At 40.2% G+C, this 144,179-nt stretch overlaps 1 pseudogene; it reads right to left on the minus strand.

The window, feature by feature from the left end:
• Positions 1-17,227: 17,227 nt before the first annotated feature.
• LOC149156828 (uncharacterized) lies at positions 17,228-63,128 on the minus strand (annotated as a pseudogene).
• Between the last annotated feature and the right edge of the window lie 81,051 nt (positions 63,129-144,179).

Consider the following 144,179-nt stretch of genomic DNA (forward strand, 5'->3'; position numbering starts at 1 on the left):
CCCTTTGGGCTATGCAATGCTCCTGCCACCTTCCAGAGAGTCGTCTTGAGCATCTTTTCTGAGCTAGTCCATGGTTCAGTGGAAATCTATATGGATGACTTCACTCCTTATGGGTCCAACTTCCAGGAAGCATTGTCCAATCTGGGAAAATTCCTAACCAAGTGCATTGAGATGAACCTGTCCCTTAGTCCTGAAAAATGTGAGTTATTGATGACTGAAGGGACCGTGCTAGGACATACCATTTCTCGCCAAGGGTTACAGGTGGATCCTAACAAAATTGCTCTCATCAAAAAGGTTCCACCTCCTCAGAAGGTAAGAGATGTTCGAAGTTTCTTAGGCTTGGCAGGATATTATAGAAGATTCATTAAAGACTTCAGCAAACTAGCCTCGCCATTGTTTGGCCTCTTAGCAAAAAATGTGGAGTTTAAATGGACTGACGATTGTCAGAGGGCTCTGAATGAATTAAAGGATAAGTTGGTGTCTGCCCCAATCTTGAGAGGTCCAAATTGGGCCCTACCTTTCCACATCCACACTGATGCCTCGAACAAAGCCATAGGGGCAGCCTTATGACAAGTTGAACACAAACTTCCATACGCCATATACTTTGTCAGCAAAAACTTATCCAAGGCAGAACTGAATTATACTGTAACTGAGAAAGAATTCTTGGCTGTGGTCCATGCCATGAACAAGTTCCGACACTACATCACTGGCTATCAAACATTTGTACATACTGATCATGCTGCAATTAGATATTTAATGAATAAACCAGATGTGAATGCTCGTATTATTAGATTGTTACTTTTGTTGCAGCAGTTTGATTTGACTATCGTTGACAAACTAGGTAAAGAAAATGTTGTTGCTGACTTCTTGTCTAGATTGGATTTACCTGCAGGTGAGGATGGAACAGTGGATGACCAGATGCCAGATGAACATCTGTTTGCTATCTCAGTACTCTCTCCATGGTTTGCTGATATAGCAAACTACCTTGTCTCAACACAGTTCCCTTCGCACCTATCCTCAAAAGAGAAGAGCAGAATCGTAAGGAAGAGTGCCTCATTCACTTGGATCGGGGGTAACCTGTTCAAGCTTGGCCCCGATCAGATCTTAAGGCGTTGTGTAAGGGAGGAGGAAGTCTTTGACATCCCCCTAACCTGTCATGACAGGCCTTTTGGAGGACATTTTGCAGCCAAAAGAACTCCCTTCAAAATTCTACAGGCAGGCTACTTTTGGCCCACGCTTCATCAAGATGTCAAAAGATATATCAGCCAATGTGATCGATGCCAAAGGATGGGGAAACCGACTCCAAGGGACGAAATGCCTCTCCAACCTCAAGTGACTCTTGAGCCATTTGAGAAGTGGGGTATGGATTTTGTGGGTCCTATCAATCCTCCTTCAAGGCAAAGGTCTTACATCATTGTCTGCACAGACTATCTGACAAAGTGGGCAGAAACCAAGGCAATCAAAGCAGTGACAGAAGAAAAGGTGGATGAGTTTTTAAGAGAAAACATCTTCTACAAATTTGGCTACCCAAGAGAGCTAGTCACCGATCAAGGAAGCCAATTCACCTCCAACTTAATTGAAGGCCTACTCGCTCATCACAAGATCAAGCATAGGACTTCCACCCCCTATCATCCTCAAGCAAATGGGCAGGTGGAAGTCACCAATAGATCATTAGAAGGGATCTTGACTAAAGTGGTGAGCAGCAGTAGGAAAGATTGGGCAGATCGCCTGGTTGAGGCCACTTGGGCTTACAACACCACTTGGAAGACCACAACCGACTTCACACCTTATGAGCTGTTCTATGGGAAGAGAGCTTTGCTGTCAATTGAGTTCGAATACAACACATTAAGGATGGCAGCTCAGCTGGACCTAGATCTCAGCCATGCCCAGCAAGAAAGGTTATTGCAGCTGAATGGGTTAGACGAGCACCGAATGCAGGCCCTTCTCCACTCAGAAGTGGTTCAACTTCAGAGGAAGGTATGGCATGACCAGCACCTCAATGACAAGCAATTCCAGCCGGGAGATTGGGCGCTGTTGTACGATTCCAGACATAAGGATTTTAAGGGGAAGCTGAGAACAAGATGGCTGGGACCATATGCAGTGGAGAAGTGTAACGACAATGGGTCTGTTCTTATTCAGACCATTGATGAGGAAGCCATCCCCATGATCGTCAATGGGCATCGACTAAAGATCTACAGGAAACCTCTTTCGAGGCACGAATTCATCAAAACTGTGGAAAAATTAGTGCTGGTCATAGAGAAGGGTTCTGCCTCTGTTTTGGGCATACCCTGAACATCAAAAAAAAAAAAAAAAGAGAGATAAAGAGAAAAGAAGAAAAAATAAAGATCCTTGGGTGAAAACCTTTCTGAGGCTCCCAAGGCAGATGGTAGGGGTGAAAACCTCATTGAGGCGCCCCTGCTATCTCTCTGAAAATTTTTGAATAAAAAAGACACTTGGGTGAAAACCTCCGTGAGGCGCCCAAGGCAGATGGTAGGGGTGAAAACCTCACTGAGGCGCCCCTGTTGTCTCCCAAAAAAAAGAAAGAAAAAAGAAAACAGAAAAAGAAGGGGGCAAAAACAGGAAAACAAGCTCAGGAATTTGAAAATTCATGCAGGTTGGAGGTATCCGATGCTGGAAATGAGGCCTCTCAACTCAAGGACAAAGGTCCCTACTATGCTTCCAGGTGACCTCACCAGCACTCCCTCCAGAAACACTCATCTCTTCCAAGGTCTGGGCACGATTTGATCACAGTTTAGCCTTCTACAGGAAGCTATAGGACTTTCTACAGGAAGTTCTGTATTCCTACAGGAAACTTCCTGTAGAATCTTTGGACGGACCAGGACCGACTGTGTGGAAGAATTTGAAGCCTGAAGTCCAATAAGGAGGCATGCAACCAATGTTTTTCTCCATCACCCACTGCTGTCGCCTCCTTCTACCACCCCTGCTGCCATACAATGGAAATACCTGCACAGTCAAATCAGAACGTTGGATTCTCAGAAGAAACAATTCTCAAATGGAATAAAGTATGCAGAGGCCCAATGCGCTACTTATCAAGGTAATCCGAGGACCCTGCAACTGTGACCGTGATTCCACCGTTTCGGCATGCACCCTAGGAGGAGAAACGGCTACAGGAATCCTGTAGCAGTTGATCCGGCTAGAGCATACACCATGAAGGCACCTGCAACTCATAAAGCTGGCGCATGCACCATCCGCAACCAGGCAACCGGTCTCGTAACCAATAACAGTCGGCAAGAAGGAACTCCTGTGCCTGTGCATGAAGCAGCAGCAAACGGACCCGTCACCCTCGTCCTGAAGCATGAAAATAACGTCGCAGCCGCACAGGTAAGTGCCTCACCCTGTTTCGTCAAATTACATGAACAATGCTCTAAAATGTGTGCGAGTATGAAAATGAATGGGTTGAGCAAGTCGGGTAGCCATTCAACTGGCAACCACAACCAGTCCGATGGTCTCGTTCGATCCGGAAAGCGTTGGTTGTGTCAAACAAGATAGGAAATGGACATGTGGGAAGCGTCCAGTCGGAGAGAAGCGGCGATCTAACAGAAAATGGCGGCGGTAGATATGAAGGGAATGATTCGGCGGTCAGGTAGACTTACAGTGGAATGATAGTAGGTGACGTCGTCCAACGGGCCGGCAGGGACAGCTCACCCCCGCGCCACGAGTTCCGCAGGGATTCAAATCCACCGGCTAGATCGCGTATGGCACTCCACTCATTTATCCTCAACTGCTTTGCAGTCGAGTAAGCATCCGAAATTTCCTGAAGACTGTTACTCCGAGTCCTCGGCCTGTTCAAACGTCTGGTGGTTGCACAGAAGGCCCAGAACCACTGACGCGCTCTCCAGAACCCGTGCACGACTTCTACAGGAAGCTGCGCTACAGGAAGCTCACCGCTACGGAGGAAATTAAACTATTCATGTCAAAGGTGGCAAGTTGGAACGAGGTAAGCCTGAACATAGTCCTCCCATGCAATTGGTTCGAAGGGTGGTGAAGTCGACGTCCTAAAAGAGTAGAATTACAGTCTGTGCATGAATTTGCAAGTGTCGTCTTACTTCTGCATGAGAATTGTCATCGTAGTGTGTATGCGGGGTTTTTCTACAGGGTTTGGTTCATAATTGAGCCACTGTCAAGGCTCACCTGTAGACAGTCGTGAATTTACAAACTGTGTGCATGCCAGAGGCGTAATTCCGCACTCTGTCTAAGGAAATCCCAAAGGTCCATCTTTTTATACGCGCCAGCCAGCTCCGGCTAACACAGCAAGCTTTCACCATGTCGGGTGGGTTCATTAGGAAAGAGCCGACAGACTCAAAGAAGCTACGGGAAAACCCTGAGGTGGTAGACCTGTTTTCTCGTGCACGATGGATGTCGTTCTGCGACAAGCTTCAAGGTTACGATGACAAGGTGGCAGAAGAATTCCTGCGAGCTTTGAAGCCAAAATAAAAAATGCTGGCCGTTGTCAATTTCAGAGGTTTGAACCTCAGAGTCACCCCACAGTTCATCAGCAGAGTCACTGATCTCCCGATGGGGGTACGTTGGGATAAGGAGGAAAGAAAACTGGGCCAGAAGGCTAAGAAGGAGTTCTTTCTGCCGGAGGAGCAATTCTCGGAGGACAAGAACAGAGTTCGAAGAGCCAGCCTACAGCCGCTCTGGAGTGAGGTCAGCCTCCAAATTATGAAGTATATCACGTGCGAGGGGCGATTCAGCATCGTGTATGGATACCATTTCCGGCTGCTCACGGAACTTAGGCACCAAATGGACCTACCCTCAGAAAACAAGTTGAGTATTCCTTACTTCCTCCTGCAGTCCATGACTGCATGTGCCACCAAATTACGAGAGGGAACACCAAACCAGGTAGCCCATCATGGGCTCATTAAGTTCCTCGTGGAGGATGCACTCCACACATACACCGTCCCTCTCTCGTGGGAAGCCTTTCGAAACTTGACTAAGGATGATGACATCAAAATGTTGGCTGAGGAGCTCACCTCCTCCAGCAGCGAGAAGGAACCAATTCAAACAGAGAAGAAAGGAAAAGGCCAAGAAACCATGGCCAAAGCACCAAAGAAAGAACACAAGGGGAAACAAGAGAAACACCAGGCTGCCAAAACAGAGGATGACAAACCCACATTAACACCCAGGGAGAAAAGGTTACAGAGCAGGGTGGAAAGGACTGAACAAGTCCACGTCAGTGAAGGCACCTCTAAGGCAGCCTCAGCAAAGTCAAAAGACAAAGCACCCTCAGCCAAGCAGGCTAAAACGGTGCCACCTGTTTCTACAGGAAAATAAAAAACGGCTTCTACAGGAAGCCAGAAATCAGCCGCTACAGGGCTTTCTACAGGAAGTCCTGAGAAAGGAACACAGAAGGGGAAGACGGCCGAAATCCTTGCTAGGGAGGCAGCAGCTGTGCTGGCCACCCTAAGTACCCCTCCCAAGCCAAAGGAAAAACGAAAGAGGGAGACCCCTCTGTATTTCAAAGCAAGGAGAAGTGTAAGAATCAAAACAGGCAGGCCCCAACCTCCATCCAGCGACCCAATTACCATAGAAGACACCCCTACCTCACCAAGGGAGAGGTCCCCCTCAAAAATATCAGTCACTTATGAGCGGGGGAGCCCGAAGACAACTGCCTGGAAGGAGAGAATGGATAGGTTGGCTTCAAAAACCCCGCTAAAGGATGCTGAGGCTGTTCTACATGAAACATGGGTCAGGCTCAAGGAGACCGAAAGAATGGAGGGAGAGGCAGCCACATCACCACCAGGGGAAGACGGAGGAGAGCCACGGAGGGAAGAAGAGGTAGAGCACATTCCAGAACCTAGTCCCCAGCCAAGCTTGAGCTCGTATTATAACTTTTTGGAGGCTGGAAAAATTATTCCACAGAAATTCACAGTGCCGCTATTCTTTGCGTTGGAGGAAGAAAGGGTGAGAACCCACACGTGGATGAGGATAGCTAAATCTAAAGGAGTAGCAGATATAGGCCCCTTGGAGGAACAACTCAAGGAGGCACGAAGAGAATTAGCTATGGCCAAACACGTGGGAAACTGCCAGCGGGTATTCCTACAGGAAGAGAATGAGAAACTCAAACTGCAGCTACAGGAACAGAGGAAAGAAAGGGGCACAGCACCAGAGGACACTACAGTAGAACCTCAAGGAAAAGAAGGACTGCAAGTTGGTCTTGGGGAGCTAAACCAGCATCTACAGGAAAGGGAATTGCAAGCACAAATCGAGATACAAGCTCTCAAATAGCAGTTGCAACAAAAAGAGGCACAACTGGCCTGCATGGCCAGTTGGGCCATGGATGCTCTACAATGTAGACAATCGGCCAAATCTTATGGCCTATACCTACGGGACCAGTGGCTGCAATTCCAAATTAATGCATTGGCACAGAGGGGTATCTCCCAAATCCAAGACCCCCAGCAGTTCACAGATTTATGCAATAGCAGTTCAACAGAGGACAAGGCCAAGCTATCGGAGTTCTATCTCCATAATTTGGCCCTTCCTAATGTGACTTCATGGGATCCCAATACAGTCGTGGGAGATATGCAGTTGATGGCATTTGCCTCATGGTTGAACCATGAAGAAAAGAGAGCAGCAGAGGTCAAAGAAGTCATGAACCGAGAGTTACATGAACCACTGCTGATTAGAGCAGAGCCAGGGGACCCCACTGCATTGATATCAGCCCACCAGCACTTAGCAACCGACTCTTAGGCTTTATTGAAATACATGGATCAACAGGCTCAGGCCATAGCACATTTCAAGGATATGGAGTGATTATTAGGGGACAATTGTGTTCATGCTTGCACCCGCCAGTGGAACACCTTGTCCCACAGCCTCAAAATCAGGGAATATCACACTCCAACTCGAATGAGGGAAGCTCTAGTACGGGTGCCCCTCTACAAGAAGTCCATATAGAACCTCCAAGCCAGCTGGATTGGCCTCAAGCTAAGCCCACCTTTGATTTTGGGATTGATGGAAGGCAGCACAGAGAAAGAAGAGCATAAGCAGTGGGAAGAGGTGGAAAGGAAGGCTGGGTTCCATGGCAGTGAGGAGGATACTACTTCAGAAGCCTGGGATGTGAGAGTGGCAGTGAAAGCGATGAAGGACGAGGAGCTAGATTAGTTGCTCAGGGATGAGCAATCATTTTAGCAGGGGGGTGATGATGAGCCCCAAATTTGGTAACATTTTAGGCTCATTTGGCCTAACTACCTTTGCTCAATCCTTCATTTTTCATAACTTCTGCATCATTTTTTAGTATGTTTATGTCATTTGTACGAACAAGGGTAGTCACTATTCCTAGGTGGCTAACACGTGCTCATTTCAGGATTTTTTGACACATGTGGAGCAAAACCAAGCAGACAAGGGCTAGGAGACAGCCAATATTTGGTTGAGGATTCGTAGGGGGGTTGTCTATGGCATTAAATAGCCTCCCTCGGGATCTTCACCCCCAACTCCGAGCTCCAAAGGCCACCAAAACCGGATCTAGAAGGCAGCCAAACAGATTTTGTGGAAGCAACTGTTCACTCCCAGTTTGGTCAGCCAAGTCCCATGGATTTAGGAGGCCAGCTAGGGCCTCGTGGTGTATAAATGTGAGGGCTTCAGCCTTCGAGAGGGACTTTTTGAAAAACTTTTGCACATTCTGCACTACAAGCTGCTAGCTCTGTTTTGTTCTTTTGTAGCCATTATTGGCATGACCCTTGACTTATGATTATTATTTTTTAATGGGAAGCAGTCAGATTTGATATCAGCTCTGAGTTTTTTTGAGGAGCCATAGCTCTCGGGGTTGGGCCCAACCTGAGAGCCTAGGGCCTCCTTCTTTGTATTGATATCTTTCCTTTCAGCATTATGATTTTCCTTGTATGCATTTGAAACACAGTTTGTTGAGTTAGATTTCGTTGTGTGGTTAAGTAGGTCATTGTTGAAAAATAGAGTTGCTTCAGATGTCTAGAATAGAGTAATGAGATAAGAATTGATAAGAGCTCCAGAAAAGGGTTGCTTGCACTCTCATTTTCACCTCTTTCTAGGGGCTGGAATTGCAGACAATGCTGCCCAACAAAAACACTAGTTTGCTTACCCATGCAATCTTTCGTGCAATGTTTTCATTTGTAGGAGTTATTCATGCGATCAGACCTCTTGGAATGTTTCTTTTCTTCAGTACTGTACATGGTTCTCTTTATAAATAACGCTGTTGTTCAGTGGTTTCGTTGACAGTTAGGATAGACTGGTTAATATTTTGATTGTGTGCAGGATGTGGTTGATTTGGTTAAGTATCCACTGTGTTGTGCATCTCCATCACTCTCTCGTCCATCTAAGCTTCGTCCAGGCCAACTACTCCCTCTCCAAGTTAGGTCCCTCATCTCACAACTACTTTTCTGCCCACGTAACCCTACCTTCTTGCTCTTCCATTGCCTCAGCCTTCCTTAAGACAAGTTAGCTTCCCACACCCTCTCATCACTTCACCCCTCGGTCACCGAGTCATTTCAGACCCCTACCCTACCTCCCTATCCATTCATGCATCCTCTTTCACTCACCCATCATCCAAAATCCAACCTTAGAACATCCTGTAGAAATTCTGAACATCCTGTAGAAATTCCTGAAACATCCTGTAGAACCCCTGCAGACTTCCTGTAGAAGCTCACAAATGAGGTTTCTTGGTAGCCAAACTTTGTGAGACTCTCCGGAAGGGTGTTAGGGACTCCTTAGACCCCTGCCGAACCTTCCCAACCTTTTCCAAGCCTTTTTCCTCCTTGATTCGCCCTTGCACAGTGAAAAGCCAGTTAAAAGCATCTGCATGATAACTCAAATAACTTATTCAAAAATACAAAAAGATATGTTCTTCAGATAGGGACAACATAGGCATGTGCATTTTACCTTTGTAGGAGTAATGGCATCTTTTTCAATAGTTCGCATCTTCTCCTTTGCATCAGTAGGACTAGCTGGTAACATTAGGGTTTGCTAGGGTTTTTGCTACTTTTTGGCTTTTAGTTTCTTTCTGCAAGTAGATCAGTTCTTTTGAGTTAGCTTCCATCTATCAGTTAAAAAGCTTCTTCTAAGAGCCCATAGAAGTTGGCTTAAGCCCCTAGCGGACTTGTGCCAGCTGACCAAGTGACAGCTGCGGCAAGAGCTAGTACTTGTGCATACAACACCGTCGCTTCCAAGTTTGTTACGAACTACCGGGTTGATAAAAGTAAAGAAGGGAGTCCCAGGAGTTGCAGCATTATTGCTGCAATACTGGATCCCACCAGTTAGGCGCATAAATGTTGTATATAGCTAGAATCTGCTGATCTTCTTTGTTTTCTAATTGGATCCAATGCTGGTTAATAATTTCTGACATATAATTCCAAATGTTTTGATTCCAGATTGTAGTGTTTCCTCTGGAAGCTCCCATGGATTCACTGATGCTTCCATTGTACTGCTTGTTCTGTTCAATGATTTTAGTCATATCATGCAGGCTTTGCTTTGTTTCATGTAACAAAAAGATCCCTGGTTTTTCACAATAAATAAGATCTTTCAGGGCTGCAACTTTGGAGGGGTGCCCTATACCCCTGCAATTCCAAGATAGGATTTTCATCATTGGGAGAGTGGTGCGCGAAGAGGTGCTCGCCCCCCTTGATTCTTGTGAGTTTTCTCCTTATCATGTTGTCCTAAGATGTAAGATTCAATAGGGCTTTGAGTGCCCATTGCTATGTCCTTTTGGGCATTCTCATCTCGGTGTTGTTTTGCAGATTTTCTGCCCGGGCCGGGTTTCTTAAGAGAGTCGCTAGAGGCTCCATGGTCTTTGGATGAGCTCCTGGTGAGTCTGGAGGGGGGTGTTCAAGGGAAGATTGGGAAGGGATAACCAGAGGAGGGGAAGGATCAGAGGCAGCTGAATGAATCGTGGGAAGATGTGAGGGTTCCAAGGGTGGAGCATCGGATAAAACCGAGAAGGGATTGGAGGTAGAAGGGGGTAGGGGAGGGGAGAGAGAAGGAAGGGAGGATGAGGGAGGGGAGGATGAGGAGGGGCGGGAAATCTTAGAGGCAGGGGGTTCAGATTCTGGCGGTGCTCTAGCTGAGGGAGTCGACTTCTTTTTTTTGACTGTTTCCCACTGTTCTTCTTGTGGGTCATTTTCAACATTAGCAAGAGAGGGACAACGATTAGCAAAGTGGCCGTATTCGTGACATACCTTACATTTGAACGGTATTTGCTCGTAATCAAGTTGCTGAATATGGCTCCAATCGTCCACTTTGAGTTTGATGGCTTCCGGTAGGCCTTTTCCAAGATCCACTTCCACAAAAATACGCGCGCATGCTTGCATATTATCCTTTGGCTCGTTGCGATCTATGTACTTGCCTACAATGTTTCCAATAGCACGAACCGAGTCATCTCCCCAGCAGTGAAGATGGAGATGAGGGAGTTTAACCCAGACAAGGACAACATTGGGGACATCCAGTTCCGGATCAAAATCCGGGGTCCATTTGTTTAAGTATAGTCCTCTGGAGTCCATGAAGTAAGGCCCATTCCTGAAGATTAAATCCTTGTCTTCTTTAGATTCAAAGTGGAAGTTAAAGAACCCCTTTCCACAGAATCTGATGGAGATTTTACCTTTTTTTTTGTCAGACCAATTTCTTTCAACCCAACATTGCACAGTTCTTGGAGACGGCCAGAGGCCTGTGAGCTGGCCGATGAGACCTTTTTTTGCAAGAGAGAGGGCTGCCATGCGAGGAATGGCTGGAGGTAGATTAACTTCATGGAGAATGTCTAGCTTTTTGACAAACTTCAATATTGCTGGGCGAGGCCATTATGGAGGGAGAGATTTGACGAGAGTAGAGAATGCATGCTGGGGATCGCCCCCCTCCGGTGAGCAGTCTAGAGGGGCCATGGGAGCCGAGGAAGGTCAAGAGAGCGCGCAGCAGGGTCTCAGCAGCAGGAGGTTGCCGAGTAAAGGAACAGCGTGAGGCTGCAAAGGGTGAAGGAGGGACAACTCGAAAACATGAGCGGTTCAGAAGAAAGAGGATCACTGAGGGGATCGAGCAGTGCCAAGGGGAGCTCAACAGTAGGTGGTTTCCAAGCTGGGGAGCCGTAGGAGGCAGCAAGGGCGGCTAGGTCAGGATGCGCGTGCAGACCTTCAGCCAAAAAACTATCTATATAAACATGTCTATGTTATAGGGTTCAAGATATGGTGTTTCACAAGTTCATGATGGTATATAAATGCATCAAATATTGAGTGTGAGTATTGGGAAGATGCGGTACACTCAAATTTTTTTAGAGTGATCCCAATATTTAAGATTAGCTTATAATAGAATTTTTTTAATGGAGTCTTGTCAAGTCAATGAAAGTAAGGTATTAATTCCCCTCCACTAATATTGGGTGACATTCAAGGCTATATGACCATTCTAGATTGCCACCGTCTAAAAAAGGTCCTAAATCTTCTCAAGTTTACTACAACTTTGTAAGTCCTAAATTTGTAATACATATGATGTCTTCCCTTCGCATGTGTGTTTAACAATCTTGATGATCAAGCCTAAAAAACACATAGAACTCAAAATGAGCTTTGTCACAATGCAAATAATGCTTAAAATGGATTTCATATATGAAACACATGGCCTTAATACATTGACATATAGACTAGGCTCCTTACATTCCTTTCATAACCTCAATACCTAAAATTAGGGTTTTTCGATCTTAAGTTTTTTTTGCCTCTTAATATTTATAAGCATTATGTTAAAGGTGTTTCAAGCTCTCGTTATGAGATTTCTATAAATGATTGCGCCCAACACATCACATTTAAGAGATACGCTAGCACCATTCTAGTCACTCTATATTCTATGTACAGTGCAATGTAACACCATTCTACTCACTCTATATTCTATGTACATTGCAATGTATTAGATCATTTGGTTCATTAACAAAATTTGGTTTTCATTGCAGTGCTTTGCTTAAATATTGTATGGTGTGTTTATTTTGCAATATTATGCTCCTTTTCATTCTAAATCCAATCAAAATCACTTATTGGGGTTTAAGTCTTCCCGTTAACATCTTTATCCTTGGCTCCAAGCGTAAATCTGAAGCATTTTAGTGGAATAAATAAACCCCTTATAACTTAGCCGATTTTTGTTATTTAAATGTTATAAATTGAGTGCACAAATTATAATAATCGTAAGATTGAAAAAGGACATACTCATTATATAAAAATAAGAAGATGCCCTTTTAATATAAATCAACAAAAGAATACAAATTACAAAATCCTAAGGAACTTTGATGATTGTAAATATGCGTTAATGATTGTAAAGATGGGTTATTAGTGTAATTTAGTGAGATGGATGGTAAAGGTTGGTTATCAATGCAATTTAATGAGATGGGTTGATGGATATAAAGACATTCAAAGCAATTTTTCAAGACACTTTAGTTATTATAAATAGTTTTATATTTTTTAGTCGTTAGAGATGGTTTGAGATAGTTAAGGTTTTCCTGGTAAAGGTTGGTTATTAATGTAATTTAGTGAGATGGGTTAATGGATATAAACATTTTCAAGGTAATATGATTAAGAAATTTTAGTTAAATAATTTGAAGGTTTTTAATTATTAAAATGGTTGAGCCTCAAGTGTTAGCTCAATTAGTCGAGTTGTTGTTGTTAAAGCAACTTTGCTATCGAGAAGTCATATGTTCAATTCTCTTGATAATTTTGGGGTCATGTTATGTGGTTGAGTTGGTAGGAAGTGATCCTTTCAGGTGGATATACGTAGTACAAATATTATGTGAACGTAGCGGTATCATTTTTTATTTTTATAATAAAAAATAAAATTATTTGTTTTTATAAAATTGAAATAAGATTTAAAAGTTGGTGATAACTTCTGGAACACTGTGTGTATTATTTGAAGAGCCCAACGTTTTGGGTAAAAACTTCATCCATCATCAGGGGTAGGAAGCTTAATTGATGATACACACAGGATTCCAGAAGTTCTCAACAACATTATGTTACTAACTGTGGAAACATACATGCTAGTAAGATTTAAAAGTGTTTTTAATTAGTTAAAAGTTTTATTTATTTATTTTTTAAGAAAATATGTTAGTCGCTCAAAACTTATATATATTTAGTAAGAATAGAAATATATCCTTTACAAACCACATTAATAAATTATTTTAAAATTACTACATATCCTTGACTAATGACAATAATAATATTAAGAGATACATATTTGATGTTGTTTTGATCGATGAGCATTTGAACTTTAAATATTATAGTATACACAATACTTCATAATAAAGGTAGTTCCTTTTCAAAAGTTTAATGTTGAAAAACAAAAACATAATCAATTTGATCTTAACTTAGTGGAAAACCTATCCAACTCATTATCGAATCAACAATTAAAAAACAACTAAAAATATAGCAAATTTTATCCTACCCTGTTGGCCCTCAATTTTTTTCATCTTTGCCTATCATAAATCCATTTGTTTACCACCATATTCCACCCTATTCCACCTATATGTGCCTAATTTTAGTCCTATTTTTCATATTCAGGTAACTAAATTAATTTTTTCAATTTTTGAAAATTTTTGTAAAAATTGGGTTTTAAGAGTAAATTTGGATTGCATTAAAAATTCCCGTAATAGCTCCATTAAAGTCATATGTGCAAGACACCTAGGAAAGATCTGAGCGCATATTTAGAAATATTGGGAACCATGGATGAAGAAACACCTATTGGTTCAGTCAAACTGAGCAAAAATAGGCTTGGTCAACACTAGTCAAACTTGACCTGTCATTCAGTAATCCCTAGTAAAAAGGGGGAAAATTTGTTATTTTGTGGGATTTTTCCTGGTTTTGTAGACCTGCATGGATGGATTAGGATTGATAATGCCATTAGAGCCATTATAGAAAATTTTGTTTATGATTTGCTTATTTAAACAGAGTTCATGGACAATTTAGAGGAGGAAAAAGTGTGTGTAATTTTGTATTAAGATTATTGGAGACTTTTGAGATAATTTGAAGAATCATTTCTACTGTTCTATTTTCTCTTCATGCTGTGGATGCTTTATTAAGTTAGCTGTAGCTAAAGAGTTCTTCAGGTGTACAAGGCAAGGTTGGAGGGCCCCCATACCAACCTAAGTACACTTTGGTTAAATTTTGTATAAACTAGCATAGTTTTGATTCAATATTTCTTGTTTCAGTTTTATGATTCAGTTACTTAGATGTGTTATGATTTTTTGGATGATTTTGGTTTAAAATCTAATTTGAGTACGAAAGGACAACCAAGGATTTAAGTTAAATTCTCTTTCTATCAAATTATGAATCACAACTAAAAATCATCCTTTTGCATTTCTTGAATTGTTTCTTGAATTCCAATTTATGATTTAATGCAATGGTAATGTTGTTGGAGTAGAATTATGGGGAAGGACAACCAGGACCTCCTAAGTTAGGAGCCTCTTCTCTTGCTTTCTACACATCACAAACCGATGCTCTTTAGTTTCTCTTCTTGAGGAAAATACTATGGGGAAGGACAACGAGGACCTCCTAAGTTAGGAGCCTCTTCCTTCGCTTACTATATCTTGAATTAGAGACTTTTTAGTTTATTTAAACTTAGAACTTATTTGTAATATGCATTTCCTTTAACCTTTAAGCCTTGACTTTTGAAATTGACTTTACCTGAAATCCATATACTTTGGACGTGCTTCCAAGTCTACAAACCCGGATTGACAAATAAAACATCTGTGTTAGTTTACCTAGTAAATTGACCTGACATATCCTATTATATTATATTATACTATAAATTGCACTGGGAGGTGCAAAGGAATGCCAAAAGTTAAAGAAACCAAGAATAGAGATGAATAGAAACACATGGGAAAAAACTGAAGTGTCGGGTGTGTTGAATGCATGCTAACTGTGAGAGCTTAAGAGGACATACTAAACTTTGAATTAACAATTCTCCTTATTATGATTTCAACCACTTCTAAACAATTCATGTGTTATTTGTCCAAATTCAGGAAATGACAAAAGTGAGAAGATGACTTACAGACTTACGCATGGTCCCGTGACATTGATCGGAAACTTGTAAAGTAGTTCACCTAAGCTAACCAGAAGTTGTTGCATTTCATTCTAATCCTGGTATTGTAGAAACTATTCAATTCAACAATAAATGTAAACTTATACACCAGTTGAATCATGTAAACAACAATAATTTCCTTTCTTACAGTGCCATGATTCAAAGGTCTAAGAGAATTTTCCAACGACTCTATGACTAAAACAGTAAGAGCATGAACACAATAAAAAATAGTGTTCTTACGGGATTCAATCAAATTGTCATCAATGCACCAGATAAAAATTGAACCCAAACCCTTTTGAATTTCAAGGATTGGCCCAAGATAAACAACAAAGAGATGAGATTGAAAATCTCAACCTTATATAAAAGGTTTTCAATTTTGCACGTTATTATTAGCTTGCACACTTCAATTTGATTGATTCTAAAAGGAATAACTGATGAAACTTTAAAAGTATTTTATTGGTAGAAAATGCAAAAGCAATGTTATTTTAACCTAACCATGACTGAGAGACAAAAACAAAATTCTATAACATAACCATGAGATTAAGGCCAACAGTTAAAGGTTGCAGGGAATATCCTTTCCATGACTAATAACAAAAGGATAATAAGTTTCATGTATTCATCTTTCAATGCCAAAGACCTGATAAAAAAGATTAAAAAAATATGTATTCATGTTATGTGTATTTCACCCCAAACCAAAAAAAAAGAGAGGAATTAAAGGGTAAAAGACAATATTTTTTTCAAAAATAGATTTCAAGGCATAATTTGATGAAGGTTTGAAAAAATAATTCTCAATACCAAATATTACAACCATAGCATGGGATTAAATCTTGACTTATTTCTCTATGCCCAAACAACAAATTAAAAGCACTCATTTTCATTAGACTAGACTTGCACACTAGAAGCATACAAAAATAATTGTAGATTGTGAGCTCATCAAATTGGATTGCCATATTTTGAGGCATATGTGCCTTAATTTCACTTGAGGAAAAGAGCACAACAATATTAAAATAACTACATGAATGTTTTCAACTCACGAGATTAGGTGGAAAAAAGCACAACATGCATAGTAGAATCCCTACCATGGAATTTTCTTAATCCTTCTGGATTTGAGTGGCAAAAAATTGTAGATGACTAGAAAGATTAGAACAAGGGGATCAATAGTAGTGGAGGCATTGGTCTGCCACAAGAAAAGAGTTGGGAATCCTGGTGGGATGACGAACAAGAACATTTCAAGTATTCAAGTTTGCGGGGACAGATTTGGGAAATCTTGTTATCACTTAGATTTTCCTTTACCAATATGGAATTGTTTATCACTTAAGCATTGCACATGGCAACAAAAGTGTTATGGTATATGGACTATCTTGGTTTGTCATTGCAATTGTTTTAGGGGTATTGAAGACTGTAGCGATGGGGAGGCATAGCTTCTGAAGGGCTTTCTATTTATTGGTTTCATTTATGTTCTTATTATTTTCGTAGTTGTTTGTGGCTTAATGGTAGCAGACTTGTTTCCATATTTATTTGCATTCATGCCTACTGCACAAGCCTTGTTGCAGATTGCATAGGTTTGTAAGCCTCTTTTACTTGTTTATTACCTTCGACATTCCCACTCCTCTTTTCAGTGTTCCTTTGCACCTCTTAGAGAATTTCTAATTTAAAAACTAAATGTAGTCATAACGTTACATTATATCTTGGGAAAATATTCATTGATCTCTACCATTCATGCCTGTTACAAAAGCGATGAAATCCACAAGAATCCAGTCATGAAGTCTTCACGTGGTTAAAATTTCTTCATCACAAGTTTTTTTTTAATCTCCAATTGCTTAATCAATATGGGATTTACGGTGGATCTTCTTCGATGCAAGCATGAACATTAATCTAGAATCTGAAGTGCTTAGATTTGATATGTGCACTCGATCTCTTCCACTGAATGAATGTATGACAACAAGAATCTAAAAACCACAAATCAAGTAGGAAGACCAACTTAATTATGGAATCATAGTTCTTATGTATAAAAAATTAGTGGGATTTCAGCCCACGGATATATTTACACGAATCATTGTGGCCTGAAATGTTTTGCCTAAAAAAAAAAAACCTTCAGGGATGGAGGATCAATGGAAAATTGGGACACAAAGTAGGGGAGGAAATGACTCCATTTTTCAGGATTTGTGTCTGTAAGCAACATGAACTTGTATTGTCACGATTTGTCTTATTTTTCTTGTAATTTTTGGGGGGAAATTATAGTGGCTCTAGACAGAGGTCATGAAGAGTGATTGAAAGTACATGGAAGAAGCTAGCTATCAATGCAACAAATGTGAAAATAATGTCTGTAGTTCGGAAGAACACATACTCCATCCTTCTCCCCAATCCACCCTAAACACATTACACATGATGATGAAGATGAATCATTCCTATTTTCATCTTTTTTTCTTCTCAAACACATGTACTTGCCTTTGGGAAACACTACTATAATCTTGGAGCAGCATGGCATACTACTCATTCTGTTCGGATTAGGTCAGGAGCGGTGACTATCAACATTGATATTAATATGAATCTTGCCTAGCAATATGAAGAATCCCACAAGGAGGGAAAGCACACCATTGAGAAGCTGCAATGCAGGGAGGACATGCTCATTCAAACCCTTCATCACAAGTATGGAGACTTCCAAAAAATGAGAGTCTGCTACCAAATCCAATAAACACATGGCAATCCACATGATAAACCCTGTAGTTGTGCAAAGCGCATAGATTGCAATCGACGCCAACACAGGGTTTGTTTTAGAAAACGGGAGACACCATTCAACATACACACTGTTAAATGCTCGAATTTGGCTTTCACAGTATCCAAAAAATGGAAAAGAGTCTGCAATTTTATCACTGAGAGTGGGGATGGTGCTAATGCCATGTATTATAGGAGTTGTTTTTAGTGCGACCTTTTGGAATTTCCGGTGCCAGAATCTGGCGGAAAAATTTGAGGTGAAATCTTGATTTGTGTTATTTACATTGGTTTTTTACTGTATATATGGATTCAACACCCTAAAAATCTGCTAGGGCACTTGGATTATTCAGGGGTTACCCATCAAACTTGTGATTTCAATAAATTCCTGTCGGATTTTAGAGAAATTTGACCAGAAAAACCCACTGGAAAAACTTCCAAAAATTATCACTAAAGACTACTCTTGTATTATATATGAATTGTAGTCAAAATATTCTAATTCTCTACATGACACCAAAAATTCGCGCAAACAATTCCCGACTAGTTGGGGACATGAAATGATAAAAATCGGAAAGTTATTTCCAGATATTTGTACTGAATCTCAGAATCCTATGTTTGTGATCAGAATCTTCAGAGGATCTAACATATGTATCGGAAAAAGATGATGAATAGTTGGGCAAGGTGTGAGGGAATTTGTGACGGAGATTTCGAGCATCAACAAGCTTAACACTGGAACCTCGTGCAGCTTCACCGCTGGTACATGTGTAAAATAGAGTTGTTGGTCTACAATTATATGCCCAATGGGAACTTGGATAAATCGTTGCGGAGGATATCTCTGTGCAGGTCATGCGAGGAGATGAGATGATATGCTAGTGAAGAGATGATATGATAGTGTAAACGATGAAGAATATGATTAGTCTGAATTAGGCATATTGAGAAACTTGGAAGGTTGGTGGCTTCATTCCGCAAATCCAAAGTGATAATGATCCAACTGCCAAGGTTTTAACTCATGTAAAAAATAATATCTGTCTAGACAAGCATAAGAAGAATCCTTTGTCTTATTCCTAACTTGCAAGGAGTATTCATAAACTTGCTAGAACATCTCATCAAAAAATCTCCTAGAAGCAGTTAGTACATCAAGTAAATGTTAAAAATGTTAAAAATGACAAGGAAATCTCAGGTTTTGTGGAAACAAATCATTTGGTTCAAGTCAAAATTGCTTCAACGGAAAAAACAAGAAAGTGGATTTGGGTAAATGCAAAGCAATATCAGGGCATTTTAAGGCATAGGCTTGCTTGCCTTAGATGGGAACAAATGAGAAGAAAATTGATCCAGAGAAACAAAATAAATAAGAGCAACAAAAATAAAGAAGAATCAATCATCTATAGTCCCACATATACACCTCTTACTTGGTCATTAGACCTATATGTCCAAGAATTGATGAAGGTTAGGACAAGGCTGGATATTTTGGAAGCCAAAGAATAGGAAAGGGACCGCAAAATTTCAGAGATCACAGTTGCAAACCGATGTCTAATGGAAGGTAATAGAATTTTAAAAGAACAGGTAACAATGTTACAAGAGGATCTAGAGACAAGAAAACAAGAATGGAAAAGCATGAAGACAACATGGAAAAACATGAAAGAATTAATAACAACAAACAAGGATGTGATAATTTCTAAACAAGCTCAGGTAGACACACAAGCATCTCAACAAACAAACATTTCCAAAGAGAAGGCAAAAAGGAACTTACGGGAAAGATAGTCTAAAAGAAATCAAAGCTAGAGCTGAAGACACTAATGGTTACATAAGGATAGATGAAGAAGAAGATGCAAGTGCTCGTAAAGCACAGGAAATATAACACAAAGAAAGAAAAGGGGAAACAAACTTTATTATAAGGGAAGCAAGAGATTATGGGAAGAATGAAAGTACTCTCAATTTGACAAGAGACTTCCTGAAAGAGAAACTACATTGGAAAGGGAAAATTTTCCAAGAAAGGAGGGTTGGGAGGATATGTGAAGAGAGGCTTCGACCCATAAAATTCTCCATGGAAAGTGTAGAAGACAAGCACTAGCTTTTAGGCAAAAAAGAAACTCTTGAAAGGCTCACACTTCTTCCTCGATGAAGAATTAACCTAAAAAAAACCAGAGGAGAGAAGCGATGAAGTGGAGAAAATTAGAACAACAAGAAATGAAGGGACAAGGGCATGGTTGTACAATTGTAAATCTGTTATTGCAGTGTTTGGGCCTTCGAGAAAAATAGGGCAGCAAGCTGGCAGTAAAGAAAAAATAGAGAATTTGATAATAGGGACGCAAACAACAAGAGAAGCATGGATGAAAATGGGTGAAAACTCAAATTTGAGTCTTACGTGCCAAACTACGTAGCAGCCAAATAATACCCAGGTCTACCTAAGTTTAGTTGGTTGGAGTTGTAGAGGTTACCCTTAGAGGAGGGGACCTGGGTTAGGGCCTATTGTAGAAGGTAGAGACATAATTTGTCTCACGGGAACTCATGAGCATGATGGTTGCAAAACTCCTTTGTTTGACGATTTTTTGAAGTTGGCAGTTTGGAACAAGGTAGAATAAAATGGCAAAGGGTATGGGGGAATACTAGTTTTAGTGAAAGAAAAAGAAGGTCATCACATTCAGTTAATTAAAGAAGATGAAAATAAACAATATTATGGTTGAAAATATCAAAGAATGAGAATCACATAAGAACTGCAGCGTGCTATTCCCCCCCCCCCCACAAGTCTCAAAAAATTAGAAAAATAAGGGGCTTGACAACAAGGATCCGTATGCATCTTTAAAACAAGATATTGTTGTGTACTCTCAGCAAGGAGAAGTTCTTTTAGTGGGAGATTTCAATGCTAGAACAACAAATAATCAGGCTAGCATTCTTTGTTGCAAAGAGGATAACAATCCTATTTGGCTCACTGAAGCGGAGAATACCCAATGGGTGAGGTGTTTAGAAGATGAAAAAGTTAGCAATCATTTTGAAGAGGAGTTGCTTACAATGCTTGGGGCTTTCAACTTAATTATTTGCAATGGTATAGATAGATGGAAAAGGTCTGGGAACATCACTTGCAACACATACAATGGGGCAAGTGTCGTTGATTATGTGATGTGCTCACAAAGCTTGATAGAAAAGATAGATGAAATTAATATTAGAGAGAATATTTGGGACTTAAAATCATACCATAACCCAATTTATATAAGGTTATCATGGTTAGAAGAAAGGAAGCATAGGAGGAAAATCCAATACTCTTGACAATCACTATCAAGGGGCAAAAAATTCTTCTAACACAAGAAAATTGTACTATCTTCAGGAAAAAGTTAGAGAGATTAATTCAGAAAGAGAAAACTGGTTTCAAAAGCTTCAACAGTCATGAGTTAACAAATATAATTCAAAGTTCACTTGGGAAGTGTAAAAGAGCAAAAAATAGGAAATCATAATCAAATTGTTTTCCTGTAAATGCTTGGTTTGATGAGGAATGCAAAATGGCAAGGAGAACTTTGAAAAAGGCAGGAAAGGAGAAGATTAATGTAAAGATATATACGCAGATACTAAAAAGGAAAAAAGATGAGTTCATGCAAAAAATGAGAGAAGAGTTAATATATTTAAGCAAGAATAATCTAAAGCTTTTCTGGAAGGAACTGCAACCAAGGAAGAAGAAAATTGAAAATAATATTACAACCAATCAATGGTTTGAATATGAAAGGGAACTCTATGAGAAGGAGTCTAAGGCAGAGGCCCCCCCCCCTAGGTGTTGGCATTATGATTCTGGTATGGCTTTATGATACATATGTTGTACTTGATGGCAACCCACTCATCTCAGATAATAAATTATAGTGTAGAGAAAAGTTCACGCACTTATATGCAGAGAAAAGTTTATTTCATGTAGAGAAAAGTTCACGCACTTTTATGCAGAGAAAAGTTTATTTCATGTAGAGAAAAGTTCACGCACTTTTATGCAGAGAAAAGTTTATTTCATGAAGAGAAAAAGTTCACGCACTTTCATGCAAGGAAAAGCACGTATATGTTGGAGAACTTAACTTTGGTCCATGGTAGTTAGTCCTTGGTATTTGAACCTATGAGGAAAAGCGCGTATATGTTGGAGAACTTACCTTTGGTACATGGTAGTTAGTCCTTGGTATTTGAACCGATGAGGAAAAGCGCGTATATGTTGGAGAACTTACCTTTGGTCCATGGTAGTTAGTCCTTGGTATTTGAACCTATGGTTTTGGACCATGATACGCACTTTCATGCAAGGAAAAGCGCGTATATGTTGGAGAACTTACCTTTGGTCCATGGTGGTTAGTCCTTGGTATTATTGAGCCCCATGTTTTTGGGCCCCTTGTATTGGTTATCTATGGTATTGATCCATGATTTTAGGAAGAAGCTTGCCTATATAAAGCAAATGAGATCACTTGGCTAATTCATCCTTGCAATTGAATATCTTAAGATCTGAAATATTGGGTTATTGTTTTGAAAGTTTGATCTATGAAAGTGAAGTTGAAAGCGAATCTGTGAAGGGTGATCTCTTGAGCGCTGCAGCTGTGCAATGCGGAGGCGCCACAGAAGGCGCAGTGCGGAGGCGCCACAGAAGGCGCAGTGCGGAGACGCCACAGAGGCGCCACAGAAGGCGCAGTGTAGAGGCGCCACAGAAGGCGCAATGCAGAGGTGCCACAGAAGGTGCAATGCGGAAGCGCCACAGAAGGCGCAGTGCAAAGGCGCCACAGAAGGCGCAGTGCAAAGGCGCCACAGAAGGCGCAGTGCGGAGACGCCACAGAAGGCGCAGTGTGGAGGCGCCACAGAAGGCGCAGTGCGGAGGCACCACAGAAGGCGCAGTGCGGAGACGCCACAGAGGCGCCACAGAAGGCGCAGTGCGGAGGCGCCACAGAAGGCGCAGTGCGGAGACGCCACAGAGGCGCCACAGAAGGCGTAGTGCGGAGGCGCCACAGAAGGCGCAGGTGCGGTGGTCGCGACGCCACAGAAGGCGCAGGTGCGGAGGTAGTACATATATCCACAGATCTATACCAGTGAAGTTGCGGTCCCTGCTTAAAATTTGTTTTAACTGCCTTTGACTATTCTGTAAGGTTTTGGGTGCATAACTGATGTTTGGTTACTGGTATTGAGTTCAGATAACAGCATGATTAATGACTTATCTTTATGTACTAGATCTGGTTGATAACTCTCATAATATCATTGTATATGTATGGATCTGGTGATTGGGTGATTCAGAAGGTTGTTTGATTATGAGCTTCAATGTTGTTGTTGGGTCCAGTATGAAAATTGGATGAAAAGTGGCCTTTCAGACTATGTGTTGTGCTTCAGTGTATCCAGTCTGAAAATTGATGAAACGTGGTACCTGGAGGAGAGAAGATTGTAGGCCAGCGCCTATGTACTAGTATCTAAGCTTGTACAAAAGATAAGGGAGATCTTTGGAGCATTGTAGCAGGTAGCAGCCTGCGTACTAGTAAATGGATCGGCTAGTACAAGAGCAAAGGGGGTTGTAGCTCCCGTACTGGTATAAGACTGCACCAGTACAAATATTGTAAAAGGATTTTCTTATTAAGAAGAAGATTGAGATGACTTGCAGCAAGTGGTTTTTCTCCCGCATTGGGTTTCCACCTTATATCATGGTGTTCATGTGTGTGCCTTATGTGTGATGATCTATTCTCTATTACGGCATCTGTTATCTGATAATATGGTTGATAATGTTCTAATGCACTCATTGAAGATCAATTAACTTAATCATAAGAAGTTGTGGAAGTAGCATATATGAATCTGATTATGGAAATGAAAAAGTTTTATTAATGTGATAATACTGATTCACCCCCCCCCCCTCTCAGTATTATTTCCAACAATTGGTATCAGAGCAGGTCCTTTGATAGAAGCTTGATCGCTTGAAGGAGATCCGTGGAACAATGGGAAATAAGCTTAAGAAGAAAGCACCTAAGAAAAAGAAGTCATCTCAGAAGAACTATGACAGTGGGAGAATCGATTGGGGATTAGGTATAAGAAGCTCTTCAGATTCAGAATCAGATTCAGAATCATTATCAGGTATGAATATCTTATCCTCTGATGTTCTAGCTATCTTTCCTTTTGGAAGAGATGAAAGTGATAGCGAAACTACTGAATTTGCTCTTATGGGTGAACAATAAAGATATCAAATAGAGGCAGAATTTAAAAGGCTGACAGACAAAATTAGAGATCAACAAGATCTATTGAACAAAAGGGAATGTGATTTCAATGAAGAAGCTACTAAACTAAAGGCCCAACTAGAAGAAGGAAACAAGGTAAGAAAGCTACTCAAGGACAAGGAAGACCAATGTCAAAAATTGCAGCATGAAGTGACATCATTAAGAAAAGAAGTCAACGAAAGAAGCACAACCATCAAGAAACTCAAAGATAGATCCAGCTACTATAAAAATCTTGAAGCTACAATCCTCTCACTAAAAGGAGATCTTTAAGAATCAAAGAAGCAGAATACAGATCTACTCCAAGCTATTGCAAAACAAGAAAACGAAGTCACCAGCTTAAAATCTCAACTAGAATGTGCCTTCCGAGTTCGTCAAATGCAGCAGGATCTGAATGAAGAACAAGAAAAGGAGATTCTCAAACTGAGGGAACAAATGGAAGAAGGAAGGAAAGCTGAAGAAGATTTGAAAAAGAAATCTCTTGAAAAGGAAGAACAGCTTCAGGTTGAGGTAAATATCTTGAAAGGTAAACTAGAAGAAAAGGATAAGCTTTTACGATTTCAAGATAGTTCTAAAGTCTTGGATGATATTCTTAGTAGTCAAAGGTCTCCTGCTATAAAGACTGGTCTTGGTTTCCATGAATCTGTTGAAGGTGAATCTAGTTCACAAGGTGAGGCAAGGAACTCTAAAGATAAATCTAAAGTGATCAACGAAGAAATGAAAGATCAATCTCATCATCAACCAAGAAAAGAGATTCCTCAAAGAAAATCCTTTACTCCTCCTATGAATAATGTTGAATGCTATGTATGTCATAATCTTGGACATGTTGCAGCTAGATGTAGAAGAAGAAGGGTTCAAGACCATTATGCAGAAAGATCATCACATTCAAGGTACTTTTATGGATATTGCTTTGCTTGCAATATGTTTGGTCACAAAGCTGCTGATTGTTACAGGAGGAATATGAAACATGTAAGATGTTATGCATGTAACAAGATTGGACATATAGCTAAGGAATGCAGGAAAAAAGTGTGGGCACCATATCAAAAGGAGAAAATGTCATCATCACGCTTGAAGATATGGAGGAAAAAGGAAGTATAGTCAGAAAAAGGCGGCACTGCACAACGTACAGACATACCAGAATCAGAGGGAGCTGAAAGTACAAAACTTCAGTGTCCTGAATCTCATATGCAAACTCCATAAAGGAAAGTTGCATATATACGCGAGTTAGTTACTGCACAGTCGCGTATATGATTGTTTGAAGAAAGGCAGTAGGGACAGATTCAAGAGAAGGATCAGTTTTGCTCTAGTTAATAATAATGATGTGTGGATATGATGCTTAGAAGTGTTTTGGTTCTAACTTGATATTGATGATGTCTTGATACTTCTTATTGATATGCATGATCAGACAGATGGCACAGGTTTAGAGGGAGCATATGGACTTAATGCATTATTGGCATTATGGTTAATAGTCCTTGGTGATGATACTTATATGGATAAATGATTCATCTTGCTATGGTTATGAGTTGTTCACATGGTTCTTGGATCAGATTTATGGTTGATTCTCTAATGATGCTTGCATGGGAAGCACTTAGCTTGAATTCACATCTTCTTGATGTTGAGTCACTCATATGCTGCTGTCTTCATATGCATAAAGATCATATATTACAGTTATGATTCCTTTCATTCTTGGCACAAATGGATGAGGATTGTTGGCTGGATACATGGATGATTATTCAAAGTTGCATTGTTGGAGACATGATGATAATGAGCTCTTATCTATATGATGATAGGATTGTTTCATACATATGTTGATTAATGCAGATATTCCCAATTGATGATACTTGATTCATGTAGATCTGGATGGCTATGTTGTTTCTCACATAGAATGTGAAATTCTGTTGATGCGGACATACCTTGATGATTCATGCACTAATACAAGTTGCTGGTCTAGTTGCTGTTGACAGATACTATGGAGCAGATTATAAAGTGTTGTTGCTGATGTTCATCTTATTTAGGTGATGTCATATCAAGACTCATGATGTAATAGTGTCATCTCTTCAGGTCATGTAACGACCTATGTTGGTTTCCCCACTATGCCTGGGATGAAGATGTAATGTATTTGGTTTTCATTTTTCTGATATATCCCCACTTGGTTGGGTGATGGATGTATGTATTGAATCTTTTAGGAAGGTCATTTGTGATGTAGAACATCCTTTTGCAGACCTTGCTTACAGTCAGGGGGAGCTTGAGCATGAAAAACACTATATAGCAGAGCAGACATTTCAGCTTGTTCTCAGAAAGAGCATGATCAGATTGGTGCACCATGACATATACAAAGGGGGAGCTCATTCAGAGATTTCAACAGATACTCAGGGGGAGCTTATAATGCATTGTTGGCATTATGGAGGACGTACAGAAGGAGATCTTGGATGCTGGTCTGATCATTGCTGCAATCTATCTCTTTCATGGTCATTTATGGTGTTTGGTGGATTATGTTTCTTCTTTACAGATCTGGTTCATTTTCAGGGGGAGCATAACCCTTTGCCCTTGATGTCAAAGGGGGAGAATGAGTTGAAGATTTTGAGGTTGCCATCAAGTCCAAAGGGGGAGATTGTTGGCATTATGATTCTGGTATGGCTTTATGATACATATGTTGTACTTGATGGCAACCCACTCATCTCAGATAATAAATTATAGTGTAGAGAAAAGTTCACGCACTTATATGCAGAGAAAAGTTTATTTCATGTAGAGAAAAGTTCACGCACTTTTATGCAGAGAAAAGTTTATTTCATGTAGAGAAAAGTTCACGCACTTTTATGTAGAGAAAAGTTTATTTCATGAAGAGAAAAAGTTCACGCACTTTCATGCAAGGAAAAGCGCGTATATGTTGGAGAACTTACCTTTGGTCCATGGTAGTTAGTCCTTGGTATTTGAACCTATGAGGAAAAGCGCGTATATGTTGGAGAACTTACCTTTGGTCCATGGTAGTTAGTCCTTGGTATTTGAACCGATGAGGAAAAGCACATATATGTTGGAGAACTTACCTTTGGTCCATGGTAGTTAGTCCTTGTTATTTGAACCTATGGTTTTGGACCATGGTACGCACTTTCATGCAAGGAAAAGCGCGTATATGTTGGAGAACTTACCTTTGGTCCATGGTGGTTAGTCCTTGGTATTATTGAGCCCCATGTTTTTGGGCCCCTTGTATTGGTAATCTATGGTATTGATCCATGCTTTTAGGAAGAAGCTTGCCTATATAAAGCAAATGAGATCACTTGGCTAATTCATCCTTGCAATTGAATATCTTAAGATCTGAAATATTGGGTTATTGTTTTGAAAGTTTGATCTATGAAAGTGAAGTTGAAAGCGAATCTGTGAAGGGTGATCTCTCGAGCGCTGCAGCTGCGTAGTGCAGAGGCGCCACAGAAGGCGCAGTGCGGAGGCGCCACAGAAGGCGCAGTGCGGAGGCGCCACAGAAGGCGCAGTGCGGAGGCGCCACAGAAGGCGCAGTGCGGAGGTGCCACAGAAGGCGCAGTGCGGAGGCGCCACAGAAGGCGCAGTGCGGAGGCGCCATAGAAGGCGCAGTGCAGAGGCGCCACAGAAGGCGCAGTGCAGAGGCGCCACAGAAGGCGCAATGTAGAGACGCCACAGAGGCGCAGTGCAGAGGCGCCACAAAAGGCGTAGTGTGGAGGCGCCACAGAAGGCGCAGTGCGGAGACGCCACAGAGGTGCCATAGAAGGCGCAGTGCGGAGGCGCAGGTGCGGTGGTCGCGGCGCCACAGAAGGCGCAGGTGCGGAGGTAGTACAAATATCCGCAGATCTATACCAGTGAAGTTGCGATCCCTGATTAAAATTTGTTTTAACTGCCTTTGACTATTCTGCAGGGTTTTGGGTGCATAACTGATGTTTGGTTACTGGTATTGAGTTCAGATAACAGCATGATTAATGACTTATCTTTATGTACTAGATCTGGTTGATAACTCTCATAATATCATTGTATATGTATGGATCTGGTGATTGGGTGATTCAGAAGGTTGTATGATTATGAGCTTCAATGTTGTTGTTGGGTCCAGTATGAAAATTGGATGAAAAGTGGCCTTTCAGATTATGTGTTGTGCTTCAGTGTATCCAGTTTGAAAATTGATGAAACGTGGTACCTGGAGGAGAGAAGATTGTAGGCCAACGCCTATGTACTAGTATCTAAGCTAGTACAAAAGCTAAGGGAGATCTTTGGAGCATTGTAGCAGGTAGCAGCCTGCGTACTAGTAAATGGATCGGCTAGTACAAGAGCAAAGGGGGTTGTAGCTCCCGTACTGGTATAAGACTGCACCAGTACAAATATTGTAAAAGGATTTTCTTATTAAGAAGAAGATTGAGATGACTTGCAGCAGGTGGTTTTTCTCCCGCATTGGGTTTCCACCTTATATCATGGTGTTCATGTGTGTGCCTTATGTGTGATGATCTATTCTCTATTACGGCATCTGTTATCTGATAATATGGTTGATAATGTTCTAATGCACTCATTGAAGATCAATTAACTTAATCATAAGAAGTTGTGGAAGTAGCATATATGAATCTGATTATGGAAATGAAAAAGTTATATTAATGTGATAATACTGATTCACCCCCCCCTCTCAGTATTATTTCCAACACTAGGATCAACAAAAATTCAAAGCTCTTCACGTTACATGAGGTGGAGAATGGAATTAAGAAGCTGAAAACAGGAAAGGCAAAGGACTTGGTTGAACTTCAAGCAAAGTATCTAAAATGGGGAATGAACACTCTTGCACCGCAAATCATGGAAATATTCAGCAACATCATTCATTAAGGATTCCCAAGAGATTGGGCAACTAGCCTAGCAATACCCCTTTTTAAAAGTGGAGACATTAATAATCCATCCAACTATAGAACAATTATGATCAATCCTTTGTTTGCAAAGCTTTTCGGCAGCATGGTAGAAAAAAAATTAGTAAGTGGGCAGAAGTAAAAGAAAAGAGGGCAAGAGGACAAGCGGGTTTTAGGCCGAAGAATTATACAGTGGATCATGGTATCACGTTGAGACACATTGTTGAAAAGGTTTTGGAGGACAAAGAAGAAGTATTTTTCTGCTTTGTTGACTTCAAAAAAGCATTTGACACAGTCCCTAGTGATAAGTTGTGGCGTAGAATGGAAGAGCTAGAAATTCCTGTGCATTATAGAGCCGCTATCCATAGACTTTATGAAGCAGTGAAAGTAAAAAATTAGAACTTTAGCAAGTATTTCAAGAAGGTTTAGAAGTGACATTGGAGTCAAGCAAGGTTTCCCTTTATCCCCTACTCTTTTTGGTTTATATATTGATAAATTGGAAGAGTGGCTAAATCTGCAAGGTGGAGATGGTGTTCGGTTGGGGGAGTTTGTGATAAAGCTTCTTTTATATGTTGATGATATTGTATTGATTTCTAAATCGGCCCATGGATTTCCAATGCACTTATATGCCCTTGATCATTTTTGTAGAGTAGTGGGGATGCAAGACCAAAATAATGATTTTCTCTAATAAAAGGAAACTGAGCCAGCATACTTTCTTCTTTGAAGGCAACATTGTTAAAGAAGTAAATGAGTACAAGTACCTCAGGATTGATTTCAACAATAAACTCAAATGGGAGGACTGCAGAAATAAGAAAATTTTAGGAGGGTGGAAAGCATTATATGCTCTTCAAAACAAATGTAGAGAGGTAGAGTTATGGGATTGGAAAATGATTAAAGTGCTTTTTGGACTCCTAGTTTTTCTAGTGATGCTATATGGGTGTTAATTGTGGGATAGCAACACCCCTGTTTCAAATTGGAAACAAATTGAGAAAATCCAAAAATGCTTGATCATGAGCAAGTTCAAAATAAAAATTTTAGTACCTTATGAGATAATGTTGAGTGAAATAGGAGCAACTCCCATCAAAGCAATTGTTATGGTGCAGCTCATAAGATATCTAAAAAGAATTGAGCAAATGAGAGTAGGTGATGGCCTAATTGTTATAGCACCATTTACCACTCTTGGTATATATGATGCTTTGTTTATGGCCTAGGGCAACCCCTCCTATACTTGGTCAAAATATATAAAAAATCGTGTTTTATTCCATGTACGCTACTTTTCCCTAAGCTAAAAGCATGTACACGCGGGTCAGTCAATACCCAACCCACGTATATGTATTAAAACACTTAAAAAATTAAATTTCCTTAATTTTGAGCGGAGTTCACGGGTTTTACCTGTTGATTACCTCCTATTGCCCGTGGCCCAACTATTTCCCAACTAAAAAACTAATTGGGAGAGGTATAAATAGACCTCTATGGGAAGGCCTTAAGGGGAGGAGAAGAGATAGATTTATTATACTGAGATTATCCTTGACTGAGTCTAATGAATCCCTGTGCCTCATGCACTTCCCCAAGCTTCAGGAAACCCTTGTTTCCTTGATTATAGATATCCTTCCTTTTGCTTGAGATATCATGGTGTTGGTGATGGAAGAAGATTGTTGAAGGCTGGGATAGGACGAATCCGGAGGACGGTTCCGCTTGGAGCCAGAGAAAGACTCAGGTGAATTCTCTCCATGTTATTTATAGCTTACTGCAATAAAATAAATGTTGTCTTGTTTTTGAAATTAACTATGTCTATGCATCAAATTATGTTTTAATTCACATACGAATGTCGTTTTGATGTATGATCAATCATTTGTTTATATGATATAAAGTCAATTTTGTGAATATCCTTTACTTCTATACTGCTATGTATGTTCGAATTGAATGATTTTCAGGTTTGAAGAACATCGGGAGTTACAAAGGGTTTGAACCCTGCGGGACCTACTCGAACGAAGGAAATTCGGTGCGGTCACTCTTACGTAGTTTGATAATATAAGCATCTTGCCTGAGGTGTTTGAGTATTTCTTGTTGTAGTTTGCTTATGCTCTGTTGGGGTTCTAACCCAAAGCCTTAGGGTGCTTTCACCCAAAACAGAATTGGTGACTCCACTCGGGATAACAATATTGTTATTCCTGGTTTGGGTTGTTCATTCTCATTCAGGGCTCAGTATTTGGTTTTCTTGCGGTTACAGTCTTATTTGGTCTACTAGAGTCCCAGGCCTCAAGTCTGATCTTTTGGATCAGACTTTGTTTTTTATTTTTTCTTGCAAATATTTGTATATGCTCTTTACTTTGTTTACAGTCGCGTATACACACTTGTTTCTGTAAAGTGAACTCGCGTATATGCGAGTTTCCTGTGTCAGGAGCGCGTGTGCATGCCTCTGTGTTTGCACACAGTCGCATATGCAAATTTTTGCATTGTTTTTTCAAATCTTTCAGCCCAAATAGATTTGTTGCCTAGGCTTTTCACTCTCTGTGTGGTCAATTGTTGTCTGAATAATTTAATTATTCTGCAAGCTTACTATTTTGAAGTCTCTTCCTCATTGAAAAGATTTGGCCTAGGTTTTCTTCTTTAGCGAGTTTGTAATTTGTGTTTTGGCACACAAGACTTCGTCCTGAAGTTCTTGATTGTTCTGGTCCTCCAGAACACGATATTGTTTTCAGTTTCAGTATCAAGCCCGGATTTCAAATCTACATTGTTTTCTTTCCTTTGTTTTGTGGCCTCATAGCTTTTCTTGCTTTTTGAAAGTCTTTTTGACGAATTTGGAAGTATTTCTTTCCTGGCTTCTTGGTCAGTTTGTCAAACTCTTTGCTGCTATTTGGGTCATTTTGTACAAGTTGAAGTCTTTTTGCTCAAGTTTTCATTCATTTTCGAGTTTATAACTTGCAAAGACTCCTTGTGCTTTTTTTTCGATCTTTTGAGTTTTAATAGCATTTTGGTGATTTCAAAAACTTGTTTTGGTTGCTTCTTTAAAAAAGAAAATATCTCAAAAAAATTTGTTTTTGTTTTTCTTTTGCCAAGTTTGATTTATGGTTTCTTTTTTTTGTTGAAAGTGAATTGCGATCTTTTACAATTTGTCCTTCTTGTTTGGAGAGAATTTTGTGTTCAAAATTTGTATCCTCTTCAGTACTTAAGTTGGCTCATTGTTAGTTATAAACAATTGCTTTTGCTTTTTGAGTGTTATTTAGGATCTTGCATCTCCATTATATCTTGAATTAGGGTAGATTGCATTGTTAAAGAATTCATAGTCTTTTGGTTTTTGGGTGTGTGAAGTGTGTTTCAAGAAAAAAGAGAAAAAGTACTTTGCTTTGCAGAAGTTTCGTAGAACCCGTATAGAGATCTCTTTCATCAAAGAAAAAAATGACTGCATTCATGTAGTTAGTTTTTCATTGATTTCTGTTGCGTCATACAAACATCGTTGGTTTCACTCCCATATTTATCCTTGACTTAAAGAACAACCATTAAAATCAAGCGATTAATTAAAATAAACTAGAACTTTTATTTTGTCATCAGAATACACCAACAAGTTTAGGTTTATTAGGGCCTTGGATTAGGCGAGAGGAGAGTTAGCTCTCAAAGGCCGCTCAAAATAACAAAACATAGAAGTTTGATTAATGAGCGAAATCCAATAGCATTAGGGAGACCGGGAAAGCTCTGTAACTGGGAGTAAAGCATGAGGGAGAGTGAAGATGAGGACGAGAGATACCCCCTCTCTTACTTGTCGGATCTCGCCTCACGACTGTTCCGCCCGACTTCTGATACGAGTTGGTGACCATAGTTGCCTATCTTAGGGATCACACAGGTGGCTGCGGAGGGGAATACCATGGCACCTGAGGCTGACGTTGTATCACGTTTAGCAGTGCTTCTGGAGGGTACCCTTCCGAAGCTTGGGTGCTTGCACCAACAAAGGCTATTGTTTGGAGGTCAGCATAACTGCCTATGATACCTTCACTAGTAGGCTTGGGGCATAATTACCCCAGTCTATTTTCGGAAGGCCCTTGTTATTAACTTTCTTGTATTTTGGTGTCCAGTCCTAATCACCCGGAGCGGAAATACTCGAGAGTTGTTTGATTGCTGATATCTTTAGGGACTTTTTAGTGAGTGTTCTTTGCTCCTAGTCAGCCTAGCTTTATAATTTTTTGAGTCTTTAAGTAGATCTTTTAAATAATTCAAAGTGGCTGATTGACCATCTCGACGGTCTAGGAGACTTCGTGGGTTATCACCTACGAGTCCTGAGCCTTCTCCTAGAAGGTGTAGGAGCAATTCTGCCAGTGGTTTTCAACTAGTGGCAGCAGGTGCATCGGAGATTGATCCTCCGCTTGGGGTCATTAATTCACAAGATAGACCTGGCACCGATAGAGAGTTAGAGAGGAACACACCGTTCTTTCTCGAGTAATTTTTCAGTGGGAAGATAATATTGAAGTTGAAGAGCTTTCAGATTCGGTTGCGGCTCTGAATTCTCCTCTTCCTCCTAATCATCCAAACATTCTATTGTACGTCGAAACCCTGAATCATAGGCCTTCGAGCCCAGGTTTACACTCGTCTATTCCTTCGATGACCACTGCTGGAAGCATGGCATCTATAATGAGTGTTGAGAGTGTGCAGGCTCCCATATATGTACAAGGAGGAGGAACTATTTCTATTATTCCCAACACGACTATATTTAGGTCTACTTTCAGTCCGTCAACGAGTGGAAGTTCTCAGGCTACTGCATCTGGTTTTGGATTTATCCCTTATGGAATGCCATCTCACGGGATTCCTTCAGTTCCTTTGAACATAACATCGACCACCTCCACATCCATGATGAGTGGATCGGCTTCTTTTCAGGCTTTCCCATTTGGAAGTGGTCATATACCACACTCCAATACAACAGTAGGGTCAATGCCTTTTTCCTTTACAGGTCAACGTAATAATCCATTCCAGAGTTGGACAAACCCTACAATTAGTGGGATAGGAGCTGGGAATCAATTTTATTCCGGCCAACAAGGGAATGTGCCATATTCTTCAGTTAATTCGTTTCAGAATTTTCCACCCTTTTCTAATGCATGGTATCCTTATCAGGGGCTATCAACTCCTTTTAACACTTCATTATGGGGTAACTTCACTAGTTACAGAGGATTTTCAGTAAGAGTTGGTCAAGTTCTGAATTTTACTGGACCACAAGGAGCACCTTTTGGTTCGGTAGGCTCTATGAGTTACTTCGGGCAACCTGGTGTTTTTTAAAATCTAGGTCATTCTTTTCAGACCTTTGGGAACCTCGCCCGCACTGGATGGAATTCCAAAGGTCTGCCATGACTCCCTTTTTTGGCCACGCTGAACTTGCCAGACTTAACTAAATTGAAAAATGATCCAATTCGGTACAATCCGGCTTGGCCTCCGGTCCCAACTAAACTTCCCTCGGATATCCCAAAATTTGAAGGGAAGAGTGGTGAAGATCTGGGAGACCATGTAACCACATTTCACTTATGGTGCTCATCCAACTCCATGATAGACGATTCGATTAGGTTGAGGTTATTTCAGCACACCCTAACTGGAAATGCAGCCAAATGGTATATAGAGTTTCCAAGGGGCACCTATACTTCTTTTTGTGATTTGGCTAATGTTCTTTTGAACCATTTTCAGTTGCCTATCTGACATGAGGCCGGAACTGAACTTCTGGTTAACTTTCAGTAAGACACTGCAACTCACATTTCGGATCACATCCAGGAATGGAGGATGAGAAAAAGGCTTATCAAAGTTGAAATCCCGCCAGAGTTCCTTCTTAAATGGTTTCTCAAATCATTACAACCTGAGATTTCAAAGGATGTGTCTTTCTCCGGTGTTTATACGGAAGAGCAGGCCATTTTCAGAGCCCAGCAATTGGAATTGATATATTCTCAGTCTGGGGTTCTTCAGAAAATTCTACCTAATGCTCCTAGATCTAAGGTCGATTTAGCCAAACCGAAACTAGGTCCCCATGCTGATGGTATAGTTGGATCGATTGATGTTAACGCGGTGAACCTATTGAATCAATTACAACAGTTGTCTCTACAAACTACTTCTTCTACCCAGGCAGCACCGTCTGTACCTACACCTTCCCAACCTACCTTTATAAACGCCGTCCAGACCACTAACTCCAAAGGAAATCAACAATCTAATGGGAATAGGAAGGGACGAGGTAAGAAGAAGAACGAAGAAGGAAGAGGAAATGAAAACAAACCCGACAATGATGTCGGAGAGGGTAGGAAAGAGTCCAAGAAAAAGGTAAAATTTCCATGCAAGTTATGCAATGGAGATCATCTGACTCACCTCTACCCTAAGATGCAAGATGCTCAGCGCTTATTAGTACAACAAGGGTCCTCTAGCTCCCAAGATGTTATGACTAACCCTTTTCCCCAAGGGCAAAAATTACTTGCTGGCGCGAATTCTAATGTTGGTACCTCTGCCGGGGGCAACCAGGAAGGGGAAAATTCATCAAATGTTTATATGATGAGCTCTCATATTGACGTCGCTACGCAAGCATGCGATTATGGTGAATTAGAAACATCTATGGCTAAATCTGTTCTCGAAGCCACAACGAAGGGGTTTAGGGCGGAGAAACTATAGTAGATACATATTGATCCGGGGCCAACTCATTGATTGACTGCTTCTTAGATGCCCTCCTCCCTAGTCCGGGTGAGCATTCATCGATTAGCTAACAGACTGACGTAACGACTACGAAAAATATGTTCTAAGGAAATTCATTGACTGACAGATTACCAGATTCCCCTGTAGGGAAAGGCTCCAACGGGCTACCATCCGATGCTATGCTTTCATTCCGAAAAAGGGAAGGGGTCAGTCGTTTAGTTTTCATTCCGAGGTCAAGGTAGGTGTAGCAAGGGTTGGATTGAACGACAGACAGAAGGCCAGGTGGAGGTGCTACTAATGAACATGGGCATCCAGAGCAAGCAATCAAGACCCTTTCTCAACCACTTCATATTGAGCGATGCTCTGTTGAGTCTATACCTTGGATATTGAAAGGCTCCGCAAAGTGCTCGACTATTAGCCCTAATGCTAGGGCAGCCCAGAACTACTCGATTGTAGAAGATATGGATCAAAGTCCTTGTGCTATGTCAGCATTGGAGGTAATCCAATTGTGCCCTGCTCAGAGAAGTTCTTTGCTTTCGGAAATCGGCGCAGTAGACCCAAAGAATTCTTTAGTACTCACTTTTAATATGTTGAATGTCAAAAAGAGACTTCGTCACCATATGGCTTTCCAGATAAAGTCCACATACTGAAAGACCAATATTTTTTGGAATTTTATAGATGAGGGAGCTTCCACATGCGTGATGTCTATGTCATGTTGGAATGCCATTGGATCACCTTCAGTTGTTCCTTCACCGACTCTTTTGACGAAATTTGATGGACATTCTCATAAGCCACACGGGATTATCCCGACCTTTCCTATCTGTGTTGGGGGAAAGGTTGTGAATATTGAGGTAGAAATTGTCGATGCGAATCTAGATTATAACCTCCTCTTAGGGAGGAATTGGATTTACGAGATGGATGCCATAGTTTCATCATTATTCCGCATCCTTTGTTTTCCTCATGAGAGGAGGATTGTTAGAGTTGATCAGTTAGATTATTCTCCAGGTGACTCTCACACAACTTCAGATTCTACAGTTCCATTGGTGGAAAATCCCCGTCAACCTATTGAGAATTTAGGAGTTGGGATCTACTCTTCGTTAATGGGTATATTCGACCTTTGTGCTCCTACAACTAGAATTAATGCAATTTCATCCTCTAGGGGACCTTCTCGGAAAGAGTTCTTTCGAACTTGTTATTTTTCTGACCCTTGGCCCTTACCTTCATCTACCACCACATTAGATGTAGGGCGGACTGGTGGAATGTCATTTCCCATGTCTGTAGCGGAACTCACTTATCAATCTATCGTTAACTCTACAGACAATTGTCCCACTCCTTTTCCATGAGAGGAGTTAGATGGCAATGTGGCTCCGACTTGGACCCTCAATTCTACTTTAGCTCTGGATTGCTTCGATACAGTCTTACCATCTGAAGAAGCAATTTTGGAATCAATGATGTGTGTGGATCGACCATGGGATGATTTACATCATCATTCATATTTTCTCCCTCCACTGTGTGAAGTTGAATCTAGTTTGTCAAATCTACCTACTAGTGATGTTTATACAGTTTCAAACCCTTTGGCTCCAGCACAATTTTTTGCCGAAGGTAACATGTCGGTTATCTCACGAACTATACTTGTGAACATCTCTAGGAATCCTAAAGTAATACAAAATGTCTTCATCGGAGCTGACTATTCCCCTAAATAAATTCAAATCTACACTGATATCTTCAAATAACTTCGAGATGTGTTTGCTTGGTCTTATGAGGAAATGCCTGGAATTGATCCATCTATAGTCCAGCATGAGATCAAGACTTACGAAAATGCAAAACCTATTCATGAAAAACTTTGACCGATAAATCCTTGGAAAGCGGCATCTATTAAAGATGAAGTTGAAAAGTTGCTGGTGAGCTCCAGTATTGCAGCAGTAATGCTGCAGCTCCTGGGGCTTACTTCTTTACTTTTATCAACCCGGTAGTTTGTAACAAACTTGGAAGCAACGGTGCTATATGCACAAGTACTAGTTCTTATTGTAGGCTGTCACTTGATCAACTGGCACAAGTTCGCTAGGAGCTTAAGCCAACTTCTATGAGTTCTCAGAAGAAGCTTTTACTATGATGGAAGATAGCTAATTCTACAAGGGCTATTCCACTTGCAGAAAGAGAAGGAAAACTTAAATGAAATACAAACCCTAATTTTGCATAAAAAGAGGTAGAAACTACTAAAATGGGTGCCATTAACTTCTGAAAAGGTACATTGCATTTATTCAAGCTACTTCTGAAGAGAGATGGAAAGAAATCATCCTTTTGTAGTTTTTGGGTATTTTTATGTGGGATTACTATGCTTATGGTTTGACTGATTGAGACTGTGCAGAGGTTTGGTGGCAAAGGAGGATGGAGTTGGCTTTTGCAGATGGTGAGGAAGGTGTGGAGGGGTACTAAGAAGTCCCTAATACCCTTCTGGAGACTTCCATTGTGATCAGACTTTGAAAAATCGCTCGGATGAACTTCTACAGGAGGCTGCAGGGGATCTACATGAGGAGGCCGAAAGTGGTTTTTGGAGGTTTGCAGGTGGAAAAATGGTGGGAAAAGGGAAATGAAGGCTGGATGAAGGTGTTGGAGGGTCTAGGGCTCTGTTAATGAAGATCAGGAATGAAGGAGAGGGTTGTATTTGCTCAAAGGGGAAGAAAGCAACTATGCACAAAAACGCAGGAATTAGGGCAGATTGGTGACATGAGGCGAATGAGTGGGGAAATCTTGAGAGATGAATTGGTACAGGTTGTGCTGTGGAGGAATGATAAGCTGGGGTGTTCTATAAGTGAGTTGCACTCTTATTTCCTAAAACTGACCAAAGCAAAGATTGAAAAAACAGAGTTGTTTATTTTGACCCAAAAACAGAGTGCTGCTGAATAGAATTTTATGAACAAAAAGTTATGCGAGGAAGCCATGGTAAATGAACATGAAATGGTCTAAGCATGTGAATCCAAGAAAATATCAGCTTCTCCAACTCAAAACATCACACCAGCAATTGCATGAAAGACAAAAACTGTGTTTTTGGTGGCAACAGTAGTGCCTTGACCTCAAATCATGGTCCCAAGGAGGGAGAAAGGAGGTCAAGCCCTGCTGGTAGCCTTTTTGGATATTTCTCTGTTACTACAACAAACTACTTAAAAAAATTGAAGCAATAACAACTAATTTAATCATCAAAAGCAACCTATTTTACCAAAGCAAGATTTAACCTAAACAACAGAAATCAGCTTATGAATGCAAGAAAAATACATATAAATACACAAAGGAGGTGCTAGATAGCTTGGGTTGGGCCCTAACCCAAGAGCTTCAGCCCTATAGAAAAGATCAGTGCTGGTTCAAAGTTGGATTCATATTCATTGATAAAAAAATAATAGTTACATCACAAAACTGTCTGCAAAAAGAGCTCGAAAATGAGTTGAGTACAAGACTGCAAAAAAGTGCGAAAATAGACTATAAAATGGGTAACTTACTAAGGCTTGAAGCCTTCTTATTTATACAAGTGGGGACTCCCAATAGTCCTCCTAAAATTAAGGAACTCGGCTGCCTAGAACTGAAGATAACAGCAGCCCTACTTGACTTGCTCGGCTGCCCCTTGGATGCACTCATGTGGCTACTTGTGCTCCGAGTTTCTGATGGAGAATTCGAGGTAGGGTTCATAAATGAAAGGGACACCTTCCTACAAATCCTCTCCCTTGTTCTTCTTCGAATTTGGCTGCCAAATGCTCATTAAACCTTTGATTTTGTCTCAAAATTGACCAAAAAACTGCATAAAGCACACATTAGACTTTTCGGCATAATGACTAACCCAATTCACTCTATTAGCATAAATATAATAAAAACAATGCAATAAACTAATGATAATGATGGATTAAGCTGAGTTAGGACGCTAAATGAGCCCATATAATTACCCATTTCTGGGGCTCATCATCACCCCCCTGCTGAATGGGTTGCTTATCCTCTGAGCAACTAGTCTATCTCTTCATCTTTGATGGAATTGGTGGCCTCCCTATCATCCCAACCTTCTGATGTGGTCTGCTTATGTGTTCCATAAAATTCTACCTTCTTGTCCATGTCCTTCCACTGCTCCTCCTATTCTGCTTGTTTTAATTCTTGTGCTTTTCCTGGCCTTGAAATACCTGGTGGCCTGCCTTTTCCTCTTTTCTTTTGGCTTAATTGGTGTGCTCAGGGTAGTGAGACCAGCTATTGCCTCTTTCCAGAGTCTCAGGGGACCCTTCTCTTTGTTTTGCCTTTGCTTCCTCTTTTTCTCCTCCTTCTGTCTCTTTTTATTTCTCTATTTCTTCCTGTTCTGTCTCTTCATCCTTCTCCTCTTCTATTTTAGTTTCTTCCTTCTCCTTTTCTTGTCCTGTTGAGTCATCAGTTGCTTCACCTTCTCCCCCTTTCTGCTCTTCTTCCTCAGTGTCAGAAGGACTGATATCATAGGTGAGGGAATTTATGTCACCTTCTGCTATCATGTTTCTGAAGACTTCCCATGCTATAGGGAGTGTGAATGTATGGAGGGCTTCTTCCACTAAAATTTTAATTAACCGATGGTGAGCCAGCGGATCTGGACTCCTTGCCTTAAACTTAATGCTGGATTCTATGAATCCTCCTGTCATTGTGCTTATACCCCTTCTGAACACCAAATGTAGAGATGGAGACAAGAATTTTGAAGAAAACAGGAAAATAGGGGAAAACTGTGTTTTTTTTTAAGAAATAGGCATACCTTTTTTAACACAATTTCTCTCTTCTTCAGGCTTAATTCTTCCCTAAAATTGCATCACCCCTTGTATATATAGAATTATGCAAAGGGGGTTTGTACTGTTTTTTTTTTTAACAGATAGAAATTTTTTATGTAATTCCTCTTCCTATGTGGACTCTATTCCTCCTTTAAATGATATCATTCCTTGCACATATTCATAATCAAGGTGGGTATGCATGGAACCTACCTCTTTAAGCCAAAAATTTTGCAAAAACCTGTGTTTTCTTCTTAAAAAAACAGCTCACTGCCCCTCCTGTAGAACTGGCTGTAGGTGCTCCTGTAGAACCTGTTACTGCTCCTATAGAACGCCGATAGCAGAAAATGACAGAGAATGATGATTTCGTGGCTATGGAGGTGGTGTAGAGCTTGCTACAGTTGTGAGGACGATGATAAAATGGAAACAAAGGTGGTGAATGAGTTCGAGGCAGAGTACTTATGTTCACTGGAGATATTTCCAGCGACGATCTGAGGTGGCAAAAAGGGTGCGTTGTCATTATTCACACTGTTGGTCCCTACTGCAGTGTCATCATGAGACTTCATGTTTTCTGCCCGTAATCAATTGCCATCATTGGCACTTGAGCTCAAAAAGGTCGCCACTACCTGACTGTTAGATTTTTCCATGAGTTGACTTAGACACATGTGCAGTACGATCCCCAGATGAGCGTGATCGAACTAGCTGAGGGTGGCCAGTTAATTGGCCACCTTTCTAGCTTAATCCCAACCATTTCATTCATTTATGAAGTTTTGAATCATACAGATGCAAATAGAGGAACGGGTTTAGACACTTACCTTTGAGTCGAATGTATGTGCGGTGAGGCATTTTGGCTCCTTTTGCTGCTACATGCTTGTGTTTCCTTTGTTGCATTCTTGTATTTCCTTTGTTACATGCTTTATGATTTATGATGTGCTGCTTACTGTTTTGTGCAGGTATCCTCTGGCTGGATCTAAGCTTCAAATGTCTCCTTCAATCTTCATGGTTGCATTTTTTCTGCTGTGGCTGGACTTTTGTAGGACAGTGACTTGTTTTGTCCATAACTCCCAAACAGTAGACTGGATTGACCTGAAATTTTTTGAGCATGTTTCCATCATCATTATGCACCTCCCATAGAAAAATTGTGGTCAATGGATGTACGGATTTCGAGAAAAATTGAAAATGGTTGAAGATGATGGATGCTGATTTCTTGGAAACCGTGCACTGGAATTCACTAAAATTGCTTGGGAATGTTACTATCACCCATATGCATCTCCCCATGAAACATGTTTTTAAATGGATGCACAGATATGGAGAAAATGCAAAAATGGGTGAAGGTGATGGAGGCTGATTTCTTGGAAACTGTGCACTGGAATTGGCTGAAATTGCTTGGGCATGTTGCCAACATCCCTATACAACTCCCCATGAAACAATTTTTTAAATGAATGCACGGTTTGCAAGTTAGGGAAAAAAAAATTCTGCTCTATATATTTTTGTATCAGAGCATTCTGCAGTTTTTTGGACAGTAAGAAGAAATGAGCTTGGGCTGTAATGCAGACTTGGAAATGATGGAAGAGAGGTTTGAATATTGCAGGGGGATTTATAGACCCTTTATGAAGCTTCCATGTTCCCCAAACTTCTTTTAGAATCCATTTATAGCTCTCTGTAATTTCTACAGGATTCTCTTGTAGAAAACATAGTTTTCAGAAAAGAAGCACAGTGAGGTGGAAAGGATGTCAAGAATGATGGAGAAGGGTGAGGGAAGGTAGAATAGGTGCTTTTATTGGTTTCAGAGCTTTCTTGGCACCTGCTGCTGCTTCCTGGAGTTCTCTTGCAGACTTGCAATACAACTGGAAATTCATTTTTCTTTTTCTTTTTTTTCTTTTTTTTCTTTTTTTAAAACAACTAGGGCGCCTCAAGGAGGTTTTCACCCTAATTGCCTGCCCTGGGTGTCTCCAAGGGAGGTTTTCACCCAGGGATCTTATTCTTTTTTTCTTTTCTCTTCTTTCCAACCCATTGACTGCCTCATGAAGGTTTTCAGTCAATGAGCCAATATGCGGCGCCTCCGAGGAGGTTTTCACCTTCGATTTTTATTTTTCTCTTTTTTTTCTCTACCCTACCCTACTTGGAAAACAAAATCATTTTCAAGTATAAGAATACTTCCAATGGAGCCATGTTCACATCGAGATGATAGACAAAATGATGTGGAGGCTTGAAATGCATGCTTTGATAGGTATCCGGATTTCAAAGACCAAATGATTTGACTTTGAAGGGATCAAGCATAGTTGAGGAAGAGAGTGATGCTGCAACTTAGTGACTGTCTGGAACCATATTTGAATATAGTTGTGATGTCCTTAGTCCTTTTGCTGATTTGGATCATTCTTCATGTCTTCTTCTATCATGACCTTCACATCTTCCTCTTTTTGCTGATTTTTCTCTTGAATACATGGAGGATTTGAAAATAACCATGAGGGAGCTCTCTCGATATCTGATTCTGATGTTTTCTCTTCATCAAGTGCAACCCATGTTTCTTTGATCTTCTCTTTTGTATCTTCTTCTGCTGGATGTGGTCCTTCAATGATATCAATATAATCTCTTTTTTGCAATACTCTTCCTGAGCTATGGTGAATATCATTGAGCTCAAGAGGAGTGGTCTGGAAGTGTTGTACCTCAGCTTTGTAATTGGGTTGAGCTACTCCAATGTGCGGGTTTGGAAATGGGGGCTCCCCACTATATACTTGCTAGGCCTATTTGTTATTCGGGTTCGGGTTTGGTTGAGCAGGAATTTGGGGTTGCCTTGGTGGAGCAGGAGGTAATGGTTGCGGTTGAGCAGGTGGTGGAGGCAAAAGAGTGGGACGAGAGTTATACTGGCGCCTCCATCCATGATGAGGTGCATTCCAATGAGGCTATGGCAGAGCATAGGGGTGAAATGGATGAGAAGCTGGTTGGGCGTAATATGGAGATGTGAAGGACCAAGGAGGAGGCGTGGACCAGGAAGGATGAGCAGGGGGCCCCAAGAAGGTATAGAAGTGACTTGGTTGGGGTTATTGTATGCCTGAGATGTCCCTTCGATCCCTTGCTGATATGGTCTAGGTCCATGCAGCCTCCTCTGGTCTATGTAATAGGTCTATTCAATGACTACTTCAGCCCCTTGGTAGATAGCTTTAAATCTGGGCAAGGAAGGGCACTTGTTTGTAGAATGATTTTCTTCACAGATTGAACAAACCTATATAGATTTCCATGGGCATTCATTCCTAGGATGCCTCCTGGTGCATCTAGGGCAAAAAATGGCCAAAGCCCTCTCTGCTTCCTCTTGTTTTCTTTTGATATGCATGGAAAGAATCTACCTCATCTCGCTCTTGAAATCTTCCAGCCAATTCTCAAATTCACTTCTAAGAGATGAGTTGGAAGACAAGGTACTGCTCCCAACATTTCTGTTTTCAGCCATTGGCTCCAGAGGAATGGGTTTCTTCTTCTTCTTCCCCTATAGGTTCTTCAAATATGTTTGGCTGTTACCTAAGGGTGTTTCTTGATTGCAGCCACCGAAGAAGAGAGAAGGTTGGCTGTGTGAAGCAGTGGGGGTGTTGCAATTTTTTTTTTTTTTCTTTTCTGAATTATCTCTACTCCTACGAGGCATGAAAGGAAATCTCTTTATGGGTGATTTTTGTTTTGTTTTGTTTATTGTTTGTTTGTTTGTTTGTTTTTTTTTGCTTGTACATGCAAAACTAAAATGGATTGAACAAAAAATTGCAACTAATTGAAATGAACTTGCTGAAATAAAATTGCAGAATTGAAATGAAAGCAGGAAATGTCTAATCTATGCTTGCTGAAATGAAATTGCAGAATTGAAATGAAAGCAGGAAATGTCTAATCTACGTTTGCTGAAATGAAATTGCAGAATTGAAATGAAAGCAGGAAATGTTTAATCTACTCTTCCTGAAATGAAATTGCAGAATTGAAATGAAAGTAGGAAATGTCTAATCTACTTTTGCAGAATTAAAATTGCAGAATTGAAATGAAACAATTACTCTACTCTTGCTGAAATAAACTACTTAGCAGAATGTTGCAGTAGAAAATAGAAGAAAAACAGTAATCACAAAATACTCTGACGCTTCCCTGGCAATGGCGCCAAAAGAGTGGTGAGCTCCAGTATTGCGGCAATAATGCTGCAACTCTTGGGGCTTACTTCTTTACTTTTATCAACCCAGTAGTTCGTAACAAACTTGGAAGCGATGGTACTATATGCACAAGTACTAGCTCTTACTGCAGGTTGTCACTTGATCAGCTGGAACAAGTTCGTTAGGAGCTTAAGCGAACTTCTATGAGTCCTCAGAAGAAGATTTTACTGTGATGGAAGAGAGCGAATTCTACAGAGGCTATTCTACGTGCAGAAAGAGAAGGAAAAATTAAATGAAATACAAACCTTAGCAAACCCTAATTTTGCATAAAAAGAGGTAGAAACTATTGAAATGGGTGCCATTAACTTCTGAAAAGGCACATTGCATTTATTCAAGCTACTTCTGAAGAGATATGGAAAGAAATCATCCTTTTGTAGTTTTTGGGTATTTTTATGTGGGATTACTATGCTTATGGTTTGACTGATTGAGACTGTGCAGAGGTTTGGTGGAAAATGAGGATGGATTTGGCTTTTGCAGATGGTGAGGAAGGTGTGGAGGGGTCCTAAGAAGTACCTAGTACCCTTCTGGAGACTTCCATTGCGATCAGACTTCGAAAAATCACTTGCATGAACTTCTGCAGGAGGTTGCAGGGGATCTACAGGAAGTTTTACAGGAGGAGTCCAAAAGTGGTTTTTGGAGGTTTACAGGTGGAAAAATGGCGGGAAAAGGGAAACGAAGGTTGGTTGAAGGTGTTGGAGGGTCTAGGACTCTATTAATGAAGACCAGGAACGAAGGAGAGGGTTGGATTTTCTCAAAGGGTAAGAAATCAACTATGCACAAAAACGCAGGAATTAGGGTAGATTGGCGACATGAGGCGAATGAGTGGGGAAATATTGAGAGATGAACTGATATAGGTTATGCTGTGGAGGAATGATAGGCTGGGGTGTTCTACAAGTGAGCTGCACTATTATTTCCCAAAACTGACCAAAGCAAAGATTGAAAAAATAGAGTTGTCTATTTTGACCTAAAAACAGAGTGCTGCTGAACAGAATTTTATGAACAGAAAGTTATGCGAGGAAGTCATGGTAAATGAACATGAAATGGTCTAAGCATGTGAATCCAAGCAAATATCAACTTCTCCAACTCAAAACATCACACTAGCAATTGCATGAAAGGCAAAAACTGTGTTTTTGGTGGCAGCAGTAGTGCCTTGACCTCAAATCATGGTCCCAAGGAGGGAGAAAGGAGGTCAAGCCCTGCTGGTAGCCTTTTTGGATCTTTCTCTGTTACTACAACAAACTACTTAAACAACTTGAAGCAAGAACAACTAATTTAATCATCAAAAGAAACCTATTTTACCAAAGAAAGATTTAACCTAAACAACAGAAATCAACTTATGAATGCAAGAAAAAAACATATAAATACACAAAGGAGGTGCTGGGAAGCTTGGGTTGGGCCCTAACCCAAGAGCTTCAGCCCTCTAGAAAAGATCAGTGCTGGTTCAAATCAGGATTCATCTTCATTGATCAAAAAATAATAGTTACATCAAAAAACTATTTGCAAAAAGAGCTCGAAAATGAGCTGAGTACAAGACTGCACAAAAGTGCGAAAATAGACTATGAAATGGCTAACCTATTGAGGCTTGAAGCCTTCTTATTTATACAAGTGGGGACTCCCAACGGTCCTCCTAAACTTAAGGAACTCGGCTGCCTAGAACTGAAGATAACAACAACCCTACTTGACTTGCTCGGCTGCCTCTTGGATGCACTCATGTGGCTACTTCTGCTCCGAGTCTCTGATGGAGAATTCAAGGTATGGGTTCATAAATGAAGGGGACACCTTCCTACAAATCCTCTCCCTTGTTCTTCCTCAAATTTGGCTACCAAATTCTCATTAAACTTTTGATTTTGTCTCCAAATTGACCAAAAATCTGCATAAAGCACACATTAGACTTTTTGGCATAATGACTAACCCAATTCACTCTATTAGCATAAATATAATAAAAAAATGAAATAAACTAATGAGAATGGTGGATTAAGCTGAGTTAGGAAGCTAAATGAGCCCATATAATTACCCATTTCTGGGGCTCATCAGCTGCTTAAGGCAGGTTTCATATACCTCATTCCTCTAACTGAGTGGGTTTCCAACCCAGTGTCGGTAGATAAGAAGCAAGGAACGATCCGAGTATGTATTGACTTTAGGGATTTAAATAAAGCTTGTCCAAAAGACAATTACCCCACACCTTTTATTGTTCAAATTGTTGATGAATGTGTGGGTAATGAAATTTTTTCGTTCATGAACAGATTCTCTGGTTAGAATCAAATTACTATCTGTCCAAAGGATCAACACAAGACAACCTTTATTTGTCCTTGGGGCACGTTTGCATAAAAGAAGATGCCTTTTGGCTGCAAAAATACTGGAGCTACTTTTCAGTGGGCCATGGCTTATGCTTTCCACAACATCAAACATGTTATCGAAGCATACTTGGATGACTTAGCTGCTCATTCTCGCAAGCGAATTGATCATCCCAGGCACCTTTGGTTAGTCTTTGAGAAATGTCGTTTTTATAAAATTCGGTTGAATATGAATAAGTGTGTTTTTGCGGTCACATCCGGTCTGCAGTTAGGATTCATTGTATCGACTGAAGGGATTCGAGTTGATCCTTTCAAGGTTGAGGCAATAATTCAGTTGCCTCCCCCGTCTTCCATTCGTCAATTTCAATGTCTCCAAGGAAAGGCAAATTTCTTGAGGAGATTTATAACAAATTACACCGAGATTACCAAAGGATTTATTTGTTTGCTTAAGAAAGGAGTTCAATTTTTATGGGACGATTTCACGCAACAATATTTTGATGCTTTGAAAAAAGCATTAACCTCTGCTCCATTATTGAGTCCACTAGATTATGGCAGAGATTTCCTTTTGTATCTCTCTGCGTCATAATCAACCATCGGTGTGGTGCTGGTTCAGGAGGATGATGCTCTTTGTGAGCATGTAATCTACTACTTGAGTTGAGGCTTAGTAGGACCTGAACTACGCTATTCTCCCATCAAGAATTTGGCCTTGGCAGCTGTCCATGCTGTTCAACGGATTCGTCATTACATTCTGCTTCGTAAAACATTCGTCTTAGCAGATGTCAATCCTTTTTAGTTTGTCCTCAGTAGGCGAGTGTTTGGGGGCAAGTATAATTGATGGATTGTTATTTTGCAAGAGTTCGATCTCTAATTCTTGTCAGCTAAAACTAAGAAGTCATTGGTTTTTGCGGAATTGATTTCAGAGTTGCCTTGTGAGGAAGCTATTGTTTATGAAGAAAATTTTCCCGAAGAACATTTATTCATCATTTCTTCACAGGATCACTGGTACGGAGATATCATTATATATCTCCATATTGCAAATTTTCCACCTGCTTTCTCCAAAGATGAGTGTCAAAAGTTATGTCACCTTGCCAAAAACTATGTTATTATTGGTGATACATTATATCATAAAGGGGTTAACTCAATCCTTAGGCATTGCTTAATTTTGGAAGAAGCCGAGTCAGTACTTAATGATTGCCATGGTGGAGCTTGTGGTGGTCATCTATCAGGGCTTGCAACAACCCAGAAAATTTTACGAGCAAGCTACTTTTGGCCTTCAATTTTCAAAGATTGTATCGAAGTGGTCAAACGTTGCCATCCTTGTCAAGTTTATACTCGAAAAATGCACGTGAATCCAGCTCCACTTTTTCCTGTTATCACTGTCGGTCCATTTACGAAGTGGGGCATCGATTTTACTACTTGTAATCTGCCTTCGACCAGGGATCACAAGTACATCATTGTGGCCGTAGACTACTTTATGAAGTGGGATGAGGCCATGCCTACTTTCAAAAATGATAGTGATACAGTAGCCTTGTTTCTCTTCAACCAGGTTATTTAACGATTTGGTATCCCAAGAGAGATTGTCACTGACCATAGTAGTCACTTCCAATCAATTGATGACTGAATTGGCTTTCAAGTTGGGCTTCCGGCAGGAGCATTCATCTCCATATTATCCTCAGGCCAATGGGCAGGTTGAAGCCGTGAATAAGTCCCTTAAGACCATCCTACAAAGGACAATTGATAAAACTCGATCCAGTTGGCACATCATGTTGTATCTGACACTTTGGGCATACCGAACCTTAGTTAAGACTGCCATTGGTTTTACTCCTTTTCAACTAGTTTACGGGTTGGAATATATCTTCCCTATCGAATGTGAAATTCTGTCCCTTAAGCTAGCTGTAGAACTTCTTCCGGAGACATCTAGTGATTTGAAAATGAGATCTTAGACAATTATTAAGGTATTACAGACTCATGTGCATGGATATGCCTATGTTACTTTGTGCAATGGATCGATAAGATTGTGAAATACATAGGCAATGAAGCAGTTAAAGAAACATAATAGACAACACACATAAACACAACAAGTTTAATATGGAGTTCACCCAAAACTCCAGGCTATATCTCCTGGTCCAGCCTTCAGTGGTGGTCTCTCTATTATGTCTTCAGAAGCAGAGTTTTACAACAATAGTCTCAACACACAACATATACAACAACAAGAGTTTTGCTTGAACCCCTCAAGCCTCTCTAAGTACACAAACTCACTCTATCACTCTCTGTCTCTGTATTTGCTCTGTCTCAGCACTGCCTGCAATACCGCTTGTCTTTGTTTCTGTTAGTCGCTTTAAAGCCAATCGGCACAGTTTGCTCGTTTCACCTTCTTGGGCTCTCTAGCTTCCCAACCTCTGTCCGCTCAGATCCCCCTCTAAGCATTGGCAATCATTGCTAAATACTTTCAGGGATGGTGGCCACTTGTTCTGTAACGAAATAGGTCATAGGGCCTTTGAAATCATTCGAAATCGTTGTTCTCTGTTTACGCAGAGAATACGTTCAAACACAGGAAAATTCTGCCGAACATTATTTATCAGACTTCAAACATTATGAATTCGACTTATAACTCCTATCAAATCTGCCTGTATATTGACATCACATCTCCACCATTGATCTGGAAGATCCAGATCCAATGGCTGTGGTACATTTCGGGCGGCCCTTTCGTACGGGGGTTAACTGCCCGATAAGGGTGGTTTTCTCTCTCCTCAGCCTGGACATGTGGCAGCCATTGTATGGGCTCGGGCGGAGCCCAGCCCAAACCACTTACTGCCTTTGGGCCTCCCGAAATCCCGCTTGTATTATGATTTCCCTTTGTATTAAAAATACATTAAAAAACATTAAAATCCCATAAAAATGGCTTTAGTCGGATTTGAAATAATATGTATTTTCATTCGCAAACCCTTTCGGGTCTGGGTTTCATCACATCGGCGCCTCCCTTCGTATTTCGTTTAATAAATGATACACGTGAAAAGACACACAAACTGTTTGTTGGGCGGATCTCAAAACATATGGAATATTGTTTATATTGTTATCGTGTCCAGCTATCGCATCGAGTATATGGCTTTAGTCGAATTTGAAATAATATGTATTTTCATTTGCAAACCCTTTCGGGTCCGGGTTTCATCGCATCGGCGCCTCCCTTTGTATTTCATTTAATAAATGATATACGTGAAAAGACACACAAACTGTTTGTTGGGCGGATCTCAAAACATATGGAATATCATTTATATTGTTATCGTGTCCGGCTATCACATCGCGTAGATATATATCTATATATATATATATATATATATATATATATATATATATATATATATATATATATATATATATATATATATATATATATATATATATATATATATATATATATATATATATGCTCCTCTGTGTAGCTCCGATGCGACTCATTGCAATCGCATGTTGCATGAGCCCCGAGTCGTTGGTAAGTGCTCCCATGTAATATGCCGATGTGATATGGCAGTGTAACATGGGTCATTAATCTGCGCACTTGATCGACGGTCCTCGTTAACCCCGTCGATCACTATTGCATATACTATGTGGTCTCCGCCTATAGCCTTCACTTGCCAATGTCGATTGTGATTTGCCGATTGGATCTGGACCGTTTATCGGCCATATCCGACGGCTCTTGTGCGTTGCTACTGATAACTTTTTTTTCACTGTTTTTGCCTCCCGATAGTCTAAATCCGACCTGTTAGACTGCAATCTTCTTTGCTTTTAGCTTTCGAAGAATTTTAAGGCCAGCAATGAGAGCCTCATATTCCGCCTCATTATTTGAACAATCGAATGCTAGTTTATAAGAACATACTCTCACCTTGCTTGGAACTTTGTCTTGGGCAGAAAAGGGACTTCGAATCCACACACCAATACCAGCACCATCGCTGCCCACAGCACCATCGAAATCCATGGTCCAAAGACCATCTTCATCTTCCTCCAAGTGCTGAAAATGTGTTGCCTCTGTTTTTTCTGCTTGCTGCCCATTAGCTTCAGCTTTTCGCTCCATGGCAGCTAGCGTTTCTTCTCTTTACTTTTGCAAAACTTCTCGAAAATTTTTGGTAATCTCTGGTATATCTTCTGCTTGAACTAACTGACTATCTACCTCATTAAAATTATCAGCAAACAAAACAAACGATTCCAAATTTGTATGTACATAATTTACAGGATGATTTATTGGCTTTTCTTTGCTAGTTATCATGTATTTCATCTTTTGGTCCCGATATAACTTTCTCATTTGACCGAAGACTGGAATTGTAGCATAGGAAAAATCTAGTTGAAGTGTACCTTTCAACTTAGCTCCCCAAGATCTTGAAAGCAACATACCAAACCGCAGAGGAATATCCGCCACAACCACATTCATAAAAACATTTTTAGCTGGAATTTGATCTAGGCTTACCACCAAGTCCTTGATCAAACCGATACATTTTACCCGGTTGGAATCAAATGAATACAGATCATGATATTTTCTTGTGATATCTAATCCCGGCCTTTCCATGATTGCTTTCGGCATCAAATTGTGCGAAGCACCCGAGTCAAACATAGCATTATGTAAAATATACTCGTGCAACCTCAAACTGATATAGAAGGGAGGAACATCATTTTCAGGAGACTCACCATTCAAAGCAGGCCCAAAAATTAATTCCGGCTGATCATCTTCTACATTTACCGTGTCAAGCATTGGATCAAAATTCAGCATTTTGGAGATTTGGCCTCGGTAACTGTTGTTCTTCATGATTTCCGTCAAAGGAATGGACACTTTCAGTTTTGAAATTTCATTCTCCAAACTAAATGTTGAAACTTTTTCACCTTCTTTGGCCGGAACTTCTCTTCTTTCGATTTTATCCTTCATTATGCTTGGTGGCTGATTTACCTTATCTGCTGAAGATGATTGACTTACTGAGGGATCAATTATGTCTTTTCCTTTTGGCTGTGGGGAAGCTGAATCATTTTTTTCTGAAGTATCTGTTAGCGCTTGAAATTTCACCTCAGGTTGAAAAAGGTAAACTCCAAGGCAACATCAAACCACTTAGCCTCGTAGCTAGCCCTACGGGGCATGAGAGGGCTCTCTCCGGTCTATCTCGGTAAAGATCTTCAACGGGCGAGATAACCAATAAGGAAACACTGATTTTAGGCTAGTAAACTGATAAAAAGGTTTGAATTGGGAAGTTTTAGGATTTTGGTGGAAAATCGGGGAAAGGCAATTTTGGGTGCGGGGATTGGACACAGTTTTTGCAGGGGGTTCTTTGGGGCAAGGTAGGAGACTGTATTGATGCCTTTGAATTAAGTGAATGGATAGGAATGACTGGTGAGGGGCTAAAGAGAGCAAGAAACCTTCAAGAGTTCTCTTTAGACAGATGAAAACATAAATATTAAGCAAACTTAAAAGCAGAGCACGACAATCATGAATTATACTTTAACACTTCATTTGCCTAATTTGCAGAAGGAAAAGTAAGGAGATGATTCACATAACAAACTTACAAGTACAAAGAGAAACACACCATCAATACATGTAACCACAGGAATCCCAAAAAGGACTGCAAAACCCTGGTCTTTCTTCCTTTGCCAAAATTGCAGAGATACAATGAGTAATACAATAGAAGCTTTCTCCCTCAAGAGTCCAACCATGAAAATGACCAATAAAGTACATAATATAATCAATCTAACATCTTTCCTTGCCTCTAGTGGTTGAGCTCACTATCCTAGGAGTTGTTTCAACCAATTCTAAACTGAGCACTAAAAACTAGGCAGTCAAAACAACTTGCCTCTATAAGCTAGGAAACCAATTCATTCATTAAATTTTTGCCTATCTCATGAATGAATCTTCTAGAAGAGATAAATAAGTGTCAAAATATCATAAAATTACATCATTTACAACAAGGAGGATCAAAATCTACTCCAAAAAGTCAAATCCAGTCAAAACTGTGTTTTGCTGAGCTGTAGGTGAATTTATGTGAAAACTGCCCAACACGTCGCGCCCTGATCCTGAACACATTGCGCCCCTTTGGAGCTGCTTTTGAGGCACTTCCATGTGTCCAAATGAGGCCAAAATGGGCTTGTTGGAAAGGTATGGATGTCTACTTTCCCACCCAAGTAGAATTTCTGAATTTGGTGACCATTTGCCTCTCCAAATTTTCAATCTCCCAAGACTGCTTCCTGTGTGTCAAAAAGGTGGCAGAAAGTAATTTTTTGCTTGTTTTTTGACCTTCTGGAGGCTCAAAATTTGATGAAATCTCTTGGTAATTGCTGAGCAAGTGTATCTTTGCATGAAAAATCCAAAAATTCTGAGTTTTCCCGAAATGGAGTTGCCCATCGAAAGGGTCGCGCGTGGCGCGCGACGTGTTGGTGGAGAAAACCTGTTTTTTGCCCAAAAATTCACAAGTGACCCAAAAATGCTCAAATTTTTTTGAAATTTGTGCTGGAGTTAATTCATTTAGCATCATGCTCCTTCAAGGAAGCCTTAGCCAAGATGTGGAGGGGATCGGGCCTTTTCCTTCGTTTTAGTGCTTTGGCCAACTGTCTTTGGAGCACCTTCATTCTTGCTTTGCATACGTGCATTCGTGCCCAAAAGTGGTTCTTCATGTTCCGGAGCAGGTTCTTATCTTTGTTGGCCTTGGCCAGCAACCTCTCCAAATGAGCATTGACCTGGAGAAGCATAGCCTCTCGCTCAACGGGTACCAAATCACCGGGTCTCTTACGAGCCAAGTTGTGGTCTTCATGGATCCTCCACAACTCATCAAGAGTGTGCTCATCTTCAAGTTGCTTGTTGCGCTGCTCTAAGTAGGTGATTGTCCAATTTTCCATTTCCAATCTTTGCTGCAACGAGTCATTTTCAGCCCTTAGGTGCTAGATGATCTCCTTTGGCTCTAGGCTAGGAGAACTGATATCAAGGTCAACAACATCTATGCCTGGATCACCTGATGGCCCCTCATCAATATTGGGCTTCTTGCCTCTCTCCTATACCTGTGTTGCTGTCGGAAGTGAGGCCCCTTACACCTGGTGTGGAGATAACACTTGTGGTGCTGATGAAGAAGGCGAGACCCCTTCCACCTGGTGTGGAGAAAATACTCGCCTAGCTGATGCAAATAAGGCCCTGTGGCCTTTCTGATATGTGACCCATGGAGGGGAGCTGACATGTCTAGTCTCAGGAATATCATGCTGCTGTGAAGGCCCTCCCTCCTCATGAACAACCTCAGGGGGTGATGATGCTGGTGCTGTGAAAAAATCTCGAGAGATAAAATCCTCCCATGGGATACCCTGCTGAGCCAACTGATGTATGACCACAAGCTGGATCAAACCATAATGATAGATGCTCATGTGTTGCTATGCTGGGCTCTTTCTCTGCATCAAGGGCACCATATTCTCAATATTCCGGCACATGAAAAATGGTATGTTCATCATCCGTACCCGTGTGAAATGCATCAACAAGCGAATATGGTACGAATACAAACATGAAAATCTGCCCTCACAGGTGAAATAGCGCATGGTGAGCCTCATCAAGGGAGCATACTCATCCCTCAAAAATCTGAAAGGAAATACACCAGTCATGTACCTCTTGTAGGCAGGTTTAATGTAGGGCTCATACTGAAATTTGTCCAATAGTTTGCGCTTGTTCCACTCTTCTCCCACATTGGGTATCCCTATTGCTTGAGCAATAATTTCAGATGGCAATATAAAATCCACCCCTGCAAGATTTACATGCCCATCATGCAGATGCAAAACAAACAACCGGACCAATTCCCTATGGTGCTGAATTTGAGAAATCCTCTCGCAAAATTCATAACATGAGAGGTGGCGGAAACATGTGACTGCAAGTGGACAAGCCTGCAAATAGGTCAAAGAGGTGGGCTCCTCTCTCACATGGTGACCACTCTTACCACGCCTGTGAGGCCTCCTTTGTACCTCAACCTCTGGTTTTGACTTACGGTCATCACTTTGCTCATAGTCGGTTTCGGTTTCTGACATGGTTTCAAGAGCAAAGTGGCTGAAATGTACTGCTGCTTCTGCTAAAAAATCTGTTGTCTTAATTGTTGAAATGCTGTTTCAAGGGGACAAATAACACAAGGGAGATGTTAGGGAGGGGAGACTTTTAAGGGAAATTAGGGAAAATATATTAAATAGGGAATTAAGGGAAGGAATCATGACATATACACCATCACACAATTATAATTTGCAAGGGTTTTATGGGAGATAGGGTTTAGGGTTATATTATTGATTTTTAGGAATAGGGGTAGGGTTTTAGGGCTTTTGGTATTTTTGGTAGGGGGATTAGGTAGAAATGATATGGGAGGTGGTAAAGGGATGTGGGGAAAAAGTGGGGGTGAAAAGGATGACCTTGAAAACAGCAAAACAAACCCTAGCTTTACTAGCACTTTGACATTCTTAAGCAAATACACATGGACTCCTCATTTGAAAATAATGGCTTTTAAATACATTCTCATGCTCTTTCAAGCTTTAGCAAACAATACATTTTGATGATTGGAGGCCTACCTGCAACCTTGAAGAAATTTGGGGTCGTTTTGCAGTTTACAGGCAATTTTTTGTGGATGAATTCCCAACACGTCGCGCGCAGGTTTGGACGGGTCGCGCGCGCCCAACACGTCGCGCCAGTGCTTTTTTCCAACTGATATGACCCCCTTGATGCGTCGCGCCTGCCCAACACGTCATGCGCAGGTCTTGATGGGTCGCGCGTGGGCTCTGTCTGCAATTTCGCCCAATTTCTCTCCAAATCGCTTTTCAATATTGCTTTGAGGCAAATGATGATCAAATGGAGGGAGGGAGTGGCTTTATAGGCTTGATTTAAATTAATTTCCCCTCAAACCTTCTTTCTAATGTTTATAACTTGACACTTTTTCAAAATTTAAATGCTGCTGACTTTATGGTTTCCTTTTGTCCTGAAATTGGTTGAACTGATGCTTTTTCTTGAAAATTTTTGCAGGGATAGCTTCTGAGGAATCTTGGCAAAGGGGACCAGGGCTGCATGCTGACTTTCGAAGAATTTTGAATTTTTACAACTTTTTACAAAAATGAGAAAATGACCTTGTCTTTAAAAACAGGGTTTTTAAATCCAAGGTAAAAATTAGTTGTACAAGATGAAATCTTTTGAAGAAATACTTTGATAGTCATCCCTCTGGCCTGCTGGGCATTTATTGACTTTTAAAAATACATGACCTCAAAGACAAATTGGACCTAAACCCTAGACCTATGACTTTTGACCTCAAGACAATACAAGAAACCTTGAAAGAGTTTATTGACTGAAACAACTTGATCCAGCAGTGCCAAGAGGGGAATAAAGACACCAGCTCCTCCATCAGGGTGATGGCATGCCTAATGGAATGAAATGAGATGACACTGATGAGACACCTACTTATGCAAATGCAAAGAGCTTTGATCGCTGATGGAGGGCTACTAGACCGACTCTAACATTATCTTTCCTTTTCTGAATGGGATTTATGGGAACAGCTCGGTTTCTTAATTGCCTCTGCTGAGCGAACAAAGCATTGAGATATCCTCTTTGGTATTCCTCCGATTCTTCCTCAAGTACTGCCTCATTTGATAAGATATAATTCTCATCCTGATGTATGATGGAATTTCTCACAAATTCTTCTTCTTCTGCAATATAGGTAGGCAGATCATCAGGAGTGAAAAAGTGATTTTCCTCTCCTATAGTATCACCTTCATCCTCGGATTCTTGGCTAACAAAATTCTGCTGAAGCGGAGGTTTTACTTGCTGCTGAACTGTTGTTTCTTGTGCCCTTGTTTCACGCTGCTTGATTCTGTATTATGGCTGCTGTGGACCTCGAAAATTAGGATTACGGATCTGCGGTTCCGGCTTGCTGAGATGAGTATTTTCAAGCAACGTAGCTACCTTGCGAAGGAGCTATCTGATGTAGAAGCTTCTTCTTTGATTGTCACTCGCTTTTCGTCTTTCATCCTTGCTCTCGTATCATTCAAATTCGCTTCAACACTAACAACGATTTTCTGCATATCCTCCAAGGTAGGCGGATCTCTATCTCGCAATGAATAAGCCATCTCCAGATCAAAGCCATCGGGGAATTTGAGAAGTGCTGATTTTCTAGATGGCCTTAAATCATCTGGAATAGCATTGTAAACTGTGTTAAATCTGATAATGTAATCTTGGACCGACTCACCATGATTATGTAGAAATTTTGAATAATTTGACACATATTCACAGAGATTATCCTGATCATACAATTATAAGCGGAACATGTATAATACATAATCTCCTCTACGTTGATCATCAATTTACAGAAGCAGAAACATCCACAGGCACACATAGAAGCATCAATCAAACTCATAAACACAGTATGTATCCCGGGGAAAGCATCTCGCTAAAAACCCCACACTATCTGTATATTATATTGATTGAATCATGTAACAATACAAAGCATAATACTTCTCACAAGTATCTCCACCTGTTACACACAATACAACTCAGATTTGATCTCCAAATCTCTCCCGCTGCTTGCCTGCCTCCACTGCTCAAACCTGCTCGAGAACTGATGAGAATAGCTTCCCAAACTCGATTTTACACTGCAAAATAGTCACCCACACTATGTTGGACGTGAGCAACAGCTATAATATCATGAAGATACGTGAGCAAACTCATTGGCATACTCAATCCTTTGATTGTGCAAATCATCATGCACAGCTATAGTCACAACTGATAGCAATCTGATCCTCTAACACCTGTCCCTGCTGAACTGAACATGCACTGACATGCAACTGAGTTAACTGATGTATTCTACAGTTGCATTATGAGTTAATAACTTGTGAATTAATTAATAACTAATTCACCCAACTCATCTTTAGTCTATTGATCAGTTAGACTAAATACAACCAGTTTAACAAAGCTAAACTGAACACAACTCCATCAACTGTACCTCCAGTCCACTAAACTCAACTCACTTGAGTTCTAACTGAAGTCATGCATGCAACAACTCAACTGACTCATAAGAAAAACGAATTTCCTTCTGACAGCTGCATGTGCCACTTCCGTAGCTCAAACTGAAGTGCTCCAAGAGAATAAGATTAAGTTTATAGTCCAAATATTATTGTGAGATAATAATATTTGACTTTTCTATTTTTGACTTTGATCACTCACACTGTGATCACTCACACTGTAATCACTCACACTTTCATCAAAAATAGAAGTCCATCTATTTTTCCCAACTTGATCAATCATCCATAGACATGATCCATATGTCTAAAAATAGACATAGTCTAAAAATAGACTTGCGCCAAAAATAGCCTGCGGGCCCACTTAGTGAAGGCGACTCTTTTCACTAAGCTCCATCATCTTGTTGCACTCTCAACAAGCATTTCTTGTTGCACACTTTTCAACACTCCCTCTCAACAAGAAAGGCTTCCTCTCAAACCCGATCCTGTAACTCTGGAATGTTCTCCATGCAACACATTTGGCCGGTCCACTTGCTCTGTCATCAAAGTCTCTGACTGCTATTGCCTCTGTCAACTGAAACTCTGCATCTCTGTGCTCTTCAGTATCTGACTGCTCTAGCCTCTGTCACTTTGATCTCTGACTGCATCCATGCTGCTGCTGGTTCTATCTCCCAGCATTGCATCCGCACTGCACCTCCCAACTGACCTCCCTGTTGGGATAGAAACACCCTCTGATGCTGAAGCTCTACCTGCTGCTGACAAGTGCTCCCTCTCTGACATCTGCGCTACTGCAACATCTCCATGCATCTCGCACCATTGCACACCTCTCTGTGCCACCTAGCACTGTGCAAAACACTTGTGCCTCTCGCATTGCTACAGCCTGCTAGCTATGCGCTGTCCTGGGATTCCCTGCATTGTCGCTCTCTCTGCTGCTCCATCCGCATCTGTCTCTACCCAATCGGTCAGTTCCTGCTACTACACATCGGGGATCCCGTAGCAAGGTCTCATCCAAGAGGTTGGGTACCTCAAGGATCCTGCCCCTCCTCCTTGGGACAATCAATCCACATCACCCCACCTCCTACCTAGAGGTATGCCTGCATGCGATCCTTCAGCCCATCTGGCTCGAAGTTTCCCCCTACTGGAGGTCTCTGGATGAGTAGATGTCTCTACTCTATCTCCTCTCAGCTTCCCTTGTTGTGGCTCCTCCACAATCTCCTGAAGCTGCTGCACCAATCGTGGCTCCTCCACAATCGTCTGAGACTTCTTCTGGCTCTGCATGTTGAGAGGTAATATAAGCTCCCTCTCAACAACCAAGTCTCCATCAGTTGCCTCACTACTCAAGGCTTTGCATGCATCTTGAACCTCAAGAGCATACAGGTTCCTGACCCGTGAACCAATCTCATGACAACGAAAGCATCTCACCTTCAACTTGTCAACATTCTTCCCATCACTGGAAGAACAAGATTCGAAAAGAGAAACCTTCTCCTTCCCCTTCTTCGCCTTACTCGCTAAGGCACAGTTCTCCTCATCCTGTATGGATGAAGAACCGTCTCTGGTGCTCCGTCTAATCTCCTCCTGCATCAAATCCGACCATGGTCGTTCCCAATTTGGCAGTTTCTCCCTTCCATTCACCGAGTCCTGGTAGCTATGCCAACTCTTAGGAAGGTCAAGGAGTCCTAGACTCACCATCCTCATCATCAATAGTAACCCCCACACTTCCCAGCTCATCTCGACACTGAGTGAACCTCGTGAGATACTGGGGCATACTATCTCCATTCTCGAACTGAATGTTTCTGAGTTTTATCTCTTGCTTTGGAATTAAATTCGAATTCCACCAGCACAAAACTCAACTGCTTCCGATCTAGAATTCATGAGAAAAAAATATTTCCTGAATAGTAGATCTGATGATCAATCCTCGCTTGATATCCTGTAAAAATATCTTCTACAAATCAAGCAGCTCCAATACCATGTAGGAATTTCCTGCAAATTCTCTACAAATCTAGCTTCGATACCATGTAGAAACTTTTCTACAAATCATCTAGCTCTGATACCATGTAGAAATTTTGAATAATTTGACACATATTCACAGAGATTATCCTGATCATACAATTATAAGCGGAACATGTATAATACATAATCTCCTCTACGTTGATCATCAATTTACAGAAGCAGAAACATCCACAGGCACACATAGAAGCATCAATCAAACTCATAAACACAGTATGTATCCCGGGGAAAGCATCTCGCTAAAAACCCCACACTATCTGTATATTATATTGATTGAATCATGTAACAATACAAAGCATAATACTTCTCACAAGTATCTCCACCTGTTACACACAATACAGCTCAGATTTGATCTCCAAATCTCTCCCGCTGCTTGCCTTCCTCCACTGCTCAAACCTGCTCGAGAACTGATGAGAATAGCTTCCCAAACTCGATTTTACACTGCAAAATAGTCACCCACACTATGTTGGACGTGAGCAACAGCTATAATATCATGAAGATACGTGAGCAAACTCATTGGCATACTCAATCCTTTGATTGTGCAAATCATCATGCACAGCTATAGTCACAACTGATAGCAATCTGATCCTCTAACACCTGTCCCTGCTGAACTGAACATGCACTGACATGCAACTGAGTTAACTGATGTATTCTATAGTTGCATTATGAGTTAATAACTTGTGAATTAATTAGTAACTAATTCACCCAACTCATCTTTAGTCTATTGATCAGTTAGACTAAATACAACCAGTTTAACAAAGCTAAACTGAACACAACTCCATCAACTGTACCTCCAGTCCACTAAACTCAACTCACTTGAGTTCTAACTGAAGTCATGCATGCAACAACTCAACTGACTCATAAGAAAAACGAATTTCCTTCTGACAGCTGCATGTGCCACTTTCGTAGCTCAAACTGAAGTGCTCCAAGAGAATAAGATTAAGTTTATAGTCCAAATATTATTGTGAGATAATAATATTTGACTTTTCTATTTTTGACTTTGATCACTCACACTGTGATCACTCACACTGTAATCACTCACACTTTCATCAAAAATAGAAGTCCATCTATTTTTCCCAACTTGATCAATCATCCATAGACATGATCCATATGTCTAAAAATAGACATAGTGTAAAAATAGACTTGCGCCAAAAATAGCCTGCGGGCCCACTTAGTGAAGGCGACTCTTTTCACTAAGCTCCATCATCTTGTTGCACTCTCAACAAGCATTTCTTGTTGCACACTTTTCAACAGATTACGTTTGAGATTGTTGTACTCAGCATTGATCTGAAGTGGATCCTTTCTGATTTCCCATCGATCTAGAAACTGCCTCTGAAGTTCTTCCAATGTAGGTATGCTTCTAGCTGTCAAACCTCTGAACCATTTTCTTACTTCTCCATCAAATGTTTGTACAAACAAATGCATAGTTACATCCTCTTCATATATCTCATATAGATCAAAGAAATTTGTCATTTTTTCTATATGCTGCTGAGCAGAAACACCCTGAGGAGTGCCATCAAACATGGAAATTTTACTCTGATAATCAGCTGGCATATCATGCAGATTTTGAGGAAGAGCAAGTGGGGCAAACCGGGCAGCCATTGCTTTAGGTAGATTGGGTCTAGGAGTAGCAGGTGGAGTAGGTGTAGCTGTAGTATGAGGGGTATAAGGAGGTGTAGGCAGAGGAGAAGCGGTATGTGATGTAGAAGGTGAACCAACTGTAGATTCAGGATAAGTGATTATAGGAGAAACAGAAATAAAAGGAGGATTGGTCTGCTCATGCATCGTGATAGTGGATCCAATACGGACAGATATAGTTTCAACAAACTTAGCAAGATTAGTAGCGTGAATATCTGACTGGAGAGATCTTAGGATGAAATTTTCAACCAATTTATTATGTCTCTCGATTTCAAGAGCAGCAGCAAAATCAGGGTTGGGAACTAGAGAACCAAGTGCACTTTCAGATTTGGTTTTGAACAAGGACAACTCAGAACTCTCGTCAAAATCAATATCTTCAAGATACTCAAAAATAGCTGGACATGAATGAGATTTTTATATGTGATTAGAATCTGAATCCAGTTTGGATATCGAGGAACAAATAACCAATCAGCCTGTGAAAACTCTTAACTAATCATCCAAAAGTTCAGAGTTTACAAATGAACTGGGGTAAAATGCAATCGAGGTGGTTGTATTCACAAGCTCACAGAGATTGACTGAAGTAGCGTTTATCTACTTCCGCTTATGCAAAGCAAAAGCGTTTCGAAGGCTACCTGGCATAACTTCAGGGTCCATCTAAGACTTATGAAACAAACACATCAATCCACAGACAAGTTTGTTCTCCCCGGTATGGTCGCCAATATGTTAGCGCTCGAATCTGCCTCAGGCTGAAGAAGGTGAAACTCAAGGTAACATCAAACCACTTAGCCTCGTAGCTAGCCCTACGAGGACAGGAGAGGGCTCTCTCCAGTCTATCTCAAAAAGGGGCTGAGATGACTTTAAAAGAAACTGATTTTAGGCTAGTAAATTGATAAAAAGGGGTTTTTAATAAAATGATGGGGTTTTTCTGGGCTGCATGGGGCAAAGAAACAGCTTGAACAGAGAAATGTAATTAAAAACACAGATTATCTCCTGAGGCAAGGTAGGCAAGAAATTTTAACATCAAGTTGAGATTAAATGGAATGGCAAGACTGCTGAGGAGCTGACAAGGGCATAGAAGATGAATCCTTGTCAAACAGAGGAAAACATTAAATATGAACAAACTTAAAGGCAGAGCATATAAATTATGAATTCTACCTTAACACTTCATTTGTTCAATTGGAAATGATCATGAAATGAAATGAACACATAACAGGCTTTACATGAAACAAAGGAGAACACAAATGTTAAATCTCATACCACAGGAATCTCAGAAGCCAGAGCTGTGTATTTTCATTAAAATCTCTGTCAAAGACTGTACAATGGAAGCTCTCTGTTCTCCACCAGCTCTCAGAACTCTCTCTCCCTCTCACTAATCTCACAAATGATTATTTTAATACATTAAATAAACTATTCTAAAAAAAACAACAGATCGACCCCCAAAACAGGGGCGCTGTTTCAACTAAAGCCATGAAGATAGAACAGAATCCTCCATTTGCTCTTAAAGATAGAAAGCCTTCCATTATTCTAGCGTGAAGACAGAAATAGGCAAACGAACCTATGAATGCCACTTTGCAACTGCTCTCAAATTTCCGGATATGCATTGCCACTTTACGGAAATTGCTAAAATATGGGTCAAACTGCCACCTATTTAACCGGCTATCTTTTCTTGAGGAGACTGTAGAATTTGTGCCAATTTGCGAGCTCCATATCCAAATGCACTCCTTATACGATAGAAGTTTGCTTGGCTCATACTCCGCCCAAGATTATTATTTTCACGTAATGGATCTACTACGTTCAAAAATTTGGAGCTAAATGGACGACTGTTACTGTCATGACCATTCGGAACATCTGAGTACATCTGCAGACAGTTCTCTCATAAAACAAAGACATATATATAAACAACTCAATGCGGAAATCAACTATCTGATGCGAATAGACCGTTTTCCTGATGTTTTGAATTTCAATTATTACGCATAATCCAATTAAAAGTGCCTATAGGCAGTCCTAGCCCTCAGCAACTCTAGAAAAATAGCTGGGGGAAGAACAATTCAGATCCACATTGTACATTGTTTCAGCCCCTCATTAGGATTTTGCTTCCTTGATATCCAATATAAACATTTGTGCCATCTTCCCTGATGCAAATATCAGTGCTGTAGTTTTGGGCTCCCTTATTCTCATTATGACTGCTGCAAAACGCTTGGGATTGTACTCTGCATTTCGAGCTTGAAGAGCAATGGCTTTCAAGTCCAATTTGCAATCCAAGTTTACAGTGGACACTATATTCTGGAGGGTGGGAACGATGCCTGAAGGATGCTTCTCGAGATCCACTGGCTGACTCCCTTCCAAGACCTGTTCGGCCATGCTCTTCACTACACAATCGATATCGAATGAAACAGAAAAGCTTTTATAATGCCCTCGGAAAATGAAATCTCGATCCTTTCTTATACTAAATCCTGAGGGAATCTCTTGAATCTGATTAGCTTTTGTATTTATAGGTGGTGTTTGAATTGAGTTGATTTGATTTGTCCCGGTTTTTATAGAGCATGTGGATTGTAAATCCTCAAAAGGGCGAGGAGAGAGCTGCTGCGGCAGAGGAGTCTCGAAGAAAATATATGAGATAAAGTACAACATTATCCTTCCGCAAAGACAAAAAAGTAATGAATTATAAAAATTGCAGGCTTCCATTTGATGTCAATGACAACTATGATGAAAAGGCCTTCATCTGTTCAAGAGCAGAAATGACTAAAGGGGCCTTGTCGGGAGATCTTTGTTTATAATTCTTAACTAAAGAGGCCGCTGCAAGAAAGTGTAACTCTGAGCCTTCTTTTTCATCTTTACCACGGCCCTTCGTTATTTGATTGATGGCCGCTCCACACAAGCACACACCATACAGAGCTCGAGTATTTCTTCCCCCACTCAAGTCGATAGCCACAGCATAATTTTTTTTTTTTTGCCGGTTTAAAATTTTCAAGACCGCCAAGTGTATAAAGCACCTCAGCATATGATAAGTGAAAGAATGGATTTGATGGTTGAGCAAGTATTAGCTCTTCAAAACAAAAAGCTGCCTGCTTACACATTTGAAGAGAAATGTATAAGTCTACAAGTTCCCTCCATGCTCTTCCAATGGATGCTCTTCCAATAGGCCTGAGTAAACTTTGTCTGCTCGTGTCCAGGATCCTTTAGCCTCAAACCACATTCCTTCCAGCCTACCTACTCTGGTACTGTCTGGAAACTTCTTCAAAAGAATTTGAATGTATTCCTTTGCAATTTCCAAATGCCCACAGTCCATAGCCGCAATGGATACTTGCTCATACAAAGTCCATACTTTATTTGCAATGGCAGTGAAAGACCTGATGCCACCGCCACCTACAGGTCCATTGGTATAAAGAGATTCAAATTCCTGTGTAAAATGAACTGCATGATCCTTCTCAGTGTAAAACTCGGAAGCAGCTACATCCATGCCAATAACAACCTTGCCAGTATAGCCTGCTTTCTCAATGGCAATCTTCAATAACTCGAGGCCTTCTTTATTCTCCTTGTGTTCTTGCAGAACTTGCCTCAAAGACATATTACTCACAGAGTCACCACTAACAGGCACAAAATCACCTCGGATCACATTCCGTTGATCAATAAGACGCAGGGCATTCCCAGCGCTAACACAATCATTTGATTCAATAGCTGTGACAATGAAGTTTGTTTGGGATTTCCAGTGAGACCTCTCCAAATAGCTTGTAACTTGCTTTGCCTCTGATTGCTGATGATGTTTTGTTTTCTTTTGTTTGTGCTTTTGCAGAGATAGGAGCTGAGGAAGCTGCTGCCTTTTGAAGAGCTGGAGAATTTGATACATATTCTAAAAAACACATTTAATGATTTCCTCTTCAAAACAGGGTTTTGAAGAAGAATCAATCTCACATTTGACATACAAGACAGAGTCTAACACGACCTTTTAAAAGGATCTTCTTCTACGATAGTCCTAAATGTTTAGAAGATTTTGAAGACTTAGAGGGTTTTGTAGGATCCATTTGGATCACGCCTTCCCACTAAAAAAGGCTTTTGGACCACCAAAAGTTGGTTTTTAAGCATCAATCAAGTGAGGATACAGCTTCCTCACTTGCCCAATCTCTATCCATCTTGCACTACTTGGTTTTGAACCTTTGAGTCTGATTCTGAGGTACTCAACATCCCCTCTGCACGTAGTTCTCACCTTCTTGTCCAAAACTGTATCTTCCTGCAACTCATTGAGATATTCAGGCAACAGATCATCAATAGAAGGCAACTAAATTTTCTCTTTGGGATCTTCAATTAATGAAGGTTCAAACAGTCTCAAGTTCTCTACATTAACTACTGAATAGATGTGCATGTAAGCTGGAAAATCAAGGCGAAAAGCATTCTTACCAATTTTGTCAAGTATCTTGAAAGGCCCATACCTTATTGGCTTCAGCTTCTTTCCCTCACCTTGCATTCTATCTTTGCTGATGTACAACCAGACTTGATTACCAACTTGGAATCTATGTTCAATTCGATGCTCATTATGCCTTGCCTTGTACTTGGCCTAGCTCTGTTCCAGTTGTTCCTGCACTGCCTGGTGAATTTCTTGGATTTGTTCAATGAACTTGGTTGCTTTGTCCACATCACTGTGTCCATCAACTACTATGTCTTTTCCAAAGACAAAATCCAAGGGAGACTTTGGTGTAAAACCAAAACAAGTCTCAAAAGGAGATCTTTGTGTAGAAGAATGTTTAACATGGTTGTAAGCATGTTGCACATAACACAAATGTTCATCCTAGAGCTTGGGATGCTTGCTGCAATAGCCCTTGAGCAACTGGATCACTGTCCTATTGACCACCTCTATTTGGCCATTTGTTTGTGGATGAAAGGTTGTGCTCTTCTTCAGTCTAGTGTCCATTAATTCCCACAGACTTGACCAAATCTTCCCAACAAATCGGGAATCTTGATCAGATACTATGGAAGTGGGTAACCCAAAATGCACCCAGACATGCTGAAAGAACAATTTCGCTATTGTTTCAACTGTAATATGCTTGTTACAAGGTATTAAAATACACATTTTGTTGAACCTGTCCACAATAACATATAATTAGTCATGACCTTTTCTATATTTTGGCAATCCCCCAACAAAGTCCATGGAAACACTTTCCCAAGGACGAGAAGGAACTGGAAGTGGAGTGTACAAACCTGGTTTTCTATTGTTGGGCTTGATTTTAACACATATGGTACACCCTTTAATATATCTAGAAACAGTTTCATGCATTCTTGGCCAATCGCAGAATCTTTGCAGCTGTGCAATTGTTTTACTTACACCAAAATGACCTGATATTAGAGAAGTATGTGCTTCTTGGATTATGTTAACTCTTTCAGTTTGAGGAATGCATAACTTTCCCAAATGATACAAGAGTTGGTCCTTAACATGATAATCTAATTCTTTTACTTGTTTGTCATGACTTAAAGTTGCATATACATCTTTAAAATTTATATCTTGAGCATATTGTTCAATGTAGCTTTCATGCAATACTGAGTTATGCTTAAGTATAGTTGATGCATTTATCATTGGTCTGGACAACATATCTGCAACTTTATTATGTATGCCTTTCTTATATCTTATGACAAGATGAAACTGTTGTAGAAAAACCATCCACCTATAGTGTCTTGATTGCTGCAATTTAGTTTGTGAGTGCAAATACTGAAGTGGTTGATGATCAGTATGTATAATTGTTTCTTTGCCCATTAAGTAATGTTTCCACTTTTTCACACTCTGTACTAATGCATACAATTCTTTATCATATGTGGGATAATAAACTATTGCAGAATTAAATGTCTCAGAATGATAACATATAGGTTTACCATGTTGCATCAACACTGCTCCCATGGCATAGTCACTAGCATCTGTTTCAATCTCGAATGGTCTTTGAAGATCTGGAAATGCTAGTACTGGTGTTGTACTAATTTTTTCTTTCAAGGTGTCGAAGACTTTCTGCTGTTTGCCTTCCCATTGAAACACCTTGTTCAATCCTGTTAAAGCATGTAAAGGAGCTGAAATCAATGAAAAGTTAGAAATACACTTTCTTCAATATTGTGCTGCTCCTAGGAAGCCTGTAACTTCTGTAGCATATTTGGGTTTAAGGCAATTCACAATGACTTCAACCTTAGAGGGATCTATCTTCAATTCACCACCCCCTACAATATGACCCAAATTATTCAAAGATGTTTTTCCAAACTCACATTTTGATAACTTAACATAGAGATTTTTTATTTTCAAAACATCTAGAGTCTACTTTACATGCTTCAAATGTTCTTCCCATGTTTTACTAAAAACAAGAATGTCATATAAATATACAATTACAAAATCATCAATGAAAGGCCTGAGTACATCATTCATAACTCTCATGAAAGTGGCAGGAGCATTAGTTAAGCCAAAAGGCATAACTATCCATTCATACAGCCCTTGCTTTGTTTTGAAAGCAGTCTTCCATGCATCCTGTTTTGCTACTCTGACCTGATGGTAGCCACTACGCAAGTCCAACTTGGAGAAATAAACAACTTCTTTTAGATGATCTAATAGATAATCAATGTGAGGAAGGGGATAATGATTCTTGATCGTTATTTTATTCAGCACTCTGTAATCAATGCACATCCTCCACAAACCATCTTTATTTCTCACCAAAACGATTGGAGATCCGCATGGTGATGTGCTTGGTCTTATGAACCCTTTGTCGAGCAGCTCCTATACCTGCTTCTTGATCTCTAGATTCTCTAAAGTGGATAACCTGTACATTCTGATGTTAGGCAATGGAGCATCTTGCTGCAAATGAATATCATGTACAATTTCCCTTTTGGGTGGCAGACTTTTAGGTTCTTGAAATAGGATATCATATTCTGAAACAAATTTTTCTAAATCAACTTTGTGTTTAGCATCAAAACCCTCAAATACATTGGTTTTATCTGGGTTCTTTTCCTTTACAACCATTAGTACAAATTGCTTGCATGAATTTACAATTCTTTTCATCTGCCTTGAGTTTATGAGAGTGTAGTTATTTTTGAGTTTATGAGCACTTACAATATATTCTATTCCATCTTTGGTGAGTTGATACTTATTTGTAGCTCTATAGAAAATGGCTTTTCTATCATACAAGTAAGGACTTCCTAAGACAATTCCACATATATCCAAGGGAACGATATCTAACTCAACCTCATCTACAAATGCTGACCCAAAAGAAAACCTAATTTTACATTGTCTAGTCACTTGTAGCTTTGCTTTATCACATACCCAACCCAATGGATATGGCTTCTTGTGAGGTATGGTTAGCAATCCCAACTTCTTTACAATTGCTTCAAAAATCAAGTTTACTTGTGAACCACTATCAAATAAAGTATCAATCTTTTGATGGTTGGAAATAACTCTAATATGAAAAATCTCATGTTTTTTCCTCTCATTTTCTTCATTATCAATAGTTTGTGCAGAATTACTAGTAGATGCTTCAAAACTTTTACCTTTTATAACTGTGGCTATGATTGTTGTTTCATCACCTGAGTCTGACCGCAAATCTTTCTGTATAGCAGCAACAATTTTTTTTTCTTGCCATCGAACTTCTTGGGTTTCAGCTCCGGATGCAAAGACCAACAATGTTCATCATCGTGTCCATTCTTCTTGCAGTGAGTGCATGAAGGTTTGCCCTTCTGTACAATGTTTTCCTTCCTCTCTTTCCATTTCTGCTTCTTATTTTCCTTGTTCTTGCTTGCAGTGGGTTTCGATTATCCCCCAATCTCTGGGTTCACATTCTTGCCTCTAGCCTCTAGATTTGTAACCTGAACAGATACCTCATCTATGATAGTAGGGTTAAACATAAGAATGGTGTGCCTCAAATAGCTATGTAGACCTCTTATATACTTCAGCAAAGTTTCAGGTGAGTCTAGAGAAATGCCTAGAATTAAAGGTCTTTTTCTAAATTCCTGGGTATAGCTTTGTACACTTTGCCCCTTTAATTGGCAAAGAGTTTGCCAACTCATCATAGCTTTTTGCATATAAGCTAGTGGATAGAATTGTTTTTTAATGGCAGAAACAAATTCCCTCTAGGTAGAAAGAATTTTACCATGCTTCTTCAAATCAGCGTGTGTCCTGCCTTCCCACCACACCAGGGAAGTTCCTCCAAGGTGAAGGCTAGCCAGCTAGATCTTTCTCCTTTCTGAATCGATATTCTGCACCCTGGAATATACATCAATCTATCTAATCCATCTATCTAGCTTTTCTTCATTTAATTCTCCATCATATATTGGAAAATCAAATTTTACATCTAATTTAATCACAAAAGTCTTCTTCTTTTTATTTTCAGAGCTAGAAGAAGGTGTTGATGGAGGGGGTTCCTCCCCTTTTCCTTTGCCTTCTGAATGGGCAACTATAAGAGGTTCCTCTACTTCTTTGCTTGTTTGAGATGCTCAAGGGCTTCCCCTTGGCCTTTCTTAAATTCTCGGTACATTTCTTCTACCATGGATCTGATGGTCATGAAACTGTCCATGAACAGAGAGTCTGATTCCAAGGGAATTTCTTCTATCATTTTCCTCCTAGGATAGACTCTTCCAAGTTCTAGGTTAGCCTCAACCAGTTCTCCTTCTCCTAGTTTGAGCTTTGACCTAGTTAGCATTCAACAATCCAGCACAAGCTTGTCTAACCTTAGCAACCTAAAGCTCTGATGCCACTTGATCTGAAAATGAGATCTTAGACAATTATTAAGGTATTAAAGATCATGTGCATGGATATCCCTATGTTACTTTGTGCAATGGATCGATAATATTGTAAAATACATAGAAAATGTAGTTAAAGAAACATAATAGACAACACACATAAACACATCAAGTTTAATATGGAGTTCACCCAAAACTCCTGGGCTATGTCTCCTAGTCCAGCCTTCAATGGTGGCCTCTCTATTATGTCTTCAGAAGTAGATTTTTACAACAGTATGAGCTCAATTTGAGCCTGAACACACAACAGATACAACAACAAGAGTTTTTCTTGAACCCCTCAAGCCTCTCTGAGCACACAAACTCACTCTATCACTCTCTGTCTCTGTCTTTGTTCTGTCTCACCACTGCTTGCAATACCGTTTGTCTTTGTTTCTGTCAGTCTGTGGCTTTAAAGCCAAACAGCTCTGTCTGCTCGTTTCACCTTCTCGGGCTCTCTGGCTCCCCAACCTCTATCCACTCAGATCCCCCTCTGAGTGTTAGAAATCATTGCTAAATGCTTTCAAGTATGGTGGCCACCTGTTCTGTAACGGAATAGGTCATCGGGCCTTTGAAATCCTTCGAAATCATTGTTCTCTGTTTACACAGAGAAATACGTTCAAACACAGGAAAAGTCCGCCAAACAATGTTTATCGGACTTCAAACATTATGAATTCACCTTATAACTCCTATCGAATCCACCTGTGTATCGACATCGCATCTCCACCTTTGATCTGGGAAATCCAAATCCAACGACTGTGGTACATTTTGGGTGACCCTTTCGTACGGGGGTTAACTGCGTGATAAGGGTGATTTTCTTTCTCCTCAACTTGGACACATGGTAGCCATTGTATGGGGTTGGATGGAGCCCGACCAAAACCACTTACCGCCTTTGGGCCTCTCGAAATCCCGCTTGTATTATGATTTCCCTTTGTATTAAAAAATACATTAAAAAACCTTAAAATCTTGTAAAAATTTCTTTAGTCGGATTTGAAATAATATGTATTTTCATTCTCAAACCCTTTCAGGTCCGAGTTTCATCGCATCGGCACCTCCCTTCGTATTTCGCAAAAAGACACACAAACTGTTTGTTGGGCGGATCTCAAAACATATGGAATATCGTTTATATTGTTATCGGGTCCGGCTATTGCGTCGCGTATATATATATATATATATATATATATATATATATATATATATATCCACTCCTTTATGTAGTTCCGATGTGACTCATCGCAATCACATGTCGCATGAGCCCCGGGTCGTTGCTAAGTGCTCCCATGTAATCTGCCGATGTGATATGGCGGTGCAACGTGGGTCGTCAATCGGCACGCTTGATCGATGGTCCTCGTTGACCCCGCCAATCTTTATCGCATATACTATATGGTCTCTGTCGATAGCCTTCGCTTGCCATTGCCGATTGCGATTTTTCGATCGGATCTGGTCTGTTTATCAGCCATATCTGACAGCTCCTATGCATTGCTGTCGATAACTTGTTTTTCACTATTTTTTCCTCCTAATAGTGTAAATCTGACTTTTTAAAAGGCTCTTCTTCTGCGATAGTCCTAAATGTTTAGAAGACTTTGAAAACTTAGAGGGTTTTCTAGGATCCTTTTGGATCATCTAGTCTCGAAGAATGCCTCGTTCATTTGGAACATCTTGATGAGCAGCATCGAGATGCAGCCATAACCAACGAAGCCCATAAGAAGAGGATTAAAACTCAATATGATAAAGTTGTCCGTCCTCGGGTTTTTTTTAAGGTGACCTTGTCTTAGTTTATGACCAAGACAAAGACGCCCTGGGGGCAGGCATGTTCAAATCTATGTGGTATGGTCCCTTTATAGTCAAACGTGTTTTGAAAAAAGGGGCTTATGAATTAATTGACTTTGAAGAGAACAAGATGGCGGAGCCCAGAAATGGGCTATACCTTAAGAAGTATTTTGCTTAAGCTTCAGATGAGCAATTACTTGTTTGTATATATTGTCTTTGTACATATCTGCCTGGCATTTTGCGATATCGATATTTTTTTATTTGATTTGGCAGGTATTGATGGACGATTCAATATATTTCGGATTTGCTGATGGTGCAAGTCGGCACACTTGGAATCTTGCTTTCGTGGCTTGGGTGATTTAATCCATCTGGCCAGTTGATGGTGTCGAGGGGAGTATGTATTGGCCCTGCTTCAAACAACATTTGTTGGGTCCCTATAATACTAGTGATTACCCCATTACTATTGTAGTTATACCCCTTATTTATATTGTTGTGCCCTATTACCCCCCTATTGTTGTTAGTATAACCCACTTATTATATTGATGTACCCATGTAGTGCCCATATTGTTACTATTGTGCCACATAGAAGCCCACTATTGTTATTGTTGTGCCCTACAATATTATTGTTATGTAGGCTTTGATTGTATTGGGACCACTTAGACTCCTATATATAGAAAGGAGGTATTTTCATTTGTATGATCGGAGAATAGTTCATTTATGTAATGTAAAGGAGGTTGCCCCCTCGAAGAGGCTGAATTCTAAGGCGTGGATCTCTCTTTTCTATCTTTTTGTGAGCTGGTTTCATAACATTTGGTATCAGAGCTTTGGATTCTAGGGTTTCGCTGCTCCAAATAGGTCATCGTGGCATTTTCGCTATAACTTTTTTCTGTGACGTTTCAGAAGTCGCAAAAAAAACCCATTTGAGAAGAATTGGCGCTGAACTTTGGGTCCGAATTTCAGAGCTTTTAGCGCGATATTTTCGGAGATATGATCTGAGGAATTTGGCCTTTTTGCAGACTCCTGAATTACATTCAAAACAGGTGACCTGGGGAAAATCGTCATAACTCTCTCTCTGAGGATCGGATTGAAATTTCGTAAAAAGGTACAGAAAGAGGACGGACTGTAGTTTCTTGTGGGTGAGTTTCAGATTCAAAGGTTGAAACAGTGACTCGTGGCACGTCGTACAAGTTCGCTCTACTGAACCAGTCTAAAAGCAAGTCACTGTGGGAGATTTCACATAACTCTTCCTTGGAGAATCCAATTGGGCTCAGAATTGTGGCATTGGAAAGAGGACACAGAAGGCTACTACAGATACCAATTTCAGAACTGGATGATCCGAAATTACAGAGATACATCAGATTCAATATCAGGCTTCTATAAAGTGAAAAAAGGTGTGTAGTTTTTTTTTAAATTTTTGTGTAAGCTTGGTTTAACGGAATTCAAAGGGCATAGTAAAGCATTATTATCGGTAACTGATGCCCCGAGGAAAGAAAATGCAAACACCTAGTAAGGAACCTGAAAGCTCTAGCATGACTCATGAAGAAGAGGAAGAAATGCTACATGATATATCAAAATTACAAGAACAAGTGCAACAAATGTCACGCTCACAAAAGCTAACAGAAGCTAAGATAAGTGGTGTGGAATCTAAGATAAATGGCATGGAATCTAAGATAAATGGCGTGGAATCTAAGATGGATGGCGTGGAATCTAAGATGGATGGCATGGAAGCTAAGATGGATGGCATGGAAGCTAAGGTGAATGGCATGGACGCTAAAATTGATGGCATGGATGATAAGATGGATGAATTGAAGAAGTTGCTACAAGAAAGGGTCACTAATGGTGAAAAGGTAGTAAAGGAAACTCATGATGAGAACAAAAGAAATGTTAATCATGATTCCATAGACTCTAATGTTGGATCGAAGACTCACCATGTTCCAAAAATCGATATGAGGAAGTTTGATGGCAAGGATCCCGCCACATGGATATTACAGATGGAGCAATTCTTCGATCTCAATAATGTGCAAAACACACAAAAGGTACGTATGGCAACTTTATATTTGGAACCAAATCAGTTTGTATGGTATCAATGGCTTTGTTCTCGTAAACAATTTATCACTTGGGCAATTTTTACGGAAGAATTGATAGCACATTATGAGGATACAAAAAGCAACACTTTTTTTAGCCAATTGATAAGTCTCAAACAAAAGGGTTCAATAATGGAGCACATTGAGGAGTTCCAAAAATTGAACATAAGGGTAAAAGATATTCCAGAGGAGCATAGGATTGATGTGTTCATAGGGTCTTTAAAGGATAATATCCAACATGATGTGCGCCTTTGGGAACCTGATTCATTAGAGAAGGCATTCAGGTTAGCAAGAAAAATGGAAAGCAAAATTATGGCAACTAGGAAGCATACCATTCACAACTATAAAGACGGAAGTGTTGTTGCCCATAGTCTTCCACAACCTACAAGGTTGACACCACAACAATTGGAAGAAAAAAGAGCAAAAGGGCTTTGTTACAATTGTGATAGCAAATACACAAAAGGTCATAAGTGTGCTGAGAAGAAATTATTCTACATAGATTGTGAAGAGGAAGAAGAAAAGGAGCAAGAAAGGTCAAAAGAAGAGGATATATTCCAGGAACAAAGCCTAGATGAAGAACAAATAAATCCGACCATATCTTGTAATGCATTGGCGGGAATTACCACTCCTCAAACCATCAAGATAGAAGGACAAATCAAGAAAAAAAAGGTAATAGTGTTGATTGATTCAGGAAGCACCCACAATTTTATTCATTGTAGGGTAGCAAAAGAATTGAATTGCTTCCTATATCCAGCACCAGAGTGTCAAGTGATGATTGCAAATGGAGGAACAATAAATTGCTCTGGAAAGTGCCATAATATCAAGCTATCCATGGGAGAATATGTATTGACTAGCCCAATGCTTTCCATTCCAATGGGAGGTGCTGATGTTGTACTAGGAGTCCAATGGCTACAATCCTTGGGTACAATAGCTTTTAATTTTCAAGAACTTTTCATCAAATTTTCTTCAGAAGGAAAGGAAGTTGAATTAAGGGGTATTGCAGGGAAACCAGGAAAGATAATCAGCTCTAATGGTATGACAAAGCTTCTAAAAAGGAACAAAGAGGTGTAATTGCACAATTATGTTCGCTATATGTTTCCACATTGGAATCATCTATTTCTCCAGATCTCCAAAAAGTCTTGGACAATCATTCCAAGGTATTTGAGACTCCCAAGGGTCTCCCACCTATGCGTGATCATGATCATGCTATTCATCTGATTCCAGGAAGTGTTCCTCCAAACATCAGGCCGTACAGATATCCCTATGTCCAAAAAAGTGAAATTGAACGTATGGTTGCAGAAATGCTAGAGGCTGGTATAATTCAACCGAGTCAAAGTTCTTTCTCAGCTCCAGTAGTATTGGTGCACAAGAAGGATGGATCATGGCGCATGTGTCCAGATTATAGGGAGCTCAACAAGCTCACTATTAAAGATAAGTTCCCCATTCCTGTTATTGATGAATTACTGGATGAATTGCATGGATCAATTTACTTCACCAAGTTGGATCTTCGTTCGGGATATCATCAAATCAGAATGAAGATTGAAGACATTCCAAAAACGGCATTTAGAACTCATGAGGGTCATTATGAATTTTTGGTCATGCCTTTTGGCCTTACCAATGCACCTTCAACATTTCAAGGTTTGATGAATTCAATTTTCAAACCATTCCTTAGAAAATTTGTGTTAGTATTTTTTGATGATATACTAATCTACAGCAAGTCTTGGAAGGATCATGTTGAACATGTTGACAGGGTGCTACAACTATTGGAGGAGAAACAATTATATGCAAAAAGATCCAAATGTTTCTTTGGAGTCCAGGAGGTGGAATATTTGGGTCATATTGTATCTCATGAAGGAGTTAAGGTAGACCCTAGCAAAATTAAAGCCATTAAGGAATGGAAAATCCCCACATCCATAAAGCATCTGCGAGGATTTCTTGGGTTGACAGGGTATTATCGCAAGTTTGTTAAGAATTATGGGAGAATAGCAGCACCTCTAACAACATTATTGAAGAAAGATTCATTTTCATGGACTCCGGAAGCAACAAAGGCCTTTGAACATCTTAAAGAGGCAATGTGCCAAGCACCGGTCTTAGCTACACCGGACTTCACAAAAACCTTTATTGTGGAATGTGATGCTTCAGGAAATGGAATTGGTGCTGTTCTAATGCAAGATGAAAGACCCATTGCTTTTGAAAGTCGTCCAATCAAGGGAAAGTTTTTAAGCAAAGCTATTTATGAGAAGGAAATGTTGGCAATACTCCATGCACTTAAGAAATGGCGACCCTACCTAATGGGAAGACACTTCAAGGTAAAAACGGATCATGATAGCCTTAAATACTTTTTAGAACAAAGATTATCCTCTGAAGAGCAACAAAAGTGGGTCACAAAGATGTTGGGTTATGACTTTGAAATCATCTACAAAAAAGGGAAGCAAAATGTGGTGGCAGATGCACTCTCAAGAAAGGATGAGGATGTGGAAGCATTGTTGTGTGCCATTTCTATTATCCAACCAGATTGGATAAACGAAGCAAGGGAGGAATGGAAGAATGACGAAGAAGTGTGGGCACTTATTCGAAAGCTACAACAAGATTCCAGTACTTCTGATACATTTAGCTGGAAAAATGATTCGTTATGGTACAAAGATCGCTTATACCTCTGTAAGAATTCCCAGCTAAAACAAAAGATTCTTATGGAATTGCACACTTCTCCCTTAGGAGGGCACTCAGGATTTTTAAAAACTTACCACAGGGTTAAGAAGGAATTTTTTTGGGATGGCCTTAAATCAGATATTCAAAAGTTTGTGGCAGAATGTTTGGTTTGCCAGCAAAATAAAGTTGAAACAATTAAGACACCGGGTCTATTACAACCTTTATCCATTCCAAGCCAACGTTGGGAGGAGGTTTCAATGGATTTTATCACAGGTTTACCCAAGTCTGAGGGAAAGAGTGTCATCATGGTGGTAGTTGACAGACTTACCAAGTATGCACACTTTTGTGCATTATCACATCCATTTAAAGCCAGTACAGTTTCTACTGCATTTATGGAAACAGTTCAAAAGCTACATGGAAACCCAAAGATTATTGTAAGTGACAGAGATCCCATTTTCACTGGAAATTTTTGGACAGAATTATTTTCTTGTCTTGGTACTCAGTTAGCTCATAGCTCATCTTATCATCCTCAATCTGATGGGCAAACTGAGATAGTAAACAAATGTTTGGAAGGATATCTTCGTTGCTTTGTATCTGATAAACAGACACAATGGGTCAAATGGTTGCCTCTGGCTGAATGGTGGTATAACACTTCCTTCCATACAGCAACAAAAATGACCCCATTTATGGCACTTTATGGGTATCAACCACCATCCATCACATCATATTTAAGAGAAAATTCTAAGGTTCAGGCAGTGGAACATCACATCGAACATCAACAACAAGTCCTCCAACTCTTAAAGGATAACCTCGTGTTGGCACAAAATAGAATGAAACAACAGGCAGATCAACATCGCAGTGAAAGAAGTTTTGATGTAGGTGATTGGGTATTCCTACGGCTACAACCATATAAGCAAATGTCCCTAAAGCAAGCTAAGAAGGATAATAAATTATCACCAAAGTATTATGGTCCATACAAGGTGTTGCAAAAGATTGGTACTATGGCATACAAATTGGAGCTTCCTGCAGCTTCTCGATTGCACCCAGTTTTCCATGTTTCATGTTTAAAGAAGGTTATAGGTGACAAGCTCCCAATTCAAACAATATTGCCAGAACTTGATGAGGAAGGAAAAATTATATTGGAACCGGAAGCAGTCACAGAAACAAGAACTCGACAGCTACGAAATCGATCAATTTCAGAGTATCTTATCAAGTGGAAGAACTTATCCGCTGAAGATTCCACATGGGAGGATGAGAATTTTATGCAGAAGTATCCAGAACTACTCAAGCGTTGAGGACAACACTTTTTTGAAGGAGAGGGGCATGTTGGGTCCCTATAATACTAGTGATTACCCCATTACTATTGTAGTTATACCCCTTATTTATATTGTTGTGCCCTATTACCCCCCTATTGTTGTTAGTATAACCCACTTATTATATTGATGTACCCATGTAGTGCCCATATTGTTACTATTGTGCCACATAGAAGCCCACTATTGTTATTGTTGTGCCCTACAATATTATTGTTATGTAGGCTTTGATTGTATTGGGACCACTTAGACTCCTATATATAGAAAGGAGGTATTTTCATTTGTATGATCGGAGAATAGTTCATTTATGTAATGTAAAGGAGGTTGCCCCCTCGAAGAGGCTGAATTCTAAGGCGTGGATCTCTCTTTTCTATCTTTTTGTGAGCTGGTTTCATAACAACATTACTGAATATACTGCTATTCTTATTTTACTATTCGAAGCAATATCTTATGGGATTGATTCATTGGTAGTTTATCTAGACTCGCAACTCGTGGTGTCGCAGTTAAATAACACTTATCGGGTTCGCAATCCTTATTTATATCACCAATTTTCAAGAGTGGGAGTGTTGCAATGATCATTTATTTATATCACATATGTTCACATTCCCCGATCTGAGAATTCATTAGCAGACTCTATTGCTAATTAAGCATTAGATTGGCACATTAATCATTCATCAAATTAAATAAATCAAATATATATATATATATATATATATATATATATATATATATATATATATATATATATACATATCATAAAATCACATGTATATAGATGGAGTGTTCAAAAATAATATACAAAATTGGGACAGTATGCCCTGAAAATTTGGGCTTATGCCCATAATCATGTCCAATCATACATAGATCTATCTATCGCGCTAGCTCAAGATGAGCGGTTAAAAAGTTAACCACAAGGTTGTCTACAAGCCAAAGTATCCAGACCCTATCCTGTGGTACCCCTACCACATGGCGCTACATCTCCTTAGGCAGATCCTCTACAGCTATCATAGGTACCTGGTGAGTTAGTCTCACCAAGTTTCTCTGAACAACATAAAGAAATCTATCTGTCTTGGCTGCCGTCTCTTCGGCCCCTCTTCCTCGACGCCTATGCCTCGGAAATCCATCAGGTCTCATTGGACGCACATCTAGAACATGGTCATTATATTTTGTCTCATCATTTTTTTTTTTTAAAGTTCATTTCATATTAAAAAATCCAATTTTTTTTTAAAACTCACAAAAACTTAAAAATTGTTACCTATGTCTCCCCATGCTACATTTGGTGGTAATACTAAGTCTAGATCTCCTCGGAGATCCATGCCGACATATGGGTAGTCATCAACCGCGATGATCTGTTGATCCCACCAGGTGAAAAACTCATCATCGAAGGTCGTTCTGGGCACGTCACCGACCCAAGGCACTTCATCAAGTTCGACCATCTACCCATTCGTGGATCTCTAGGGCTGCTGATGGACATTGATACTTTGGGATGTAGCCCAGGTACCTTCTCGAAGAAGAATGAACACAAAATGGTTCCATATCCAAAATTCTTCGTGTGAACCTTCTGTATAGAGGTCAATTGACTCTTCATGTTATTCAAAAGAGGCGTGCACTAGTCAAATACTGTGGTAAGACATTCCACTTCCAGGCTCATAGATACTCATAATGCTTAATGCAGGGAAGCTGACCCATTTACCCGTGCAATGGTAAATAGAAAAATCCTCAAGGATAGACTTTCCACATATTTGATTGGAATTTGACTCCCAATCTTCTCTAGCTATCCAGGACAATATATATGGACATAGTCTTCCACCGAAAGACTACCTCTCGTCTTGCATGTCGAGTGCATGACCTCCCTTCTTCGGGAGAGACCGGTAATGAAATAGATATCTTCGACCTCAATCCGTAGAGGCATCTGGTCGATCATGAAAGCATCATCCTTTGCGCTCCAGTAGTGGATCAAAAGTTCTAGCAAGCGCGTATTGGCTTTCATATTTGGAATTTGGAAGAATTTGAGTAAGCCACAGCCTCTCAGAGCATCCAATGCATTTTGATCATTCATTACCTCATTATATATGGCGGTATGCTCTCTTTCCCTCCAAGTGATGGTCATCCTACAAAAAATTGAAGTTTCAATTGTTAATTTATATGTTAAAACTTTAACTTGCATACATGCGACTTCCCTTTATACACAATCGTGTGTAGGGCCATCGTATATGCGGGTAACTCACATCGAACCCGTGTGTACGCAAATTTGAATTTTTGGGCATAGTTTCCCACTGTCAAAACTTTGAAAAATCTTTTAAAAAATATCATAAATCATTAAAATTAAGATTTGAGGATTACCTGGAGACTTTGGTGTGATTCAAACGATCGAATTGTTCAGAGGAAAGCTTGATTAGTTTTGCTCCACAACTCTTTGCTCCAAACAGAAATGAAAAATCTGTGAGTCCAAAAGTCATTATATAACTTTGAAATTGCAAAATATTTTTTCAAAAATTGATTTTTGTCCCATGGATTTTTTGACCCGTGGGCTTGGATTGTCGAGAGTGGGTTGTTTTTACAGGAAATTTTGGAGACTTTTTCGAGATGTTGTTTTGGTCCCATGACTACTGACCCGTCATGGCAGGTATCATTCTCTCACTGGAACTTAGGTTAGGGAAAACCATTTTCCGCTGCATCTTGCATACTATCCTCCATTCAAAGATATATTAGTCGTAGGTTCGACCCCATCGTATCTTGCTCAACAAACCATTTTTACTTGCCGATTTTTTATTTTTATTTTTTATTTTTTAATATCATGATGCGATGGTAGAACCATCCTTTGCATGGGCATCTTAGTTAGATCCTTGCTGACATTGGTTGCCCATGCTGCTATACTGAGTAGGCTCGAGAGTCCTCTTTAGTCCCGCCATGGCTGTTGCATTGAAGACACATTATCCTTTATTCCGCACTAATTTCTGGCCTTATACCCTATAGGCTCCTTTGTGTTGAGTTGTACTGTTGCATTGCATTTTTACTATTTGCACCTTTTGGCCTTGAGCTGGGTTCACTTGGACTCATGTTTAAGCCACTTATTTGACCATGTGTTCTAAAAAGTCAACCATGCAATCATTTATCTTCTGCAACTTGACGCATCCTTTTACCTGTGGAAAGAGCATCCCTTTTAGTGTCCTTGACTAGTTTCGCCTCCCTGCATTAAGCATAGGAATGTTCCCCTCCCAGGAACTAGATCATCTGTTTCTCTGGCACTTGCTCTTTCCAATGTACTATAGCATTCTTTTATTCTTTTTCTAGCTTAAAGAAAAAGACAATATATATATATATATATATATATATATATATATATATATATATATATATTCCAAAAAGAGTGGGAACAGGACGACATTTCCATATTTTGTTGGCAGCTAGAGTCAGTCGTGTCGCCCTTGAACAAAGCACTCAAAAGAAGGTCTCTCCTCCATTGGGGTGGGATTTAGTTTGACTTAGGAGGGCCTTAACCTCGTTATTGAGTCAGTACTCCTCCGATTGGTTACCTCTTCCAATCATATGGAGAGTTTGTTTATGCCTCTTGCATGACAAACTTATACAGAGTTATCATATGCTGCCTTATAGTCATCAATAAGTCGTGCTTTTGTTCAAGGGAAGTAAACATGAGTCGGCCTCTCTGCAGTGTCTCTTGACCTATTTTTCAGTCGACCATCCCTAGTTGTCAGTGTCATGTTTTTCGTCACATCAGTTATATGGTTCCTTTGCTCATACCAGTTTGAGACGGTCTCCATTGACTTCTTACTAGTGGGTCTTGTCCTTATCGACTACGACAAATTGCTCTAAGGGAAGATTTAGAGCCGCACCCTGGCCCTTTTTTTCATTATTGATAGGTCACCTTGTGCTCAGCATCGATCAGTATCATGGGTCTTTGACTGAGTGGTTTCCCTTGTGTTCGACATCAAATTTCATTATCACACATTGGGATTCATGTAGTGCCTTGGTTTCCATTTGAACCTATTGGTGGATTCCTCGCCTTTGTGTCAGCTTTCATTATTGGTTGGTTCAGAGGGTTTCTATCGTGCGCTAGCTACATCTTGTGTACACCAGAAACGTGCGTCGGTTGGGTTAATACATCTTTTTCATCCGATTCCTTCCACATTATTGGCCTACAGGTTACACTTGTGCTAGATTGATGAAGGATGCCTTAATTCCTTCCTTCTAGCATATCTTTTCCTATCGACTACAACTCATTTGCTCTGGGAAAAACATCTAGAGTCCATTTAGCAGTACCTTGGGGTTTGCAGTCATCAGTGGTAGATTCCTTCGCTATCGACAGTGGGAAACCATCATTGTCTCCTGATTGATATATTCTTTCAACTGTTCGACTTCAGCTCATTCATTCAAACTTGTTAGATTGTACTGGGTACCTTGACTCTCATTATCATTATCGGTGAGTAGTATCACGTTTGTTAATGGTATACATCAATGACCAGTAATCAAACAATTTCTCACATGGACGACCTCAGATCATTCATTCCCATTATGTAGAAATGTACCGCAACGATCGGTGAAGACCTCGGGTCGCATCAGCATGTTTTGGTTAACTTGTCAGTTGCTTCTGTTGCTTCTAGTTGACACCATCCACCTTATATGCACCATCCACCTTATATGTTCCAATTCTTCACAACGACATCGTATTTATTCCATCATGTTCATTTGGTACTATTGGGATTAATTTTTGACATCAGTGATCAGCTTCATCCTTTAGCATCATTAATCGTCTTCTTATATGTAATACTCAGACATGTACTTTTTCGATCATGATCAGATGATCCATTATGTACTTTCAATTCCTTTATACTAGTATACATATTGGATCCGCTTGTACTTGATATACGGACATGCTTTACTTTCTCTGAGCATGGATATGCCCGCCTTAGACAACAGTTTCTTTCTATCTCTTTTGATGGCTTGGCAGGCTGAATTTTGATGAAATCCTTCTTAGTCTCGACATGATTCTTTCCATACACTTAATACATTTCAGCCATCATGTACCCCTTCTCACCTCATATATTAGGGGGCATATGTTATAGCACTATTTACCACTCTTGGTATATATGATGCTTTGTTTATGGCCTAGGGAAACCCCTCCTTCTAGACTTGGTCCAAATATAAAAAAAACAATATTTTATTCCCTGTACGCTACTTTTCCCTGAGCTAAAAGCATGTACATGCGGGTAAGTCACTACCCAACCCGCATATATGTATTAAAACACTTAAAAAATTAAATTTCCTTAATGTTGGGTGGAGTTCACGGGTTTTACCTATTGGTTACCTCTTATTGCCCGTGGCCCAATTGTTTCCCAACTAAAAAACTAATTGGGAGAGGTACAAATAGACCTCTATGGGAAGGCCTTAAGGGGAGGAGAAGAGATAGAGTTATTATGCTAAGATTATCCCTAACTGAGTATGATGAATCCCTGTGCCTCATGAACTTCCCCAAGCTTCACGAAACCCTTGTTTCCTTGATTATATATATCCTTCCTTTTTTTTGAGATATCATGGTGTTGATGATGGAAAAATATTGTTGAAGGTTGGGATAGGACGAATCCAGAGGACGGTCCCGCTTGGAGCCAAAGAAAGACTCATGGGAATTCTCTCCATGTTATTTATAACTTACTGCAATAAAAGAAAAGTTGTATTGTTTCCAAAATTAACTATGTCTATGCATCAAATTATGTTTTAATTCACAAATGAATGTTGTTTTGATGTATGATCAATCATTTGTTGATATAAAGTCAATTTTGTGAATATGCTTTACTTCTATACTGCTATGTATGTTCGAATTGAATGATTTTTAGGTTTGAAGAACATCGGGAGTTGCAGAGGGTCTGAACCTTGCGGACCTACTCGAATAAAGGAAATCTGGGTACGGTCACTCTTACTTAGTTTGATAATATAAGCATCTTGCCTGAGCTGTTTGAGTATTTCTTGTTGTAGTTTGCTTATGCTTTGTTGGGGTTCTAACCCAAAGCCCTAGGGTGCTTTCACCCGAAACACTAATGTTATCTTTAATGAAGGCATGAGTGAAAGAAAGAAAACATGGATGAAACAAAACAACACATGGATGCAAAAATGGAATATCTACCTCAATGTCTGTCCCACAAATAGTAAGGAGCTAAAGGATTTTGTTATGGAGAAATTTCGTAAAAAGGAATGGGGAAAGAGTTGGGTAGAAAGAAGAAGTACTACATTGAGGAATTCAACCCTACGTGTGATCTACAACAAAAAGAGTTCATTGGAGCTAGCATTTCGTGGAGGGCAAAGGTTCTTATTGCTCAATTAAGGACCAACTCACATCAACTTCGGTGCAAAACAAGACGGTGGAAAAGGCCTAAAGAAGCTTGGGAAGAATGGGTGTGTACATTTTGCACGTCTGGGGCAGTGGAATTGAAAAAACATTTCATTTTGGAATGTGATGCATTCAAAGACATCAGAGAAAGTTATGAGAACATGTTAGCCTCAGTTTCTTGGGATTGTCTTTTTAGCGAGGGGATTGTTGGAAGGTTGGGCCATTCCATCATCAATTTGAATCAGAAAAGGACTGAATTGCAAAAAAACGAAAAACAAGGAACTAATGGTCTCATAGACTATTTTTAGTCTCATGAACCTTAAAATATCATTTCATTTCATTTCACCAGAGAACCTGAGTTGTCCAATGCTTTTTTAGAGCAAGCGAGGGAGAGCATCGAGCAAGTTCAAAGTAACGTGCAAAAACTGGCCATGTGGTCAAATATGATTTTATAAAGGAAGACAAAATTTATAGTTGTTGATTTGTCAAAAACACTATTTACAAATAAAAAACTCACAGAAAACGCCTTCTACCTACCTACCTACCTACCTACCTACCTACCTACCTACCTACCTACCTACCTACCTATCTACCTATCTACCTGAGTCATACTTTCAATTAATTGAATGTGAATTGATAAAAAATATTATATATATCCAACTCATATATATCACCAACTCACAATTTCAATGAATTTTAATCGGTAAAGCATGTTTTAAGGCGTACTATTTTATGAAATTATGTTAGTAGGGTAACTCACAACTTTATCTTTTTTGAAATCTATGAAATTCTGTTGGTAGGGTAACTCACGACTTTACCTTTTTTGAAATCTAAGTGGACTCCTTAAATAAGAGTTTATGGTAAAGGTTATGCCCCTTTTAGTAATTGGTGGGACTTCCATGTAAGAAGAACTAGTCATGATATATCTGTACATTCAATCTGTTTTGCAACTTAAGGATGTCTAAATTTTTTAAAGTAAATGAAAATTTTAATTTCTTAAATAATTTTTTTTCGAAGATGTCTTTAACTTTAAAATTTTAGAATTTTTTAATATTATGAATTATTCACATAATTTTAATAAGGATGGGAGTGAAATTAGTGGTAGTTGGCTTCCTCTTATCTAACATATAAGTTTTTCTAGTTTTGTTTCTCAAATATAGTATTTCAGGTATAATTCTCTATCCTCATCTTGAAATTCTTTTATAATTAAATTAAATTAATATTAAATTTTCATTATTAACATTAATATTTTTCTACTTTAGACTTTATAAAAAAAATTAGTTCATTATTATTAATTAATAATTAATAATTAATTAATTAATTGACTATTAGTAAAGATTATTTAATTTTAATAATAATTATTTATTTATCACAATAAATTATTATTATTATTATTATTTATTTATTTATTTTATTTATTTATTTTTTGAGTAAGGTTAATTCTATTAAAAAAGAGGAAAAATATTTACATGTGGACCGAAGTCAGTGCATTGCTCTGAAAAGAGCCATAATTCCCAAGAAAAAACAGACAAGGAAACCAAGAGTAGAACCCACGCAGGGGATCGGGATGATGCTTTTCTGGAGTACCATAGAAACCCAAACAACAAAAACATAGGCAGACCATCGCCTTTTTACAATAGTACTATAGTAGACATGCCCGAAAAAAACCATTACAAAACCAAAAAGACAAATCCACGTTAGCGAGAGCAGACTAGTCAGCAGGTGGTTCTTCCACGATTTGGCACCAACCGAAATCTGGCACATCAGCAGCAGGAGCGGCGATCTGATTGGAGGGTCCAGGATCTACTGGCAACATCTCAGCATCCTGAGTGCTGCATCCTGGGGCGTCCTGTACATGCTGCGGTGCCACTCCAATTCCAAGTTGTATCGCAAAAAAAGGACCTCTGAGCCTTCCAACTGAGTTGTCTCATAAAAGAACATGGATATGTGGGCAGTTATCTGAGGCCGATGCAGAGAGCTGTTGAAAGTGAAAATGGCTGAGCCTGTCGAGGATGGAGGCCCACGATAGTGGCTAGAAGCCTGACGTCTCCCGCGCCCACTTCGGGTTCCAGGATAACGACCAGTGAATAGTTCACTGGTGGGGGCTGGCGAGTCCGATGAAGAACCAGTTGGAGCGCGTCGGGGTTGTCCTCTACGACACCCCATTCTCTGACGAAGACGAGCCATTGATGAAGGAGTAATGGATGGGTTGCAGACCGGCTGGGTAGTGGACCCGAGATTAAGCCAGTGGCGAGCAGAACAACAATAACGCGGAGACCCGGGAGAAAGCCCTTGAATGCCAGACACAAGCGGGAGCCTGCGGGCTACCTTTGAATTGCCCAGACCAGTCTCCCTCCCTCCCAACTTAAAGACCGGGCAGAAGACAAAACGGTTGAACAGGGGGACAGAAACTGTAAAGGGATTGCTCAGAAGCATTCCACAAGAACCGACGGCAAGAACAGAGAAAACGAGATGATAAACCAACCCGAGAACCTCCAGACTTAAACCCAGAGCCCCCCAATGGAAAGATATGAGCCAAAGGAGCTGCCCTTGGAAGGCCAAACAGAGCTTCCTCGTCAAAGGCACAGAAACTTCAGAAAGAACCGGAATTTGAACAGAGGCGAGGGGATGAGCCCAAACAAACAACTCGCAAGGTTTGAACGTGAACACAGGGCAGTGCCACTCCTTAAGCTTGCCAAACCTGTCACGAAAAACCACATTCATAACTGCTGCATTGATGATCGCCGTCATCTCTTGCAAGTAGCAGCGTGCGGAGGGAGGATCCATTGCAGTGGACAGAGAGAATGAGCCAGAGTCACTTGACGGGGGAATGTAATGACTCGCCTTGCGCGCATGCCAGGTGCTATTCCCTTCACCTGTATTTAACACCTCGTACTGGGTGGGCAGGTGTCGAGCTGCCTCGCCCCACCCCAGTCCTATCATGTTGAATGCCGCGTCAGTCACCCGCATCCGGGGAACCACACAATAAATAATTATTAATAAGTAAATAAATAACAATTATTAATAAATAATAATTAATTAATTAACTATTTATTTGAAAAGTAAGAAAACTTTTGGTAAAAATCAAATTATTAGAGTTTCATCAATATTTTTCAAACTATCCAGTATGGTTCATCCTCAGTCAGGACACTTGTGGTGATCATGAACCACACTGGATGATTTGAAACGCGTCGACACAACTCTGATGATGTAATTTTTAAAGAATTTTTTTTTTACTTTTCATAATATGGATTAGAGAAGCCTAAATCAATTATAACTATTTATTTATTTGTTACTAATAATTAATTATTTATTATTAACCATTATTTATTTATTCATTTATTTGGAAATAAATAAATAAATGAATACTTATTATGAAATAAATAAATTATTATTAATAATTGTAAATAATAATTTATTTATAATAATACTAATTATTTATTCATTAGAATGAATAATTAATTAATTATTAATAACTAAATAAAATAATTATTAATTATTAATAATTATTTAGTTATTTATTTTTATGCAATTATTCTTTTTTTATAAATTAATTTAGTTTTAGTTTATCTTAGGAATTTTTGGTCGGCTCCATTTTTAAATTATTTTTGTTCATTTATTATTTATTCACCCTTTGTTTCACTCTTTTTTCATTCACTCACTATCCGATGATGGATCCCCTTTGAGATTCAAAATGTCGATAAGATTCATCGGATCCCCTTTGAGATTCGAAACGTCGACTATTAATGTAGAAAATCCGAACCATCTTTCTCCAAAAGAAAACCACAGAAGTTTAAAATCTAACAAAATAAACAAAATTACATGAGCAACAACATTTTTATGGCTTATAGCTTAAAAGAGATATGTTTTTCTAAATATCACATCAAAACCTAAAAAAAGAGTGTCTACCACCATCCATAAACTAGGTGTTTGTTTATACAATTATTGTCTCGCTATAAGATCTTCCAAAAAAAAAAGGCATTGTTAAATTAATTCCATACAATATTCTTTTCAAAAATCAGTGTTATAATAACTATAAGTAAAAACAACATAGAAGCCAAATGTTTCATTTATTACTAAGGGTCAAGAAGATATTCTTGCAATTGTCCTGCCTCTTTTTTTGTGACCTTGCATGCACCTCGGTCCAAATTCAATCTAGTCTTTGAGAGGGAGTAAGCTTATGTATTCTTGTCATTGTAAACATGATCAAAAGAGATCTCATAGAAAGTTGCCTTTAAGTTCCATATTTTTTGAAACATAGGTAGAGGAGAATAATTCTTTAGTTGGGATGATCCCAACATCCATTTTATTATTGTATGTGAGTCCCCATAAATATGAAGACTTTGAATCCCTTGGTCTTTTGTTAATTTTAAGACTGGTTTTAAAGTAAATACTTCCACATAGTTGTTTGTAGTTGGACCAACCTTTGTCGAGATGTTGAAAGATGTGTTGTGATTTATATTAAGTATCCCACTAGCTCCTCCCATAGACGGAGATCCTTGAGCTGCACTGTTAGAAAATAGAGAAAGCCTAAGGGGAGTTTGTTTGGATGCATGCTTGATTTGTGTGGGAGTAAGCCTTTTCCCTTGTGGGTTTTTTGATATCTCTTGCTATGGAGAGACTATTGATAGTTGTTTTGATGGGGATTGGATTTTTGTCCTAAAAAGTTGCGTGATTTCTTTCAAGCCAAATACCCCAAGAAACCATAAGAGGAAGGGCCTTATGCTTTGTATTTTTTGTGTTTTGCAACCATTTTTTAAATTTTCTTCAACAATATTTGCATCCCAAGGAAAGTATTGTTTATCAATTTGGCTGAGTTCCTTCTAAACTTCTTTGGTGAATGAGCAATGAATGAATAGATGTGAGACTATTTATGTCATGGCGTTACATAAGGAACAATATCTGGCACCCTGAAAGGTTTGTTTTTGCAAATTATCCCAAGTAGGCACATTATTTTTAAGCAAAAGCCACATAAACAATTTAGACTTGGAATGATAGTTTAGTTTCCGGAGATTTTTTCTCCAACGAGTGAGGTCATGGGGTGAGTTTGTACTAGCAAGAGTCAGGTACCCTGTTTTTGGAGCATAAACACCCCTACGATTCGAGGTCCATATGAGTCTATCTTTAATATATCTGATAGTAACATTGGAGAATTTTAATCCTTGAATGTATGCTGACAAAGTTTCAATATTTTTGCCTTCTAGATGTATATTCTTTGCAAAAGCCCATTCTTATTATCCAAAGAAGGTTGGGGATGTTACTATATGATTTAAGGTGAGCCATCCTTCTCCATTAAGAGAGTGGATGAGGGGATCCAACAATTTAAACCAGTGGTGACTACCAATCTAGGGATCCTTGCCAATTTTGATATGTGTGCCATTCCCAATTTTCCAGCAAAGAAAGTCACGAATTGTAGGAAAGTTTTTATAAATGTCTTCTATATGAAGCATCCCTTTTTTATAGATTTATGGGTAGATCTAATCCAATCCAGAGATGGAGAGTGGTTTGATATATTTTTTTTGAGTGATTTGTGCCCATAAACCCTCTCCCTAAATGAATTTCCACATCCCTTTGGTAGCAAGGGCTTTGGAGGACCATAAAATATTTTTTATTCCTCACCCACCATGGTCTTTAGGGATGGCAATGGACTTCCATGCTGTGAGGGAAAATGTATTTTTGTCATCCCTAAAGACCATGGTGGGTGAGGAATAAAATTTCTAATATTTCCCAGAGAAAATTTCTAATATTTTTTTTGCATTTCTTGTATAATACCCAAGGCAATCCATATAATGAAAACCATAATACCATAATGGCTTCTAAGACCACTTCGCATAAAACCAAATGCCTTGCCCTTGATAACCATTTATTACACTGGATTCATATTATATTTTCCATCTTTCCCAATAGCCATCGCTAGTGCGATTTCAGATATCATATTGGTTTTAAAACAAAGCCTAGATATTTTATTCTAGAATCCAACTAATTGATTATAGTAGAGAAAACAACCTCCATATAGGCTTTGACCTGTTTGGAAGCCTCCATTCTTAGATGGAGGATTTTTCATTTTTTATTTTCATACTTTTAGTTTTAATGAATATGGATAGAAGATCTCTTAATGTATGTAGATGAGAAAAGTTCCCTTTGGAAAAAAAGAGAATATCATCTACGAAGAGTATATGTGAGAGGCTCCAACTTTTAGATATAGTGATCCCTTATAACCCCCTCTTGATTTTGCATCCATAATTAGTCTACTTAGACCTTCTATGACCAGTAGAAAGAGGAGAGGTGGTAATGAAAAACCCTGTTTGAGAGCTCTTTCTACATGAAAGAAAGGAGAGGTTGCTCCATTAATCAATAAGGAAGAGGAAATTTTTGTAATGTAATTCATCACCCATATTACAAAGGAGTAGTAGAAGCCTAAATGTATTAGGAGAAGTCTGAGGTAGAGCCAACCTAGTTGGTCAAAGGATTTCGAAAGATCAACCTTGTAGAGGATTGCTCTTAGCTTTTTAATGTGAATCGAATGGAGGCCTTATTGGAAAATACCAATTGCATAATGGATATGCCGATTTTACAGGAACCCAAATTGTTCCTAATATTTTGATGGACAAGATATCCTTGAGATGAAGGGAAATGAGCTTGGAGATGATCTTGTAGATAGAGTTGCGTAAGGAAATTAGACAGAAAAGTTCAAAGTATGTAGAAGAGTTTGATTTTGGGATAAGGGTGATGAATTCAGAATTGAAGGGGGAAAGGACATATCTTGAAGTTAAAGAGTATTTAATGAAAAAAAGGAGATCATCAACTATAAAATTGAATAATTCAAGAAATAATTATATTGGTAGTCGATCCAGTCTAGGACATTTCATTCTCTGAAAAATGTGAAAAACCTTATATATTTCCTCTTTTGAAAAATCTTCCATTAAAGAAGAGTTCCCTTCTTGATTGATGTATATAGGGAAAAGATTGGATACCTTCAGAACTCAGTGGATGGAGGATTTTTTGGGAGAGGAAAATATCTCTGAAATACTTGTAGCTTTCCTATGATATATGCTTAAAGGAGGTTGCATAGGAGCCATTTGGTTTCTTCATTTCCCAAATCGTATTAGCGGTTTTTCATTGATTTGCAATTCTATGGAAGTATTTTTTGTTTCACGCTCTTATAGCTAGATGGATTTACTCTTAATCCTCCATTTCTTTTCCTTATCTAGGGGTAATTTGTTTCCTATCATCCAATTCATTTATCTCAATTTTTTGGGCCATCAAGGTTGTCTCCATAGTATTTTACTCATAAAAAAGATTCAACCAAGCTTCAATGTTAGCCAAGGATTTGTTATCTACTTATTTTCTCCCATTTTCCCGAGTGATTATCAGTTATTTTTCCTTTTTTAGATTTCAATATAATTTAATAGTGGGGCACTTATGGGAGGAGGTGGAAATAAGGGTCAAACAATATTTCAGAGCTTCAATTGGAGGGGGATGTTACATCCAAGCATGGTTAATTTTAAAGGTCATAGGAGACTTGGATGGAAATGGACCTAGGCTTAAAAGGATGGGGAAGTGGCCATATTCCCCCTTGACTATGGATATTTGACCAAAATAAAGGAGTCCGAGAGAGCCTCTAAGATAATGAAATGGTCCAGTCATTTTGTAATTCGCTCTAAACCAGATCTGTGGTTCTACAAGGTTGGAAAAATCTTAGTGGGTGAGATGTCGTAGAATCCAATTTCTTCAATTAGATTAGAAAACAATTTTGAAAGGGGATATATTTTGCAAATGGTCCCCAAATTTCCACACCTCCCAGAGAGAATTTTATATCCCCGCCCAAATAAACCTTTCTAGAATCAATTAAGGAGGGGTTTGAGAAATTTGACTAGTGTTCCTATCAATCTATGAAGATCCCATAAAGATTGACGTAGAGGAGGATTTTGTATGTTTATTTCTAAAAATTGTCAATGGTAGCCTATATTTGATGTACTAGGCTTAGGAAATTTGGATCTATCTAATGCCCTAACCATAAGAAATTCCCCCTGATCTTCTAGACACATCTAGGGAAAGAAAATCCAAGGAGGGGATAATCGATTTGAGAGTTGAAATTACTTTTAATACATCTACCATAACCTTTTGCAAGAAAATTATTTGAGGGGAATGAAGCACCACCAATCACTTATAGCCAATTTTTTGGAGGCCCTTGGATAAAACCCTACAATTTAAAGAAATAAAATTCATATAGGAACCTAGTAGGGCCAGATTCTCAAAGATCCCAAATAATAGATTTCTTATTCCCTAATTTGATTTTTGTGTGAGCTAGATTAAGAGAAATTGATAGCAAGAATTTTTGGCCTCTACAAAAGAATTTTCAAGGGACCCTCGTGAAGGACCCAAACCTCTCCCTAGTTCCTAAAGAAAGGATTTTGAAGAATCTAAGGACAAGGAGGAAGGGGGGTGTGCAAAGAAACACAAATTATACATGGGGGAGTGAGTAGAGGGAATGGGAGAGGAGGGGGGGAACAATGGGAAATAAGAGTGTAACATAGGTAATATGGTTTAAAGAGGGAACAAGGGGGGAGTAAAGTAAGAGAAGAGTAGAGGGGAGGAAACTGGAAGAACTAGATTTTGGAGATTCATTAGATAAATTTCCTTAGAGAGAGAGGCAGAGGAAAATAGAGAAATTGAAGGCTTTGAATAAAATCCAATACCAAAAGTAAAAGGGACTTACAAGATTGAAGCCATACCATTAGAGTGTTAGACCTCGATTGGAGATGAAACTTGTAACCTAACATTTGCACTAGTAGATGGAAGAGGGATGGCCGATTTAGAGGAGGTATCTGTTGATTTTTGTAGCTTGGGAGTTACTCCAAGCCCTAGGGTCCAGTATTGGATGACAAAGCGCCACAAGAGTCACTTGTGGGCTTGGAGCCCACGGCTGGGGTTTTGCACCCATTAGGATTTGGGTCAAAACCATGATGATTTTGAGCATGAGAAAATTTGAGGTGAGAGAGCTTGGTGTGTCGATTCCAATGCTCAAAATATCACTCAAATAGAGATCTAGAAATGAAGTTATGAATTTTTGAAGTTGACAAATAATTTATGGATAGTCAAGTCATGTAGGCTTGGTCCAAAAGACATGTCCCTTCATCTAGTTCATGGAGTCGTCTTATGTGTATAAATAAGAGGTGTGTGAGAGTCATTTCTCTCATCCAAAAGTTACATCATTTCATAGAATTCTCTCTGAAATAGGTCGAGCTCAAGAAGGAGGATGAAGGAGATACAAAATTCTATTTTTAGGGCATACAAACACCTGTGATTAGGCCGAGCTGCTACAGGAGCTAGGCCATAGGGCTAAAGGAAACGTTGGGCATGATTTTGGGTGGTGTTTATGTTAGGCCCCTATACTACTAGTGTAACCCCTTATTGTTATTAGTACGACCCACTTATTATATTTATGTACCCATGTAGTGCCCATATTGTTAATATTGTGCCCCATAGAAGCCCACTATTGTTATTATTGTGCCCTTACATTATTATTTTTATGTCGGATCTGATTATGTTATGACCTCTTAGACTCCTATATATAGAAAGGAGGTCTTTTCATTTGTATCATCCAAGAATTGTTCATTTATGTAATGTAAAGGAGGTTGCCCCCTCGAAGAGGCTGAATTCTAAGGCATTGATCTATCTTTACTATCTTTTCTTGAGCTGGTTTCATAACATTTGGTATCAGAGCTTTGGATTCTAGGGTTTCGCTGCTCCGAATAGGTCATCGTGGCATTTTGGCTATAACTTTTGTTCTGCGATGTTTCAGAAGTTGAAAAAAATACCCATTTGAGAAGAAATCGCGCTGAACCTTGGGTCCGAATTTCAGAGCTTTTAGCGCTATATTTGCGGAGATATGATCTGAGGAAGTTTGTCCTTTTGCAGACTCCTGAATTACATTCCAAACAGGTGACCTGGCGAAAATCATCATAACTTTCTCTCTGGGGATCAGATTGAAATTTAGTAAGAAGGTACATAAAGAGGACGGACTGTAGTTTCTTGTATGAATTTTTTTAGATCCAAAGGTTGAAACAGTGACACGTGGCACTTCATACAAGTTCACTCTTCTGGAAAGGTCTATAATCAGGTCATCTTGGGAGATTGTGCATAACTCTTCCTTAGAGAATCCAATTTGGATCAGATTGGTGGCATTGAAAAGAGGACACAGAGGGCTACTATAGGTCGAAATTGTAGAACGTAAAGATCCGAAAGTACAGAGTTATAGTCGTTTTAAGGTCGAGCTCCTAAAATCAAGAAAAAGCAAGATGAGGAAGTTTGATGGCAAGGATCCGGTAAATTGAATACTTCAGATGGAGTAATATTTTGATCTACATGGTGTAAAACTGTTACAAAAGGTATGTATTGCATCTTCATATTTATAACCAGATCAATTTTTATGGTATGAAGGGCTTTGTTCTCATAAACAACCTGTTACGTGGTCAATATTCACGGAGGAAATGATAGCACATTATGAGGATACAAAGAGCAACACCTTCTTTAGAGAAACACCACAACAATTGGAAAGAGTAAAAGGGCTTTGTGACATTGTGGAAAGCAAAATTATGGAAAGCAGGAAGCGCACCCCTCATAACTATAAAGATGGAAGTTTTGTTTCTCCTAGCCTTCCACAACCTACAAGGGTTACACCACAACAATTGGAAGAAAAAAGAGAAAAAGGGCTTTGTTACAATTGTGATAGCAAATGTACTAAAGGTCACAAGTGTGCTGAGAAGAAATTATTTTACATATAATATGAAGAGGAGAAAGAAAAGGATCAAGAAACATCAAAAGAAGAATATATACGCCAGGACCCCACCCTAGAGAAAGAAGAAATGAATCAGACCATATCTTGTAAAGCATTGGCAAGAATTACCACTCCTCAAACTCTCAATATAGAAGGAAATATCAAGAAGAAAAAGATGCAAGAAGTGAAAGATCACATTGAGAAAGAAGAAATGAATCCAACCATATCTTGTAATTCATTGTTCGAAATTACCACTCCTCAAACTATCAAGATAGAAGGACATATCAAGAAGAAAAATGTTCAAGAAGTGAAAGATCACATCGAGCATCAAGAAATGAATCTAACCATATCTTGTAAAGGATTGGAAGAAATTACCACTCCTCAAACTCTAGAGATAGAAGGACATATCAAGAAGAAAAAGGTTCAAGCAGTGAAAGATCACATCGAGCATAAACAACAAGTTCTCCAACTTTTAAAGGATAATGTCGCTTCGGTGCAAAATCAAACGAAACAACAGGTAGATCAACATCGTAGTGAAAAATGTTTTGATGTAGGTGATTGGGTATTTTTACTGCTACATCTCAAGCAAGCTATTTATGATAAGGAAATGTTGGCAATACTACATGCACTTAAAAAATGGCGACCTTACCGAATGGGAAGACTCTTCAAGGATGAGGATGTGGAAGCATTGTTTTGTGCTATTTATATTATCCAAACAGATTGGATAAACGAAGAAAGGGATGAATGGAAGAAGGACGAAGAAGTATGGCCACTTATTTAAAAGTGGCAAAAGATCCCAATTCAAACAATATGCCAGAAATTGAAGAGGAAGGAAAAATCATATTGGAACCTGGAGCAATCACAGAAACAAGAACCCGACAGCTACGAAATCGATCAATTTCAGAGTATCTCATCAAGTGGAAGAACTTACCCGCTGAATATTCCACATGGGAGGACAAGAATTTTATATAGAAGCATCAAGAACTACTCAAGCGTTGAGGACAACGCTTTTTGAAGGAGAGGGGCATGTTAGGCCCCTATACTACTAGTGTAACCCCTTATTGTTATTAGTACGACCCACTTATTATATTGATGTACCCATGTAGTGCCCATATTGTTACTATTGTGCCCCATAGAAGCCCACTATTGTTATTATTGTGCCCTTACATTATTATTGTTATGTCGGCTCTGATTATGTTATGACCCCTTAGACTCCTATATATAGAAAGGAGGTCTTTTCATTTGTATCATCCAAGAATTGTTCATTTATGTAATGTAAAGGAGGTTGCCCCCTCGAAGAGGCTGAATTCTAAGGCGTTGATCTATCTTTTCTATCTTTTCTTGAGCTGGTTTCATAACAGTTTATCTCTGTTTTGGTTCTGAACTGACCTAGAAGGAATGTCCCATGCCTTGAGATGGATTTGGACACATGCGCGTAGAGTTTTGAGGGTTGTATCCCTATGTTATGAAGTCGTTATCCTAGTCTTTGGTTGCATACTTGGCCGCAGTCCTGTAAAGGATATTTGTGAGGACTGTTGTCCTTAATAAAGCTGAAATAGGGTTTCAAATATAGCAATGAAGGGAGGAGGATCTTGTGGAGGGAAGCCCACATTCTTATAGGTGATTGTTGGAGCATTTTAGGGTTGTGACATGTTCTGTGGGTGACCTAACCAGTGAAGAGCTACAACAACATGCAAAATCAGAGGTATGTTGATGATATGGTGTTGATTTGATGCTAGTTTGGGTGCTTTCCTAGTGTGGACAAGTTGCATCATGTGGGTGCCATTTGGAGAACCATCCATGGTGGTGTAGAGTCCATCCCAGGGAAAATTTTAAGGATGGAAATTTATCTTAAAGTTTAGAAATCTTGGCGAATCCCACTAATCCATAATATGAAATCTATAAAATGTTTGGAGATATTTTTGTAAAAATATTCAAATTTATAATATTTTTATATAGTCTATATATAATATTTTGTCAATTTTTAGGGTAAAATAATTTCATTCTATAAAATTTGGGCAAATAATTTTTACAAAAAATGGAAACTAGTGAATCTTTTTTTTTGGAAAAAAGTATAGAAAATTGGCCCATGGGCGAATATTAGCCCCTAAAATTTCCCTAGTCCATCCTAGGAGAAGACTCCGTTGTGAAGGATTGGGGATCATTGGTCTGGTGGAGGGTAGTGTGTTGATAGCGCAAAGTAGCCCTAGACAAGCTATCTTGAAGTGATGAAGAGGAGTTGAAGGTTGGGTGAATATTGGTGCCAAAGTGTAGTACCTTAATGGACTAAGGTGGCTGCTAGCCTGGCAGTTTGGAGCTCAGGAATTAGGCCTACCCAGAGAGCAGATTGGATCAACCTGTGTACATGCTACAAAAGTGAATTGCAGCAGTGTTAGGTGGAAGCCCTCCCAGAGTCTCGATGTGTTTTCCTTTGAATGACTAAGGGGCAACTAGTGAGCAGTACAAAAGTGAAGGACCAAGAGGAGAAGATACGACATCGAGTCTGTGCAACATGTTTGTCATTGTATCTTGTATACCATAGATTGTTATATTATTCATATTTGGTTTAATATAACAAATATTGGGTTGTACATTATTATACAATTTGTTAAAAAATGTTAATACTTGTGCATATGTGATTTACTATATATTTTCCGCTGTGCAAAGTAGTTCTGGTTGAGATTCTTGGTTTGGTAGCCTCTGTGATTTTAAGATTATAACCTAGATCCAAGATCGTGTAAATTCAACATGGGATTAGAGCATGCTTGAGCTATTTTGGAATTCAGTGAATCAAAGTTGTGCACAATGAAGTACAACTTAAGAGGGAGTTGGTCACATTGTAGGTGACATTGTCAAAGTTGCAAGCTAGTGTCTGTATGAGGAAAGGTTGAAGGGGTTTTCCAACTATAGTCCATGGAAGGAAAGGATTAAGCTGGTCTTGTAGGTCAAGAAGATTTGGGAGTTTGCCTAGAAATCCATCAAGAAGCCAACTGACCCAAAGAAGCTGGAAGTGTACGAGGATTTGGATATGAGGGCGGGATTGATCATCCTAGATGGTGTGAAGGATGCCCTAATACCTCATTTTTTTGGGAAGGACACTGCACATGAGATGTGGATGGATATTCAGTTTTTTTTTTCTAGAATAAGAACGAGAACCGAGTATTGGTATTGGAGGATAAGTTGAAGTCCACCAAGATGATAAAGGGTGAAGGCATGACTTCATATCTGATGATATTTTCTCAGGTCAAAGATGAACTTGCTATTGTCGGTGTGATTATTTCAGATGGAGATATGGTGAGGATTTCTTGGAAAGGTTTCACATAGGAATGGAAGACCTTCATCAAAGGAATCGTTTGTAGACAGAAGTTGCTAGATTGGAATAGGTTGTGGGATGACTTCATTAAGGAAGAGTTGCGATACGAGGATCTTCATTCAAAGAAGAAGAATTTTGATGATGACGTGGCACTTGCAGTGCGAATGAAGGGTAAGCAAAAGAAGGACTTGAGTAAGTCCAAGTGTTTCAACTGTGGAGAGCTGGGTCATTTTTCATTGAGATGTCCAATGAAGAAGAAGGGATATGACGAGGAGAAGAAAGGAAAGTAGGTCGCCAGTGTTGCCACTTCTACCGAGATAGATGATCTCACCAAGAGATTGGAGGAGAAGGACTTTGCCATGATCTCCCATTTATCAGAGGGTACTATCAATGAGAATGGTGGTACATGGATAGTGGTGTGATGAACATATGACAGGGTCACAGGAGGTTTTTCAGACTCTAGCTGAATGGGACTCGAAGTTGCACATGGTGTTGGGCATCAAGGGTCAGTTGTAGATTCAAGGATCGAGTACTGTGCCATTTAGGATGAAGACAAGATGTGTGATGTGGGTCCAAGATGTACTATTTGTGACAGGACTCAGATATAGCATGATTTCCATCTCGATGATTGAGAGGAAGGGGTTTGAGATCTTGTTCTCAGATGGGAAGGCAAGAACCAGGCCCAAAGGCTCTAGCTCCAATGGGATTGTGCTTCGAGTTAGAGAGCATGGTCTGTATAGGTTAACGAGAAAGCCTATGGATCATGTAAAGAAGTAGATGGAGTAGGTGCAGGTTCTAGAGAAGCAGGAGCAGGTGTAAGCTTTAGAGGAGCAAGTACAAGTTACCGAGAAGAAGGTACACCTTCCAGAGAAGAAATTCCAGGTGCCAGAGACTCAGAGGGAGTCACGTTGGAGAGGGATCTTGCAGTTTCAAAGGGAAACTTTGCAGTCCAAGAAGAGTGCGTGGTCAGTGGGGAGAAAGGGTGCTCCTATAACTTCTAAGAAGGAATCATGGAGAGAGTGGAAGACATTACAAGAAAAGAAGAAGATGCAGGGTGCTTCCAGCACTGACAACGACACTGCCAAGAAACGCGTAGTTCACAGAACAGGGATGTTGCGATTGTGAGCGCCAAGAGTTGGGAAAGTGTTGCAAGTAGTGATGATGATGATGATGAGTTACTTCCTATTCTTGGAAGTACCTCCCTCACTACGAGGGAGTGTTAATTTGTGTAGCTTGGGAGGTACTCTAATCCCTAGGGTTTAGGGATTGGAGGACAAAGCGCCACAATAGTCACTTGTGGGCTTGGAACCCAAGGTTGGGTTTTTTCACCCATCAAGTTTTGGGTCAAAAACATGATGAATTTGAGAATGAGAAAATTTGAGGTTATATAAATTGGCGTGTCGATTCCCATGCTCCAAAGATCACTCAAATCACAACTCTAGAAATGAAGTTCTGAATTTTTGAAGTTGACATTAATTTATGGACAATCAAGTCATGTAGGCTTGGTCCAAAATACATGTCTCTTCATCTAAATCATGGAGCTTGTTATGTGTATAAATAAGAGGTGCATGAGAGTCATTTCTCTCATCCAAAAATTTCATCATTTCATAAAGTTCTCTCTGAAATAAGTCGAGCTCAAGAAGGAGGACGAAGGAGATACATAAGTATGTTTTAAGGGCATAAAAACACTTGTGATTAGGCTGAGTTGCTACAAGAGGTAGGCCACAGGCCTAAAGAAAAATATGGACGTGATTTTGGGTGGTGTTTATCTCTGTTTTGGGTTCAAACTAAGCTGGAAGGAAGGCCACATGCCTTGAGGTGGATATGGACACATGTGCATAGAGTTTTGATGGTTGTATCCTTGTGTTATGAAGCCATTTTCCTAGTCTTTGGTTGCAGACTTGGCCGCAGTCCTGTAGAGGAGATTTGTGAGGACTATTGTCTTTAACAAAGTTGAAACAAGGTGCCAAATATAGAAGCTAAGGGAGGAGGATCTTCTGGAGGGAAGGCCACATTCTTATAGGTGACCGTTGGAGCGTTTTAGGGTTGTGACATATCCTGTGGGTGCCCTAATTAGTGAAGAGCTACAACAACACTAACAATTAGAGGTATGTTGATGAGATAATGTTGATTTGATGATAGTTTGGGTGATGACCTAGTGTGAACAAGTTGCAGCCCGTGGATTCCATTTGGAGGACCATCTATGGTGGTGTAGAGTCCATCGTAGGAGCAGAATCAACAGTGAAGGATTGGGGATCATTTGCCTAGTGGAGGGCAGCGTGTTGATAGCCTAAAGTAGCCCTAAATGAGCTATCTTGAAGTGGTGAGGATGAGTTGAAGGTTGGGTGAAGATTGGTGCCGAAGTGCAGTACCTTGATGGACTAAGGTGACTGCTAGCCTAGAAGTTTGGAGCTTGAGACTTAGACCTACCTAGAGAGCATATTGGATCAGTCATGTACATGTTACAAAAGTGACTTGTAGTAGTATTAGGTGGAAAACCTCCTGGAGTCTCGATGTGTTGTCCTTTGAAGGACTAAGGGGTATCTAGTGAACATTACAGAAGTGAAGTACTGATAGGACAAGATATGACATCAAGTATGCACACCATGTTTGTAACTGTATCTTGTATACCATAGACTATTGTATTATTCAGATTTGGTTTAATATAATGAACATTGGGTTTTCAATTATTGTACAATTTTGTATACTTGTGCACATGTGATTTACTGCTTTATATTTTCCGCTGTGCAAAGTAGTTTTGGTTGAGATTCTTGGTCTGGCAGTGTTAGTGATTTTAAGATTCTAACCTAGATCACGGATTGTGAAATTCACAATCTCTAGTTGTGAGAAATAATTTCCAGCCTAGTTTGTAGGAGACTACCTTTAAGGATGTTGACAGTGTTGGACACACCAACATGTCAGGGGATCTCTCCGGTAAGAAGTCCCAACTAGACCTCAGACCGTTTGGTGTAGGAATCCTAGCAATGGTTCGTGCAGTATCGCCTTGACCACGGTTTCACACAAAAGCAAGTAAGATGTCCTTGTTGGTAGCGAGGGTGTGATAGTTGCGACAATCCAAAGAAGGTGTATGAATAGTTCTAACACACAGAGGGTGATGTGAGTGCACCCCCTTGGAAACCTGTGATAGCACAGAGTTAATAAGGGAACACGCGAGCAAAGATGCATCACAACATGGAAGGAAAGTTAGCTAGCAATCCAAAGTCATGATTAAACCAACATCACATTTCAGAAAGATTCATACATACATATACAGAAATAGCTACACATGCATACTTAAGCAAAGAGATGCATATATCATTTAGAGCACTCGAGATAGCTGAAATACAATATGACATATGCATGAAACATGCTAGCTCTGTTATATTAAGAAGTGTAAGTTCTAGTCATACAATACATCGATGTCCAACCACTAGTTCCGATAGTGGAACGTTACAGCCACAACTGCCTGCTCCTCCAAAGAGATATACTAGATCTTCGTAGTGGAGAAGCCAAGGCTCGTTACAATACTATCCAAGCTTTCTCTAAGATATTCCTATTGGAATCTTGGGTGACCAAAAGCCCTTACAATGAGTTATGAGGTTCTATTTATAGCAAAGGGTTGGGCAACCCTTGACATTCCCCTTTGTGATCATTCATCTATCCTCATGACTCTTTAACTACTCTATGACTGTTACATTCAACTATTGACACTTGAACTTCCACTTGACGAGACGTTACATTACAATGCACATGTGCCCATGTGAGACAAAATGGCTTGAGCAAGCCATGCAAGACATCACTAACACTCAGACCATTATGGTGAGACTAACTCTTTGACATCCTTGTGATGGTGAAGGTAGTGAGCTGATGCCAAGCTTGGTCTTCCATGATGGTGTCCATGCTCTCAACAGTGGAATCTTGTTGAAGCGAACTCTTGCCTCTGTTACTTCTGGGTACACTGATATGGCACCTCCATCCAACTCATCTGATAGCATGCGCATGGTCATCCTGGGTGCGACCGAACCAACAACATGTTGATGCATAGTGTCTACGCTCATCTCCAAGCATGTGCTAGTGCCCGTGCGCATCAACTTATCAAAATACATGTTTAGCTCTAGTTGGACTTGCTTCTTGTCTTTGCCTCAGTGAGTGTGCCAAATGGGATGGATCGCATGCATCCGTATAATGACATGCATGCTACTTAATTCCCTTAGATGCGATCAACAACACTACTCACCTTGTCTGCTCCATGACAACTGTTGGGATGGATCTATAACTTGTACAGCACAATTTCATCTATATGTGCATGTTGTGCCCCTTGCTGTACCTTTTTCCGTCTGCAAATAATTCTCTCGTCTATGCACCTCTAGTTCTTCCTCAAGTTGTTGCTTCAACACATGCAACTCCTTCTATATTCCTTTCTCTACCTTCGTGCAATTTTTGTGTCATGCTGTCACCTCATAGCCTCGATCTCCAAAGTTGCTTTCATCACAAGTGGATCTGCTTGAGCTTGCAACTTTGTTCTGCCTTTGTGTTGTCAATAACCTTCCTCTTGTGTTAGTTGCGTAAAGGTATGTTGCCTTCAGCTACTGCTGATGGTGCTGCTTGCTGTGATGTTGTTGTTGTCTTATCTTGATGTCCTTGTCAACAAAAAACTCGATGTCTTTGTGGGTAGGCAAGTTCATAGACACTTGACACACTGCATCCCTAAGTGTGATCTGAACGGTGTCTTTGATTCTTCTCTCTTGGAAGCCATTATACCTGTGCTGCTGAGAGGCATACGAATACCTCTGATACCTAGAGACATGGAAACACTCATGAAAAGCAATCTATAAGTCGAAAACAAAAACAAACTTGAGGGCTGACTTGCAACATAACTGTGTGATTGATCGTGAAGGTTGCACAATTTCTGTAGGGAGGTTGAGAGACTAACTGTTAAGACTGCGTAAGGCACAGTCCAGGATGTTAGGAGGCTGACTGACTACTGGAATTGCGTAATGCACAGTACAACCTAGCCTACTGAGGACTGAGACTGCGCAATGTTCAATTGTAGTGAGCAGTGACATGCAACCAGCAAACTGCATTGTGCAGTTTGCGGGGCCAGCATGACACTGCATCTAAAAATTATGCAATGCAAGACTAGAGGTTAGTACTAGGCCAGACTTGCACAATTTTTGGAGGGAAGGAAGAGCCTTTTCTTTTGGAAATGCGCAGTGCTATCCAGGCAAGGCAGGGTCCGGGCCAAGGCAGCCTGGACTAGCCAACGGGCGATTGAAAACATGAGAATTCTGAATGCATGATGAAATGAATACAAACAAGAGTGAATGATCATACATGAAAAAAACAAGTGGAGGATTCATAAAACAGGAAAGCATGCATGTGTGTGAAGCGAGTCACCGCAACGACGACCATCCGTGCATAAACAGTGTCATGCATGCGACAACAGTGAGATGCGAACAAAAACTGAAATGGTGTTTCTACAAGCTAGCATACATCAAAACAACAGCAAGAATTCAATGAAATCAAGCAGACAACACTCACACAAAGAAAAACACAAAAAGTGACAAAAACACAGCGCAAGACATGAAAAGCGGGTTTACCCCAAAATAGATGAGTTGAATGTGTCGACGAATCCTAAATGCAATGTGGGATGTCAAAGTTGTAAGGTCAGTGTGAGGAATGAGCTATGTAGCGTCTAATTGATGAATTTCAATAAAATTGAGGTTGTGATGCACATGCCACAAATCTAGGAAAAGCGACCCTTGGCGGGAGGTTTTTGAAATGATCCTTGCATGTAACCTCCAGCTACTAAAAATAAATCCCTGAATCAAGGGATGCCTTTGCATGCTGCCTTGGAAGAAGCAATCCATATAGTTTTGCTCGGTCCTTGATGGAATTGGTCAACCTGAAGGCACATGCGACAACCTGCTTGACTGATGGGAAAATTTGCACATTTCTGGGAGGGAGTTGGGTTCGCTACCCAAAGGGATTGCGAAATTTCTGGGCTAAGCAGCTAACTGCTTCAAATAATTGCGTAATTTATGGACTGAGCAATCCTACTGGGATAGATTGCGCAATTTTTCTAGTGATGCTTGACAGGAATAATTGCACAATTCTGGAGCCCAGAAGGCTGGTAGTCAGGATTGTACAATTTCTGGAGGGAAGGTTGGTTCCTCTCTAGAATTGCGCAATTTATTGAGGGAGATGCTCAACTTGTAGCTGGACCAAGTCCAAAGAAACAGCCTGTGAGGGGGATGAAACAAGCTATCATGCACATGCTAGCAATATGCTAGAAAACCACTAAATCTTGTGTACTTGACAGTGCAAGACATTCTGCTAAGAATGGTTGGTAGGGATGTTCCAAAACGAAGCTAAGGAAAAATTTTGGAGGGTGGTTGTTGCTGCTACAACACATGGCAACACACTGGTAGAACTACAACTCTCTGAATGGACCTTGTTCATGAAAAGCAAGTCTAACAACTCGGAAGTATTTTTGAGTTCTCAGTTTTCCTTGGTTTCCACACTTTCTTGATTATAAGATCTAGCATCTGCCAAGCCCTTGGTCGGTCGACAAAAATTCCAAGCCAAGCCAACATAGTTGTTTCGATTGTTGATGAGGGGTATATTGACACATAAGAAGTATAATTGTCAGATTTTTAGTTTCATCTTTGGTGTTTCTCCATTGCCAGCAGGCCCCGACAGTACCCCGGCGGAGTCACACAGGAACACAAGCATCGCTCCGTTGCCAGCGAGCCTGGTCAGTACCCTAACGGAGTTACTTGCATCACCTATTTGTGTAAGAAGCCTTTCTCTTCTTTCGCCTTATTCATTTTTCATTTTTGATTTTCATAACTGTGCATAGGACTTATTCATTTCACAGGCAGAAGAGAGATCCCAACTTATTGAGAGAAGAAGAGGTTGTTCCTTTAGAGAAGTAGTTTATGTATACCTCTGACATGCTTATTAAGGTTTTCCCCCTGACCTTACTCTACTTGACCGAGCTGACAAGGATTAACCCGAAAACAACCAACTAGAGTAGGTGATACTAGTTTGCGTACAAGCGTTGTGTTTTCACCAAGGTTCACTTCGAATAGTACGTATTTTCCATTGACGTATCATGGTCTGAAAGTAACAAGTTCTTCATACAAAGGCAAGATGATAGATAGCCAAGTAGTGATAGCTAAACAAGGCCTCTTGTACTTTACCCAGCTTGTTTAAAGAGTCATATATGGTTTCATGTGAAACTAATCTACGAGCAGAAAATAAGCAAACAAACAAAAAACAAAGTAGAGGCAGAAGTAAATGCGAAAGCAAACTGGAAATCCAACAAGTAGGAATATAAACAAACATGCGAAGTAAGTAAGCAAACAAGCATGCAGGAAAACAACTCAAAATCAAACACTACTCCTACTCTTAAGCTAACAGTGCATGGGCTGGATCACGTGAAGTGATATTTCCAGTGTAGCCACCAACACATTGGTCGACTCATGTTGGTGAAGGCATGGTTCACGAACCTCACAGTTGCGCAAACCAACAAGCATGAAAGATATAATGATGAAGACGAACATGCTCCGAGCTTAAGTGCGTCCACAGAAAATAAGTAAGTGAAAGCACATGCCATGTACTATGTGGACTTGCCATGGTGTTGTGCTACATTGTCTGTAGATGTTGAGTGTATGCATTCTCTTGACTGTGAGATGCAAGCAAACATGAGACAGGTAGACCACTTACGTTGTGCAAGTGTTCTTGTTGTATAAGATTTCTCTAGTGTGTGAGATATGGGGTCGTGTAGTTGAGTGGAGGAAGTGAAATCTGGGTGTTTGGTTGATCATCAATGTAAAGAAGAGAGTGATGAGGAGCCTTACATGTTTCAAAAATTTCTTGATTAGAAGTGAAACCAACCTCAGTACGGCGAGGGCCTAACATAACCATAGTCTACAGGGTTTCGACTTCATTGACAGATAGATCATCGTAGAGTAGTGTTTTAGAGCAATTAAAAACGATTGAATCAACATCGTGATCAGATGAAGAAGTAGAGAGATTGCGACAACCAAGATTAGAAAATTCAGGATGCTTTTTAGCATCCTCATGATTTGATGAATCAGGCAAAGGGGTAGATGAGAAGCAAAGGTGTTCACCCTCTGTGTTTTCAGAAATGACAGATGACAGATTGGACAGATTTCTGGAGGAAGATGTGTCCTCTCCGCACTGCAATGACAGACTGACATCCAATGTGTCATGTGAACAATCGAAAGTAGAAACATCCAGAAATGAGTTTTCACCGAGGAAATCAATAGTGGCAGGATCATAAGGGATGTCAGGATAAAGCGGATGATGCACGGCTGGAAGGGAGTCCTCCTTCACCGCGGGTTCTTCTTTAGATTCATGCACACACTCATGATGAATGATGGTGCAAGCTAGCTACATAACACCAACTTCGTCGACAACTTGACCTTCGTTCACAGTAGGTGTGGAGTTCGGAATGGAAGAACACAAGATAGTACAATCTAGAGGATCAAAAAAATGCGGGGATGGAGGTTGAGGGAATGAATCCACGTGACAATTAATGGGCTTGCAAGCCAACTATGCGTAGATATCAAGAGTTGTTGGGATGGGAGGATGTGATAGTTCAACAGATGTGTGTGCCTGTTCTCCCACATCACTCTACGGTGGTGGAGATGTTTGATGAGGTGAAGGAGGACAGTCACTTGTGGCAGCAACTGTGCCTGCCTATGATTGTGTAGCTCCATCAACGAAGTGTGCTGAGTGTGGTTCGGATATGTGAAGAAGATACTTAAATATTCCAATGAGAAATTCCAAATCAATATCATCTTTGGGGAATCAGTATACAATATTACAAAAGTGTGTGTGAAACTGTTCAAAGGATTCATCAGGTGCTTTTCATAATTTCATAATTTCTTTTTTGAGTGCTTTACAGTCAAAGTGATTGAAATCACGTTCTATCTCTGCGACCCGATGAGAAAGAGAATAAATAGATATTTCAGGCAGCGTGGCACACCAATGCATTGGGTGCCCTCGAAGTGTGTAGACGAACAACGCACAGGTCATGTATTCTTCAAATATTCCATGTCTTTCGCAACGCTGACCGCATGTCTAACCAAGGCTACGTGGCCTCCACCATCATATGTTTTATGTGACAAGTTATTTGAGAGGTTTTTAGAGATAATGAAGTCGTTTCCATAAGACATACACTCCAGAAGAGAAACTCTGTAGTTAGTCATGATAGATATGAAGAGATTCAAAACATATGTGAGGACTTATCTTGTCATCTGGCCCTCCTTGTAGCGCCAAAATGTTGACGGTGTTGGACACGCCAACATATCAGGGGATCTCCCCGGTAAGAAGCCTCAACTAGACCTTAGATTGTTTGGTGTAGGAGTCCCAACAATGGTTTGTGCAGTATTGCTTTGACCATGGTTTCGCACAGAGGCAAGTAAGATGTACCTATTGGTAGCAAGGGTGTGACAGTCGTGGCAAGCCAAGGAAGGTGTATGAATGATTCTAACACACGGAGGGTGATGTGAGTGCGCCCCTTGGAAACCTGTGATAGCACGGAGTTAATAAGGGAACAAATGAGCAAAGATGCATCACAACATGGAAGGCAAGTTAGCTAGCAATCCAAAGTGATGGTTAAACCAACAACACATTTCAGAAAGATTCATACATACATATACAGAGCTACACATGCATGCATAAGCAAACATATACATATATCATTTAGAGTACTCAACATGGCTGAAATACAATATAACATATGGATGAAATGTGTTGGCTATGTTATATTAAGAAGTGTAAGTTCTAGTCATACAATACATCCATGTCCAACCACTAGTTCCGACAGCGGAATGTTACAATCACAACCGCCTGCTCCTCCAAAGAGATATACTATCTCTGTGTACTGGAGAAGCCAAGGCTCGTTATAATACCATCCAAGCTTTCTCTAAGATACTCCTATTGGAAGCTTGACTAACCAAAAGCCCTTACAATGAGTTATGAGGTTCTATTTATAGAAAAGGGTGGGGCGACCTTTGACATACCCCTTTGTGACCATTCATCTATCCCCATGACTCTTCAACTACTCTATGACTATTACATTCAACTATCGACACTTGAACTTCCACTTGACAAGACGTTACATTACAATGCACATGTGCCCATGTGAGACAAAATGGCTTGAGTAAGCCATGCAAGACATCACTCACACTTAGACCATTGTGGTGAGACCAACTCTTTGAAATCCTTGTGATGGTGAAGGTGGTGAGCTCATGCCAAGCTTGGTCTTCCGTGATGGCATCCGTGCTCTCAACGATGACATCTTGCTGAAACAGACTCTTGCCTCTATTGCCTCCAGGTACACTGATATGGATCCTTCGTCCAAATCGTTTGATATCATGCGCATGGTCATCTTGGGTGCAACCGAACCAATAGCATGTTGATGCATAGTGTCTACACTGCTCTCTAAGCATGTGCAAGTGGTCGTGCGCATCAACTTTGTCAAAATACATGTTCAACTCCAATTGGACTTGCTTCTTGTCTTCGCCTCATTGAGTGTGCCAAATGGGTGGGATCACATGCATGCACACAATGACATGCATGTTGTTGAATTCCCTTGCATGTTATCAACAATTCTACATACCTTGTCTGCTCCGTGCCAGCTGATGGGATGGATATATAACTTGTACGGGCGTAGTTTCATTCGTATGAGCATGTTGCGCCCCGTGTTGTACCTATTCCTGTTGCAACTCATTCTCTCATCTATGCAACTCCCGTTCTTCCTCGAGTTGCTGCTTCAGCACATGCAACTCCTTCTTTGTTCCTTTCTCTAACTATGTGTGATCTTCATGTCACGCCGTAACCTCACTGCCTCGATCTTCAAAGTTGCTTTCATCACAAGTGGATCTGCTTGAGCTTGCAACTTTGTTCCACCTTTGTGTTGTCAAAAACCTTCCTCTTGTGTTCGTTGCGTATAGGTATGTTGCCTTCAGCTACTGCTAATGGTCTTGCTACCATCTTATCTTGATGTCCTTGTCTACAAACAATTCGATGTCTCCGTGGATAGGAAATTTCATAGACACTTGACCGACTGCATCCCCAAGTGTGCTCTGAATGGTGTCTTCAACTCTGCTCTCCTGGAAGCCATTGTACCTGTCCTGCTGAGAGGAAAATGAACACCTGTGATACTTTGACACATAGCAACACTCATGATAAGCAATCTGTCAATCGAAAAACAGAAAAAACTTGAGGACTGACTTGCAACATACTTGTGTGATTGACCATGAAGGTTGCACAATTTCCGCTAGGAGGTTGGGAGGCTAACTGTCAATACTGCGCAAGGCATAGTTCGGGTTGTCAAGAGGCTTACTGACTGTTGGAACTGCGTAATGCATAGCCCATCCTATCTTGCTAAGGACTCATACTGCGCAATGCGCAATTTTAGTGAGCAGTGACATGCATCTAGTAAACTGCATTATGCAGTTTCTGGGGCCAGCAAAACATTGTCTCTAGGAATTACGCAATGTAATCATGGAGGTCAGTGCTTGGCCAAACTTGCGCAATTTCTGGAGGGAAGGCAGAGCCTTTGCTTTTGGAAATACGTAGTGCTAGCCGGGCAAGGCATGGTTTGGGCCAAGGCAGCCCAGACTAGCTGACGGGCGACTGAAAACATGAGAAGTCTGAATGCATGATGAGATGAGTGCAAAAAAGGGTTAGTGATCATACATGCAAATAAGAAGTGCAAGATTCATAAAACGGGAAAGCATGCATGTGTGTGAAGCGAGTCGCAGCAACGACGACCATTCGTGCAAAAATAGTGTCATGCATGCGACAATAGTGAGATGCGAACGAAAACTAAAACGGTGCTACTACAAGATAACATACATAAAAATGACATCAAGCATTCACTGAAATCAAGAAGACAACACTCACACAAAGATAAACACAAAAAGTGACAGAAACGCAACGTAAGACATAAAAAGCGGGCTTACCCCCAAAAAACTGAGTTTAATATGCCAACGACTCCTAGATGCAATGTAGCATGTCAGAGCTACAAGGTCGATATGAGGAATGATCTCTACAACATCCAGTTGATGAGTTTCGATAAAATTGAGGTTGTGACACGCATGCCACAAATCTAGGAAAAGCGACCCTTGGCGGGATGTTTCTGAAATGATCCTTGCATGTAACCTCCAGCTGCTAAAAATAGATCCCTGAATCAAGGGATGCTTTTTCATGATGCCTTGGGATAAGCAGTCCACACATGCAAACCAGTTTTTCTCAGTCCCAAAGGGAACCAGTCAACCTGAAGGCACATGCAACGACTTGCTTGACTGATGGGAAAATTTGCGCATTTTGGGAGGGAGTTGGGCTGGCTGCCCAGAGGGATTGTGCAATTTCTGGGCTGAGTAGTTGAATGCTACCCATAATTGTGCAATTTGTGGGCTGAGCAATCCTATTGGGACAGATTGTGCAGTTTTTCCAGTGAAGCTTAACAGCTAGAATTGCATAAAATTGGAGCACAATAGGCTGCTAGTTAGGATTGCACAATTTCTGGAGGGAAGGTTGGTTCCCCTCCAGAATTGTGTAATTTCTTGAGGGAGCTTCTCAACCTGCAGCTAGACTAAGTACGAAGAAAAAACTTGTGAGGGGGATGCAACAAGATATCATGCACAGGCTGAAAATCTGCTAGAAAACCACTGAAGCTTGCGTACTTGACAGTGCAAGACATGCTTCTAGGTATGGTTGGTAGGGAGGCTCCAAAATGAAGCTAAGGCAAAATTTTGGAGGGTGGTTGTAGTCGCTAAAATGCAGAAGAATGGGTAAAATTACCTTCATCATAGAATGATGGAGGAGGGGAGACCATATATAGGGAAGATTTCCTTATCCATCTCCTGGAAGACTTTCCAATTGCACAATCTTTGATAAGATGTCCATCAACGTGACAAATAGTGTATTTATATGGAGCTCCCTCAAGTACAAAATTTGTTTGTACTTTAAGGTTCTTGAGTTAATAGAAATAGGAGGGAGGCCTTAGGAATGATTCAAACCTACCAATATCCTAGCCATTCCCATATAACTAGTGTTATGAAAATAGTAGTCAACTTAATAGAAGAAAACAAGAGTATTATCAATTTCTTTGATGATATTTGCATACCTGAAAATTAGGGGGAGACTAAGGAGTCAAACCCAAATGGGAATTAATGCTTGTTTTTCTTTGATGATATTTGCATACCTGAAAATTAGGGGGAGACTAAGGAGTCAAACCCAAATGGGCATTAATGCTTGTTTCTCTTATTTTACATCAAAATATATTGTCCAGGGTTTCAGGTAAAGTTCCTGAGAACCCCAAAACCATCTTCCATCTAAGAGCTTCTGAGCATCCTTTGCTTTCTTTGTCAGCCACCCCATCCAACCTTTATCTAAAATTAAACATTTTGGAGCATAACCAAGCATTGGAATATTTTTTTCCCATCCATCACTGCAAAAACAATCATAGACAATATTTCACTAGAAAAATGCCCCATGATCAATTCTTTTTCCATGCCAAGGATCTCATTTAACTAAATGTCCTTATCTAAAACCACAGAGGGTTCCTTGGCCTTTCATTTTATACTTTTTTTTTCCCTTTGGCCTAGGTTAGTCGTCAACAGTGGAAGTGAGAGAAATTGAAGCCTATGGTTTTGATTGCCTCTGCTTAACATAATCCATGTAAGAAAGCTGCAAAAGAAATTGGGAAATGGGTTAGTGGACTGTTGACACAAAAGCACATTTGATGAGGTAGGGTTGCAATGAGAAAGCCAAGGAGAAGGGTCAAAGGTGTTTAATGACGAGTGAGGATAGAGGGGATCCACATGATGAAAAAAAGGACTAGGGAACAAGAGGGAATTAGTGGTTTTGTAATCTAGAGTAGGGAGGGAAATTTGAGGAGGAAATGATATGATTATAGGAGGTGATGTGGAAGGTAAGGATTGTACCTCCTGCCTCTGCCCTCAATAATTCCCTGTAGAGGCCATTGACAGATGTTGTTATGATAGCCCAGGATAATTTAAATGCAAGCCATTTACCATCCTCATCTACAATGACAGGGGTGAGGATCTCCAAATATTATATCCTTGAGGGGATCTTTTGTGAATTCTATCTCCTCTTCATACATCATGCGCATCAGAAAGAGATATGAAGTAAGGGTTAATTTCGACAAGGATAAAAGGGGAGAATGGGGCCTTCGACCTTGCAACCTAAACTATGGCATTCTCATAATTCAAACCCTTGAAAAACACCCTCTTAAGATTATGATTTAATTACACACCAACCTAGATCCATCTTAACTTGATCTAGCAATCACTGAGAGGGATCAAATGTTTTTTCACTCTAAAAGAGGTTTGCATGTCAGGATATTTGATCCCTCTTGGTGCTTGGTAGATCCAGAGTAAAAATGGACCCAATCTAGTTTAATATCCTCCTTTAAATAGGCTATATTCCACATGAGTACCATGGGTTCTCATAAACCTGGAGCTCAGAAACCACTAGTAACTTCACCAAGTCAAGTTTACCTTATTATTTTAGTTTAAGGTAATTTTTATTTTAAAGTAGGGTTACTTTCATTTTTATTTTATTTTGATTGAGTAAAAATGTTTACATTACATCAAAACATCTCTATCATACTGGGTTAGAGAGCGTCTCTCGACATAATGAAATTAATATATATATATATATATATATATATATATATATATATATATATATATATATATATATCGACAACTGAGTTGGTCTTGAACTCGCATGAGATGGGGTCGATTTTAACCCTTAACACTATAAATCTAGATGCATATGTGTGCCCATTTCGTAGGAAGAAATGAATTAGAAGGATGTAGACCTCAAACTTCTCACATATAACACCTCATTTTCATGACCATGCCCAATTGAGTTGTGCCCCAGAAACTTAAATTTATTAAATATTAAAAATATATATATTTTAATTTTGATTTTTAAAATTTAAACTTGGAAGTTATCTCACTCACGCTATATCCTATATATGTGGGATAAGATATATCATTTCTCAACATAAAATTTAATTAGATGAATTATGTGATCGAATTTGTATTAACTAGAATGGTTAAATATAAACCTTATTAATATTAATTTTAGATATATTAATTATGGTTAATTATTAATATTAATTAAAAAAATTATAATGAATATATAAAAATTATATATATGTGTGTGTGTGTGTGTGTCGGGGGGGGTTAAACTACAATACATAAAATTCATTAATATAACAAAATTACATATCAATCATTATTAAATTCACAAAGAACATGAACTAAGACCCTTATAATCAAAACTGAAGAATACAACAAACTACACATTTTCAAGGTGACATAAATGCAATACTTCCCCACAAACCAGATACCATAGAGGAGTGAACCAACAATGCACAAGTAACCACAAGTATGTTCAAAGCCGTAGGAGAAGAACACACATGAAATGCTTCTCATAGAAACCGCAAGTCCGAGCCCCACCTGCCATAAGCATTGTAATTGGATGGTTGTCAACATGCTCATATATCCAAAGATATCAATACCAAAGAGACCACCAAAGTGACCAAAACTAATACCCAATTTGACATAGAAAATTTCATGATTAACATGGACATGACAGTGAAAATACGAAGCCATGATCACACATAATAATGAAAATAATGAGCGTCTCAATCTTGCAAACAATCCAGAAATATTGTCTCACATCTGACAACCATGACTAATAAAAAATGAATAACACTGAAGATACCTTAAATTTATAGAAATATAATTCAAATTTCTCCATGACAATGCAATCCCAAAACATGCACTATTACACAACATTTTTTCATTGTCCCTGTACTCCCCATTCCTTGATCGGGAAGGACCTATACAGTGAACCCTGCATGCTTTGCCTTCATGGAGAAACTCTCATTATGTCCCTCTTCGTGAGCGGATCATTTCCCTTTTGTACCATTTCCCTTGAAACTTTTGTTTTGCCCAGTTTACAAGACCGACGCTAATGGCCTTTGTCTCCCCCAAGTCGATGTGCAGAGATTAGGACTACTCCTTGCACTGACCGGAGAAACTGAGATGTGTTTCAGTCACATCGGTCCTGTTATGGAAAGTTTTTTAAATTAGAGCCGAAGCTTCCAGCTCTAGAAGCTCCATAACGAAAGTTTGGTAAATGGTTTGGCTGGATGGGGTCGAGGATGAAAATTTGGGCTCCTTTCCCCTATAATGATGGAACTACCTCAAGGGATAAGTCCTTCTCCTATGAGAAGAGGAACCATCTCCCATCCATATTTCCTATATGAACCTCCCTTCTTCCCAAGCACAAACTAGTTTGAATGTTATAGTCACAGTTGATAGTTTTTGGTTGAGTGTGAGTATACTATTTTGGATTAGACAAGCAAGCTATTACTAGTTGTAGCCATCTATTTGTGTGAGGGAGAAGTGTGTTTGGTTTAGAGTGAAGCCCAAAGGGAAGAGCCTTAAAACTATTGTTGTTTGAAGCCATCATGGAATGCTAGCAGAAGTGTGTGGGAACTTGGTCTTGTCAAAGGAAGACTGTGACGTCAAGACAAATGGTTGTAATCTCTCTTTCATATTAATATATGCAACTATCGATTGATTTCTTACATGTTTTGTAATATTACATATCCATGTATTAATATTTCTTGACTTGTTAAGTCGGTTGAATTGCAATTTGTCTATTATTATGTTTGTGTTTTGTTGTTGTTCAGTTGTTTCAGGAGCTTGAAGAAAGAAGCGATAGATTGCTGGAGCGAGCAAGCGAGGACATCATCAAGCAGGATAAGTGACCAAGAGGTAGGCCCTCTTGATTGATTCTAACCTAAGGAAATATTCCATAGAATGTATCTATTGTGGCTAGACCCATTATTGGGCTAGAGAAATTTACTCATGTCCGCACTTATAATTTTACTTCACCACAAATTGGTGACTCCACTGGGGATCCCAATCCTTTTGTTTGTCTTGTATTTCATGATTTCGTGAGAACTTTTCTAGTTTCACGTTTTCCCTTTGGTTCTGTTTCTTTTCTCCTACTTACTGGCCTAAGTCTAAAATTCATAGTAGCAGATCTGGTCCCTATGTTGATTTTTTTTTTCCTTAGTTACCTTGGCTAGTGCGCTTAATCCGCTGACAGTCACGCCGACCAGCCTCTGGCACTTGTTGTCAGTTAGGCAGTCATGCCGATGCCTGTAAGTGAAGATTAGGGCTTGACCCCAATCTTGGCCGATGTGTTTTGCTCTTGTGGTATTGACCCCGCAAGCCTTTTGGATCGTATTCTCCCTAACTAGAAAGCTTCATTTAGCTTGCTTCATGTGCTTTCTTGGTTTAGCCCACCCTCTAATGTGTTAAGTCTGGCCCTGTGTGAAGTTCTTTTTTTTTTTTTCTTTGAATCCCTCGATTAGTGCTATTTTTGGCCAAAAAATTCACGTCGATCAGCCATCATCAATAGTTGTAGTATTGGTCAGTCATGCCGATTGACGTTACTTTTGGCCCAGGAGTCGCTTCGGTCTCAGGGGTAAGAAAAAATCAAAATTTATCCCATTCCACTGCTAGTGTGTCTTGACCTTCAGACTCTCTTCGTCTGTGCAGAAGTGACTAGGATTCTTTGTTTTCAATTGAATGAGTGAAAGAGTCTCGTTTGTTTTCTTATTTCGAGTGTCTATTTTCTCTTTCCAAGCATAGATTACATTACTTGGTTTCTCGATTGAAGCATTATGTGTTTGGTTTGTTCAATTCAGGGAAGAAGATAATTGCAGCTTCATTTATCATGCTTTGGATTTGATTGATGCGTGTTTGTTTAGAATTGTGAAAATTTTCATTTAAAGTGCTTTATGTGAAAGATTCGTTTTGTATTTTATGAAAAGGAAAACATCATTCTAGTTTACTTAAGCAAAAATATTGCATTAGTAGTGTTATTGAGAAGCTAGAATTGCATCATCATAAGCATTGGAAATGAAATGAAACTTCTTATGTTGTTATAGGAAGATTAAGTGCATTTAGGAGATTTTTTTTGCATTGATTTTGTGTTCCCTATCTCTAAATTAGTGTTAATTTTCATTAAAGACAAAGATCTCTTTTCTCATATAGCTGCATATAGGAGTTTTCAGATGACAGTGGTAGGGCCTTGTAATCGAAACCTAATTCAAGATCAACCATTAAAATTTATCGAATTAACCTAAGGAAGAATTGAAACTTAACACTCACACTTAGAGGTCTAGGCTAGAGACGTGTTCCGACATCTTAAAACCTAGTAATTGTCATTCACTTCGGTATTAGACAACGCTAGTACGGATTTGTGCTCCTTGTACTGTCGAGTATATAACAGGAGGCCCCTCTAGGCTGCAATCCATTTATCCTTAGGAAGCCGATTCGGCCACCTTGCAAACGTGATACACCGAACACAGCATTCAGGGAGATTGTCTGCTCGTACTTCTTGGTTCGCCAGGAGGTATTCCGCAGTTCACGGTTGCCTGGTAATCCTGTTTACCTAGATCATGCAGAGCAGTCATTCGATATTTTTGACTCATTAAACTTAAAAGATCATCCGAGCACTTGTCCTTTCGAGCTCGTTTCAAATTGGAAGTGATAGATTCACCTTTCGTCCTTTTCTTGACTCTTAATATGTGAAAAGGAAACGTTTTGTTTCGATGTCTTAAAGTTAATTTCCCATGAAATATTCCTGGTTAAAGTTATCTTCCTTAGTGATTCTTGAGGGTCGTTTCCAATGGCAACATTTTTGGAGTCTACCAATCAAGGGTTCCCCTCGGATGGGAATCCTAGTCCTTTTCCTTCTTTTGGAAATGCTAGTATTCCTTATATGGCAACGTCGTCCCTCCTTGGGTTAACAATTGGTTTACCTGTCTGGTTATTTTCGACCTCGGTGGTCCTGAGTGTCCCAACTCTTTCCCCACCATCTCATTCATTTGAATCACGTCACGATGATTCTAAGGTTAGCCCCTCACCTTCTTCCCCCATTTCTTCACCCTCTTCTTCTACTTCGGTTGGTGAAAGTTTGAAATCCAGTAACCAGGAGGCTAAGAATAAGAAGAAGAAGACGAAGAAGAAGAAGTCAAATAAGCGAGAGGTCAACCGTGCAACTATTACTCCAAATGCACCCCTCATCGACAAACCTTTTGATCCTTCCGGAAGGTAAAATTCCCTTGCAGGCTATGTAAGGGTGACCATCTCCTTCTGGATTTTCCGCGCATTCCCAAAGTCTTGGAGGCATGGTCTCAAAATCTGGATCGACCAACCCCATCGACCTTTGGATCATGTTGATGCTACACCTTCAGCTAATGATGGTAAGAAGAAAGGAAATATTAGATTACCCTGTAGGTTATGTGAAGGAGAGAATCTTCTTCACCTTTGTCCTCTTATGGATAAAGCTTCCAAAGTTTTGGAAAAACTTACAGCTCCTCAACCTCAACTTCATGTTGGTTATTAGAGGCTTTCTTATAACCCTCTCCCGGTTGGTAAAGAGATTGACTTGAATTCATCTCTTACCGGTCCTACTCTTCTTGAGCGTGACTCTCTTGTGTCTGTTCCCGACCAACCATTGCTCGAAGAGAGTGTCGACTTGGCTCCTCCTTTAGTTGATCACTCTGTTTCGAAAGAAAGTGGTGATCATACCGCCCATGTTCTTCTCGTTTCCTTAGATTCTCACGAATCAAAGAGTGACCCTCCCATCCCATTTATTTAGGAGAGTCCTTCTCCTATTCATGTACAGCAAGGGGGCAATCATATGATACCCCCACCAAGTAGTTATGTCATCTCTTTCAATTGGGGTCCATTGACTGCTTTCCGCCTCCCATCTTATGTGCCTTTCCAGATCACAGTACAAGCCTATAATATGGTAGTATTTGGTACTATATTAGATGAAGGTTCATATGTTAGCATCATGTCTTATACTACTTGGCAAGCTTTGGGTTCCCCATAACTTGTTCCTGTCACCCAGAATCTATTGGCTTTCAACGGAGGAACCAATCAACCTTTATAGATCCTTCTGAAGTTCCCTATTACTTTAGGAGGAAAGACTGTCTATATAGACATGATGGTAGTCCAAGGTCCCTTAGATTTCAATATTCTCCTTGGACGCGACTATGTTTATGTCATGGGAGCTCTTGTTTCTTCACTTTTCCATGTGGTTTGTTTTCCACACGAAGGGAGAATAGTGACCATTGATCAATTGTCGTTCATTGGTCACCAGGCACCTTATTTGCAACCATCATTCCCTATTGACTCTTGTTTGCATGCAGTACCTTCCTCACCACAGGTCAATTATGTGGCTACCCATTCCGTCTCCACATCTGTTGATAATCACACAAGTGGTATAGTACGTCATGTACTTGGGGCATTGGAACCCAATCTGTCTATGCTACCAATTGACATGTATTCCTCCCAGAGTGTGGTTCTTCGGTCTAGTGAAGACCTCTTGGGAGCCATGTTCTCGTATGGTTCATGAATAGATGTGATGAGGATAGTTCCTGGTCTTGTGTCAACTTTGTTAAAAAATTAAAGAAAGGCAGAGCATAGTTCCTTGTCTTGTGTCAAGCTCATTAAAAAATGAAAAAAGGAATCATGAGGATAGTTCCTGGTCTTGTGTCAACCTCGTTAAAAAATGAAACAAAGGGCATGAGGATAGTTCCTGGTCTTGTGTCGACCTCGTTAAAAAATGAATCAAGATATGAGGATAGTTCCTGGTCTTGTGTCAACCTTGTGAAAAAATGAATCAAGGAGTCCGAGGATAGTTCTTTTACTGTGTCAACCTCGTTAAAAAAATGAAGCACCTCCCTTTTCCAAATCGAGTCTTTGATTAAGATCTCGTAAAATCCCAGTCGAGTCTTTCGTGGATCTCGAGAGTGAATGTTCCTTCCATCCACCTAGTTGATTGAAATGAAGCTTGGGGGGCATGTACTTCGATTGAGTCATTATGCTGGGGGCATGCAAACTTAATCAAGCATAGTTTTTCATTTCAAGCTTGTTTAAAAATGAAATCGAATCCAAGCAGAGTTCTCCATGGTTCAAGCTTGTGTAAAAATGAACCCATGCCCAATTTACATCTTGTGATTGCCGTTTTAATCAGCTGATTTCTGCTAGATGAGCCTTGGTTGTTTTATTCCATCGCCACCATCTCTTCGGGCGATCATATGCTTTCACTTTTTTGTTTTTCCTTTCCTGAGGGACTGCAACAATGAGTGGTTTTTTTAGCCAGCCTCTTGAACATTATGTGTTTTGAGCAGTTCCTCCATTGCTGGAACCAGATGCTACCCTTTATACCACACGTTCCTCCAGGACAAGTCACGTTTCAGATATTTTCTCGACTTGTTAAGCTCATATGAAAAGATTGCCAAGTATTTTTCCCTTTTTGACTCATTGAAGAGAATAAAAACGGGGGGTCCACTTTCAGCTCTTTTCCAACACTTTAAAAATGAAAATATGGGCGAACCATTGTCGTTTCAAACTCACTAATGGATGCGAAATGTCGTGCGCCCAGTACAAGTTTATCCCTATTTCGGGCTGGGATGCACTATTTATGAAAAAGGTACTCCTTGACTGAAATGGTCAAGCGTTTCTCTCAAGTATAGTTTTCTACCTTTTCGGGCTTGAGAGACACAAATGTACGAAAAGGGACCATGTGGAGTTTTCTTTTACGTGTATTTTTCAAACTCTCTAAACATGAAAAAGATATCGAGTTACACCTTTGTCGGACTTGTTAAATTATTAAACGACATCGGATTCTTCACCATGACGAACATGAGCTTCTCCTTCCTAGTGCTCATTAAAATTACTAGGTCAGATTCATCCGAAGGATGAACTTACAGTGCAAGCATATGATATCCCCTTCAAGCTTGCGATTAGAAAATAATTGGGGTACTTGCCAGAAATGGTGGGGGAAAATTTTGAAATCTATCAGTTATGTTGGCAGTTCACTCTTGAACATGACACTCTTTTCTTCGTGTAGGGTTGGGACATCCTCCTCTGTATTGTTGACCTTCCTGGGTTTGGGCCATTCATTTTTTCCTTCCATATGATCTCTGCTATGTCATCATGATCACCGATCCTATGGATCCAAAAGCTACCAAACTTCCAATTGTGTCGCTGATATGTTCAAGAGTTGTCTTTTTGTAGTTACACTTACCTCTGATTCTCTTTATCATCCAAAATCATTTTGCATCCTCTCGTCTCGCATCGATGATGTGGGATTCATTATGGCCCTCCTTCGACACGGTCACTTTCCATCGACTTCAACTCATTATCTAGGAAGTTGACCGAGAGACTCCCTTCCAGTACCTTAGAGCTTGCATGCCCTAATGGTAAGTTCTTCGCACTCAACGACAAGTTCACATCATTCGATTTGGATCGAGTGATTTCACGAGTGTTCGAATTCAGTTCATGTATTCACATTCCATGAATTGTGCTGATAGTACCCTTGAGGACCATTTTCATTATTTGTGGTTTCTCTCGCGCTTGTTAACAGTTTATGTCATTGACTGGTAATCAAGTGACTTTATAGCATGTTCGATGTCAACACATCTATTTGCATGCTAGTATTTGTACTTTGATCAGGTTGTGTTGGAGCGCAAGACCTTGGGCTCAGATCACAGAAGTCTAGGTTGCAAAGTGGTGTGACATGATTGTGATGATATGCATGTCTCTTTCAGATGGATGGTTGCGACCATACCTTGGTTTCATTATGATCCTCTTTGACGGATGGATGTGCCCATACCTGGATCCGTTTACATGATCATTCTCTAGATGGCTGTGTCCATGCCACGATTAATGTATCATTTTACAAAGATCTCAGTTTATGTATATGTATCTATACTTGCTTGCAGGTTTTCCGACGACAGACCAGTTCCCCGCACTGATTTATAAAGCATTTCATCCCTCACTCCAGCTCAGCCTTCGCGCTTTAGGGGGCATCTATTACACAACATTTTGTCATTGTCCCTGTAATCACCATTCCTTGATCCTGGAGGACCTCTAAAGTGAACCCCACATGCTTTTCCTTCATGGAGAAACTCCCATTATGTCCCTCTTCATGAGTAGATCATTTCCGTTTTGCATCATTTCCCCAGAAACTTTTGTTTTGCCCAGTTTACAAGATCGACGTTAATGGACTTTGTCTCCCCCATGTCGATGTGAAAAGATTAGCACTACTCCTCGTGCTGACTGGAGTGACTGAACTGTGTTTCAGTCACGCCGGTCCTGTTATGGAAAATTTTTTAAATTAGAGCCAAAGCTTCCAGCTCTAGAAGCTCCGTAACGGAAGTTTGGTAAATGGTTTGGCCGAATGGGGTCGAGGATGACAGTTTGGGCTCCTTTCCCCTATAACGATGGAACTACCTCAAGTGATAAGTCCTTCTCCCATGAGAAGAGGATCCATCTCCCATCCATATTTCCTATATGAACCTCCCTTCTTCCCAAGCACAAACTAGTGTGAATGTTATAGTCACAGTTGATAGTTTTTGGTTGAGTGTGAGTATACTATTTTGGATTAGACAAGAAATCTATTACTAGTTGTGGCCATCTAGTTGTGTGAGGGAGAAGTGTGTTTTGTTTGGAGTGAAGCCTAAAGGGAAGAGCCTTAAAAATATTGTTGTTTGAAGCCATCATGGAATGCTAGCAGAAGTGTGTGGGAACTTGGTCTTGTCAGAGGAAGATTGTGACGTCAAGAAAAATGGTTGTAATCTCTCTTTGATATTAATATATGCAACTACCGATTGATTTCCTACATGTTTTGTAATATTACATATCCATGTCTTAATATTTCTTGACTTGTTAAGTCGGTTGAATTGCAATTTGTCTATTATTATGTTTGTGTGTTGTTGTTGTTCACTTGTTTCAGGAGCTTGAAGAAAGAAGCGAACAATTGCTGGAGTGAGAAAGCGAGGACATCATCAAACAGGATAAGAGACCAAGAGGTAGGCCCTCTTGATTGATTCTAACCTAATGAAATCTTCCATAGAATATATCTGTTGTGGCTAGACCCATTATTAGGCTAGAGGAATGTTACACTAAAAAATGTCACCATGACTACTTACAGTTAGTATGGCTCAAATCAACAGTCATGCTACCCTCTTAGGCAAGTCTTATGCCTCTGTTATCCATCTCAAACTCAAAGAAGAGAGAAAGTCTTGTAAAAAATATGTTTATCTCTGGGGTCGCAGGTTCTCTCTAGCCTTACCTGCGGGGACGCTGACCATGTTCACAAAGTCTGCGTCTTTGGACGCTCTGTAAGTTAAAGGACAGGTGCGTCCTTCTGTAAAAGGCAAAATGCGCGAGTTTCATCTTAAAAAAGTTACTTGTGGTTACTTCTAGAACTTTCTAGAGGTCGGTTTGATGATTTGGATGCGCCTCCAGTTGGTTCATGTATCTCTATTAAGGGGGAACTTATCCCATCAATAAGGGAGCTATCCCACCCAAAGAGGGGGATTATCCCATTGATGGTGGACCTGAATAACCTCTTTACAGCACTATAAATAAAGGCATTGAGCCAGAAGGAGGAGAGGTTGAAGCTATACATTTTCTTTGGGTAAATGCTGCAGGAATTAGGACTCCCATTTAGAACCTTGTGAGGAGAGATTGTCTTTGCTTGATTCTACTTGGAAGTGGGTGAGCTTTGTCAAAGTAGAGGAAAACCCTTGATGGACCCTGGGAGGAACTTGCACAACACCAAGGCCAGGTTGTAAGAGTTTCTTTGTTTCGTTATTAATACAAACTGGTTTATTTTTCTCAATAGCTTGTGTTAATGAGTTATTTCATGTGTTCCTTGGTCTGCATGTTGAATATATGTTTTATTATATGAAATGCAAGTGCTTGGTAATTGTTTGATTGTTTGTGGTTGCAGGAATTGATGTGAAGGAGGAGCTCATCCGGATCGGCAAGGACGGACTACAACAACAGCGTTTTGGAATAAGGTAAGCCTAAACACTTGTAGTTTTCATGTTTTAAAAGGTATATTTAGAGAAAGATCACTCCATTTTGTCTTGTTTATCGCTAGAGAGTTTAGACTCCTAGGGAGGTCAGTTGTGCCCGCACAAACGACTTTTTCCGCCACGACAAATTGGCGACTCCGCTGGGGAATCCATTAATGAGAAAGTCTTTTCCTTTGTGTGAACTTTGCTCTGAGAAAATCATTTTTATTTTCTGGTTTTTGACTGTGAGAATTAGTATTTGGGTGGCTTAGCTTTAGCTTTAGTTAGATTTGGTTTTTCTTAACTTTTCCAGAGAGACGCACCCTCTGAGTTCTGCACAGTGCGTCTTTGGACGCGCTGTTGCCGTCTGCACAGAGCGGGCCCGCGCCTGTTATAACGGGTTGCCTGCGTCTTCCTGTAGAATTTAGGAAAACTCCATTTTTGCTTTAATTGCTTTTAGATTTTGTTTTTTCTTAGTGTTTTCTACCCAGATCCTTTAGTACCCTGTCAAGAATTTTCACCTAGACTTGTTTTGTGAGCTTTGAGTGTTTTAGTGGATTTCAACGAAGTTTAGGCCTAGGGTTTGATTTTTCAATAGGTCCTGTAGTGACTTTGACGGTAGAAAGTTGTCCAACCTTAGATCTCTCTGGTTTGTCAGCCTTCTTAGAAGTCGGGCCTGTCGTAAAGTCTCCTTGTGTGAGCAGCTTGCCATTTAAGTTGTCTTTTGGGTCAAATTTCGAATTACTTGTTTATAAAGTGTTGATTTCCATTTTACAAAAGAACAAAAAGATTAGAGTTTTGTTTTGACTAGTTTTTGGTTCTGCAATAAGCTAGTCCTTGATTTGATTGTGATCAAGTAAAACACCTTAGAATAATCATTGTTGGCTTTGCCTCATTAGGATTAATTAGGGTAATTTCCTTTTGATTTGTTTCGTTTCTGAGTGAATTTTTCATAGATTTCATAGTTTGCAATTGATTTTTATTAAAATAGATTTATGTTTTTCGTTAAATAGGAAAATACAAAAACATCTTCTTTAGAAGTCTTGTTTCAAGTAGCTTTTTGTTTTTGAAAGAGAAAAAGAGTTTTTTCGTGCAAGTAAAGAGTGGTCATGTTTTTATGCTTGGAAAAGACAAACGAATTGTTTCTTTGATTGTCCTTAATTAAGAAGTTGCTTTTATAAAAATTGCATTCTCTCAACTTTTTAGTTAAGCAATTCATCGAAAAAGTAAAGTAGTGGGTAAATCATCCTAGGTGCATTTTGTAGTGGTTTCGAGTCGAGTCAACACACCACTGGTTTCACTTCCATCACCTTTTGACTTAAGAAACAACCTTAAAAGTAACGCTTAAATTAAAATCAATCTAGTAATTTTTATTTTTCTAGGGCTCTGAAACACCAACATAGCTTAGGCTAGGGTCTTGGAGTAGGTGAGTACTTAACTCTCCAAGACTACAAAACCAAACAGATAGTTTATCTTGAGTAGATTAAATCCAATTGTTTCAGTTATACTCTGGGAAAGCTCCTCTTAAAGGAGAAGCACGAGCTCGTGTCCGAACCAGTGAGGGGATCATTCCCCCCTCGTTGGGAACGACGCCAGACAGTACGTATTACAAACGGTAAACCTCGGATTAACCATTGTCGAGGAGCCAGGGGTCACTTATCGATAAACCTTGGATTGTTGTCAAGGAGCCGGTAAGGGGATTGGAGCTTGTTACTCTGCCCTTGCGTGCTGTCGGAGTTTAGACTGTTCCCCCAGGTGTAATTGTTGTGATTGGTAACTTTAGTGACCATAATCTTTAGGGTTCTACCGAGGTGACGGTGGAGGGAAGGTCCCACTGTACCTGGAGCAGACGTCGGTTATACTCACTTGGATTTTCCGGGGGGTTCACTTCACTTCGAGACGGTTAAAGTGGAGGAACTTGTGCCGGTCTATTCATTAAGCAGGTTGCCGGGGTAACTGTTCCACCCGCCATTTCTGTACTGAATCCAGCGAGGTTGGATTTCATCACCAACTAGCGCTTTTGGTCCGGAAGACTACTGTTTGTGTGTGGTTTGACGCTCTAGATTATTTAGGCGTGTGCTTCAAATTTGTTTGCTTCTTTAGAAGACTTTAGGTGGTTTGATTTGAAATTTTTACTTTGTTTTCGTGTGTTGTAGTTAAAAATCTTTAATTGTGGCGGAATTACCGAGACAGTCCCGTAGACTTCGGGGCAAGTCTCCTGAGATTGTTACCGGAATAGATTTGTTAAGAAAACTCCGTAAATCGCGGGGTGAATCTCCTGAAGACATTCCGGGTAATTTAGAAGGTTTAAAGGTCCTTGTAACTCCTCCTAGTGACAGTAGAGTAGGTTCACCTGAAGAAGGAGAATCTTCCTTGGTAGTCCATCCAGATTACCAAAGTTTAGAGACAGGTTATAATCCCGAAGCTGTTACAGTTTCCGAGCTTGCTGGTAGTTTTTCATCTACCAGTGAAACAGGCGAAGAACCTGAAATATCTGAACCTGTTACTCCAACTTCTAGTGTTCCAGATTCACCAAGAATAGAAAGAATTATCACCGAAAATCTTCCTACTGGTTTGATTGCTATAGAAGAACTTGCTCCAGAGGAGGATATAGGTGTCTCTAACCTTGAAGGTCAACTTACTATTGATCTAAGGGAGCGTGAATCCATATTTTACAGTCCTCCTAGAAGTACTACCTGGTACCTTTCGTTAACCAATTATTTGGACAACTCAGGGGTAGGTTTTTCTCCACCTCGTACTCCTTTTCCGCCTAGAGGTATTTACACTCCTGTAAATATGACTGGTCAGTCGTCCGTGTTTACTCAAAGTCCTGAATCTTTTTTACACGGTGGTCCTTCTGTCCCCACTGGGTATCAGTCACTTTCTGGTACCTTTGCGGGGGCATCTCCTCAACCCATTGATCATGGGTTATTTGCTGGAAACAGTGGTAATATACCATTGAGTGTAGGAGACATTTACATGATGTCAGGTTCAGTTCCCGTTTCCCAACCTCAAGGTGGCCAATTACCGCCTGGGGGGCAACCGCAGTTAACGCCTGGGGGGCAACCTCAAGGTACACAAATCGTGTCTGGGGGGCAACCTCAAAGTCAGTATGCACCTATGGTGCAATACGCGCCTCAAGGTCAACCCCAGCCTCAATATGTACCCCAGGGTCAACCTCAGTATCAATATCAACCTCAAGGATGGCAACCTCAAGGGTATCAACCCCAAAGTTATCAACCTCAAGGTCAAGGTCAACCCCAGTATCAGTATTTACCTCAAGGTTATCAACCTCAGGGTCAATACTCGAGTCAAGGTTATCAACCGCCTCAAGGTCAGTCATATGTTCCAAGTATGGGAACTGCACCTTACAATTATCAATCCTACCCTCAATCTGGTTATGGATCTCAGTACCCTCAACCTGTTACGGGTCAGTACCCTGGAATGTTAGTGTGGGATCCCTCACAGGGTCAACAGGTGTTGCAGCCAAGTGTACAGATGCTTCCTCAAGCTGGACAACCCGTAGTTTCTGGTTCAACCCAGCAACCGCAACCTGTCCAGCCCAATGTTCAAACTTCTGTAACTTCGATAGTTACTCAGCCGCCAATTGCACCTAGCACTCCATCCCAAACGGCTGCTGCAACTACCGCTACATCTACCATACTTACTTCTGGAGTATCGACGGCTCCAGTTTCTACTGTCCCTGTTACCGCACCTCAGACATCTTTACCGTTGTCTGGATCTACGATTCAAACCACGGTCCAGATGCCTATAGGTCAGCCTGGTATAAGTACGGTTGTTACTACTCAACCTCAATTTGTTCAACCTCCGTACCACGGACAGTACCAACATGGGCAAGCTGTCCAACAACCGGTTTACCAGTATCAACCGTATCCTGGGTATACTTATCAACAACCTCAACAACCCCAGTACGGTCCGGTTAATCCTGGTTTTCCAGGAGGATATAATATCCCAAATGCGACTCCTGTTCCTAGTTATCCTGGATATCCTCCTCCTGGGGCTGGTATTGTGACCCAGAGTTTTAGAGATCCTAACCGACAGTTACCGTTTATCGCAACTTTAGATTTACCAGACTTGACGCGCCTAACGAACGATCCAATTCAATATCTTCCGTTCTGGCCGCCAATGCCAAATAAGTTGCCCAGTGATATACCCAAGTTTGAAGGTAAGTCTGGAGAGGATCCGTCCAATCATGTGATGACTTACCACCTCTGGTGTGCTTCGAATTCTATCTCTGATGATTCCATCCGCTTACGTTGTTTAACTCACGAAGAGGCTGAGAGAGTTTTGAATGATTGTCACTCAGGAGCATGTGGCGGTCATATGTCTGGGTATGCCACAGCTCAGAAGGTGTTGCGCGCTGGTTATTTCTGGCCGTCTATGTTTAAAGATTGTATCATTGCAGTCAGGAAGTGCCACAACTGTCAAGTGTTTGATCGCAAGATGCGCGCTCCACCTGCTCCTCTCCACCCTATAATTGCCGTTGGTCCATTCGCCAAATGGGGTATCGACTTTATTACTTGTAACCCTCACTCGGCCGGGGGGCATGCGTATATCATCCTTGCGGTTGATTATTTTACTAAGTGGGCCGAGGCGATGCCTACATTCGACGCAAGCGGCAAAACAGCTGCAGTTTTCGTATTCAATCATATCATAACTAGGTTTGGTGTCCCACAAGCAATCATTACTGACCATGGGAGCCATTTTCGAAATGTCATGATGACTGAGCTTACAAGCCAGCTTGGTTTGCGCCACGATAGCTCTACTCCTTATTATCCGCAAGCCAACGGTTTGGTTGAGTCTATCAACAAAGTTCTGGTTACCATGATCCGACGAACCATTGGTGTTCATCGGTCGAATTGGCACAACATGTTATTTTCAGCACTATGGGCATACCGAACCTCAGTGAAAAATTCAACAGGGTTCACTCCTTTCCAGCTAGTTTATGGCTTAGAAGCTGTGTTACCCATTGAATGCGAAATCCCATCACTTCAAATGGCTGTCGAATTACTTCCAGCTACTTCCGAAGAGGAGACACGTTTATTGTACTTGGCTAAATTAGATGAGACTCGACGTGACGCTACATTGGCAATCGAGACTCACGCGAAACGAATGAAAGCTCAGTATGATAGAAATGTAACCCCTCGAAGTTTTTCGGAAGGAGACCTAGTATTATTATATGATCAAGCTAACGATAAGCTAGGTGCCGGAAAATTCATTCCCATGTGGCATGGGCCCTACATTGTAAAGCGAAAGCTAGCAAAAGGGGCTTATGAGCTAGTTGACTTTGATGGGGACTCTTTGGGTAAACCCAGAAATGGACTTTACTTAAAGAGGTATTATGCTTAAATGGTGGATGGAGAAATCTTTAGATAGGTTAGATTTTCTTTCTAGCTAGCGTATTTATTAGTTTAGCCAGTGTGCTTAGCTTAGAGAGTGTGTTTTTTCGTCGTTATTCTGGCTTATCTTGGTTTTACTCTTGATATTGCAGATGTCGACGCCTCTCCAAACATATATTGGATTTGCTGATGGTGCTTGTCGTAGTACATGGAACATCTCTTCCGCAGCTTGGGTTATCTATTCGCCCTCTGACGAGTTAATTTCTATGCATGGGGTAAGCCTCGGTCAAACAACGAATAACATTGCAGAATACAGTGCAGTGGTTGAATTATTATCCGAATCTATTTCATTTGGAATTCAACTTTTGATAGTGAGGTTAGATTCTGAACTTGTTGTATTACAGCTTAATAGAGTTTATGCCATTAGGAATCCTGTGTTGTTAAGGTTGTTTTTGAGAGTGCGTCTCTTGGAACGTGAATTTGATTACATTGAATATCAACATATTCCAAGGTCTTTGAATACATTAGCAGATGCAATTGCTTCTCGAATGTTGGACAGACATTTACGATAGTCATGCAAGTAAATTTAAAAACATTTCATCACATATGTTAAACAAGATAAGCCGGTAATAGTGATATATATAGATAGGAGTGTGTCAAAAAATATATACATCGTCTTCGATCATAGGTTGAAAAACACCTTATGATCGGCAAAATGATAAGTACAAAAAGTCAAAATGTCACATGTGACTACAAAAGTGACTAGTCAATCACCGGTGGTGCTCTCTGTATGACACCACTGCACGGGCTACCTTACGCAAAAATCTCCTAAACGGTCCAGGGACCGCGACTACAAAACGCTGAAGTCTGATAGGAATGTCGTCCATAGTAGTCTCAGGTATGTCTACCGTGAGACGCTCTAGATCATGCTCCAACTCAGCTAGTACGTCTGCAGCCGCGTCCTGTGGGGCCGGTACCGGTGCAGCTGGATGTAGTCTATCAAAAGGCCGGAGGTTGGCTGGACGCTGTGGACCAACATCTGCATTTTGAAAATTTTTACTGTTAGTTTGAGACGATATATATGAAAAATAAAAAAATACATAATTAGAAAACGTGTGAAAAATAAAGTACCTCTGTCATCCCATTGTTCTCCCGGTGGAAGAACCATGTCCGGATCACCTCTAAAATCCACTCCGGCATACGGAAAGTCCTGTATCGAAAAAACCTGGTCCTCTAACCAGTGAAAGTAACTATCTGAGAATCGAACCACTGTCGCACCCTCGTCAGGATGCCGGGCCATTACCGCAACCCATCGTATCAGCTTTGGCTGCCGAGGACCCAAGGTATCAACAGTGAGTTGCTGAGGGATCAACATTGGAACTCTCTCCAAGGCAAAGCTCACGACTATAGGCCCATATCCAAAAGTCTTTAGTCGTCCGTTCTTTGCCTTGGTCAGTTGGCTCTTCATATGAGCCGACACAGCTTCACACCAGTTGAAAATGGTGCCTTGGTAACAGTCAATTGCCATCCGCATTTGGGATCCGGAAGCAATGTGTAAAGCGGCCGCGCCGCAAATTCTGGTTACCGTGAACGCTATGACTTTGAGTTCCGGTAGAGTGATGTGTTTTATCTCTATGCCTTTTGAATGGTGAGCCCCACGTGTGCACCAATCCTCGCGGAGACTATCAAGGGATTGGCCACCCGGCCTAGTCCCCGCAAGACTGAGTTGCTCACCTCTGTTCGGCAAGCCAGTGAGAAAGTATACATCTGAGGGCTCTATCTCGAGCTGGTGCCCTCCTATGTAAAGGCATTGTTCTTGGACGTTCCATCGCTCAACCAGCCATTCCAAGAATCTTACCTGGCCCCTCATGCCCGGTATGGTCCAATATTTGTATAATCCGCATGCTCTTAGGGCATCCAGAGAAGGTTGGTGATTTATTGCAGCTTCATCTTCCTCTACATGCTCTCTTTCTCTCCAGTCTAACATGGTTAATACCCTGCATATCAAAAATAGCAATTAGAAATTGATTTGGGAATTTTTGGTGGTTTTTTTAGGGAGTTGGGGTTTTGAAATGCGCACTTCTCGGAAGACGCACCCCGGCTTTGTAGCACAGGGCGCCCGGACGCGGCTGGCCTGAAGGCGGGCCGCGTCTTCCAACCATTTTCCCGTATGAGAAAAAGTCGGGGGACGCGGGTCACCCGAAGGGCACCCGCGTCCGCCGAGAGGCGCATTCCAAAACAAAAACCCCCCCAAAAAATGAAACTAAGACCTAAAAATTAATTCTAAACGGATAGAAATGCAGAGTAGGATGTGTAAAATACCTGGATGAGACGGCGTTCGATTCCGACAGTCAGATTTTCCGCAGCGACCACGGGAAGTTTCTTGTCAAAAGCTCCTTTTTCAACCTCCAAAGTCAAACGGTAAAAATGATATGGTAAAAGGTCTTTTTATAGGTTTTTTGGATGAATTAGTTCATTTTTCACCATGAAAAGATGTTTTTCGATGTATTTTTGCCTATTTTAAACAGGTATGAGTAATGTGTTGCTTTTGTGCAGGACAAAGGGATCTCGAGGGAAATAGTAATTTTTCACAAACAAAAATATCAGAGTCATCTTTAAGCCCTTTTCTGACTCCTAAAACATGAAAAGATCGCCGAGCGTTTCTTTTACACTCGTTAAAACGGAATTAAAAGACGGTCCTCTTTTAGCTCTTTTCTGACCGCAAAATCAGGAAAAGATTGCCGGGTTTTTGTCGTTTCAAACTCGATAAGGAAATAAAACGACGTGTCCTTGATCGCTTTTTTACTTTTCAGGTCAACGACACTATTATGAAAGTACTCCTTGGTCGCAAGATCAAGCGGTTCCCCCAGGTATTATTTTATACTTTTTCGGGCTTGAGGGACACAAATATACGAAAAAGTTCAACGTGGAGTCTCCTTTAGTTTTTTCAGACTCTCTAAAATTGAAAAACGCCGAGTTTCTCCTATACTGGGCTCGTTAAACTTTTACAGTAGAGGACCTGTTCAATTACAAACAGGAATGAACCACTCCTTCCTAGGGTTCGAATTTAAACTAGGTTGGACTCGTCCGAAGGATGAGCTTATAATCAAGCATATGTTATCCTCCTCAAGCTTGTTAAAAATAAAGAGGTACTTGCCAGAAATGGTGGGGGAAAAGAGAGAAGAATGAACCTGTTTGTTACCTTTTGTCTCGAAAGAAACTTTATCACCGCTCTTGAACACGACACTGTCTCGTTCACCTGGGTTGGGAAATCTTTTACCTCACAAGTTGATCAAACCACTTTGAAAGTCTTTAACCGGGTTCGGGGATTAACTTTGAGTTATTCGTCACCAAGCCATCTGTTGTGTCGTTATGTGTTCAAGAGGTCTGCAAGCAAAAACTTTCATCTGCAAAATACTTGTCATCCATTTGACCATCCCTGAGTCAGTCCTTATGGCAACATTTCTTCAACTTGAACAATGATTTCGTGTTGCGGGCTTGCCTGCAACGGGTCGCTTTCTATCGACATCAACACATTATCTAGAAAGATGACTTAGGAATCGACAGTACCTTGAAGTCTGCATGCATCAATGGCAGGTTTCTCGCCTTTGACGTCAGTTTACATCATTGACTTTCGATCAAAGGATTCCGTGAAGTGTTCGACATCAAAACATCTATTCACATTTCACGGGTTGTGCTTGGTACTTTGAGAACCATTGACATTACTGGTGGTCTCTCTCACGCTTGTTAACAGTTTACATCATCGACTGGTAATCAAGTGGTTTCTAACATGTTCGACATCAAATCATTTAATCACATGGCTAGAATCGTACCAATTCGGGAAGTAGAAGTGAAGACCCTGGATCTAGTTTCTACTATCCAGGCTGCGAGGAGTTTTGTATTCATTGTCTATGTAGACTAATCATAAATAGATGGCTGCGTCCATACTGTATCTACAAAAGTCTATAAAAATGATGTACTGCAAGATCATTCCTGTATCAGAATAGTTAGTCCATTAGTTAAAGTTTTGAATCTGAGTATGGGAATGCCTACCTCAGTAATGATATAATCTTATCCATGTATTTTGTGTTGAAAATTGCAGGTTCCGACCAGGCCATCCACAAGACAATCCTTGAAATGATAAAGCGCTTCACCCTTCCTAGAATTACAAAACCCTAATCTATTCCAGGCTTCGCACTTTAGGGGGCAATCTGTTACACTAAAAAATGTCACCATGACTACTTACAGTTAGTATGGCTCAAATCAACAGTCATGCTACCCTCTTAGGCAAGTCTTATACCTCTGTTATCCATCTCAAACTCAAAGAAGAGAGAAAGTCTTGTAAAAAATATGTTTATCTCTGGGGTCGCAGGTTCTCTCTAGCCTTACCTGCGGGGACGCTGACCATGTTCACAAAGTCTGCGTCTTTGGACGCTCTGTAAGTTAAAGGACAGGTGCGTCCTTCTGTAAAAGGAAAAATGCGCGAGTTTCATCTTAAAAAAGTTACTTGTGGTTACTTCTAGAACTTTCTAGAGGTCGGTTTGATGATTTGGATGCGCCTCCAGTTGGTTCATGTATCTCTATTAAGGGGGAACTTATCCCATCAATAAGGGAGCTATCCCACCCAAAGAGGGGGATTATCCCATTGATGGTGGACCTGAATAACCTCTTTACAGCACTATAAATAAAGGCATTGAGCCAGAAGGAGGAGAGGTTGAAGCTATACATTTTCTTTGGGTAAATGCTGCAGGAATTAGGACTCCCATTTAGAACCTTGTGAGGAGAGATTGTCTTTGCTTGATTCTACTTGGAAGTGGGTGAGCTTTTTCAAAGTAGAGGAAAACCCTTGATGGACCCTGGGAGGAACTTGCACAACACCAAGGCCAGGTTGTAAGAGTTTCTTTGTTTCGTTATTAATACAAACTGGTTTATTTTTCTCAATAGCTTGTGTTAATGAGTTATTTCATGTGTTCCTTGGTCTGCATGTTGAATATATGTTTTATTATATGAAATGCAAGTGCTTGGTAATTGTTTGATTGTTTGTGGTTGCAGGAATTGATGTGAAGGAGGAGCTCATCCGGATCGGCAAGGATGGACTACAACAACAGCGTTTTGGAATAAGGTAAGCCTAAACACTTGTAGTTTTCATGTTTTAAAAGGTATATTTAGAGAAAGATCACTCCATTTTGTCTTGTTTATCACTAGAGAGTTTAGACTCCTAGGGAGGTCAGTTGTGCCCGCACAAACGACTTTTTCCGCCACGACAAGGAATTCTCTCGTGTTCACACTTATAATTTTAATTCACCACATGCACCAGTAACCTTCACGATGAGCTTATGAACCAAGTTGAAAGCGTCATAATGAAACCATACCTCGAGATGGATGACCAAAATTGAAGCAAAAAGAAGAAGACCAACAAAAGTTAATCTTAATTAGAGAAGATAATTGTCAAGTCCTATGGATTGTCCATCAAAGGTTTAGTGAGATCTCCAGACAAGTTAGTGAGGTCACCTTTAGCTAAATCCAACACTAGAAAAATTTCAACCCTAGCTAACCACAAATCCACGTTATCTAGGCAAAATCTTTGATTCTTGACCATACGTTTGATATCTTCAAGAGAAGAAACCACATTATAATTCTCTACTTGCTTAATATCCCTAAAAATTAAATGCAACAAGGTATCCATTTGTTGGTGAAGAGCCAAGGAATTTAGGAAATGAATTCTACGTTTCTTGAATCTGCCAGGATAAAGGACCCTAGTCATATCTTCTCCAACAATATCTAAATATGAATGATATAGAAGTTCACCAAACTCCTTTGAATCCAATAGGAGGATTTCCTTTCTCACTTCTAAGGGAATCACATTGAAAAAATTCTCAACTGAATCATAAGCAAAAGAACGAATACATTTATGCTCAACAATACCCAAGTCGCCCCTTGTGCTCAACATTCTCTCGCGAGGAGGCATAACCATAATGACAAAATAACAAATAGGACCACTCAGAGACCCTCTACCCGTGAAGCAAGATGAAGAACGAAGCACCAATCTTGAAACCCTGACTAAAATATTAGCAGGTCGTGACCCACTAGCCACAACAGAGGACTAAACCCCAACAAATTATCAAATTCCCCACAACACAAAAGCATGACACAATACAATCTCCAATACCATACAAGGCAAAGATACTGACTCAAACAAAGGACAAGAGAAAACTCACTACTCCTACTGAGGGCAAGGGTGAATCCAAACCTCAAAATACTCAGAACACTTGCAAGGTGAAACCAAGCACTGCTTGATATAAAATCCAGTTCATAGATCCAAACGATAACAATAACAAGATACATATGTAACCAAAGAAAACGACCTGGAGCACTGATACACTAATTAAAAAAAGTATGACCCACACATAGACATTAAGCTCCCATAAAATAAAGGAACAACCTTTAACACAATTTAGAACTAGAAGAGGGGAAATTGTTAAACACATATGGCAGCAACAACATAGGAAAGATAAACATGAGAGTGCATTTATTATTAACAAATGATATACATTTATAGTGCATGGTGTGACCCTTGGATTCATATTCCAAGTGGTCTCTTGGACTCCTTTTGGTTGTTCAGCTTCCACACCAACCCTTAGAGGATTAGGTGTCTAACATTCCCCCCCTTAATCCAAAGGGTTATGTATGAGCCCAAGAAGAGAGTTGTAATACAAAATGTGCAAAAATGCATGGCAGCACTAGGTTGAATGTGCTCTCTGAAATGTTGGTATAAAGGGCGATGGTTTAAGGATGACCATCAACACTGGAACACTTAGTGCAGTTCCCAGAACTCTTCCAAGTCTGGCATGAAGCTCAGGTCTTTTGCTAGAGGAAGTGCTTGTGATGTTTTGAAGAGGGAAAAATTCAACCAATAAAGGGAGGTCTCACTCCGCATAAAAGGGAGAACTTCAACCTGAAAAGGGAAGTCTCAAATTGTGATGGTTTAAGGATGACCATCAACTCTGGAATGCTTAATGCAATTCTTGGAACTCTTCCGAAACTAGCAAGAAGCTGAAGTCTTCTGATAGAGGAAGTGTCCCTAATTATATTCCTGGAACTCTTCCGAAACTGGCAAGAAGTTGAAGTCTTCTGCTAGAGGAAGTGTCCCAAATTACCAATTGAAGGCATTCTTAGGGGCATCTTTGTCTCTGGCTACAACTCTGAATCTCGTATGGCAGGTTATGGCTCAGGCTCGCTTGATGTGGCTTTGAAGCTTGTAGATGACCATCATTTCCCCCCTTGTCATATACAAGGTGAGATGATGGAGAAAACTCAACTGCAAGACTGTTCAATACTCTAGAACAAGTTCTGACATGTGACTCGATAATCTTCTTGGCTGTTTATGCCCATTGCCAAGAAGCGATCCATCCAAGATGAATCTTTGTTCTTGCAGGAGGTTTGTTTCTGAAGCATCTATTTGAAGAATGACTGTTTTATGACAGTGCTTACAGGGATGAAGATCAAAACAGTGATATTTCAGATGGCCAACTCGGTCACAGTGTTAGCATTTCACAATCTATTGTTGTTGTTGTGGAAGAGGGGCAGAGTCTGGAACAGCTGGAGATGAACTATCATGAAGGAATCCAACACTCTGAAATTATATTGGTTTGGAGTAGTATGGAATATGAAAAGACACCTCCTTGTCATATCCAAGACCAGTTCTGTGATTGTTGTGTACAAGCTCTTTCCAAGGTCTGATGACCGACTTGGGAAGTGCAGACTGAATTTCTGCATCTACATGTACAATTGCTGCTTCACTGGATACTCGATCTGATTCAACTTCAATCTTACTAATTTCATCACTTGCTGGTTGTTGATGGGTGTTTCTTTTAACCTTGAACAACATATTGTTTTGAGCAGAAAACAATTTAGAATGACAAATCTGCTGAAGCTCATCTTGCTGGAACTGAGATTCTAGTTGCAAAAAATCAATCTTTTCCTGTGCATTATGCAGGTAAGTCTGAATGTCACAGAGAGTGTCTTTGCTGACATTTATTGTATCATGAATAGTAGAGTGTATTAGAATTTTCAAGAACTCTAATACTTCATCAAGTTTGGCCATTTTTTTTTAAATAAAGACTCAACAAATGATGAGGGAAAATACCCACTTGTACTCTCAGCACATCAAAAAGAAGAGAAATTGATATAAGAAACGTTGTTCATTTTGCTGAGAATAAATAATCTTTCGGATACCGTGAATGTGATTGAAAGACCAAAATCTATAGAGGATTCAATGTGCATGAATGGTATAAAGGGAACAACACACCATATGAACCCATATTATAAAACCCACAAGATTATATTGGGAAAAGCCCGATATAGTAGGGAAATAAAATCTTCCATAATATCTCAGTTGTGAATATCATTCCAAGGGTAGATTTAGTAAGGCTCCACCTAAGTCTGTAATAAATGAGCCAATTCAGCAAATAGAATTTTGCATATAAATTTTGATGAATGAGCAACGATGATAACTAGAGAATAATCGCTGCAAGTGCTCTTTCAACAATTATAGGCTACTCTTTTATCCAAGATAACATGTCGATCAAAGCTAACTTTGCCCAATACCTCTTGATCAAAGCTCACTTTCCCAATACCTCTCGTTGCTGGGCCTACGGTGCCTTGCTTCGGATATTTTACCAAGGATGACAAAGTTGGCTGGATTATTTTCATTAATGACTCTCCTTGATGACTGTGCAAAATTACTCACACCAAAGTTTCACAGAAATGCATTTGGACATCATTGCCACACACTTCACATCTCCAACTTTACCTGATTACCTTTTTCTTGTCAATGGTGGCGCTACACCTCATCATCCCTCGAGGAGAAGGCCAAGTCAGGATTCCAATCTTCAACTGCCACAACCGGTTCAGCTCAATCTTTTGATCACCGTACACATAAGCAACATTCAATGCACAAATGCTTCATTCACAGTTTCAGTGTCAACTCAATACAACGTCAATTTTTGAACACAAATATAATTCAGCACATAGAGCAATCTTCAGCAATACCACCTTCAATCTTCAATGCAAATACCTTTATATCTATATCCTTTCTAAACACTGTCAGCAAGACACGACCATTTGAATACCTACGACTTACCAACCTTGGAGCGATTGCCGCACTTACAAATGCTATCAATTTTCTACTTTCTATGGAAATAATTCCACTTTGGTCTATCTCTTCAAAGAATGTTGCATGTTCACATGAGTTCATGTCCCACTTGGTGTGCACTGAGATGTATCTCTAGCTCAGGTTATCGGCATTCAAATTGCTTTGATCGGTATAGAAAACCCTAGAGAAATTCTTGCTGGGTCTAGGACCTTGAGGTCAGAAGTGTTAGCGCTTGAATTTGGCCTCAGGCTGAAAAAGACAAAATCCATGGCAACATCAAACCACTTAGCCTCGTAGCTAGCCCTACGGGGATAGGAGAGGGATCTCTCGGCTAAAGGTCTTCAACGGGCGGAGATGACCAATAAAGAACACTGATTTTAGGCTAGTAAACTGATAGGGAAAGTTTGATTTTAAATTTTTAGAGTTTTGTTGGAAAACTGAGCACATCAATTTTGGGTGCGGGGATAAGACACAGTTTTTGTAAAGGTCTTTTTGGGACAAGGTAGGAGATTGTCTTGATGCCTTTGAATTAAGTGAATGGATAGGAATGACCGGTGAGGAGCTAAAGAGAGCAAGAAACCTTCGAGAGTTCTCCTTAGACAGATGAAAACATAGATATTAAGCAAACTTAAAGGCAGAGCATAGAAACCATGAATTCTACCTTAACACTTCATTTACTTAATGTGCAGAAAAGAGGAGTAGGAAAATGATACACATAAAAAACTTACAAGTACATGAGAGAAACACACCATCAACACAAATCACCACAGGAATCCCAAATAGTGCTGCAAAACCCTGGTCTTTCCTTTGCCAAAATTGTAGAGATACAAAGAGTAATACAGTCTAAGCTTATCCCTCAAGAGTCCAACCATGAAAATGACTAAGAAAGTACATAATATAGGCAAGCTAACACATTTCCTTGCCTCTAGGGGTCGAGCTCATCATCCTAGGAGCTATTTCAACCAATTCTAAACTGAGCACTACAATCTAGGCAATCAAAACAACTTGCCTCTATAAGCTAGGAAACCAATTCATTCATTAATTTTTTGCCATTTTATGAATGAATCTTCTAGAATAGGTAAAAAAGTGTCATGTCAACATGAAATTACATCAATTACATCAAATATAATGAAAAATCCCACCAAAAAGTCAAAACTAGTCAATGTTGCGTTTTCCTGAGCTGAAGGTGCAAAACTGGCAAATTTTCCCAACGCGTAGCGCGCCATTTCTCAACACGTAGTGCACCTTTCAGGCCACTTTTGAGGCACTTCCCGGCATCCAAATGAGGCAAAAGTGGGCTTTTTGGAAAGGTCTGGATGTCTACTCTCCAGCCCAAGTGGCATTTCTCAATTTGGTGGCCATTTGCCCCTCCAAAATTGCAATCTCCCAAGACTGCTTCCTGTGTGTCCAAAAAGTGGCAGAAGGTCATTTTTTGCTTGTTTTTTGACCTTTTGGGGGCTCAAATCTCCATGAAACTTCTTGGAAGTGGCTGAGCAAGTGTATTTTTTCATGAAAAATCCAAAAATGCTGAGTTTTCGTGAAATGGACCTCCCCAACTTAAGGGTAGCGCGCAGCGCGCTACGCGTTGAGGGCAAAAACCTGTTTTTGGCACAAAAAATTCAAAATTGACCAAAATTGCTCCAAATTTCCTGAATTTTGAGCTGGAGGTGTATCATTGAGCACCATGCTCCTTCAAGGTGGCTTCAGCCAAAATCTGAAGCGGATCGGGCCTTTTCCTCCGTTTTAGTGCCTTGGCCAAGCGTGCTTTGAGTACCCTCATTTTTGCTTTGCACACATGCATGCGGGCCCAATAATGGTTCTTCATGTGGCGGAGCATGTCTTTGTCCTTGTTTTCCTTGGCTATCAACTTCTCTAAATGAGTGTTCACCTGAATGAGCATAGAGCTTTTCTCCTTAGGTGTCAAATCACCGGGTCTCTTGCGAGCCAAGTTCCGGTCTTCTCGGATCCTCCGCAACTCATCAAGAGTGTGTTCATCCTCTAATTGCTTGTTGCGCTACTCTAAGTATGTGATTGTCCAATTTGCCATTTCCAACTTTTGCTGCAACAAGTCATTTTCAGCCCTTAGTTTCTGGATGATCTCCTTTGGCTCTAAGCTAGGAGAACTGATATCAAGTTCAACAATATCTATGCCCGGATCACCTGATGGCCCCTCATCAATCTTGGGCTGCTTGCCTCTCTCTTGTACATGTGCTGCTGTCGAAAGCGAGGTCCCTTCCACCTGATGTGGAGATAACACTCGCTGTTCTGATGAAGAAGGCGAGACCCCTTCCACCTGATGTGGAGATAATACTCGTCGTGCAGATGCAAATAAGGCCCTGTGGCCTCTCCGATATGTAACACATGTTGGAGGAGCGCTGACATGCTCTGGCTCAGGAATGTCAAACGGTTGTGAAGGCCCTCCCTCGTCATGGACAATCTCAGGAGGTGGCTGTGGCACCATGAAGAAGTCGCGAGAAATGAAATCCTCCCAAGCAATACCCTGTTGTGCCAACTGATGCATCACTATGATCTCGATCAGTGCATAATGATATATACTTTTGAGCTGATGTGCGGGGTTCTTCCTTTGCACTACGGGCACCATCTTCTCTATATTTCGACACATGAAAAATGGAATGTTCATCATTCGTACCCGGGTGAAATGCATCAACAAACGGATATGGTACGAATATAAACGTGAAAATCTGCCCTCACAAGTGAAATAACGCATAATGAGCCTCATCAAGGGTGCATACTCATCCCTTAGGAATCTGAAAGGAAAAACAGCAGTAAGGTGCCTCATGCATCCGGGTTTGATGTATGGTTGATAATGAAATTTGTCTAGCAGCTTGCGCTTGGTCCACTCTTCCCCAACATTTGGTATCCCGGTAGCTTGAGCAACAATTTCAGGTGATAAGGTGAAGTCCACTCTTGCAAGGTTCACATGGCCATTGTGAAAATGTAGGACAAACAAGCGGACCAATTCTCTATGGTGTTGAATTTGTGAGATCCTCTCACAATATCCAAAGCATGATTGATACTGAAAACATGACATTGCAAGTGGACAGGCTTGCAATTGAGCCAAAGAAGTGGGCTCTTCCCTGACATGCCGACCACCCTTACCACCCTTGTGATGCCTCCTTGGCACTTCTACCTCTGGTGTTGAATCACTGTCATAACTCTGCTCATAATCTGATTCGGTTTCTGGCATGGTTTTGAAGGCAATATGGCTGAAATGTATTGCTGAATTTGCACCCAATTAACTGTTGTCTGACTTTTTCAAATGCTGTCACCAAGGGGACATAAATACAAGGGGATTGTTAGGGAAAGGGGCACATGAGGGAATTAGGGACAATAAACAGAAAAAATGAATTTAGGGAAGGCAAGCATGGGAAATCACAAAATTATGGGATTTTAAAATGAAGTAGGGTTTGGGAAGTTAAGTGTGTTTTAGGAATTTTAGAGAGGAGAATTATGAAATTTCAAGGGAAAATTTGAGGGAGAAAGGTGATGAAAATGAGGGAAAAGGGATTTACAAATGGGCAACCTTGGACAGCAAGAGAAATTTGAAACCCTAGTACCATTGAAACTTTAAATTTTCCACAACAAGGGAGGGTTTTGATTTATCATTTACATAGCATTTGAACATATTAATTCTCTTTTTCATCTTGCAAAACCAAATCTAGGCATGGAGGAGAAGCCTACCTGCAATGGACTTGAGAGAAAAATCGATTTGATGGCTTGTTGGCAATTTGTTGAGCAGAAAACCCAACGCGTAGCGCCCCTCTGACGCGTAGCGCATGTGCAAAATAACACTGAGAAAAACTCCCTGATGCGTAGCGCGCCTCTCCCGACGCGTAGCGCGCCTCTGAAACTGCCCACTTTGCTCAAGAACTCCTAAAATCGCCTTTGCAAGGTTACACTTAGCTTGTGAGAGGCAAATGAGTTGCTAATGAAGAGTGATGTGCTTTTATAGGCTTCCTTTTGATTTTTACTTGCCAAAAACCCACTTTGTAATGTTTTGAGTGTGGACACTTTTTGAATTAATTAGCTCTGACTTTTGGTTACTTTTCTTTGAAAAATTGGTTGAAATGATGATTTCTTCTGAAAATTTTTGCAGGGATAGCTTCTAGGATGCTTTGGCAAAGGAGACCATGGCTGCACTTCGACATTTGAAGAATTTGAAATTTTGAGAATTTTTACAAAAATGAGATAATGACCTTTGTTTTCAAAAACAGAGTTTTTGAGAACAAGGTGAAAATTTAGCTGTACAATGATGAGAATTTTTGAAATAATGTTTAATGAAGGACATCCCTCTGGCCTGCTGGTCCTTTATGACCTCTCAAGACAAAAATGGACTCAACCCTAGACCTAAGACCTTAAAACTTAAAGCAAGATGAATGACCCTTTGAGGATTTTATTTACTTGAACAAACCTGAACCAGCAGTGCCAAACAATAGGGGAATAAAGACACAAACTCCCTCCACCAGGATTATGGCATGCCTAACGAAATGCAACATGATCACACTGATGGGACACCTAATCATGAAATGCAAAGAGCTTTGATCTCTGGTGGAGGGCTACTAGACCGACTCTAACATTGGCTCCAATGGGGATGGTAGCTCCTTGGAGGTGCCAAGAACCGCAGACCTCTGGGAGAGCAGACCAGTGCTTTCAACCATTGGGCAATGAAGTCATTATTTACTAATTTGACATAAACTCTGACAGCTTTAGTGACTACGGATTTGACTGAAAATTGGACACAACTTTGACCCAAACTAACTCAATTGTGGACAGAAAATGGACTGATAAAAACACCTTGACAAACCTCAAACCAACCAATCTCCATCTTCAGAATTATAGCCTTCACCGCGGGCCCCAGACTGAGGATGAAAGATCAGCACACACATGCGATAAAACATAAGTAAAACGGTATATACAATGATGGTGACAAGAACAGAAAATGCTCAGACATGGTACCTCTTTAGCAACCGACCATTGATCGACCCTCCGGGATAATCATCTCCGTTCATTTCCTTGAGAAGAAAAGCATTTTGGCCACGATATGCTACGAACTTATAGGGACCCTTCCATAAATTATCAAATTTGTCGTGCTTCCCTTTGTCTTCATTCCGAGCATCCCACTTCAAAACCACATCATCTATTTGGAAGTCATCTGATTTTGCTTTCCTGTCATAAATCTTCTTTATGCGCTCTTGCAACTTGAGAGTATTGTGAAGAACCTCCTCCCGTGTCTGCTGTAAATGAATCATTTGATTAATCCGCCTTTGCATGGGATCTTCCTCACTATCAGCTTCTTGAAGCAATTTGACTACCGGAATAGCAAGCGAAGTAGGAAACATTGCATCTGTCCCGTACACCAACTCAAACGGAGACATGCCAATTGACTTTTTATGACTTACCCTATCAGCCCACAGTGCATTCACTAACTTTTTATGCCAGCTCTTCTTATTGATTTCCAACAACTTTTTAATGATATTTACCAAGGACTTATTTGAAGATTCTGCCAACCCATTTCCTTGCGGATGGTAGGCGGTAGAATGCCCCAAGCTGATATTGTATTTGTAGCAAAAGTCAACCATTCTCTTTGATTTAAATGTTGATGCATTATCTGTAATTAACTTACTTGGACAACCAAAACGTGACAGTATATTATTTTCAAGGAAAGAAATAATTACCGCATCCGTGGCCTGCCGGGTGGGAATGGCTTCAATCCATTTTGTGAAGTAATCTGTAGCTGTCAATATCCATCTATGCTGTCTTGACGATGCTGGATGAATCTCACCGATAAAATCCAAGCCCCACTGCTGAAATGGTGCGCTGACTTCAATTGGTTTGAGAGGCAATGGCTGCAATTTCTGTTTCCCTTGAAAAATTTGGCACTCATGACAACTCTTAACAGCTCTATATACATCTGAAAACAATGAAGGCCAATAAAAACCTGCCCTTAGGTTCTTATTTGCTGTAGTCTTCCAAAACAAATGACACCCACAGTCACCTTTATGAAAATCTTCCACCACTGTTTTGGCTTCCTCCTCAACCAAAAAATTCAGCAATATTCCACCAGGGTCTTTCCAATATAGTGCAGATTTAAGGATGCAAAACTTGGCTGCTTTCAACTTCAATGTCCTACTTTTATTTCGAGGCATCCCGGGAGGTGAAGACAAATTTTGAAGTACATATACAATATCAACATACCAAGGAGAAGAAATAAAGATGTCAGATACCTGTTGTGCTGAATTCTCCTCATCTTCATCGGACATGGCAGCTATCAAATTGATGTCTAGGACATGTAGATTTGTTTCAGCCATCAATTTGGCAAGACCTTGCCCTTTGATCAACTTAGTGGGTTTAATTTCCACATCATACTCCAATAATGCAGCAATCCACTTTCCCCGCCTTCCTTCCGG

Source organism: Pinus tabuliformis, chromosome 9 (assembly GCF_031772625.1).
Source record: "Pinus tabuliformis cultivar Carrire ecotype Pingquan chromosome 9, CPIR1, whole genome shotgun sequence".
In the NCBI taxonomy this organism is placed as follows: Eukaryota; Viridiplantae; Streptophyta; class Pinopsida; order Pinales; family Pinaceae; genus Pinus; species Pinus tabuliformis.